The sequence below is a fragment of the Gorilla gorilla genome, chromosome 2 (genome assembly GCF_029281585.2).
Source record: "Gorilla gorilla gorilla isolate KB3781 chromosome 2, NHGRI_mGorGor1-v2.1_pri, whole genome shotgun sequence".
NCBI classification, from domain to species: Eukaryota; Metazoa; Chordata; class Mammalia; order Primates; family Hominidae; genus Gorilla; species Gorilla gorilla.
Window position 1 is genome coordinate 106,290,993 of NC_086017.1, and position 144,179 is coordinate 106,435,171.

Genomic DNA, 144,179 nt, shown 5'->3' on the forward strand with positions numbered 1-144,179 from the left:
TTGAATTTAATCAGACACAGGAAGAGTGTATCCAGCATTATGAGTGTAAACTATATTATAAAGGAATGTTAAAACAAACAAATTAGTACCTTGAGCAGGAAAATACATGGATTTCAGTAACAGCATGGGAATTTTCCAGGTTACATTAAATAATTCAGGCATATTTTAAAAATCCAAGTGTATGGAAACAAGTTAAACTGGAGAAAAACAGTGGTTTTCTAGACCTTCAAGATAAACATTGCAGCATCAGGCCATAAAAGCAGAGTTAGAGCCAGAGAAAAAAAGGTTACAGGAGTTGATGAAAAGATTGAAGGAGAGAGGAATTACCCTAGCCAACCAAAGAGACATACCTTTTTAAAGGGAGAAAAATAAAACAGAAGGCAGTGATTTATGACCTGCAAATCACATGCAGTGAGATACAACAAAATTTGAACTTCTGAAATATAAAGCTCAAAAGTTTCAAAAAGATAAATTTTACCTCAAGAAATACAATTATCAGTCTGAATGAAAAAGACAGTATTTCCAGTATGAAACCAGGGAAATGGTTTAAATCTCAGAAAAAAATAGAAACTGTATGTAATTTAGAAGATGATTGTTATAAAGAAACAGATTTCAGAATCAAAAATCAATACCTTTTGTAACTTTACTAAGAGCAAATTAATATCGTAAGAAAACCTTGTTGTTCTAACATAAGGACCTTCTTTAAAAGTTTTTGTGTTAGTTCATTTTTAATGTCAAAGCTCAAATTTTACAAAGACTTAAATAATTTTTTTATTATAGCCAACTTAATGACACACAAAATTCCTTTAATAAATTCTATTTTCATGAACCTTATCATAACTTACTCAGAATGTTGGCAACACACTTAAAATTTCTGCTTTATCCTATACTTCCTCTTTCCAAACAAATAAAATAGTCATTTTGCTTTAGAACAAAATTTACCATACCAGTTTCTTTCTCATACAAAATTATTCTCTCTTCTAATCAACTTTCTTTGCCAAGAATGCATCTTAATCTTCATAACTTTCTTCACATCTCTTTCTCCTACTTCCTAGTTTATTTTTATCTTGTTTCTATTTTCTTCATAAACCCATAGTCTGAAGCAACATTAAATTTCCTTTAAATTAGATTAAAATGCTTTTCTATCAAAAAAGAAAGCATTTTTATGTCTTTCCTAATTGTTTTATTAAAAACAACTTAGGTGTATGTGCACTTATATATAGAACTGTTTACATATGTTAGGATTTTAAACTCTTAATAACCTTAAATTTTAATGAAAACCTAGGAATCAAGCAATCTTGAATTATCTGCCCATACATGAGTATTTTATAGATGAGGACCATTTTATATTTTTTAGAAACATGTTTCTTCATAACATAATTTTACATATATTAATTGACTCAAATATATTTAGTCTTTCTACAAACATTGAGAAGGCAAAAACAAAGTTATATTTACGGTCAGTAATTTTTTTAATTTTATTTAGATATGACCCAGACATTTTATTAGTATCTATTATTAAACATAACTTAAATATTTCAAATTATATGAAAAGTTCATTTATAGATATTTGCCACTTTTACATTCATCTAATTTATTTATTTTTAACAGTTACGTCTATTACTTATAAAAACCAAGACATTAGACAATGATAGTCCTCACTTCTAGTTATTTCCTTGTTAACCATTTTTATAGCCCATGACTATCTGGTGTTTACCTAAGTAAAAAAATCTTAAGTTAAGTATGTGGTTATTTTGCTGACAAATCTGAACATACAGCTGGCTTCATCAAACCAACAATATTAAATTAATTTCATCGAAAAAATTCACAAATATCATTCTGTTTTATACGGGTTTTATAGTTTTTATAACCTTTGTATAAAACCCTGACATTTGAAAATACCTAGTAGAAACAAATATAAAACTACCAGTAAATCCAGGCAAAACTGTATGCTGGCAAATTTGAAGACGTATCTATTTTTATGTTATGAATAATTTAAAAACCAACTAATTTATTAAATATTTGCGTAATTAACATGACAAAAAGACATTTGGGTTAATTATATATTTTATATGAGCACTCATTTGTCTTTAGTATAGTCAGAATATATAACATGATACACGTACATATGCATAAACAAGTCTAAACACACACACACACAAATAAAGATCTTATAGCTTCATTTTAAAATTTTAGACATGAGCTAGTAATACAACAAATACACCAGTTTATAAGAGAGAGTTGAATCCAAATTGTATTTCAGACAAAATTGGAACAAGTTCACATAACTAAACATTTTTAGCCCCAATATATAATCTAACAAAGGTTGTGGACCAAAACTTTGGGTAAAGCGTTTCCCATGGCAATTTCATTTTACAAACAAACAAAGAAGCAAAAAACCTCTTCTCTTATTTTCTTGCACCATTTTTAGTTTCAAATGTGTTTAAGGTCTTGGTGCAGTGGCTCATGCCTGTATTCCCAATACTTTAGGAGGCTGAGGCCAGTGGATTGCTTGAGCCCAAGAGTTACATACCAGTCTGGGCAACATGGCAAAACCCCATCTACCCAAAAAAATACAAAATAGCTGGGTGTGTTGGCACACGCTGTGGTCCTAGTTACTCAGGAGGCTGAGGTGGGAAGATCCCTTGAGTCCCAGGGGTGGAGTTTGCAGTGAGCTGAGATTGCACCACTGCACTCCAGGCTGGATGAGTTAGCAAGACTCTGCCTCAAAAAAAAAAAAAAAAAAAAGAGTTTAGGGTTAAAATTTTAGTGTTCACATTTTAGCTAGGACTAGCTGAATTTTATAAGATAAACAAAATATCCAAGTAGTCTTGAATTAGAGACAAATGTGTCTGTTATTTGCTTTCTGACTTGCTTGACTAGCAAATTCAAGTATAAAAGAATTTTAGCGGTTTCTTTTTCTTTTCTTTCTTTCTTTTTTTTTTTTGGACTTTTTACTTTCGGCCTCTCTGTGGGAGAAAAAAGAAAAATATTTTTATGCATGACTGAGACAACTTATGTAATTGATTTCAACTGAAGATTTTGATCTGTTTAATTGGAGATCCAACTTTTTAAAACATTTTTCCTAGTTCTTTTTTTTAGATAATTAATTATTCAATTATGTTCTATCATCATATGCAATTGTTAGTCAAGCAAATCTAAAATTACATTTCTAACGGGTGTTCAATTTGTTGGCTATTATGGAGTCATCAGAATTTGTAAAAAACCATTAATTTTAAAGCCCTTTAAGATTCCCTTTGAAGTATATATAAATATGTATTAAATTATATTTATTTATCAATTTATATATTTATAAATATATTTACATATTTATAAATAAATTTTAAAATAAAATATTTTATTTTATATATATATATATATCTCCAACCCTGGGACTCAAGGGCCTACCTCAGCCTCCTGAGTAGCTGGGACCACAGCATATGCCAACACACTCAACTAATTTTTGTATTTTTTTGTGTAGATGGGGTTTTGCCATGTTGCCATATATATATATATATATATGTATATATGTATATATACACACATATACACACACACATGCACACACACATATATATATATATATATATATAGAAAGAGAGAGAGAGAGAGAGAGAGAGGCTGCAATGCCATAAACAGTGAATTTTATTTCAATGCCATTAGAAAAGTCAGCAGATTCAAAGTAGACAGAAAAAATACAGAGAGCTAGATAGAGAACTTAGAAGACTCTGCATGTTAACTCTATAGCTGCTAATTTTTCTAGTAATTACTATTTGAGCTCTGAATTTTCCTTGATGTAATTTGCCCACCAGTTTAAAAGTATTCCCACAAACAAACCATAAAATGTAGTCAGCTGGAGCCTCAGAAAACCTGGCATTTCTTAATGTTTGAGAATCCCATTCCATTTCTTATTAATCTCACAAATACCAAAAATAAAAATTATATAAATTTTGTCAGGGAATGCCAGGAGTTTAGACTGGTATTTTAGATTGTGACAATTGTCCTAGTAGCTTTAAATTAGCTATCCTGCATTTACTATTTTGAATGTTTATTTTTGCTCTCATAAGACTTTCAGAAACAAGCAAGGGAAAAGAGTCAAACAGAACTCATCGAAACCAAAATAAGGATAAGCACAAAAATTTTAACCTAGGTGTGCAGATCAACAAAATATTAAACCAGATGCACAGTCTAGACTGAAATTACTCACCAGAAGACATACCTTAAAGACAGAATGTAAGACCTGTAGAAATAAGACTACTCAATTAGAAAGATCCTTATCTTTATACCAGAAAGGAATAAGCAGAAAAGACAAAACGTCTTTTATCATCCCTGGAGGAATATACCATTCTTTATTAAGGTAGCCTTATCCAAATAAGATTCCCCAACTTATATAAAAAAGCCTCTACCAAAAGGGTGAAGGCTGAACCTAGAAGATTTGCAAGGCCAGACACGGTGAAGCATGGAAGCAGAGGCTCAAGTTACTCCTTCACACTAATTCCAAGAATTGCCAATTTCTTCTTATAGTGATCTTACTCAGGTCCCATTTCAGATACCATATATATGACAAAACAAATAACGAACAAAAAGATGGTCTCTGAAAGGAAACATATTTATTTGGCAATACAGCATTGCAATAAGAATATGCACGCCATAGTAAACTATGTATAGAAAGGTAAAAAAGACAAAGGTTTTTAAAGGACGAAATAAGAAAGATTACATAATTATTTTGGAAATAATTATCTTTGCCTACAGAGATAAATAACAAGGATGACAGCAGTCTGAGGTTGAGCAGGCAATTTCTGGGCAGATGTCATTGTAGAAGTTTCGCTTTTTGTAGTATTTTTTCACTATCAGGCATACAAGTGTGAGGACTCTCTTCATGATCTTCATTGGCTCTATTTCTGAGGTTTTTCTCAATATTAGTGACTCCATTTTTATTTTCACTGCTTTTATGGCATAACTGAGAGGAAACACCAATAGATTAGAGTTGTATTTGATTTAAAATCTATTTGTTATCTCTCTTCTAGGGAGGAAAATAATTGGTTTGGTTTTGAAATTCAAAGGAAGGCTCTTACCTGCCTCACTTAAACTTGAGTTTTGCAAAATTAGTTTGAAAAATACTTGAATTTCAACTCATTGTAACATAGTTTAAAATGCACTTTCAAATTAGCTTTATTAGTAAGTTTTAAATAATATTCTTAGTCCAACTTTCACTATAATTTTGAAGCCTCATTTCTTTTAATGCTTATACACGTATACTGTAATGTAACACTATCCATAACGGTTTGAAAGCAAATTCAAATTACACTAGACAAATAAATTTCTTTAAATAGTTTGTTTTTGTTATGTTTATTCTAATGACATATTTTAGCTTTTTGTCTTAATTGATTTAAAATAAGAATTTTAAAAATAGAAAAGAAAGCACACATACACAGAGATTTTGAATCGCATAGTTAAACATTGTGATCTTGATTAGAACTTGGCATCTTCTACTATATTGGAAAGCAGAAGGATGCTACAGCATTTTATTTTCAAGATAATAATTGGAAATGTATTTGAGCACTCAGCTAGAACTTTAATATTGTTTCAATTTTGGTAAATGAGGAAGTTCATTCTCCTTTGCTGACTTAATGAATGGAAACCAAGGGGCATCAGAAGGATAATACAAAGTGAATCTTGCACTCAAAATATCATGCTGTACATGGCAAATACATGTAATTTTATCTGTCTATTTAAAAATACTTTAAAAACTTTATTCTAAGAAAACATATTTTGATTAAAAGAAAACTGTAAGGAAGCCATAAATTTTCAACTATATATTTGTATATTCTGTGGTTTCCTTAGATATGTATTTATAAATATATATAATACATATAATATCTACTACGTAAACATATATTTATTATATATGTATAATGTATATGTATATAACATAGACTAGGTAAACATAATATGCATAATATGTAAGCATATTATATGAATCACTTTTTTTTTGTATTTTATAATGTTTTGACATCTTGCTAATCCTAAAAACACTGCCACTCCCATAACTAGCTAATTCCTAGAAAGAGCAAATGACTTTAATGGGAGCATAAACTTCATATGCAAATCAACCAATTCAGAGCTCATATTGGCCAACTACCCTCTTTCTTCAGCTCTCAGAGGTTGAGCCACTATCTTCCCTGCCTAATATCACTTCAGGGCCAGGTAACAGACAATTCAAGACAACTCCTACCACCTATAGCCCACTAATGCTGTTTGAAACTGGCTAATTCTAAATCTTGTTACCATGCCTTGCCATCCCCACAGAAAGCACAAGAAAGTCTCCCGTCCACACTTTTCCCTCATTCCTTCTTCCTCCTGACTGACCCTGGCGTGTCTCTGTGTGGCCTTGTGTGGCACAGTGTGCCCCCTGCTGCTGGGAACTGTGAAACTATCTTTTCAGCAACAATCATCTACTCATCTGTTGGCCTCAGCAAACTTGAGTAATAAGTTCTACATGTTAAAACACATATATGTATATGTATTTGTGTGTGTCTGTATTGTGTACATATATCTACTGTTAGGAGAGTTTTTATGTTATAATTTAACCATTGTATCACTATTTTTTCCATTAATCAATAAGATTTTATCTATATTTAAGAAACAACCTAGTCTTACAAAATGGATTAATTTAATTGTTTCATGAGTTTTGGCCTTCTAAAATATCAGTAAATGCCAATGAAAATGATTTCAAGTATTTATAGGCTTCAATAGTATATATATATATATATATATACAATATATAGTGTATATATAGTATATACAGTGTGTATATATATAGCATATATAGCGTGTATATATAGTATATATAGTGTATATATAGTATATATAGTGTATATATAGTATATATAGTGTGTTTATATATAGTATATGTATACTATAAGGCTTCTATATATATATTTGCTATAAAATATATATAGAAGTTACAAATAGAAATAAAATAATTTTAAACTCATTTTTTTGAAAGATTGCACTGTTCCACTAAGGATTAAGATGAGAATTTAGGTCAATAATCAAGTTTCCATTATATAATCCAAGCATTTCCTAAGAGATAAATAACTTTAGAAGCTTTTGTAATTCTTTCGAGCTCTATTTATATGAATTGATTTCTCCACTTGAATCTCAAGGAGGCATATGGATCATAACATGTCTTGCTTTCACGCTCACTCTCCATCAGCTGGCACCACCATTCTTTCATATCCTAGGGCAAAAAAAAAATGGAGCAATATTGCTTTCTTTCCACGACAATACACCTACAGTTATAAAATACATCTTTTTTACCAAAATAAATGTTAGAAAGATTGCCACAATTTCTTAGGATCTATATTATTTTCACATTTGTCCAAACCACTAGCTTTTAAAATATTTTCTCCAAACTAAATTATTGCAATAACTTTTGTCCAGCCCCTACAACATTTTTCTAACAAAGGCAGCAAGAATAAATTGGAACATTTTACTCACCTGCTAAAATTTCTATAAAATTTAAACTCCTTGTCAAGAAATGCAAGGAATTGTACAAACATCCTCAGCTCGCGATTCAGCTACACCCTCCTTTACTTCATCTGCCTTGGCAGGTCTGGAGTAGTCTTGGTAGTCAAGTGAGAAAAACTTTTAATAAAATTAGCAACCATAATATGGATTCAGCAATGATGCTAGAATATGAGATTGAAATTTAAATTTTACTGTCAACTTCTTGCAAAGGTTCAAGCATTTTCTTAGAAATGTTGTATCTAGTTATACCGGAACAGAAATAATATTTTGGCATGTTAAAAAAAATTTTTTATCCTTCTAAATTTATCATCACTAGGTTTCCCTTGGCTTTCATATCAAGATCAGGCTTGATCAACTCAGACTCTAGCATTACTTCAGTAGTGTAGAATTATATATTATGTCATATATATAAGATATAACATGTATTATAAATAATTGACATTTCGTAAAGATTCAATCATTTAGCTATATTTAAATTGTGGATAGAATTTAAAACATTACACATTTAAAATGACTAGTGAGTTATATAATTATTTATAATATATATGATTTATAGATTATATATAATTAATTATATATTACCTATTTTTCCAGTGGCCATAAAAGATGAGAAAAGAGAAAGGCTGGAGATGTGTGGGGAAAGTACAGAATTCCATAGGTAATAATAAAATGTGTATTAATTCTTCTGCTTGCTTAGCCAAACTCCCAAAGGGACAAGGAGAAAAGATAGATAGAACAAGGATAAAATCTCAAGTTGAGAGATTTTATTTCCTACCTCCTTTCTGGGGACATCTGGCACTGTGAATTTCCAAGATGCAGACTTGAGCACCATGTTCCAGAAACATGGTTGGTGATAGGTAAACAAGGAATTTTCAGACTAAAGGTCCCAGAAGACAATACATTCTTCTGATGCAACCAACGTAATAGCTAAATAATTGCGAGAATCTACACCATATGCCAAATTGGTATAGGCTTGTACTTGTCAAGGGGTAGTGAGATCCATCTACTCTAATTTTTAATCAACTAATGATACTTTACAGTTGTTTAATAGTAGAAACAACATAAAGAATGGGGGACATAAAAATATGATATGAAATCATAGTAAGAAAAAAACAATGGTAATATTGAAAACAATTGGATGCTTTGAGATTTAATAGAGGTCAAATTGGAAATGATCTTCTTTGGAAACACAATGTAATGCAATCATATGCAAGAAATAAGTTGGTAAAATTTCTTGTAGAGTTACATAAATCTAATTTTCTTTGATTTTTCCAGTGGAAATTAAAAACTAGACCTTTAGCCTCTTAGCCCATTTTCCTATTTTGTTCTTTTCTAGTTTTGTTCTGTGCTATTTTTAAACTTTTTGCTTCAATCGATTTTATATATTCTAGGAAATGATTTCCAATGTTTGTAAAATTTGAAATGTTAATAGAAATTTTATGAAACTAAAAATGTGAATATATTTATCAGTTAGCCACAAATCTAATATTTGACTATTTTAAATTTGATTTTAATTGGCTTGCATTTTCTTAATATCCCAGAGTTTAGGTCAGTCATCATTTTCATGTTAAAAATAAATGTTAAAATAAAAAGATTAATGAAATATTACTTTAATTCAAACAACATACCATTTCACCAAAATAATTGTCTCAACCATGACTGGTTAATTTAAACTAGTTTTGCTCATTCACTAAGAAACATAGTAGAAATGCATGTGAAATATCAGATATAAAGTATTATCATTTGAGATTACAGTCATCCCTCAATATCTGAGGAGCATTGGTTCCCAAACTCTCCCAATACCACAATCCACAGATGCTCTGGTTCCTTCTATAAAATGGCAAAGTATTTGTATATAATCTGTGCACATCCTCTTATATACTTTAGATCATCTCTAGATTACTTATACGACCTCATACAATGCCTACACATCACCTCATTTATGTGAATTTAATGCAGTAGTGGGTGGGAAATTTTAGTTCTGCTCTTTGAAACTTTGTGGGATATATTTTTCAAATATTTTCAATCCAGGTTTGATTGAATCCATGAGCGTAAAACCCATAGATGTAAAAGACAGACTGTATATCCTTATTTTATTAAAAGTTTAAGAGGTTTTCCATATTTTTCATAACATTTTATAGAAATATAAAAGCCCATAATGGCATAATAAAAGAGGAACTATTCATTCTTTAGATTTAGTAAATAACAAAGCTTAGAAGTGATTTGGTGCTTCGCTATTAAAAGTATAAGAAACATCTGCACCAATCCTGGGACTTGTCTGAAATCCAGAAAATCAGACCCCACCATGAATCTTCTAAAAATAATCTGCATTTTAACAAGATCTTGAGGTAATTTTCATGTGGCTACATGTGGAAAAGTATTATAAGGAAAAAAGTGATGGGAAGATGAAAAGAGGAGGAGTAGGTATAAATTGGATGTTCTGAGAGGGCCTGCATGGAACTCTTAGTTCACTGTTTTCTGAGTAGTGCAGGCTAACCAAGAGAGGAGCAGGTACCCACTCTGTGTGTTAGTATCAGAACTGTATGTCTCTGGCTAACAGTGGAAATTAATTCCCCATGGCTAAGGAGGCGCAAAAAGTTAATACAGAACCAGGGAGCCATGATTTGGTGAGCAAACAGTCACATACTCTGGGATCTCAGAAAGATGTTGTAAATGTATCACAGGGCCTTCCTCTCTAAAATGGAGCTAAACCAGTTCCTGATGGCTGTGCCAACATAAACTCTGGCCAGAAATTCCCTGCCTATCCACCATCTGAAATAAACATCTGATAGAGGTATTTGAGTTTGGGCTTGGAAACCAACCAATCAGAGCTCACCTACCTGGGCCAATCGAAGCTCAGATGTATCAACCAATCAAGTTTCAGTTACATTGACCAGTAACAATTTAGCTGTACCAACCAATCAGAACTTAGATAGTTTCAATCCTTCATTTGCATAAACAGACCTGCTTGGGAACCTGAGAAGGAACTTTTGCTATAAAACCCATACCCTCTCTTTGTTCTCTGGAATATAGCTTTGTTTTGCACTGAAGGCTGTCTACCCAGTTGGCAAACTGTTCACTAGAATTAATTGTCTTTCCTCCAATTTTTTTTTCAGACAGATTTTGGTCTCAGAACCTATAGAATGGCCTTACATTTCCGGGTTATCCTTTAGTTTTACCCAGTTATGAGAATGCCTAGTTTAGAGGTAATTTAACATTTGAAAGGTCTTCTGATTCAAAGGTCCAGAGCAACAACTGATAATATTAAACATGCCATAGGAGAATATAACATTTGTTTACTCTGAAGGACAGTATAAATCTACATACTACAGAATATGGCAAGTCAATACATTAGAGTGTTATCTTTTTATTAATTTTAACAAATTAACAGTCACGTTTATCCAAAATTTGTTCCTGAAATTAATAGTAAATAAAGATACAAATTAAAAGATACAGACCCTAATAAAACAGTTAGTATATGCAGCATTTGCTTCATGAGAAGTGAGATGAGAGACACTTTTTACTTAATGAAAGTGAAGAATTTAAATACAAAAATAATGATCTAATCTATGTGATACAATGATATATGAACATATTTTTCTTATATATTTAGAATTTATTTTTATTATTTTCCAAAATGTGTGAATAGAGAGAAATATGTTGATCTAATTACCAAACAGTGTAAATCTTCCATCAGTTATTTTTTTTTAAAAAAGGCAGCACATCAAACCTAATGGATACTAAGAGAATAATAGTTTTGAGCTTGGGAATCAAGATTTAAAAACAAGCAATGAAGTTTCATGAAATTGCTTTAGCACATGATGATATCCCACTCATCTACTGATTTTATGAGGCCCTCTTTTCTTTAGTAATTTGTTACATTACTGTGGTGGCAAATTTATTTTTTTAAATCTCATTAAAAGTTTAAAACATTATTTTTGATTTTTTAAAAAGTACCACATATGGAATTTACTTCTAGGCTTCTGCAGAAAAATAATAGTCACTGATGATCAAAGCTGGGAATTCTCACCAGTGCACTGAGGTACACGAACACTTGAACCCCAGATTAGAGGTGTGCTCCAAGATGGGTGTAAAACATGTATAGTAAGATGGTATTTAAAATGTATTATTGACTTTTAAACAGTTGAAAGTCTACTAAAAGAGTCCTTAGATGACTCCTCTCTATGATTGTTATGAATTGAATAATTAATTTTGTTATCTGCAGGACCTGTGTCCAGGCCTATAAGAAGAGTTTCTCTGACTCTCTGCTGAGTAGAACCACTTAATCTGATTTCATTATTGTCAAGATTTTCATATCACCAGAGAAAATCCTTATCATTAGAATGCATTTAAGTATTTAGAATTGTTATTAAAACTTTTTAAAAAGATTTTTCTAAGCTAGTATCTATGATTGCTATTTTTATTACCTGGAATTAGATATTTCTATGTAAAGAACAAAATTGATTTTATCGAATAGTTAATTTCAAGCATTTATTAATCATTGGCTATTGATGTCAACATTTATAAAATTTTTAATACATTAATATTTGTTTTCAAAAGTAAATAATATTTCTTAAATGGAAAACATAATTTATTGCAGTGCACTATGCACTAGTGATTTATTAAGGTACTATGGGTACCAAGAGTTTAAAAAATATGTTTTGCATTATGTTTTCATCCTATAAGGTAATACTATTGAAATCTGTATTTTTTGCCAAATTTTAATATTAAAATAAGTGAGAAGTAATATTTAGCTCTTCTCATTTTGCTTATCACATAGTATTTTCAAAATGTGTGATTAAATAAAATTGGTTATTTTATATAAATAAAAATTATAAATACAGATTATTATATATTTGTAAAAATAAGAATTTTCTGGTCATGAAGGTTGGCAGTTATTACATATTTTAAGTGTATTTAAATACAATATTTTGATATTCCCTTCCACATCATAGTCAACAGTTTTAAAATAAAATCAACAATTATCAATTCAGAGAAAGAACATGTCAAAATACGTAATTTAAATCAGTAAATAAGCAGCATGAAGATCATCACAATTATGAATTACTATATTCTGAAAATTCATCTCTTCTTCTGCCTAAATGTCTTATTTCTATAGAAAGAATTAATAAAAATAAATCACATAGCTAGCTACAAATGTGCTATGGAGATGCAACTAAAGTATCAGATTCAGCTCCGGTAAACAGCCAAAGTTGAACAATTAATAGCCCCAACAAAATAGTTTAATTTTTGTTTCCTTATATTGGAAATGGTCACTGTCATGTTTGAGAGCAACAAATCAAAGGAAATAGAAAAGGTGCCATTTTCACATGACACTATTAGTGAACATTACTGGTTATGCATTCATGAGGGTGTCAACATTATCTTGAAGTTTATTAAATTTATAATATTTTCCTTGCAGATTGATAAATCTACAGTTATTTATATATTTTCCTCAATAAATATTAATAGATTTATTGAAGAAAGGGGCTGAGGAGAATATTGTGCATTCTCTATATAATTTCTTAAAGAGGTTACTGTGAATAAATTATGTATAATGATATATCAACAATTTGAATGTGAATGAAATATTAAAAAATTAGATAAACATATATGTATGTGTGTTGTAAAAGTAAGCTTCAATGACAGGATAACATAAAAAGGGAAAGGAGTTCTCTTATATACAAGCTGGCTTCTAGGTTTGATTTCTATATTAAATGCTTCCAAAGTGACATAATCAACCATGTATGTGTCAACATCATCAAAACAAGAGTGCTCCTTAACAAATTGCTTTTATAAAACATGATAATGGGTTGATGACCAAAGTAGAATTTTATCAAAAAGTTATGAGTCAAAAAACTGAAAAAAATTGAATTTTTTCTATTTGCAATTTATTTGAATGATACTAATCACTAAAACATACTGTTTTGACTGAAATTTAATTGTATTGATGGAAATTTAATTGTAATGAAATGTTCAATAACTGCTTAAAATATATGTTAATATCTACTGACAAAAATCAAACCTTATTTCAGAAATAAGGTTAACAATAATTTTTGTTGTTGTTTTATCAGTTATATTTTGATTTTTCTTCCATTTGCTGCTTAAAATTTACATTTGAAAAAGTTTATTATTGAACTGCATAATCAAGATTTTGAAGACAGTATTTCAAGCATAAAATATGAAATAAAACATCTTTGATCTGTGAAGGTATACAAATATACTTCCTTATAAAATAAAATATTATTTTGAAAATTGTATACTGACTTAGTATTTAACATCTTCTCTAAAAATGTGTGCTTCACTTTTCTTTACTTCTTTATATAATTGCAAGAAAAAAATGTTTCTTTCATTAAAGAAACATATTTTTACATATAGATGCTTCAAAATCTGCACTAGTTTACCCCATGTGCATACACATATTGACATTTTCTACTTTTGCTATTCCATGTATAAGTTTGGAAAGCATTGTTCTAGATGAAAAAAAATAAATCAATAGATGAATGGACATCTGGATGGGATTAAAAATACTACTTGGGGACAAAAGGTTAAACATTTCTATGTTTAATTCAATAAATTCAGTTTACTATTGTAACTTTTTTTCTTGAGGTAAAATTAGTAGTTACAATGGTAAATATAGGTAAGTTCCTTCAAACTTTATTGGTTAAACAAATTATTATGCCTAAGTATATCTTTCACATGCGTGACTAAGAAACAGGAGTACTGATTACTGATGATCCTGTTGAATTTTTATTTGGGAAGTAAGTTTAATTTTAAAAATAAATTTATTTGAATGTTTATATACTATATCTCTCAAGTTTTCCTCCAAGATTCAACTAATCTAATAAAATTGCTGTTGGTTTTGGTTTGTTTGCTTTCTTTTATTCAATATTTTAGTTAGATAGTAGGGAGGAATTGAAGGGAGAAATTTTTAATCTAAACTTAGTCCCTTCTAATTAGCTACATCATCGATAGATTGGAAGGAGAGTGTGGTTTAAGGAATAGGGCATTATTTCTGAAGATAGACTCCTTGGCTTCTTTAAATCCTTGGCTCTACCATTTACTTGGCTACCTGAGTTAATTCACTTATCTGAAATGATAGTTATTTCAATTCTCACTTAAAAAATCAATTAAATGATGAATTGACATCTGAAAGTTCTTAGATCATAAGTGGGCACATGTAAAGCACTATGAAACTGCTAGATCTTTTTATTATGGACACGCTGGATAAAATTGTTTTTGCTCAACACACAGGTTCGGCCTAGACTAGACCCTCGATATTTCATTGAATTTCTCCATCATCAGTGTTATATTCTCTTTCTCTTGTTGTGTTCAAGACTTTTACTGTACCTGGACTGAACTCTGTATCAAAAAATGATAAAGAATGTGCATATAATAATTGATGCAGGACTATGACATTAGAAAAGTGTATAAAGAAGAAAAAATGTGTCCTCCCTTGACAATAATTATTTTATGACAGCACAAAATCATACAGCATTACATATAATGTTTGCACCTTGAAAAGTTTATCATCTGCACAACCCCATTTCTAGTAATCTTGGGTATCATTTACATCAGAAATTATGCTCCCATTTGCCAGTTTTAATTTTTCTTCGAGTTGAACTTTTGAACTTGATAGAATAACTGAGCTAGCTAGTCTTCTATCATGAGTTTGCTTTGGAAATGATTAGCAGAAAAAATTGAGAAGGTTAATTTCACTGATGGCCGGCAGTGAACTCCACAACTTGTATGTCATGAAACCTAAGGAAATCTTTCATTCGGACCATGAAAATGCCAATTAGTTGCTTAATTAAATTTAGTAACTTTAAAACTTAAATGTTATTCATAGATCTGTGGAAGGGAGCTTTCACATAATATTAATATGTTGTCCCTGAATAGTTTGTATTTTAAGGGTTTTATCTCCAAATATTCAAAGCATTAACAATCAGCATTAAAAATTTTTGTTTTCATAAGAGATTGATATTAAATTAATAGATAACAAGACACATTTCCTTGGTAAGAGGTTAGCTGGAAAATGAGAAATTCAAAATTTCATTAGGAATAGAAACACAGATTTCAGATGAACTTAATTAAAATTTGAGTGATAGAGAAAAATCATATACAGTCATTGAGAAAATAGAAACTCTGCTCTTTAACAATGAAAAATAATTCATTTTATTAGATAATAATTTAAACCTTAAAATTTGTGGTTGCTTCCATTTTCCTTTAACAAGACTTGGATAAAGAATTCAAATACATTCCAGAGAAGAAGTGTAAGATGACTAAGTTTTAGGAATACTTATGTACAAAGATGAAACATGTCTAAGCTATTCCAAGTGGGAAGATAACTCCTCAGAGTGATTTAATTATGCTTTCCAAGTTTGATCAAAGTTTTTTTCTGTCTTCTTAAGGAAGGCCAAAGTCGAGCTTGGCCTAAAGTGAAGTTCCCGTGATTAACTTTGGAAAGATATTGTGTTTATAAAATCAATTGTCACTGAGCTACTGATATTATGCTCTCCTTTGCTGATACTATTAAAAGTTGTATAATATTTCATGACTATGTTGTGGTTCATTGAATTATACAGTAATGTTTTAGCATACATATTATAAGACACCAGGCACTGAAACTATGAAGATAAAGAAGGTATAGCTTGTGTTTAAGGAGCTAACAGCCTAGAAGAGAGACATTTATGTGAAAAATTGTAACATAATGTGATAAAAAGAATTGAAATAGATATATGCCTAAAATGTTAAGAATGCACAGACAAGCCATCTAATTAGGTTGAGGGAAAAGTCAAAGAATTCACTGTATAGTGTTAGATTGACTTTAAATTTGTATCATAAAGCTTGAGAAAACTCAAGCCAGGCAAAGAGTAAGTGAAAAATACTGCAGTGAAAGGTAAAAAGAGGCATATTGATTTCAAGTATTATAACCTCTATCCTCCACTGTGACTAACATACGGTGGAGGGATGAGACTGATTAGAGTTTAAGCTAAAATAATAAATAATAATAATAAAGGCCTTCTAGTGATGTGTTAATAAATGTGGTTATTGCCCTGGGGGTTATAAGCAGGCGATAAGGGACTCTAAACTGTAAAGAGAGAATTTCAACTTTGTGTTTTAGGAAAGAAAAATCAAATTATTTTGAGAATGGATCAATACTCCAAAATTGGTACATATATCTATTCTCCCTCCAATCTCTAATTCTTTTGGAAAAAAGTATTTCAAAATAAATAAATTTATTGCATTGCTAGAAAATAACAAAATGTCACCAAAAATATAGTTTTGAGCAGTTACTGAAAGACAGAAGGCTGATTGGAATGAACAGCTTTATGTGCAAATAAAACTATAAGAAACTACAGAGAAGGGTGACTGTAGGTAACCATGATGATGTTCCAAGCTTAGAGTCAACTTATGGGAAGACCTGAAGAGAGTCTTGGATCACATTTAATAATTATTAATTGAGAAGACCATCAAGATTAGATGATGCTCTCTCCTTTCTCCCTGGTCATTAAATATAGCCGGCAATATTAGTATTTTAATCCAGTTGTTGTGAGCTGTGAGACAAATACAAATTATGGAGAGGCAGGTTGTTTCTGCCATCCAAAAACTTAATCTCAGGAAACTAATAGCATTTCCCAACATTCAACACACTCTTTTTTTTTTTTTTTTTTTCTGCATGGTGAGGAAAGGCTAAAGTAATTACAACAAAGAAAAACTAAAAGAAAATCTCAAATACAAATGAACACAGGCTAATTAATCCTCTAATATTTAGATGGAAAGCAAAACAGCAAAAGAGAGGCACAAAACAGTCTGCAAGGATAAAAGACAGTTTGAAACACTGCCCAATGTGTCTTTTATTCATACTCTTTGTTGTTGTTAATTATTACTGTTTTGCCCTGTACTTCTCAACCTATTAAGCCATTAAAGATAAGGCATATATTACTTAAACTGAGAAAATAAGACAAAAACCCAGGATGATTTCAAAAATTAAGTCTTGAGTTTCAGTGGGGAAGAAAAAAACCAATGTATTCCAATGCAAGAATTATCATGCAAGTAATTCCTCTTGCATCTTCCTCCTCCTTCCACCTCCACCATCAAGTAGGCCCCGGTGGCTATTGTTTTCTTATTTGTATCCATGTAATAAAAGTTGAAAAAAAAAAAAGCATGAATGCACAAATTAGAGAATTCAGAAAGCATGTTTACTCATGGAGTAGTCACGTTGGATATATCATGGAGGAAATTCCTGTCATTTATGAAGGAAAAAGTGTTGTTATTTTGCTTGGATGGGAAAGAGAGAACCTGGAAAAATATAGAAGTTTTGGAGATGCAATGCACTAATATATATACATAGAGAGATGCCAGAGAGATAGATTAGATAGATAGATAGATAGCGATAGATAGATAGATAGATAGATAGATAGATAGATAGATAGATAGATAGATAGATGATAGAGATAGGTAGGTAGGTAGGTAGATAGACAAATAGATGATAGAGATCGATTGATAGTAGATAGATAGATGATAGATAGATAGATAGATAGATAGATAGATAGATAGATGATAGACAGATGATAGAGATAGGTAGATAGGTAGGTAGATAGACGATAGAGATGGATAGGTAGGTAGGTAGATGATAGATAGATGATATAGATAGATTAGAGAGAGAGAGAGAGAGAGAGAGATGATAGATAGATAGATAGATAGATAGATAGATAGATAGATAGATAGATAATTCAGAAAGGGGATGTAGGCATCTGACCCTCTAGGATCTTGTTCACAGGAAAAGGAAATTTAAGTTATAAGGATAGAGAAACCTGAGCTATTTTGATGAAGAACTTAAAACTTGAAGGAGACTCTGCTTAGTGGCCCACTTTGACTGTGGGAACCAAATGCTTACCAGGTACTCCTACAGAAACAGGAGGCAGACCAAGAAGAGCAGACATAGCGGCATGCTTGGTTCAGAAGAGAGACGCCAAGATAGCCCTTTCTGTCCTCCAAGGCATGCATGAAATCTGGGAAGCTGCATTTCTACATGCCTAAATCACAGTATATAAATATTATATCTGCTCCTCAGACTTAAATTTATTATATCCAATAAGTTCTTTGACAAATAAGTGTGATAGTATATTTTAAGAGTAGTTCTATGGTTTCAAACTGTCAAACTGCCTGAGGAATTTCACCCCAACGCTTAACAATTTATTAAGAAAATAATTGGCTAAACTCTCTTATTGTATTTCCTTAACAATAATTATAGTACTTGCCTAATTAGGTTATTAAATATGAATAGAAATTTATACATATATGTGTGTGTGTGTATGTGCCTGTGTGTGTGTGTGTGTGTGTGTGTATGTGTGTACGGTGCTTTAAATGGTCCTTGGAACACTGTAAATGCACTCAACAAAAATAGCTATCATTGCTTAGAATGTGCCAGAAACTATGTGTAGGGCAAAGATGAAATTGGCGTATAAAACCACAATCTCTGCATTTCATTTCTACTGCAAACTTCTTTTTCCAAGACATCAATTTCTTCCCCCTTTTTTTTTTTTTTACGAAAACAGCTTGCTAAATGGTCTCCTTGATTCTAGCAAGCTACACTTACTGCTTTAAAATCCATTCTTTATGCAAAAAGGTGACATATTTAAAATGTATGTTAGGTCATGTTACCCACATGTGCCAAGCACTCCAATGACCTCGCATTGCATTTATAAGATGTATCCAAACTGCTTGCCTTCTGCATAGGGCAGTACTTGAGCTGGTACTCCCCACTCATCTGACCTCGTTTCCTGCTCTACTCACTCTTACCTACTATACGCTAGCTTTATTTGTTTCCTTGCTATTCCTCACACACTCCAAGCCTACTCATGATTCAGTACCTCTGAACTCACATCATTGATTAGCTGTTTCTTTCCATTACAGAGTTCTCAGCTCACATCCCTACTCACATAATCTAAAAATACTCCCTCCTTTTACTAATCTTTTTGTCTTTGACACACTTTTTAATGAAGGTATTTGTTTTCTGGTTTCATCATGTGTACTATATCTCAAATTTAAGTCCATGAGAGCAAGGAAATTTTCTCTCTTGTCCACTGCTCCACCTTTAGCGTAGAGCACGACACATAGTAGTTGCTAACTACACAATGGCAGAATGAATCAAGTTGAAATTAGCACAGCATGAATTGTTCTTCAGGAGTTAAGGCAAATGGAGACTACTGTCTGAAGAAAACACAGAATGAAGACATTACATATAGAACGAAGGAGGATTCAGATAGCAAAAATATATTTTTAACTAGAAAAACAAAATGATTTGTAAGACTTCTACAAGATCCCTTTATCATCTGTAAGTGAAATATGCACTGTTTTATTTGTTAATAAAATGAATCTGGCAAACATTTCTTGAGTATCTACTAGTTGCCAAGGATGTTCAAGTGTTAATGTTTGTCAAATGGTAATTTGGAATATACTATGAAAAATTATAATATAATAATTATTCATATACAGATTGGAACACAGTAAAGCAAATCTTATATTAGTCTGAGAAAGTACATGTCAGTGATGGAGAATATTATATCTGAGAAAGGATGTGTGGATGATGGAGAAGATAGGATGGTCTAGCCCAGCGCTGACAACAGAATTCAGAAGAGTCACATATGGAATTTTAAATTTTCTAGTAAACATATTAAAAAGAGTAAAAAGTAAATGATGAGAATAATTTTTTTATTTTGTACTAGGTCTTAGAAGTCCAGTGTGTATTTTGCAATCATAGTACATCTCAATTTTGGCTAGACATGTTTTGAGTGCTCATTAGATACATGAGGCTAGCGGTTATCATATTGCATAAGTATGAACAGAAGTGATAGTATGTATTCCTTCTATCACATGACTGGCTTACTTTCCCAAGCATGGAACTCCATTCGGTTTCTGTTGAATAGCAGTTCCTCAAAGCTATGTTTTGTATGTATAGATGAATAAGAAAACAAATGAAGTGAACAAAGTGAATCAACAATGAAATATAAGATCATAGGATGTCAAGAAATAGCAAATCAATTGGTGCACTTCCATTAACTATGTATGGTGAGACAAGAGGCATGAAGGATAGATATATCAGGAAAAAATAGAGACAAATGTATTACAAACAAAATATATAAATATATGTATATACATATATATCCACAGATATGAAAGAGAGAGAGAGATTTAGGGAACTGTATCACACAAGTGAAAACTGGCAAGTCAAAAATCTTCAGGGTAGACTAGCAGGCTGGAGAGTGACATTACTTGTGACATGGATAATATTTGGTGGAATGAGAATTGAGTCCTCCTCAGTAACTCGTTTACCAAAACCAAGCATAAAAATTGAAGGTATTATATCAGTTTACATTGCAGGTTATTGATAGTATATAGTCTGTATAGTTTGGTGTTTTTAAATTACAAGTGGAGCAATTGTGATGCATGGAAAACTCTATAATCAAAATAATTGAGGCAGCATCTGTATACTATCAAGTACACACAAGGATTATTAAATATTAGGATTGTATTAATTTGGATTCTGTAATATGTTCACCCCTTTCAATGTTAAGGATATATTTTAAAATTATATTATACATGATTTTCTTTATTTTATTCTGACAAGGCCTTGTCTTTTTGCCTAATACAAATCAAACCACTTGGAACATCCGTATTTCCACCAATCCATTTGCAGTTTCCAGAGAGAAGTTGTGGCAGAATTCACATTCCATTAGCCAATTTTAAAAATAGGTTTATTGGCCAGGGGCAGTGACTCACGTCTGTAATCCCAACACTTTGGGAGACTAAGGCGGGTGGAACCCTTGAGTCCAGTTGTTCAAGACCAGCCTGGCAACATGGCAAAACCCTGTCTCTACAAAAAAAAAAAAAAAAAAGCTATACATGGTGGAACACGCCTGTGGTCCCAGCTACTCACAAGTCTGAGGTGTAAGGATAGCTGGAGCATGGGAGTAAGAGGCTGCTGTGAGCTGAGATCGCTCTATTGCACTCCAACATGGACTACAGAAAAAATGGTTTTAAAAAAAAAGGTTTATTAATTGAACTGTAGGGATTCCATCTAGCTTGTAAGATAATTTAAGGAGCACGAGGTTGGTAATGTAATGATTTATTTCTTCCTCACAAATTAAATAGTATTAACAAATTTTTAGTTTGAAAAATGTGCCAACAAATAAAGTTCTAATAAGACATTAACAATTAGTGTTTACAAATTAAATTCAAACACAGGTAAAACAAATATTTTTTCCACTTGAATTAATAACAAAAATTAAATCCCTCCAGAATTTATAGAAACATTGAAATAATGGCTCACAGTATATTAACTATACCCTGGGATTAATTTGTGCACTTTTAGAAAATATATTAATTTTTTAAGCCTCTAGCGTACCATTTGGTAAATTACTGCTTTAGTGTATTAAATGGTACCTAAATCATTATAGCAGTAACTTGCTTCTTATGTTAACCCTGAACTTTTCAACTATTAAAGATAAATGTAGCCTAGGATATTTTCTGTTGGAATATCAAAGGAGAGGCTAATGATGGGCAGAGGTTGATGGATCCCTGAGAGTCAGGCAGGCCTTCTTTTTCATGATAACTCAGTCAGGGTATACTGCCAAGCCTCTACAGATGAGATTAGAGACATTTGCTTCACTGTCACATAAAAAAGATTTTCCTCCTACCCTATTATGTGCCCGAAGCATTCTATAAATGTGCAATCTACTACCAGCACATTTTCTACAAAGTAATAATTTCTATAAGTTTTCATCATTTTTATTCAATATATTTTAATTGTTTATTTTCTGTAATTATATTAATTATAGCATTTATATATAAATATGTTCTGTACAATAAATATTTTTTAAATTATAGACCAAATAAGAACAACATTGAACAACTCTGCATACCAGTTCCCACCACCCTTTCTAAACATAATCACGGTTGTCCATTTAGTTCATATTCATCCAAAGCATGCCCTGTACCATCAAATGCGTATGCCTGCGTGCATAGCAAATGCATATCATACGCATATATATCTTAGAAGACATTGTATTATCGATACATGTGATGTGAGTTTATAAAAATCTCTATTTCCCCTTCACACAACAAAATGACCTATTTAGGTATTCTATTCAATCTTTTTTTACCTAAGCGAAAGGTTGCATAATGATAAACTATAATTTGTTTTTTCCTGACCTTATAGATGAACATTTGGATCAATTGAAATCTACGATGAAGCTTAAAAAATAAAAAAGGTATTATCTCACATGGCAAGATATGTGACGGGTATGTGTTTTCCAGCATAAGTAAACCAGGAGCACTGTTATATCATCAAATTCCCAAGTTACCATTTTTTCTGTGTTTAGCCAACTTAGCCAACTTCTTTTTTTTTTTTTTTTTTTTTTTTTTTTAACAGAGTCTCGCTCTGTCACCCGGGCTAGAGTGCAGTGACGTGATCTTGGATCACTGCAACCTCCACCTCCTGGGTTCAACTGATTCTCCTGCCTCAGCCTCCTGAGTAGCTGGAATTACAGGTGCACACTACCACACCCAGCTAATTTTTCTTTTTTCAGTAGAGACAGGGTTTTTTACCATGTTGGTCAGGCTGGTCTCGAACTCCTAACCTCAAGTGATCCACCCACCTTGACCTGCCTCCCAAAGTGCTGGGATTACAGGCGTGAGCCACTGTGCCCAGCCCCACCTTCACTGTTCTTAAGGTTTATTTCATCATTGTAAGTTAATGCAATTATGCCTGTCATTACCTCATCACCTATCCATATTCATAGGTAGAAAATGACCAGTCACTTCTGTATGATCAGCATTCACATGAAGTGCTATTTTCCTAGAATACCTTCAGTAAACTTACCTCAGGTCTCACTAGCTATACTGGCATTACCTTCTCATACTGACAGTAATCGCCATCAAGGTGAATGAAATTAACGTCATTAACAGACTAATCAACATTTATGCCACCCACCCTCCTCTCCTGCTGTGGCTCAGAAGGTGTGGCTCAGAAGGTGCTCATGAACACATGTTCAATACCTGGGGGAAAAAACAGTTTTGTTTTGTTTTTTATATATAGCAAGGGAAATGAGGAAATGGTTATTTGGTAAAAAACTGAAAGTATCTGCCACAGTTTTCATTTTCTCTGACTTTGTTTTTCAAATGTTATAAATGATGCTTACAAAAATGTCATTTTAGAGGTCTTCTAGGCACATATGTAAAAATTTCTATGGAATAAGTGCAAAGAAGTAAAAAGTCGACACATTGATTTTAATAAATACATCCAAATTTCCTATGAGTTTACCTACCTTTTTGCATATGGCAACCATATAATTTATTACTTAAACTAGAATGTTGTTGACAGTAAAAGAAAGGATTATTTGTAATTATGATTGGGTAGAATTTTGTTATATGAATATATCTGTTTAAGAAATCAATATGACCAAATTCATCATTTTTTCTTTTTATGTCTTTTTTTTTGTATATTTGTTCAAGAAGTCCTTAAATATTCCAGTATATTAAACATATTTTTATGTGTTTATTTCTAACATTGTTATAATTTTTTCTTTATTTTTCGGGGCCATTTGAGATTAACAATAAATGATTTAATTACAGAAGGCAAGGAGATACCTACTTTTATCAAATGGATAGCTAATTGCCACAACATCACTTATTGAATCACTATTTCTATTTTAAAGGAAGTTTAAGAATGATTTTTTTTGTTTTATAATTTCAACTTTTATTTTAGATTCACCAGGTACATATGCAGCTTTGTTTCATAGGTATATTTTGTGATGCTGAGGTTTGGGGTATAAATGATCCCATCATACCAGTAGTGAGCATAGCGTTCAATAGATAGTTTCTCAGCCCTTACCTCTCTCCCTTTTTCCCTGCTCTTGTAATTCCCAGTGTCTACTGTTCCCATGTTTGTGTCCATGTATACCCAATTAACACTATTTTTATTTAAAAATATCAACCTTTGAAATTTGAGAAGGGATTCTACATTCATGAATGATTGTTACAGAAATTGACATGCCTTTATAAACAACTAGAAAACTGTAAAAAATAAATCAAACAAAAGTTTCAAGGTGGTGAACAGCATGCAGAGCAGGAATACGGTGTCTAAGAGAAGGGGAAAGAAAGACAGGTGATCAGTTAGGTTACTCCGATTTTCTGCCTTGAGGCAGATTACAAGACTGTAATAGTGCAGTAAAGAGGGACTAAAACAGGTTAAGGAAATAAAATGGGGCAAGAAAATCTCTATAAAACATGCATCTGTTAAAGGACATATGTCCAGAATAATAAAGATACTTTACAATTAAGTGGCAAAGAGACAAACAACTCATTAAAAAAAAAAAAAGATGAAGAACTGAAAAAGACATTAAGAAAAGCGAAACAGGAATGGCAATTAGAACAAAAGAAAAAGCTCAATAATATTATTTAATAAAATAAATTTAAAATTAAACCAAAATGAAAGAGTACTATTGTATACATTGCAATTGCCAAAATGGAAAAGACTGGCAATTTCAAGTATTTATGAAGAGCCTGAATTCTCAAATTTTGCTGGTGGAGTTGAGGAATAGTACAACATCTTTGGTAGTTATGTTAGCAACTTCTTACAAAAAATAAATATACACTTGGCAAATGATTCAGCAATTCCATTTCTGGGTCCTTATTCAAGATAAATGAAGACATATGTGGACACAAATAAATGAACTCAAATATTAAGTAGCATTATTCATAGTAGCTAATTCAAAACAAACAAAAAAGTAGATCAAACTTAAACATCCATCAATAGGCTATGAACAGATATATTCATATAACAAAATTCTATTCAGCTTTGCAAAGGAGTTTTTACTATATAAAAGAAGTCAGGCAAAAGACTGACTTCTTTTGTTCTAGGATTCAAAATACCATATATGAAATTAGAGAAAAAGCAAAACTATAGTGATAGAGAGTAAATTACTAACTGAGTATGCAGATGAAAATAATTAACTTAAGAAGAAACATGTTGAAACGAGAAAACTGTTTTTACCTTAATTATAGTGCTATGTTACATGATTGTATCAAAACCTAGGCCTGGTGTGGTGGCTCACACCTGTAATCCCAGCACTTTGGGAGGCTGAGGCGGGCAGATCACGAGGTCAGGAGATCGAGACCAAGCTGGCTAACATGGTGAAAACCTGTCTACACTAAAAAATACAAAAAAATTAGCTGCGTGTGGTGGCGGGTGCCTGTAGGCCCAGCTACTTTGGAGGCTAAAGCAGAAGAATGGCCTGAACCCAGAAGGCAGAGCTTGCAGTGAGCCGAGATTGTGCCACTGCACTCGAGCCTGGGCAACAGAGCGAGACTCCATCTTAAAAATAAATAAATAAATAAACAAAATTAAAATAATAATAATAATAACAAAACCTATTGTGTCAAAACCTATTTAACTATAAATTTAAACCAGTGAAAAACTACATTTTGATAAAGCCACAATTTTAAACAGTCATAGACGAAGATAATATCTACAATGTTGCTTTTTCTTAAATAAAAATAAAAGGTACCAAAGCTAGATAAAGACATTATACAAAAGGAAAAAGGGAAATTGCCTGCCAATATACAACATAAACATGCATGAAAATAATCTATACAATATTAGCAAATTTAATCTAACAATACATAAAATAGTTATACACCATTACCAATTGAATTTTAATCAAATGCAAGACTGGCTCAACATTTCATAATTAATTTATATAATCCATAACATCAATAGCCTCAAAAAGAAAAATCATATGATCATAATAGGTGCAGAAAAGTATTTGACAAAACCCAACACCCAGCTAGGCATGGTGGCACACTCTTTTAATCCCAACACTCTGGGAGATCAAGGCAGGTGGATCACTTGAGGTCAGGAGTTCGAGACCAGCCTGGCCAACATGTTGAAACCCCGTCTCTACAAAAATAGAAAAATTAGCTGGGTTTGGTGGTGTGCACCTGTAATCCCAGTTACTCTGGACGCTGAGGTGGAATAATCGCTTGAACACATGAAGCAGAGTTTGCAGTGAGCTGAGATCACACCACTACACTCCAGCCTGGGCAATAGAGCCGGACTCCATCTCAAAACAAAACAACAACAGCAACAACAACAACAAAATCCCCAACACCCATTGGTAATAAAAACTCTCAGAAAACTAGGTATAGAAGGAAACTTCTATGAACTTTAACTTCATAAACAATATCTACAAAACACCTATAGTTAACATCATACTTAATAGACAGAAACTAGGTACTTTCCCATTAAGATCAAGAACAAGGCAAAAATGTCCTCCTAAATCACCGCTCTTATTCAACATTGTAATGGAAGTCCTAGCTGAAGCAAAAAGTGCAGCATTTGAAGCAAAAGTGTAATTATTGAGAAGTGAACCAAAAGTGTAATTATGTCATTCGAAGATGAGATGATCATCTGTAGAAAACCCAAAATAATTAACAAAAACAAATTCCGGAAGTCCCTAAGCTGTTATACAAATTTGGAGAATAAAAGAAATTTGACAAAATTCAATCGCTTTTTTTTTTTTTTTTTTTTGAGACAGAGTCTCGCTCTGTTGCCCAGGCTGGAGTGCAGTGGGGTGATCTTGGCTCACTGCAAGCTCCACCTCCCGGGTTCACGCCATTCTCCTGCCTCAGCGTCCGGAGTAACTGGGACTACAGGCGCCCGCCACCACGCTCGGCTGATTTTTTTATTATTATTATTTTTAGTGGAGATGGGGTTTCACCGTGTTAGCCAGGATGGTCTCGATCTCCTGACCTCGTGATCCGCCCGCCTCAACCTCCCAAAGTGCTGGGATTACAAGCGTGAACCACCGCGCCCGGCCTCAATTGCATTTTTATATGCCAGCAATAAAAGAGTGAAATTTGAAGTAAAACAAGCAATACCACTTACATTAGCACAAAAAAAGTAGTCAAGTATGAATCTTAAAAAAAAAAAACAAACCAAAACTTCAAAATCCATATGAGGGAAACTTCAAAACTCTGATGAAAGAAAAGTAGGAACCAAATAATTGGAGATATTTTTCATACACGTGGATAGAATAACTCAATATCATGAAGATGTCAGTTCTTCCAAACTTTATAGATTCAATGGAGTTCCCTCCAAATCTCAGTACGTTTCTTTGGAGATACTGACAAACTGATTCAAAGTGTATAAGGAAAGGTAACAGATGCAGAATAACCAACTCAATATTGGAGGGGAACAAACTTGAATGACTGACTTTGACTTATTATAAAACTACAATAATCAACACAGTGTGGTATTTGCAAAAGCATGGGCAAATAGATCCATGGAACAGAATATATAGCTCAAAATAGACACAAAAAGAATCAAACTTTATACATTTTACATAGACTTAAATGTGAAACACAAAGCTATAAAACTTTCAGAATATAGCATAAGAGAAAATCTTGATCACATTGAGTTCAGTGATGGCATTTTAGATACAACGCCAAAGCCATAATTTACATAATAAAAATTTTATAAAGTGAACTTGACGATAATTTAAAAACTTTTTTCTGCCAAAGACGCTGCTCAGACTGAAAGTACAAGGCAAAGACAAAAAGAAAATAGTTGTAAAACACATATCTGATAATAGACTGTTATCTAAAATATACAAAAAAAATCTTAAGACTCAACAATAAGAAATTAAACACGATGAAATATTGGCAAATGATCTGAACAGATATCTCACCAATGAAGATTGTCAAATGACAAATCAACATATGAAAAGGTAGAAAACACCATGTGCCAGCAGAGAATTGAAAATTAAAACCACTACTACGTTTCCATTAAAATGACTGAAATCCAGAAAACTGAAAACTCCAAATCTTAGTCAGGATGTGGGGCAATGGGAACTTTGATGCATTTCTGATTGAAATAAAAAATGAGCCGGGCATGGTGGCTCACGCCTGTAATCTCAGCACCTTGGGAGGCTGAGGTGGGCGGATCACTTGAGATCAGGAGTTCCAGACAAGCCTGGTCGACATGGCTAAACCCCATCTCTTCTAAAAATACAAAAATTAGCCGGGCTCAGTGGCGGGTGCCTGTAATCCGAGGTACTTGGGAGGCTGAGGAAGGAGAATTGCTGGAACCCAGCAGGCAGAGGTTGCGGTGAGCCGAGATGGCACCACTGCACTCCAGCCTGGGCAATAGAGTGAGACTCCATCTCAAAATAAATAAAATCAAATAAAATAGAAATAAAAAATGGATAGATACACACGTGGATATAAATTCCAATAAGATACATACATCTATATATATATATATAGACATAAAAATTACAGATAGAAGGCCGGGCGTGGTGGCTCATGCCTGTAATCTCAACACTTTGAGAAGCCGAGGCGGGCAGATCACCTGAAGTCAGGAGTTAAAGACCAGCCTGACCAACATGAAGAAACCTGGTCTCTACTAAAAACACAAAATTAGCCGGGCGTGGTGGGCATGCCTGTAATCCCAGCTACTCGGGAGGCTAAGGCAGGAGAATCGCTTGAACACAGGAGGCAGAGGTTGCGGTGAGCCGAGATCGTGCCATTGCACTTCAGCCTGGGTGACAAGAGCAAGACTCCGTGTCAAAAAACAAAACAAAACAAAACAAAACAAAAAATACAGATAGATTACGGTAACATGGAGCATTGCAAGTAAATTAGAATAAGACATGAATAAAATTGCAGTTATCTAGGCAAATATAAAAAACTGGAATTTTTTATTTCTCTGAAAAGAAATTGTACTAATCTCAGTTAATATCCTCATGTGATAAATAAAGAGATCAGATAGACAAAGGGAAAGAATAGTGACAATCTGTACAGATATTTTTAAGAATATTTTTATCCCATGCCATATGAAATTATTTTTCACAAGCTAGCTAAGTACAATTATCGACCATTTCTAATGACTGAATGAATGATTAACTTTTGCCTCAACCTTAATGGTTATCAGTGATTCTGCCTCAGTTTTAAGGATCTAGTTTTTGAGGAAAAATTCAGAATAGGATTATCTTACAAAAGAGACAAAAAGAGATTTTAAATGAGCTTAAACATTTAGGGGAGATTATGAACCTTTTAATAATTGGATAAATGTCTACAGGAAGAAGTGAATAATTATGATAATTATCTATATTGGAGAAAAAATATGTGACTACAGGTGAGCTGCTTTTGGAAAAATAAAATATACATCAACATTCTAAATGGTTTGATTTATTTAGAAAAATAGAGGCAATAAAAATATAATATTACTCTAAGCTTTAATACATGTTGATAAAACTGTTAATTAGTTCACATACTGAACCGACTTGACTCAGATGATTTCTAATCAGAAATAATAAAATCCATTTAAAATTTTCTGAACAATATAAATTAGAATAGCATCTGTTCAAGATTTTATTCAAATTAATAATTTAGCCCACCTATATTCACAAAAATATATTTCTAATGGTATAATCCTATATTGACACAGAGTAATAAAATAATTTAAAAATATATAATAACAAAGGGGCCATCTATAATTTCTTGAGCTATGATTTACTTTTCTGCTTTGTACTTAGGTTCAGTGATTTAGGTTGGGATACAATGTACATGCGTGTCTCCGTTTTTCTTGCTTACTTCTGGACAAGCCAATTGCACATATTTAATCACAGTGGATAGTGGATCCTCTGTAATAAATCTTCATTGGACAAGTAGATCCCCCAAGATAAATCATCTGTGGGTGAATGAAACAACTTTGCTCAAACATCCATGGAAAAGGAGCTCATCCATCATAAATCAAAGATAGATAAGTGGATCAGCCTTGATTTACTGCCTCTAACCATGACTATGGTTTTGCCTTAACTGTGATGTACCATAATTTTACAAACGGTGTATAGCTTAGAAAAATATGGAAGAGTTACCTCCCTAATACTGCTTTAGAAAGCCTATTTTTATGTGAAGCAGTAGCACAATGAATAAAATAAAAAGAAAAGTTGCAAAATACTATTCAGTTAGATTAATTTATCCTATTCAGCCATCTTGGAACCCCCCAGTTAGATTAATTTATTAATGTGATATAAAATAAAGAGAACTAGGAAATTATCAAAAAATTAAGTCCAAATCCCAGGAATTCCAGTTATTGATGTGACCTTGAATAAATATTTTCTCCATCTATAAAATGACAGTGATAATCGACAGCCTCATAGACATTGCAAGGAGTAAAGGTGCTGCTTAATAAACATATATTTTTATTGTTCACATATTTTGGAATACATATATCTTCTGTTCCTTTCCCTGAGATACAAAGTGAGATATACATAACACTGTTCCTGTGTTGTTGAAGGGTGGGATCAAAGTAAATTAATCACAAAATGATATAATAACACCTAGACAGAGATATGAATAGGGAATTATTTTAAAAAATAGGGCAGTTAAACTGTAATCAATGGCAAAAATTTTAAAAAAAGACTTTGAAGAAGAGTCTTAAAGCTTAAAAGAGACATTCAATGAAGAATGCAGGGATGGGAAGGATATGTATAAGGATTAGCAATTGTGATAATATGCTCTTGGGACTGTAAATATAGGGATCTGTATATTTATGGACATGCATGTTTCCATAAATACAGTAATAAGTTATCTCATCAGATTTTGGCAGGGGTCACATATAAAATGTCTTCTATGGCTGGTTAAATAGATAAAATTTATTCTAAGCCAATAGAGCATCTCTTGATGGCATATATATATGTGTGTATATATATATATATATATATAATATATATGTTTGTGTGTGTGTGTGTAGTCTATATGACTTCTACAGTAGCAACTTCTACTCATTATTTCATCTGAAATAAAGCCACTTTTTTCATTTGTATTTCACATAAATTACTGTCCTGCAAACTACACCATCAAATACATCTTGCCAAAGCATTTTCTGCTAGAGTTAACACAGCACATAAATTGAACAGTTCATTATATAAATAAAAAAAAAAACAATGCTAAGATAATCATTTACATCTATGGTAATACTTTTGTTTTGTTTTGCATAGATAAAATATCAAAATATCTTTTTAAAGGTCAAATATGTTTGCATACTATATCCCATTCACAGGAAGATAGATAGATAGATAGATAGATAGATAGATAATGTAATTTTACTATTGAATTTATAATCCATTACTATTATAAAATCAACTTTTCAAAGTTTTTGACAATATTAACTCATTTATCACATTTCACGTTTCCTTTTTTCACACTTTCAAAAATATATTTTATACTCACTTTAGAAGTTCTATATTTGCTGATTATATTATTTATTATTATATTTCTAAAATAATGTTGAATTGATAGACTGATTTTATTTTACTCACTTTTTTCCAGAGAAACACAAAGTATCTGATTTTACCATCAAGGCTCGGGATTATATGCTTTGTGGAATAAAAGAAAAAGTATTTTACTTTCTCCTGATGGGCTTAAATAAAATAGAAAGTACACTTCAAGGTTTTACTTTTGGTTGTGTGTTTTGGGTATGTTCATGTGGTTTTTAAAGGATTATTGTTCTGTAATCAAAAATGAACATGAACTTAATCCCTCTTCAAATATAGTCAAGAAAAGTAATTCTTACTTTTTTGTAAAATGTAACCAAAAATATTTTAGAATACAAGGTTTACTGAAAAGCATTAGTTAATTATATAATAAATGTAAATATCACTCAGTGTGTGTTTTATAGATATTTTTCACAATATCCTCAAAATAGGTATGGTGAAGTACTACAAAAATTATAAAAAATAAATAAAACATTCCTTCTTTAACAATTATATTCCTAGTCTAATGAAGTGAGTTAAATGAAGTGCTAAGTGCCTGAATTTTAAAATCTAAATTTTCATGTAAGTACATAATAAGTATCCTTGCTTATTTTTCTTCCAAACATAAAATATTCTTTATTTAACGATTTACATGATTTATTCAGTTTTTTTTACTTTAGGGAATGAGTTTAAGACACATTTGAAATACCTGGGGGCAGATTGAGATAATCAAAACATAACAGTAATAGTTGAATGGCCTTAAGAACAAATCCCTACCTTTTGTGTCTAACCATCCATATTGTTTTATATTTTGATTTGATTATAAGTAAGCTATATACCAGAATTATTTTCTGTTCCTATGAAGACCAGGATACTGCAATTGTGATCATTGGAAGATTAAGTAAAATCTTCATTATGGTTCTCAACTGGCTTTTTCAAAAGAGTGCAATTGTTTTAAACTGGTGTCCAACAAGTAAATTTTTCAGAATTATTCTTTCTCATAATCCTTAGTAATTATGTATTAAATAGAATGATCTTTTGGTGATACATATAATATATGCTTATAACGCAACAACTTCAATTCTTTTATTATGTAAAATGGATTCTTATCATTGTCAGTTGCATACACTCACCAATTTCAAACATCTTCACGGACAGTAAGGCAGAGTAGACATCAGGTTTGAAAATTTCTCTACATTACTAATCTTTTAAAATGAAGTCAACCATTAATTTCATATATGTCATGTACATTTTGTAAAGCAGTCTGGTTACTGCTCACAGGTACAATGATATGAACTGTGACATACATTATATTATATTATATTATATTATATTATATTATATTATATTATATTATATTATATATATTACTGTGTATCACACACACAACAAATTGCATAATGACCAAAAGCACACAAAAAGATAATCAATGTCTACAACTGTGAAATTCTATTTCTTCTACAAGGACTGCAGCTGAGCAGTTCATATGTCTAGTAGTCCAGTTTTGATAGTGTTATAATCTGAATTGTATTGGAAAATGAAAAATTTTTCAAATATTTATGGATGGGTTAAAGCAGGAAGTAGGTAGAAATGCATTCAAGTTCTAGAATTTAGCTCTGGGAACTCTGTCATTTCCCTACTCACTGTTCTTTAAAATATAGCCTTCTTACTTGTATAGGATTAATTGCTTGCCCCCTAAATGCCAAGGCATTTCCCTGTCAAAGTAATTTATTGCAAACAAGTCATGTCTCTATAACTCATCTGACTGGGTAGCAAGCCCTCAGCATAGTTTTCACCTGTACAAAATGACTATTCTGTGTCACCTGTACAAAATGACTATTCTGTGTAATGTGCATTTTGTTAGTTGCTGAAGCAAAACATCATTATATCATTTATTATATTTTTGACATTCAGGCCACATTTTCTATGGCCTAATTTGCTATGATATTTCTTATAGTGATATAACTTTTACAACATTCCACACCCAACATTAGAGTGAATTATTTTCCAGGTCTCTCTACTTCCTTCCTAAATGAATAAGAATTTGATGATGCATGAGCTGTGTTCCCCCTTAATTCTTGTATATAAGAAGCTTTCTCAGCAATTCTTTTCCTCTTTCTGGATCTTCTGTTGTTAATTTTTTTACTTGCAGTATGTTTATTCCAACATTTCTTGTTCATACTTGTGAACTTTGATAATGGTGTATTTTCTTTTATCCATTTTCCTTGAGAAGTTTTAGGGCACACTCTGACCAACACTTTTCTATTTCTTCTTCTTTTCTTTTCCTATTGTCAACACCCCAATCCATCTGCAAACTACAATCAGGTTAGTTTCCATTGTGCCTTGTTCTTTTTCATAGTTTATACAAAGTCAGCTCACTAGCCCTTCACATAAACTGCTTCTCAAGCCTCCTCTTTTGCATGTTCTAATGTTGACCTTTGCCTAATAATTGAATGTCGTGACTGATTAACATAGTCTCATTTTACAGAGAATATGGTCTTCCTAGGTTTATGCTTACTACTTATTGCATTATAAAAGATTCAGGAGGAAAAACAAACCAAAAATAAGATGAGCCTACTTTTATATCAGAGATTCTCAAGTCTTCGTCTGCATAAAAATCACATACAAATCTCAGCTCGTTAAAAAGTGCATATTCAATTTTTTACTTATAGGAGTCAATCATCAGGAGGGGTTGGAGACCAGAAACATACATTTTAATGAAAACCCCAGTGTATTTTGCTGAAGATGGCCTGATACAATTTAGCAATTGTTCAATGGCTATAGCTTCTAACAACTGTCCTAATGTGAATATTTCATTTTCTCTCCAGAAATTATACTCAGTAAAATATTTTTATTTAAATTATTGCTATGAAATTTAATTTACTAGAAGCCAGGGAAAGATATTTTCTTTCAGTGTTCAGAGAATAAACATATTGATATCTATGTATAGGTAAACTTAATTATCACTCATTCATAACCTAATTCCTTCAAAGACATTTTTACTCTGTTAATTATTATAAAAAGTATAAGTATTTGACTTGCTGTTTGAAAAGTAAACCCTGGGTATTCTCTATAACATTATCATCTTCCCTTTTTGAGCTAGCAATGAACAGGACTACCTGTGCCAGTATGTTTTATGTTGCTTTGAGGGCCAGGCAGAAAAATGTCACTTAGTGACTGATGAAAAACAACAAATAAAATGGCATTAAAATAACTTCAGCATGATAACAGCTAGAAATTGTTCTGTAAGTACTATTAATAAATTCTAGTTTATTTCCTCAAATTAAGAAGTTGTGGAATAATTATCAAATATAATATGTATTCCTAAACCATTGTTATTTAAAGTTGGGCAAATCTCTTTGTTTCCTTTGCAGAACTGTCTATATTTGACATTAGAAAGCTAACTAGGCCAGGAGCAGTGGCTCACACCTGTAATCCCAGCACTTTGGGAGGCCAAGGTGGGCAGATCATGAGGTCAAGAGTTCGAAACCAGCCTGACCAACATGGTGAAACCCTGTCTCTACTAAGAATACAAAAATTGGGCCGGGCGCGGTGGCTCACGCCTGTAATCCCAGCACTTTGGGAGGCCGAGGCGGGCGGATCATGAGGTCAGGAGATCGAGACCATCCTGGCTAACACGGTGAAACCCCGCCTCTACTAAAAATACAAAAAATTAGCCGGGCGTGGTGGCGGGCGCCTGTAGTCCCAGCTACTCAGGAGGCTGAGGCAGGAGAATGGCGTGAACCCGGGAGGCGGAGCTTGCAGTGAGCTGAGATCGGGCCACTGCACTCCAGCCTGGGCGAAAGAGCAAGACTCCGTCTCAAAAAAAAAAAAAAAAAAAAAGAATACAAAAATTAGCTGGGCATGGTGGTGCACACCTATAATCCCAGCTACTCAGGAGGCTGAGGCAGGGCAGGAGAATTGCTGGAACCCGGGAAGTGGAGGTTGCAGTGAGCTGAGATTGCACCAGTGCGCTCCAGGCTGGCTGACAGAGCGAGACTCCATCTCAAAAAATACAAAGAGAAGGCTAACTAATGTCTGTCCAAAACTATGACAATTTGTGAAACTATGACAAATTGTGAAATTTGTGAAATGACATATGGAAACACAATGTCATTATTTTCTGTTACCATTTGTATTATGAAAATCTTTAGTTAATATTATAGTAACAACATTGTCACTTTTATTTTATGGATAGTATTTCAGGAAAAGTTCCAGATTTCTGGGCACAGTGGCTCATGCATAGAATCCTAGAAATTTGGGAGTCCAAGGTGGGTGGATCACTTGATGTCAGGAGTTTGAGACCAGCCTGAACAACATGGTGAAACCCTGTCTCTATTAAAAATACAAAAATTCACTGGGAATTGCTTGAAACTGGGAGGCAGAGGTTGCAGTGAGCCAAGATCACACTACTGCACTTCAGCCTGCGTGACAGAGCCAGACTCCATCTCAAAATAAATAAGTAAATAAATAAATAAAATAAAAGTTCCAGACGAACTCTTAACTTATGATAAAGAAAAATTCTCTAGCTTGATAGCTGATATGGCTTGTCTCTCTGTCCCCATTCAAATCTTGTGTTGAATTGTAATACCCAGTGTTGGAGGAGTGGCCTGGTGGGAGGTGATTGAATTATGGGGCAGACTTTCCCTTGCCATTCTAGTGATAGAGTTCCCATGAGAAATTTGTTTGACAGTGTGTAGCACCTCACCCTTTGCTCTCTTTCTCTGTTGCTCTGACCGTGTGAAGGCTATGATTGCTTCTTCCTTGCCTTCTGTCACGATTGTTAAGTTTCCTGAGTTCTCTTCAGAAGCAGAAGCCTGTACATCCTGCAAAACTGTGAGCCAGCTAAACCTCTTTTCTTTATAAATTACCCAGTCTCAGGTAAGCCTTTATAGCAGTGTGAAAACAGACTAATACAAAAAAGTGGTACCTGAGAAGTGAGGCATTGCTATAAAGATATCTGAAAATGTGAAAGCAGCTTTGAAACTGGGTAATGGGCAGTGGTTGGAACAGTTTGGGAGGGCTCAGAAGAAGACAGGAATATAAGGGAAAGTTTGGAACTTAACTAGAGACTTGTTGAATGGTTTTGACCAAAATTCTGATGGTGATATGGACAGTGAAGTCCAGGCTGAGGGGATCTCAGATAGAGATGAGGAACTTATTGGGAACTGGAATAAAGGTCACTCTTGCTATGCTTTAGCAAAGAGATTGGTGGGATTGTGTCCCTGCTCTAGGGATCTATTAAACTTTGAACCTGAAAGAGATGATTTAAGGTATCTAGCAGAATAAATTTCTAAGCACAAAGCATTCAAGATGTAGCCTTGCTGCTTCTAAATGTCTGTACTCATTTGCATAAACAAATAAATGACCTGAAGCTGGAAGTTACATTTAAAAGGAAAGCATAAACATTTGAGAAATTTGCTGCCTGGCCACGGGTAGAAAATAAAAACCCATTTTCTGGGAAAGAATTCAAGCAGCTGTATAAATTTGCATAAGTAAAGAGGAGCCAAATGTTAATAGCCAAGAAAATGGGGAAAATCTCTCCAGGGCATGTCAGAGACCTTCATGACAGCCCCTCCCATCACAGACCTGGAGGCCTAGGAGGGAAAAATGGTATCTTGGTCCAGGCCCAGGGCCCCACTCCTCTGTACAGCCTCGAGACATGGTGCCCTGCATCATAGCTGGTCCTGGTCCAGCTCCAGCTGTGGCTAATAGGAGCCACAATAAAGCTTGGGCCACTGCTCCAGAGGGTTCAAGCTGGAAGCTGCCAAGGCTTCCACAAGGTGTTAAGCCTGCAGCTGTGCAGAGGGCAAGGGTTGAGGCTTAGGAGCCTCCACCTAAATTTCAGAGGATGTATGGAAATACCTGAATGTCCAGGCAGGAGTCTGCTGCAGGGGCAGAGCCCTCATGGAGAACCTCTACTAGGGTAGTGTGAAGGGAAAATTTGGGGTTGGAGCCCCCACACAGAGTTTCCACTGGGGCACTGACTAGTGGAGCTGTGAGAAGTGAGAAGAGGATCACTGTCCTCCAGACCCCAGGATTGTAGATCCACCAACAGCTTGCACCATGCACCTAGAAAAGCCACAAGCACTCAAGACCAGCTTGTGAAAGCAGCACAGAAGTTTTACCCTGCAGAGCCACAGGGGCGGAGCTTCTCAAGGCCTTGCAAGCCACCTCTTGTGTTAGTGTGGTCTGAATGTGAGATGTGGAGTCAAAGAAGGTTATCTTGAAGCTTTAAGATTTAATAACTTCCCTGTTGAGTTTCAGGCTTGCATAAGGCCGGTAGCCCCCTTTCTGTTGGCTTATTTCTGCCTTTTGGAAAGGGAATATTTACTGAAAGCCTATACCCACATTGTATCTTGGAAGTAAGTAACTTGCTTTTGATTTTATAGGCTCATAGGCAGAGGTACTTGCCTTGTCTCAGATTAGACTTTGGACTTGGACTTTTGAGTTAATGCTGGAATACATTAAGACTTTGGGGACTGTTGGTGATATGATTTGGCTCTGTTGCAACCCAAATCTCATCTTGAATTCCCGTGTGTTGTGGGAGGGACAGGTGGGAGGTAATTGAATCATGGAGGCAGGTCTTTCCCGTGTTGGTCTCGTGATAGTGAATAAGTCTTACGAAATCTGATAGTTATAAAAAAGGGAGTTTCCCTGAGTGAGCATTCTCTCTTTGTGTGCTCCCACCCATGTAACATGTGACTTGCTCCTCATTGCTTTCTGCTATGATTGTGAGGCCTTTCCTGCTGTGTGGAACTGTAAGTTCATTAAACCTCTTTTTTTCTTCCAAGTCTCTGGTATGTCTTTATCAGCAGCATGAAAACATACTAATACAGTTGGGAAGGCATAATTGTGTTTAAAATGTGAAAAGGACTTGAGATTTGTGAGGGGCCAGGTGCAGAATGAGGTGATTGAGCTCTGCATCCCCACCCGAATCTCAGGTCAAATTGTAATTCCCAGTGCTGGAAGAGGGGCCTAGTGGCAGGTGTTTGAACATGGGGAAGACTTCCCCCTTGCTGTTCTTGTGATAGCGTTCTCAAGAGATCTGGTTGTTTGAACATGTATAGCACCTCACCCTTTTCTCTCTCTCTGTCTCTTGCTCTGGGCAAGTGAAGACCATGCCTGCTTCCCCTTCACCTTGTGCAGTGATTGTAAGTTTCCCGAGGACTCCACAGAACAAGAAGCTTATATAGCCTGCAGAATTGTGAGCCAATTAATTTTGTTTTATAAATTACCAGTCTCAGGTACGTCTTTATAGCAATGTGAGAATGGACTAATACAGTAGCTAGTGTTAACATTATATGATATGGGAGTAACCTGAAATTAAAGTAAAGGAAATAAAACGCTCTACCATGCACCGTAATACTGCAAAGAACAATGATATAACTGCCACCTCTCACAGCAGGAAATTCAGTTTTTCTTTTAGGGTACCTCCTCTGTTCTACCAGGCATTTACCGGAACTGATGTGCTGCTCTATCACTGTACTTAGATAATTCTCTCTAGAGGTTTAGAAACAACACAAGCTGGTGATTTATTGGTTATTGAAAATGAACTGTCCTCCTAACACAGCTGTAATATGGGCAATGCAGAGAGGAAATATTTCTGCATTTCTACCATGCACAGATACTACGGCCAAAGAAATGTCTGTGCTTGCAGCAAGTGATTTTGGTGGTGTGCTCAGCAGAGTGCGCTGTATCCATGAACGGCTGGACTTTCAGACAGTATTGGAGCTCCTGTGACATTTACATGAGGTAAGGCCTTTTTATTCCAGTGAGATTATTATGTTTACCACCAGTAGACTCAGAAATACTAATTGATCACCGTTTTCAGCTTAGGACTGACCTTTGGTCTCATTTGTTTTCACCAGATAATGATTTTTTTTAAAGCTTCTATTTCCTGTCCCTCCCTGTGTATCTGCCTGAATCTGGTCACTTGAATCTCAGAAAGGAGCATCCAGCAAGTCTCTGAAGGCTTTATCAACATCCTTTCCATGCTTCATTATCCATCTTTCAACTCAGCATTCATATATTTTGCAGAAATAAAGGGAAATTTTAAACCACAATTCACTAGATAGATTGTTGGAGGTGTATTGTCAGTTTATATTTTTCTCAGCTTACATGGTATTTTCTATACCATGATGGCTTTCAAAGTCATATCTTAAAACCTACCTTCTACCCTGAGCAACATATATTCATGTCCGATTGTCCCCTATACTTCTCTACTTACATTTGTATTGATTCCTCAAACCAATCTCTAAAAGTTTCTCATAACTCACCTTCCAAATATGTTTATCTACTTTCATTTCCCATTTGAGGCCCAACATGATCTCTATCCACAAAGAGACACTTGAGTTTCTTCACCTCACTCTTCCCTCTCAATTCAAAGACATTATGGTTATCCCAATCTTGTTTCTTACGTATATAAAGCATTTTTTAAAAATTTCATCTTCACTTCTTGTCCCAACCCTTATATTAACTATCTGATTATTTTAGTCATGGACATTCAAATACTTACTCAAGCTTGCTTCTTAAATCCTATTATGTGCTTTCTTATTCTACATCTAGAAATAAATTAATTTGCCCTTCGGGGTCAAAGTCAAATATCACATTCCATGAAAAATTTTCCTGCTTTATACACCAGAGCAGAATCAAATATGCTCCCCTATATTTTTGTCCCTATGGAAGAAGATTTCATTATTTATATGAGTGTCTCCTATGTTAGACTATGAACTTCTTGATGGCAGGTAAACTGTCCTCCATCTTTGTAACTATCCCCCTTAACACCATAATTATGAGGATGTAAATAATTCAAAGAGTCCCGGGTTTCTTTTTGTGCTATTATAATGGCATGAAGGCCAGGGGTCTAAGGATAGCTAAATTTAGCCTACCATTTATATCACTTTTCTACCGGGCTTTCAAGGGAAATCTACACATAAGGGAGAATCTCTGAATGAAAATCAAAGTACCATAATAGCTATAAGATGACCTTAACTTTGACAAATCAGACTACAAACTCCATCTCCCAAAGGTAAGAGGAGCTAAGAAGGAGTTGTTGTATGTAAGCCTGGGCAGCAGTGGACAGTCAAAAAGTACTTCTTCTTCTGGTGGTAATAAATCTTTTTATGCTACTGAATTATTCATTTCCTGTATATTTCGTGAAGACTAAATATAGGTACATAATAAATTGACAATATCAATTTTGTAAACTCTATCAAATATTATAAATTAAGTAACAAAATTATTCACATTTAAATTTTTTCAAGTTTATTCCTCCATAATTCTTAAATTATTTCCATTAATGCACTAAGTTTTTGAGCTCTCTATTTCTTTGAAAGACAGTTAAGATAACTTAATTATATGTTATCTAATTGAAATATTAAAGCATGGGGCAGAGCTATCAAAGTGACATTAATAAGTTTCTTAGTGAAGGCTACTTCTAAACTGAAATAAAATTCTTCAAAAATAACATACATCAAACTGAGGATCGAGGAAAAAATGTTGTTGTTTTTATACCATACTATGTATTATATATTATATATTTTATAACTCAATACTCTCTGAGATCATATTAATATTTGAACAGGCTCTCATAATTTAAATAGTACTTATGGATCTTTACAGATCCAAAATTCACAGAGATAATAGGACATAGAAGTAGAGTATTATGAGGAAAAGCTACTACACTATGACTTAAAGCTTTAAATATGACAATTGAATCTATTTTTAATGGCTTGTTAAATTTCATTAATTTATATTTAATGAGATGAATAACACTCAAAAAATAATTAGGATATCTCAAATAAATAAAAATTATGGAAGCAATAATTAACATGGGAACAAAATAGAAAAGATAAGAATTAAAGTTGTATCAGGCATGGTCCAGTCACCAGAATTCCTTGACTCTCACTTTCTACACTTTAATTTTGAATAATAAGAAATACCTGACTATCTCATAGAATAATTATGTTAATACAAGAAAATAAATAGTGAGAAAAATTACTGAAAATCTCAACGTGGACAAATGCAAGTCACTGATATTCATTATCTTGATACAGTGTATAATTTGTCCATAGCAATTGGAAAAGTCCTAATTTTTAATCTTGAATGTAAAATGCAACTTTTGCCTGCTCATCAAAATCTGAAGACTTCCATAGCAGTGCTTCAAAGTCAAAATGTTACTGAGATGAAGGGCTTCTACGTTAACTTGCTGTCTCTCTCAATGCCAAGTACAGACATCCTCATACTTTTCTGAAGTCTCTGCCTAAAACTGTTCCTCTAGAGGCAAATGTTCGGTTCTAATACACTATGGCCTGTAACACTAAAATTCTGATGTAGTGTCATACACAACTGGGCTTTACATAATGTACCCTATCTCTCTGACCTCATCTTTTACATCTCACCTTGCTCATTTCCCAGTTGTCACATTGGGCTTATTTCTGCTCCTCAGGCACACCAAGCATGTTCTTACCTCAGGGCAGTTTTGAGCATACTGCTCACAATACTTTGTAAGGTTTTTCCTTGATATAGTATATGTTTCAGTTCAAATGCCCCTTTTTTAAAAAGAGATTTACTGACACAACTGTCTGAATTATCCTGACCATCAAATCCCCCAAGTCACTCTCCAACATATCTTTGTATTATTTTTTTTCCCTGCTTAGTGTTTTGGAAATCATTGGGCTTATTAATTCATTTACTAATTCAATGTTTGTATCTCCCCCTAAATTACACATACCACAAAAACAGACATTTTATATTCTTGTCTGTTTTCTTCCCATTATCTGAAACAAATCCTGGCATATCGAGACAGACAGACAGGCGCACACACACACACACACACACACACACACAAAATGTGCTGGAGCTGGATTTTAATAGTTTACACAACTCAATTTTGCACATCTTTTTTGAACTCCTAGTTCAGCAACATCACGTTGGTAGTTTGAAATTGGCCAGATGGGAGCATTTTTGCCACAGAAATCAGCAAACACTACAAATCAGGGCCTTTTTTCCTTGGAATGTCAGTTGAACATTTACTAATCTCTGTCTTTATACAGGAAAGAGACAATAAAACAGTAACAAAATTGATTTCCTATAACTCAGATCTGAAGTGAGGAAAGTATATATGAGAAGAAGCTTTGGTCTTTGTTACACAGTGTAAGTGAGATAAAAACAGAAACACACAAAACAATTGCTCTTATAGGATGTTGATCAAAAAGGTCAATGGAGGAAGCCATTAGGAAATAATTCATCTCACACTTGATTTTCACATCTTGGAAATAAAAAGAAACGTGACTATTTTACTATCTTAAAATTTGCATTATAAAATTTAGGATGATATTTAATATAATCTATTAAAATAAAGAGATTTTTAGACAAATGGCCTTTTTGACAAATAGACAAAGCAAGATTTGATGCCAAATAATCCTGAATAGTAACTGGTACTCCTGGCTGTGATTAATTTATCTTTGCATCCTAATAGTATTTCTTTTTTATTTTTAGTTTTATTTTTTTTTTGAGAATGAGTCTCACTTTATCGCCCAGGCTGGAGTGCAGTGGCGTGATTTTAGCTCACTGCAAACTCCGCCCCGGGTTCAAGCGATTCCTGTGACTCAGACTCCTGAGTAGCTGGGATTACAGTTGCCTGCCAACACGCCCAGCTAATTTTTGTATTTTTAGTAGAGGCGGAGTTTCACTTTGTTGGCCAGGCTGGTCTCGAACTACTGACCTCAGGTGATCCACCTGCCTTGGCATCCCAAAGTGCTGGGATTACAAGTGTGAGCCACCACACCCAACCAGTATTTCATTTTTAAAATAACGACCACATAAATTGTTTGTCAATTATGTACTTACAACTTTTTCTAGTCACAAATAATAATCTAATATGCCCATTGCAGTAACTTTCCATTACTATCACTTCATTCTGATGTAAGAATGTGACAGAAACTTTTCTACTTCTCTGGTTTCAGAATGTAGACACAAACATTATGCATCCCTATTATCTGGTAATGATATGGCTTTGTTATCGTAAAATAATACTTTAGATCAAGTATTCCAAAACCTCAGTCCTACATAAGAAAGTACCTGTCATTGCAAATATAGATTCTCAATAGAAATGAGTCTCTTGATTATTTTGTTGAAGAGGCAGTCTACTAGTAGACAATAATATTGAGTACCTACCATTTCTTATATGTATATTATGCTCAACAATGCATTAAGTTCCTTGTATTCAGAAAATCAATGCAATGGCGCTATGAATAAGTTATTTGTATTTCAGCTTTAAATATGAGAAAATTGATAATTTGAGAAAATTTCCTCTGGTTATGCTGATAGTAAATAGATGAGATAGAATTCAAATCTAGGTGGTCTAACTTTAGGTTTCATAGGATTGCATATAGGTTTTCAAACATAATATACTGTCATCCCACAAAAACTCAATTCACTAATGACACCTGAAAGGGCTTGGGCTATTCAAAAGGCAAAAGAATCAATACATTCACACAGAGAAATTTCCTTTTAACCTCAGAAGTATGGCATATGTAAAAAAAAATATACATTTGCATGTATGTATGTCTGTGTCTTTTTCTTCTTTTTTTGTCCTCCTTATGCTGCAAAATTACTTGCAGATCCATGTAGAATGCATCTTGCTTTGGGTTACCTAGAAATGATGGCTCTATTGTACTATTTTCTTATTTTAACATGAAGTTTTTATTTTCCCACTTTGAAATGTGTTAATCAATTTCAACTATGTACCACTGTTATACAGACTCATAAAACTTCAGTAGAGTGGCATAAATATGATCCTCTTAGATGTTCAGGCATAACAGGCAAGGAAACAAATGTCTCCAAACTGACTCTGATGCACCACCTACTGCTATACTTTTTTTTTTTTTAAGGATTCCTCATTCCTCAAGTGGAGAATGGGATCTGGTAGAAAAGACATAGCTTACAGAAAAAAATGGGAAAAGCCCTACTTATAAATTGTCTCGTATGAGCAAAGTCTTGAAAGAATAGTTCTAGATGACAGGATAAACATACACATAATAAAACAATTTACTTCCATTTACCATTTGTGCCAGGTATCATTGAAGGTCAGTTCCAAAAGATAAATTAAAAGAGAATTATGTTTAAGGATTCTGCATGCGGGTTTCTATGTGTGTGTGTGTGAGAGAGTGTGCATTTGTATGCGTGTGTGTGTGTGTGTGTGTGTGTTTAGGCACTCGTCTTTAGTATTAATCATTCTGAAGAATAATTTGCTTGATTGATCTATTCATTCATTTTGCTTGAGCAAAATAGGAGTGAAGCATAAAACTTGAGTCACACATAGAAAAATACTTGGATTAGGTAATACAATTACATATAAATATTTTTAAAGGGTTGGTGTAGATTTTTATATTTATCTAAGGAGTAAATAAGTTATATACCTTAATTACATTTTTCTAAAACAAGATATAATGGAAATTTTGCATAAAAGTTATATATTAGCAGATTTTATGACAAAATATTTCAGCTAGCAGAAAAAAGGATGTGCAACCATGGCATTAATATCTATACATATATAGATATTATAGACATGAAAAATGATTAAATAATTAACTTAGACTTATCACATCCCATGTTGCCAAAAAATTTACCCCATGTTAATTGAAAAGTAAGAAATAATTATCTGTTATTTCACCATTCTTCATTATACCATATTCTTTGGTACTGTTGCTAAAGAAATGGTTCCCAGAAAATTCTCTAATGTTAAGGATTGTTAATCATTATGGGATTAGAACTCAAAGAAGCAGTAAGATATAGAAAAAAGCCACTGAAAATATATTTTAAAAATCTTCAGGTTTTCGTTAAACAACTTGCACATTAATTTTATTGCCCTCAACATGGGGTTCATTTAGGAAGTATCATAGCTTATTCCTTTCGGAGTTACATATTTTTGTTTTTTAAATAAACTTTTCATTTTAGAACAGTTTTAGATTTACAGAAAATCGTAACAGAAAGTTCCCATATATTGTACACCCAGTATCTTCTATTATTAAATCTTTCAATATATGATATATTTACCTTTTATGAATGATTGAAGATATATTATTATTAACTAAAATCCATGTTTTATTCACATTTTCTTGTTTTTACACAGTGTCTGTTTTGTTGTTCCTACATCCCGTGTATCATATAAAATAAAATTAAAACTGGTCTTAATGTCTTCCAAGGCTCTTTTTGATTGTGACAGTTTTTCAAACTTACCTTGTTTCGATGACCTTGAAGGTTTTGATAAATGCTAAGGCATTTTATACAATGTTCCTGAATAGAGAAATTTCATTATTATACTAGGGTATAATAATGGACTTTTGGAATAAGACCACACAGAGATAAAGTGCCATTCTAATTGCATCATATCAGGAAACACACTATCATCATTACTTAATCATTCTTCATGTTTACTCGATCCCATTCCTGCGATACAGTTTGTTAATTTTCTCCATTGTACATAACTTATTTCACCCCATTTCCATTTTGTATTGTAAAAAGGAAGTCAGTATATGTAGCACATACTCAAGAGTGGGGAGTTGTAAATGTCATATAAATGAAATTATATGCACCATTTTCAGACTGGCAACTTTTACATAATATTATGCATTTAAGATTTATTTGTGTTTCGGCCAGCCTTGGTGGCTCACATCTGTAATCCCAGCACTTTGGGAGGCCGAGGCGGGCAGATCACCTGAGGTCGGGAGTTTGAGACCAGCCTGACCAACATGGAGAAACCCTGTCTGTACTAAAAATACAAAATTAGCCAGGCGTGGTGGTGCATGCCTGTAATCCCAGATACTCGGGAGGCTGAGGCAGGAGAATAGCTTGAACCCAGGAGGTGGAGGTTGCGGTGAGCTAAGATTGCACCATTGCACTCCAGCCTGGGCAACAAGAGGAAAACTCTATCTCAAAAAAAAAAAAAATTTATTTGTGTTTCTATGTGTCTTGATGGAACAGTCTTTTATTTATCACTGAACAGCATTTCACTGTATGCTTATTCATTCACCTATTGAATGACATTTTCATTTAAGTATTTTTATTTTTTAGAGATGGAGTCTCATCGTGTTGCCTAGGCTGGCTTGCAATGGTGCAATTATAGCCAACTGCAGCCTTCAATTCCTGAGCTCCAGCAATTCTCCCACCTCAACCTCCCGAATAGCTGGAACTACAAGCTACAGGTGCACAACACCACGCCTGAATTGAATGACATGTTGATGGCTGCTAGTTTGGGGCAATTATGTGTAAATGTGCTATAAACATTTTCTCACAGTTATTTGTGCAGGCATAACTTTTCAAGTAAATTAGTTAAATACGTTAGAGCAGGATTACTTGATTATATGCTAAGACTATGTTTAGCTTTATGAGAAACTGCCAAGCTGTCTTCCAAAGAACTTGTGTTATTTGCATTCCCACCAGCAAGGAATGGGAGGTTTCTGTTCTTTGCACCTTCACCAGCAATCGATATTTATGTTGTTGGGATTTTAGGTATTATAATGTGTGTATAATGGTATCACTTTGATGTTTTAATTTGCAATTTCCTAATGAGAAATGACATTGGGTATTTTTTCATATGCTAACATACCATCTGAATATCTTCTGAGAGATGTCTGTTGAGATTTTGGCCCACTTTTCAATTAGTTTTCTTACTGTTGATTTTCTTTTAAGTTCCAGTTATATTTTGGATTTCTTTCCTAATATTTAGAAGCTGTGACTATTTTGGATAAAGTCCTTTATCAAATGTGCTTTGCAATATTAACTTCCAATTTTAACTTGTCTTTCATATCGTATTTTCCCAGAGCAGAAGATTTCAATTTTTAAAAAGTCCATCTTAGTTTTTCACACATTGTGCTTTTGTTATTTTACTGTACTCAGGAGCAAATCCAAGGTCAACACGGTTTTCTCCTCTGTTGTTTTCTAGAAGCTTATAATTTTGCATCATACAATTTCTTCTCTGATGCATTTTGAGTTAAGTTTTGTCAAAGTAAGGTCTATGTCTGGGCAGTCTGTCTCTGTTTTGCTTATTTTTCCAGGAACGTTTGTTAAAAACTACCCTTTGCTCCACTGAATTGCCTTTGTGCCTTTGTCAGAAATTAACTGTTTGTCTTAGTCTATTTCTGTGCTCTCTGATCTGTTGCATTAATTTATATGCCTAATCGGTCACCAATACTATGCTGCCTACATTACTGTACTTCAGAACAATAAGTCTTGAAATCTGAAAATGTGACATCTTCAATTTTGTTTTTCTTTAATATTCCCTTGGCTATTCTAGCTCCTTTGATTTATATATATATTTATATGCATTTTTAGAAGAGTTTAACAATATCTATATAATAATTTGCTGGAATTTTGATTTCATTGGATTCAAATTGGGAAGAATTACAAAAATATTAAATATTTTAAGCCATGAACACAGAATAACTTATTTATTTAAATCTTTGATTAATTTTATCAGAGTTATGAAGTTTTTCACTATAGACTCTATACACATTTTGATAGATTTTTACTTTTTTTTGGTGCTATTGCAAATAGTATTGCATTTTTAATTTTAAATTTAAATTTTTCATTGCTGGCATGTAGACAAAAAATTGACTTTTGCATATTGACCTTGTATCTCATATAACCTTGCTCTAGTTACCTATTCATTGCAGGAGTTTTCTAAATTTGTTTGTCTATAAATTATTTGGTCTTTTCTACACAATGAATCAAAAGTAGTTTTATTATGTTCCTTCCAATTTGCATATATTTTATTTATTTTTCTTATCTTATTGCACTAGCTAGGGGTTTCAATATGATGTCGGCTTGGAGTGATGAGAGGGGACATCTTTGACTCTCAATAATAAGGTAAAAGTTCTCATCTCTTACCATTAAACATAATATTAGCTGTCAGTTTTTTTGTAAATATTCCCCATAAACTTCAGAAAACATCCTCCTATTCATATTTAATGAGAGTTTATATCTTGAATGGATGTTAGATTTTGTCATATGATTGCTTTACTTCAATTGATACAATATAGTGAATTGCATTGATTGATTTTTAAACAATGAATCTACTTTATTTGGAATAAATTATCAAATAAGTAAAGTTTATTTTTAAATAGACAATAAAACTAGTACTTTTCCACTAGTTCACCTGAATGCTTAAAAACTCTCTTGCTTTTTGTTTTAACAGAGTTTAATTCTCTCTTTTATTGTGATAATCTTAAATAAAGCCTGTCTTTCCTGTTTAATTTTATCCGGTGCAATTTTTCTTTGACAACACCAGGTGCTGCTCTATGATTTTTATTTTTGTCTCCTATATTTATTTTTTTATTATGTACTTCGCAGAGTCTTCAGCTATAATCCACTCTGATTATATATGTCTGTATATCTATTATATTAATTAATATGACATATATCATGTTAATATATTATAGTACGTATTAGAATATGTAATATACAATAGTATAGTGTGTATACTATGGTGTATATTATATAACATACTAATATTGATATGTTGCATATTATAGTATATGCCATGCTATTATATATTACTTGTAATATATAATACTTTTTAATTTTGTAGGCCTGTGAGAGTTACGTTGTTCTTTGAAGGGGAGGGGAAGCATTCTCTAAAATTCCGATTAACTCAGTCCTTTAGTGCACCTGTGTCTGAGAGCGCTGTTCTTTACAAGTGTTTCTCCATAGCTTTTTCTCACTGCCCCCTACTTTTTTCCCTGGCTGCTACATTCCCAAGCTATTTCTCTGAAGCCATGTGAAGCCGTGCCTATGCTCCAAATAATTTGATCTTTGTTTCTACATCTCTCTGGATGAGTCTGTTGTAGGATTTTAGAGTAGCAGGTTTTCCAATGACCTCAGTTCTCTGATGGCCCCAAGAAAAGATGTTGCTTATCGGTTCAACCAGTGTTTTTCTTTTCTTTTTTTTTTTTTTTTTTTTTTTTTTGAGATGGAGTCTCGCTCCTGTCACGCTGGCTGGAGTGCAGTGACGTGATCTTGGCTCACTGCAACCTCCACCTCTCGGGTTCAAGCGATTCTCCTTCCTCAGCCTCCCGAGTAGCTGGGATTATAGGTGTGCACTACCACACCTGGCTAATTTTTGTATTTTTAGTAGAGATGGGGTTTCGCCATTTTGGCCAGGCTGGTCTTGAACTTCTGACCTCAGGTGATTCACCTGCTTTGGCCTCCCAGAGTGCTAGGGTTACAGGCATGAGCCACCGCGCCTGGCCTCAACCAGTGTTTTCTTACTGTTAGGATGAAGTAAAGATTTCTAATCTAATTAGATTAGATATTCTAATTATTTATTAAATAATTAAATATATTTTTCTTTTTATTAAATACAAATCGATATTCTAATTATTTAAGTATTATAACCATTTCTTACTTTTCTCTTCCCACCATCTGACTCTCATATATCTGACCCTCATGTCAGGTCATTCAGGACCAGACCTTCATGTCAAAGAGCTTGGTAGTCTGAAATGAAATTCCTCTTGAAACACCAGAGATTAAAAACATATTTGATGTTTTTGTCATTGTACATTGTACATTTTTTTCACCAACATGGGAGTAATATCTCAGTACAAATCAGCATGAGAAACTAAGTTTTGGTGAAGAAAATATGATTTATATAATTGGACAATATGAGGAGGGGTTCAAATTAGACGAATATAAAAAATGTTCTCTTACCCACTCTCATTACAGGATTCGACAAGTTATTTTGAGAGATAATAAAAAGAACATATAATTTATTGCTACATATATATGTGTGTGTGTGTGTGTGTGTGTGTGTATACATATATATGTGTGTATATGTAGAGAGTGTGTGTGTATACATATATATGTGTGCATATGTATACGTGAGTGTATATGTGTATGTATATGTGTATATATGTATACGTGTGTGTATACGTGTATGTATGTATATGTATGCATATACATACATGTATACATACACACACACACACATATATATTTGTATTTAATTACTTTCAACAGTTTTTTAACTATATCCTTACCTAACACAATTCTTCCTGATTGTGGTACTTAAAACATTTATGGAAGGTACCAATATTTTGGTAACTGCCTTGGGAAAATATGTTTATCAGTACCACTTACAGTGTTATTTTTAAATATTTAATTTTTTGATGTCTGTTAAGCATTTGAAAAACATTGATTGTGATATAAATTGTAATTAATATTTTAAAGTAAACATAAACAAGTTTATGTCCTGAGGTGGGGGTATAATTTCGTGGATTCTGTTTGGACTATCTTAATAATCACAATCACTGTAAAGGTAGTCACTATGAGATCAGGCACAGTGGCTCACACTTTCAGAGGCTAAGCACTTTCAGAGGCTGAGGTGGGAGAATCGCTTGAGCCTAGGAGTTTGAGACCAGTCTAGGCAACATAGAGAGACCCCTGTCTCTACCAAAAAAAAAAAAAAAAAAAAAATTAGCCAGGCATCGTGGCATGAGCCTGTGGTCCCGGTTACTCAAGGCAGGAAAATCACTTGAGCCTGAGAGGTCAAGGCCACAATGAGATGTGATTTTGCCACTGCACTCCAGCCTGGACAATAGAATGAGAAGGTATCTCAAAATAAATATATAAATAAATTAAATTTAATTTAAAAAGGATAATCACTATGTGTATATGGTTAAACCAGGCTATACTTTCAGATAAAAAGGCAAAGCACTCTTTCCTAATTTTTTTCATGGACATTTATTATTTACTTTTTCATTAAATGTGTAGATGTTGAAATAATGGTCGAAGTGAATAAACGCTATTTAAAACCTTTGTTATGGTTTCCAGATAGCTTTACAGAAGAATGTAGCAATTCATACTCACACAATGACTGAAAATGCCTTTATGTCTACATTTTAATTTTATTGAGATATAATGGATGTATATAAACTGCATGTATTTCAAAATGTGTAAACACTTGTGAATCCCTCAAAACATAAGCTATTAAACATATATATGTCCTTCTGAGAAGTTTTCTCATGTTTCTTTGAAATTCTCCCTTACTCTCCTCATTCTCAATCAACCATTAGTCTGTTTAGATTAGGTTGCATTTTCCAGAATTTTATATAAAAACAACAAAAAACATGCAGTAGTTTTAGACTCACTTTTTCACACATGATAATTATTTAGAGATTCACTGATATTTCATGTAACAATATGTGATTCAATGTTTTATTGCTTAGTAGTATTTCTTTTTTGTCAATATACTATAGAACATGAGGATTCTTTCCAGTTTGGGGCTATTAAAATTAAAACTACTGTAAACACTTGTCCCAAAGTCTTTGTGTTGACATGTGTATTCATTTTCCATTGGTAAATTTGTAGAAATGGAATAAATGGCTATATGGTGAACATATCTTTAACTTTTTACGAAAGTGAAAAAAAGTGCTTTCCAAAGCACACAATCTTACTTTTCAACCAGCAATGTAAAAGAGGTCCAGTTTCTCTACATCTTAACCTATAATTTATATTTTTACATGTATTTGTATATATATATATAAAATGTGTGTGTGTATATATATATGTGTTTGTGTGTATATATAAATTTTAGCCATTCTTGGGAGTAAGTAGTAGTCTATTATAATTTTAATTTGTATTCTCCTAGTGATTAAAGATGTTCAACATTCTTTTCACATGCTTATTTGCCATCTGTATATATCCTTTGGTAAAATGTCTGCTAAAATAGTTTATCTATTTTAAAATTTGCATAGTTTGACTTCTGTTGACATCAATTATAAGAATTTTTATGTATTATAAATATCAGTCCACTGTCAAATATATGCTTTGAAAATATTTTTAATTTAAAGAATCTAATTTAGTGCTTTTTTCTACTATAGTTCATACATTTTATGCTGTATTTAAGAAATTTTGCAAAAACCATTATTAATAACATTTTTCACTATTATTTTTAATACTTGCTAGAGATTTAGTCCTTGTATTTAGATTTGTGATACATTTTGAGCTAATTTTTGCATGTGATATTATTTAAGGGCCAAGATGCTTACTCAATGTTTATTCTTTTCAGCATTCTTTAGTGAAAAGATTCTTTCGTAAATGAATTGTTTTGTCATATTTGTGGAAAATTGATCATATAGGTTATGGGTCAATTTAAGGACTCTGTATTTTGTTTACAGAATAAAATACCAAGTATTTAATATGTTTACTATTATGCTAATAGCTTGCTGTCTTCATTACTATAAGCTTTAAAATAAGACTTAACATTAGGTAGTATAAGTCCTCTTATTTTTCTCTATTTCAATGTTATTTTGACTATATTAGACTCTTTGCATTTTTGTATAATTTTAGAATCCCCTTGTTAATCTCTACTAAGAGCCTGCTGGAATATTGGTTGAAGTTTTCTTGAATAAATAGATAACTTATTGAGATGATAGACATCTTAATAATAAACAGTTTTCCCATCTATCAATATGGTTCTTTTAAATTTTTTATCAGCAGTAATTCTATTTTCCAAGATGTATGTCTTCCATATGCTTATCCAAATTTATTCCTATATATGTCACATTTTATATATTGTAGAATATTCCTAAGCATAGAAGAAATACCAGTCTTTCACCATTTATGGTGATGTAAATGCCAAGTCTTTTTTGTGTGATTTTCATAAGGATGAGTGTGTTGTTTATTCATTGTTCACTTGAGGGTTATTGCCATATATGACTGTTGAATATTATCAAGTGTACTTTCAGCCTTTATTGAGATAATTTTTAAAACTTTTTTTACTCTGTTTATTTGATAAATTATATGGATTGATTAACAAATGTTAAACCAGCCTTACTGAAATGAAACGTGATTTATCATGATGTATTATTATACTTTGTATGTATTGCTGAATTCAGTTTGATATCTGGTTGAAGATATTTGCTTTTTTCATCATGAGGGTTGTTGGTATGTAGAGTTTGGTTTGATGTTTTCTTTTCCTTTTAATATCTTTTCTGGCAATGCTGACTTCATAAAATAGATTAGGAAGTGATTTATCCTCTGTAATTTTCTTGGAGAAAGTTTGTTTCATTTTGTATTATTTCTTCCTTAAATATTTCATAGAATTCACAACTGAAACAATATATGTAAGAATTTTCTTTGTGGGAAAGCTTTTAACCAGAAGTTCAATGTGTTTGACAGACACAAGGCTATGCAAGTTGTTACAAAGTCTGCCTTAACACAGCTATTCCGGTTCTCAAGTTTTCTGAGTGAGCTTTGTTAATCTGTTCACATTGTTTGCAAGAAATTTATTTATATTATCTGAGTTGTCAAATTAATTGATACAGTTTATTCATAATAATCCCTTATGATTCTTATGTCTATATTACTTATAAGATACATAATACTGTCTTCCATTATATTATAAATGTCTTCTTTATTTTGTGAAATTAATCCACCTAAACTTTAATCAATTTCATTGCTACTATTCAAAGAAGAAGTTTTTTATTTCATTGATTTTTTTTTCATTTTAATGTGCTACTTTCTAATATTTTTTTTTCACTAGCTCTCTCCTTCTGCTTATTTGGATTTAAGTTGCTTTTCTTTCTCTAGTTTCTTCAGGTGAAAGCTTAGGTCATTGATTTAAGACCTTCCTTTCTTTCTAATAGAGGCATATTTTGCTATGAAATTTCTTATAAGCAATGTTTCAGATGTCTTACAGGGTTTGACAGGTCACCTTTTCATTTTCATTCAGTTCAGTTAATTTCTAATTACTATTTATATAGCTTTACTAACCAATTATTATGTTAATATGTGTAATTTTTTTCAAATACTTGATGATTTTTTAGATTGCTATATTTACTCATTTTTACTTTCTTTGGATTGTGTCAGAGAATATCTTACATGTATTTAAGTCCTTGAAATGTACTGATAGGTGTTTTACAGCCCAGAATATGGTTTATCTTGGTATATGCAATAAGTAAACTTAACAATGTGTATTCTGTTAATTTTGGTTGAAATGTTCTATAATTATCAATTATGTTAAATTAATTGGCAGTATTATACAAGCCCCCTACATTCTGAATGATTTCTGTAATTAATTTTATTAATTATTGAGAGAGGTATGAGATTATATAAACATAATTTGATTTTGTCTGTTTCTGCTTGCATTTCTATAACATTTGTTTCTTGATTTTGAAACTCTGTTATAAGATACATAAATATTTAGTATTTTTATATCATCTTGATGAATAGGCCCTTTTACTATTATGGACCAACTTTCTTTATCCCTGATAAAGTTATTTCCTCTAAAGTCTAATTTGTTCTATATTAATATGCCACTTCCACTATCGCTTTCTATGGATTACTGTTAGCTTTGTGTATTTTCCTATTATTTTTATGTAGATGCATTTCTATTTTCAATTTAATTTATTTAACAGTTTATGCAGCATGTGGTGAAATTTTATTTTTTTAATCTCATCTGTCTGCCTTTAGATTATTTACATTTAATATAATTATTGATATAGGTGTGTTTACATCTCATACCTAGCCATTTGTTTTCTATATGTCCCAACTATTTACTCCCTTTTCCTGCATTTGGCATTATTTTTATTAGCTGAGTATCTTTTTTACCATCTTTTATATCCTTTATCAGTCCATTAGCTACATCTGTTTTTAAAGGCTTTAATTTTAAAAAATAATTTTAGATTTACTAAATAATTTCAAAGCTAATAGAATGTTCCTATATGCTTTATACCAACTTTGCTCTCTTATTAATTTATCTTGTAATAGATCCTTTGACTCATGACCTATTTAGAAGTATGGTGTTTAATTTCCAAATACTTTGTAATTTTCTAGCTATCTTCCTATTATTAATATCTTTTTAAATTTAATTGTGGTATGAGAACATACTCGAAGATTTCTGTTCTTTCAAATTGCTTAGGTGTATTTTATGGCCCAGAATTTGGTCTATCATGGTAAATGTTCCACGTGAGCTTGAGAAGAATGTGTGTTCCACCGCTACTGGATGAGCTAGTCTATAAATGTCAATTAGATACAGTTGATTAATGGTACTGTTGAGTTCAACTATATACTTATTGATTTTCTGCCTGCTGGATCTATCAATTATAGTATGAGAGATGTTGAAGTCTCCAACTGTAATAGTGGATTTGTTTATTTCTCCTGGCAGATCTATCAGTTTTGTCTCACATATTTGGGCATGCTGTTGTTAGGTGCATACATCGTAATCATTGTTATGTCTTGTTGGACAATTGACTCCTTTATCATTATATAATGCCCTTTTTAATCTCTGAAAATTCCCCGTGTTCGGAATCTGCTTTACCCAAAATGAATATAGCTACTCAATATTTTTATTAATTAGTGTTTGTATCACGTATCTTTCTCTATCCCTTTACTTATAATCTGTGTGTGCCTTTATATACACAGTGGGTTTCCTCTAGACAATATATTTTTTCCTTTCACTCTGACCATGTCTATCTTTAATTGGTGTATTTCAAGCATTCATAGATACATTGATTGTTAATATAGTTGGAATAGTATCTACCATGCCTGTAATTATTTTCTGTTTGTTGCACTTTTTCTTTGTTTCCTTTTTATCATCTCTGTCTGATTTATCTGGTCTTAAATGATAATTTTCTATCATTACTTTTTCTCTCTTTTTTTAGCACACCAATTATAGTTCTGTATAAAAGATGTGTTTCAGTAGTTTCCCTAGAGTATGCGATATCCATTTACAGGTAATCGATTTTTAAAAATCGTATTATACTGCTCACAGAGAGTGCAGGTATTCATATTACTTATCTATATGATATAATCACAAAATTTAATGTTACTATTATAGTTTTAAATACTTATCTATAGGTTAGTTAGGAATAGAAAAAATAAAAGAGTTTATATACCTTCATATACTCCTACTCCAGCAATCTCCTTTTCTTCTGTAGATCAGAGTTTGTGACCTGTACCTTTTTCTTCGTGAGTGGGTGAATCACGAGGTCAGGAGTTCAAGACCAGCTTGGCCAAGATGGTGAAACCCTGTCTCTACTAAAAATACAAAAAGTAGCCAGGTGTGGTGGTGGACGCCTGTAATCCTGGCTATTTGGGAGGCTGAGGCAAGAGACTCACTTGAACACGGGAGGTGTAGGTTGCAGTGAGCCGAGATCACACTACTGCACTCCAGCCTGGACGACAGAGCGAGACTCTGTCTCAAGAAAAAATAAACAAAAAACAAAATGAACCTTGTTTTAGCTTTACTGAAAAGACTTCTACTGATGAAGTCTCTATTTTTCTTTTACTTATAAAGGACAATTTTGCTGGATATAGAATTCTAGGTTGATGTTTTCTTACTTTTTATATTTTATTCTACTCTTTTGCCTGGTTTCTGACACGTTTGCCGTAATTTGTATCTTTGTTGCTCTACAGATAAGGTTTATTTTCTGCTTAGGCTTCTTTTAAAATTTTCTCTTTGAATTTGGCTTCACGCAGTTTAAATATGGCATGCCTAGGTGTAGATTTTCTGGTATTTATCCTGCTCGGTAATCTCAGAGCTTCCTATATCTGTGGTGTGTTTTCCTACATTGTTACTGAATTCTTTCAGCCATTATTACTTCAAGTATTTCTTTGTCTCCTTTCTATCTTTATACTCTTCTGGTAATCCATTACATTTATGCTACTCCTTTTTAAATTATGGCATAGTTCTAGGAGATTCTGGTCCTTTTCCTTTTCATTCTTTTCTCTCCTTCTATTTCAGCTTTGGGCATTTCCTTTGGCCTCTCTTCAAGTCAATGATTCTTTTCTTATCTATGTTCAGGATACTGATGAGCCTATCAAAGGCACACATTTACTATGTTTTTATTTTCTAGCATTTTCTTTTGATTATTTCTTAGAGGAAATTTTTTTTTGCTGAAAACACCTGTCTTTCATGCCGTCTAATTTTTCAATTGAACACCTTATTATTTATTTTAAACTTCCTATCTGATCACTTCACAAGCTTCATTGTAACTTAATTTTGATGTTTGCTTTGTCTTTTCAGATTGTGTTTTTTCTTCCTTTTAACATGTCTTGTAATTTTGGTTGGGTGTTGAAAATGCTGAACTCGTAGTAAGAACTGAGCTAAACAGGTCTTTATTGTGAGGTTCTACATTTATCTGGCTAGCAGTTGGATATTGGTTACGAGAACTAATGTATTTATCCTCAGTACGCATATGAATGCCTGAGGTTTTATTTTACTGTACTGTCCTCATTTGATCTCCCTGTTGTTTTTCAGTCTCTCAGAATAACTTTTAAAATAACATTTGCATCTGTATCTTGCCTTTTTTTTTTTTTTTTAAGTTAAGGCTATTGTAAAGTTTTCTCTCCTCTTAGATTAGGCTTCTTATGGAGATAATGCTCTGGGTGTATTTCAAATGGCTAATTTTTTCTTCCCTTACCCCCAAAATTAGAAAACTGTTTTGAGATTTCAATGTGAGAACCTAGTGGGGTTTCTGGATATAATTGTGGCAGCTCCTCCAAGACTTTAGACCCTGGAAGTATTCATTGTAGTCCACACTGACTCCAGCAGTTGGTCAAAATTGTCATTTAAGTCTTCCTTCCTTCTTGTCTCTCCAAACCTTTATTCTATTTTTGTTTTACATTTATTTTACATATGTCATAAATGCTAGAATACCGTTTTCATTTTTGTTTTTGATTATCTTTGAGGAGATTTAAAATAAAAAAATAGTACTTTTCATTTACTCACATATATGCCACTTCTGTTGCTATTGATTACTTTATGTAGTTGTAGATTTCCATCTGGTATATTTTGTGTGCCTAAGAACCTTCTTTTGCTAGTTTTTTTTGGTAAAGATCCTTTGGAAATTAATTCTTTCAGCTTTTTTATATCTAAAAGAGCCTTCATTTCACCTACATTTTAAAAAGATACATACATCTTATATACACTGTAAGGTTATAGGTTGACAGTTTTTCTTCTGTTTTCTTTACTCAGCACTTAGAGATGTTGCTGTACTGTCTTTTGTTTGTATTGTTTCTCACAAGAAATTTGCTAACATTGTTTTCATTATTCCTCTGTGGGTAATGTATCCTTTTTGTCTGGTTGCTTTTGAGATTTCTTTATTACTTGTTTTGAACAGTCCGATTATGACATACCCTCATTTTGTTTTCTTTATGTTTATTGACTTTTATGTTTTTTCGTATTCCTGAATATGTAGGTTGAGAGTTTTGATCAAATTTGAAAAAAATTGGTCTTTATTATTATTTTTAATATTTTTATCACCCTCCATTCTCTCCTCTCTTTCAGTAACTCTGTCTACATCTATAATAGTAGAAGTTTCCCCACATACACTGATGATCTCTGTGCTTATTGGCAGTCTTCAGTTGTAGACTTGAGGAGAAACCCATGCAGATATATGCGGCTCTGACTTTGGCCACCCTCTCTTCTCTTACAGATTCCTCAACTTTGATAGAACAGTCTGCCAATTCAAGCTACTTTTGACTTCCTGAATACTCAACTCTGTCTTCTCAACTCAGAGTGAAGACATGTTCTGTCGAGTTTCTATATACTTGTATTGAGGCCTGTGCTCTCTCAAGTAGTTCGTTTACAGCTGATTCTTTTTTCTTGTATCAGGAATCACTGTTACGTGATAGTTATTTTCTCATGCCTAAGAACTATTATTTAATATAATTTGTCCATTTTTTAGTTGTCTGATGAGGGAGGTAAATCTGTTACTCTGTCCTGGCTAGAAACAGAAGAACTTAAGTCCTTATACCTCTAAGCCCACTATCTTTCTTTCTCTTTGTGTATGTATAAACCCATTATCAGTGTTAGAATATCCTTACTCCAGTATATTGTTGTCTTATAGTTTTTATTTTGCCAAATAAATCAGATTTGATTCTGTAGATTTAACTTTTCTATAGTAAGTTCTAAAAAACTATATCTTAACAGATACGTAATAGATACTTATCTGCATTTTTCTTAATAATTATCTCTCATATTATTTATACTAGTTGATGTTTATGTATGGTTTGAAATCCGTAATATTTGCTGTAAAATTAATACTCTTCTTTCTGTTTTTACTTTGATCATTGTTTTATTTGTTTACAAAGCCTGAGTCTCTTTCTTTCTAACCTGAATGAGCACCGAAAATGTCCACATTCTCTTTTCTGGGTTAATTTGTTTTTGACAAATTTAGTTAAATAGCTTTTTAAATTCAATTGGGAAGAAAAGTCACTGCTTTATAAGAGTTGGTGCTGAAATCAACTCATTTTTAATGCATTCTCTGTAAAGCCATTAAAACTCCCTTGGCAGTACTAGCTAATTAAGCATTTGAGGATTAAACATTTTTATTCATATCATTACACATACTCTTTGATTTAAAAAAAACTCTCTGAAGAATTCTCACATCATATATTAAGTGAATTAAAGTATTTGTGAATACAGAAGGATATCCAGCTCTTAAAGAATAGAATTAAAAATTGCATTTGTTATTTCACTACAAATTCCCTATTCTTTCCTATCCTTTTCTATCTATCTATCATCTATCTATCTATCTATTCTCTCTCTCTCTCTCTAATAGAGATGATTTATTTCTCTATCTACTTGCCACCTTTGATTATCTTTTAAATATTCTTAATTAACTAAACATTTTAGTATTAACTAATATGTGCTCTGATTAATGTTACCATAAAGAATAGTTATCAAAGACATTTCTTTTTATAGCACTTTCTTAAGTATCTTGATAGTGAATGACCAAAGAAGAAACAGATTGTAACATCTGTCTCTGTTATAACAATGATCTTGCTCATGTATTTCTCCACTTCCTAACAGCCTGTCATTGCATGAATTTAAAACACTATTTATGTTACATTTGTGTAATGAGTGCCAACAGTCTTCTGTATTTTGCATTTTAAGATCTCTCAAAATGCTTTATTATCCGTCTATATGCCCCCCAAAAAAGTTTCAAGTGAGAATCATGAATAAATGTGTCTTGGCAGTTTGTGGAGTGGGCCTTTGGGTATGAAAGGAATTATGTAATGCCATATGGTTCTTTTTCTATAGTGCTATTGCCCTCTCATTTTCACCTGCCAACTTGTTCTTCACTTTGCTATCAAATTAATCTCTAGTTGTTCATTGTTTAGTGCCAACTATAAAGTTTGCATTTTCCTTGCAAATATATAGTCACAGGTAGTGTGGCAATAGCAAAAATAAATATGCATTCATTATGGAAGTTAGCAATATTAATACTGCTGCTAATGATAATGTAGGTAAAAACAAACATTCACCTGGAAAGTAAACATAGAGTGTATTCTCATTATATTTGATATCCTTTAGATAAATTTAATTCATTTAATGTAGCTTCCCAAATAGTGTCATTAATTACATAAATTATTTTAAATAAAATATTGTACATTTATGTGAATAACTTGCTATATGCTATGAAGTAGAAAATAAAAACAGCTAACCCAATATATTGGACAAAAAAGGTGCTTTAATATGTGTCCTGATAAAAATTCACACTAGTCTAATTTCTTTTTCTAGTTCAAAGTTTAAAATTTTGTATCATTATTTTTGTAGATGATAATATCTGCTTAAAAAAGATATTATCAGAATAAAGCTTTCCAAAGATGTGTCTCTTTCTGCTGTTTTTGTTGTTGTTGTTGTTGTTTGTTTGTTTGACTGATTAGCAATGGGGCAATCAGCAAGAGTAGTATCAACAGACTAAGACTTCAGAATTTAGAGATTATTGCCAGCAACCAACATATATCAATAAGTCAAAGTTTTTAATGCTGTACTTACCTTATAAGGAGAAAGAGAGGTTATACTAAAAATATTCTCCTCTAAAGAACAAAGTATTCAGACTAACTTTATCAGTTTACTAGAGTTGCTGTAATTAAACACCCAAGGTGGGTAGCTTAAAAATCGGAAATTCATTGTCTCATAATTCTGGAGGCTAGAGGTTCAAGATCGAGGTGTCAGTATGATTGGTTCAGTCTGAGGACTGTGGAAGAGAACCTGTTCCATTCCTCTTGTCTACTTTCTGCATTAATGAAACAACATTCTGATGTTTATTCACCTCACAAAGAGGGTCTTCCTTGAAAATACTGAATTGACAATACAAAATAAACACTGTATTCTCTTTTCCCCCTAATTCTTAAGTTTGTTTTCTTTCTTAATGGGCATTCCTTTAAAAATTCAGTCTTATGTGTGTGTTTTGTATAATAATTAATGAAAGCCCTATTATCTTGCACATTTGTAAAATCCACTTATAAAATTTAAAAGTAACTTCATATCCATGGTGATTCCAAAGAGTTCCCACTTGAAAGTTATAGCAGAAAACTGCTCAATTTATCATCTTTCTGCAGATATATTGTCTTAAATATTAAAAATAATTCAATGCCAATTTTTATACCTATTTTTAAAAGACAAATACCAATAAAATAATTATTAATACATTTTTTGATATTTGATAACTATGAAATAGTTTTGTGAAGTCATAATATATCATCACTTCCCAGAGATTAAACTAATAGTGTGTAGTGAAAATACTATTAACTAATAAACAGAATAGAGAGACACATCACTTAACAGCAAGTGAATTTTCTAATTTACTATGCATTAAAATAAACTTGAAAAGCATTCTACTGAGATAAATAATGAATTTTAATGTTTATTTATACCACTGAATTTTATGGTTTTATAATCACATACAAGTTCCTTAAAATACTGGAAGCAATTTAGCAAATGGTAACTTTAGTATTATAACTTTTACTTTTGTCAAGTAGAAATTTCAGCTTTTTTCTATTCTAAAAAATATAATTTCTTTTTGTAGAAATATGTTACATTTTCATCTTTGTCTTTAAATGTGCCTTACATTTTTGTTCTAATCAGCATTTTTATATTTAACAAAAGAAGTGTACAAGTAAAAACTCATACAAAATATATGTAGTGTAACTAACAAATGCTTGTCAAGAAAACATATTTTGTTTTATGTTCTATTCAGTTAGTTCTCCCCTTGTTGTGCTTAAAAACATCCAGGATAAATCCAGTATAGAGCTAGTTTAGCATAAAATTATTCTCACCCTTTTGTTTTCCTACTTAATGTTTCATTGCAAATTCCATATCAAGTAATTGTATTGGAGGATTCACCATTCCCTGAGCACACAATGCCTTTGTAGGTGTTCAAGCCTTTTCAAAAACTTCCTCTTAACAGGCATACCCTTTTTATATTCCAAAATTATTTTTTACATCTATATCAAAAGTGACCTGTTTGTTACCACATTCACTAGAAATAGAATTGAACCAGGATTGAGTATCTCTAATTTACTCTGGAATATTTCCAGTTAGAAAAATGTGAACGCAGCTTTCACATTTACCAAAAAAAAAAAAAAAAGAAAAGAATTTAATATTTGCACATCTATGATTAAAGTATTTGAGAGCTTCTCTCTGGATAATTTGTTGACTTATCCCCTCAACCTATACGTCAAAACACAGAGAAATGAAAGGCTTGTTCCTCTACACTCTTTTCCAATGATAAGTAATTTATTTGTAATGCTACTAAATGAATGTATATGAAAGTAAGTAAGTAATCTCAGTTTGAAAATACATTTAGCTTTAGTTCCTAAATATGCCTGATTTATTGAACTAAGCAATTAATATAGTATCAAGTCTTTAGCATAGGGTGTGTTATAATAACATTTCCATTATTTATTGTTTGCCTTAAGCTTTGATTTTTTTATCTGTGTTTTCATTGTTGTTGTTCAGTTTATGCATTTGAAAGTTATCTGAGCATCTTGCTATCTCCCAGATACTTTATTCAAAGCTTCTGATACATTTATTTCAAAATTATTCTATAATCATGAATCTACATTTTAGTGGGGTGAACAGATAATCGTTAAATCGTTAAACACAATGAATAAATGGTACAATATGTAAGGGTAAGACAAGTGCTATGAAAAAGATAGCATGGCAAAGTGATTTGAATATGTGGGCATAAAATAGGTCATAATTTAAAATATAAAGCTTTAAGAAAGTTTACATTGAGAAGTGACTAAGCAGAAGTGGCTACGCTGTGGCTATCTCAGGAAATAGTCTTCTAGACAGAGAGTAGAACTAGTAAAATGTTCTGAGGCAAAGTAAATGTCTCTCACATTCTTGAAAGAGAAAGGAGGCAGTAATGCTGGCAGTAAAGAATTGAGTAAGAGAGAGATTAGGCAGAGTAGTGGTAAATGCAGTTAAAGAAAATGAGGAAAGCCAGATAACATTGTGCCTTAAAGAATGGCTTTCAATTTAAAAATGTTTTGTCACATTACATCAAATAAAGTATATTTGTAGCTATAATGAAACAAATTAGTAATTTTTGTTGACACATAATAATTGCATATATTTATGGGACACAATGGGATGGTTTGATACTTACACTCATAATGTTCAAATAATCATAATTAGCATATCCATCAGCATAACCATCTGTCATTTGTTAGAATATTCAAAATCCTCTCTTCTAGCTATTTGAAATATACATGATTGTTAGCATGAGTGTCACCCTACTGTTCAATAGAGTACCAGAACTTCCTCCTAACTGTAACATTGTACCAGCTGACCAACATCTTCCCATCTCCCCTTCCCTTCTATTCTCCCTGGTTTCTGGTAATTGCTGTTCTACTCTCAACTCCTATAAGATAATTTTTTTCAGATATCACATATGAATGAAATCATGCAGCATTTGTTATTTTGTGCCTGGTTTGTTTCTTAACATTATGCCCTCCAAGCTTGTTCATCTTATCGAAAATGACAGAATTTCATTCTTTTTCTATGGCTGAATAGTATCCGTTTGTGTATATATATCACATTTTCTTTATACGTTCATCTATTGATGGGCACTTAAGTTTATTCCATTCCTTGGCTATTGTAAATAGTGCTGCAATAAATATGATAAATGAATAAAACCAGATCCTATTTCTCACCCTATACAAAAGGCAACTCAAAATGGACTGAGACTTAAATGTACAACCCCAAACTATCAAACTACTAGAAGAAAAAAGGGGGAAATGCTACAGACATTGAACTGGTGAAAGATGTTTTAGTTAAGACCTCAAAAGCAAAATAAACAAATGGGATTGCACCAACTAAAAAGTTTGTGCACAAAAAAAGAAGCAATCAACAGAATGAAGAGACAACCTACAGAATGGGAGAAAATATATATAAATTATGTATCTGACAAGGGGTTAATATCCAGAATTTACAAGGAACTTACACAATAGCAAGAAAACCCCAAATAATCTGATTAAAATGTGTGCAAAAATCCTGAATGGACATTTCTCCAAAGAGAAGAAACAAATGGCCAACAGGCATAAGAAAACACAGATTGAGATTTTTAGATTTTCCTTCGACAGAGTTATATGAATTTTCTGAATATCTATATTTTATTCCTTTTAGAAATATTTGAACTTATAAGCAGCAAGTTGTTTTAAGTTTTAAATATACAAATGTATGTGTATGTGCTTTCAAACTTGCACAGTTGAGCATGTTTTACACTGCTCTTAAAAATATAAAATCTAGGACAGCTTAAAGGATATCTTTTAGCATGGACAATTTCTATAATGACACTCTTAACTTTTTTAATGTACACACATTATCTATCCACTTTTTCAATTAGAATTACTCACTAGAATCAAATACTAATCAGCAGCTTTACACATTTGTAAAATAACTGTCATTATTTGTAAGCCCTACCAAAAATTTTAGTGCTTTAATATATTCCCAAAGCTATTAGCACAGTTACTAATTAGACTATTGAGGTGCTGGTTTGTGCACAGAAAGATAAAAGAGGATTTCATGAAGATACATTCCTTTTTGCTATTTTATAGTTCACATACTTTCAATTAAAAAAAGATTAGAGTAAAATGGGTTTCCCAATTATGAAAATTTTATACTGTAATAAAGAAGTGTATTTAGAAAAGAAATTGTATTATCAAAGTCCTGCTTCAATATAAATAGAAAAGTGGATAATGGGACATTTTGGTGTGTTGCATAAAATTATATTGTGTGATTGCAGTCAAAGAGAAGAGTTATACTGGCCTCTTCTAAATATAGTTTATGATATAGACATATGTGTCCCTTTGTAAGATAAAGTCAGAAACATTTGACTCCACTATAGAGTCACCCTGCATTTCTGTAAAAAATGATACTTTCAGAATTATTTATCTTCTTTTCACTAAAAGAATTTTTCCCATGACTCAATTCAGCTTCATAATATACAATGATTCTGACATTCTGTTGGCTTTGAAATGGCATTACTGTATCTTACCAGCTTAAAATTAGCTTACTGTCAGTCTGTTAACGGGATGCTGTGAGGATATCACTGAAACCAGAGACGCATTAGGGAAGTACTAAATGTTTTGATTTTTTTTTCTTATTGCTGCTATGTTATTACCTCCAACACAGATATTAGTCAAAGATTAAGAAATGTCAACCTTTTATCATCAATCCGTATGTTATCAAATTTAAGTTCTAAAAGTAGTATGATGATAAATCATTAAAGTCATAATACATACAGATGAGGTACACCTGCGAGCATTTGGTTATTATAAAAATAGGGGAAGAAATATTTCATTTGTTATAGTTTTATTACAGTTTTATTTAATAACTGTTTAAAGAAAAAGCAAAGGGCTAACTGAGCACTCAAGTTACTATGAATTGTATTAATTCTGGATTTATGACTTTGAGACTCAATTTTGTCTGTTAGCTGTTAACACTACCTAAGCCACAAATACCAATCTCTTCATTCATTTATGCCATTATTTATTTCAAAAATAAGTTTTCTTTTATTTTTAACAATCTACTGAATTTCAACTAAAGGAATCATGCTTCCAAGTGTCTAACAGTTACATACAAAGAAATAATTTTGTATGTTAATAATTTAAAATTATTGTGAATATTATTCAAGATGTTATATGTTATAGATATTTAAAAGCGCAATTTGGAAGAACAGAAAAGAGAGCTTTAACTCTACATTCACTATTTAAGAACGTTAACGCACAAAACAATTTACAGATGATATTAATATTTGTGGCATTGGTTGATTAGCCAATGTCTACATGTTATTAATCATATTTTTTCTAGCACTACCATCATTTAATGTTTTCAACAAATGCACTATATGTTAGGGTGCTCTAGTTATGTATCAAAAGAGCAAAGGTTTTGCAGAATATTGATTGGTGCCAGACACTAATCCTTTACAGATGAATTAGAGTACCTTCTTATTAACTAATAACTACAAAATGGCCACAGTCTCAGTTTCGGGACCCAGAAACTGACTCTAATGCAGGAGTCATATGAAAATGATTTATTGGGCTGGGCGTGGTGGCTCACGCCTGTAATCCCAGCACTTCGGGAGGCCAAGGCGGATGGATTGCCTGAGGTTACGAGTTCAAGACGAGACTGGCCAACCTGGTGAAACCCCGTCTCTACTAAAAATACAAAAAAATTAGCTGGGCGTGGTGATGGGAACCTGTAATAGGGGTCTGAAGCAGGAGAATCACTTGAACCCGGGAGGTGAAGGTTGCAGTGAGCTGAGATCGCGCCATTGCACTCCAGCCTGGGCAACAGAGTGAGACTTTGTCTCAAAAAAAAGAAAAAGAAAAAAAAAAGATTTACTAAGGAGTTTCTGTAGTTGAAAGATGCTAGAAAACTGGAGCCTTAGGAAGTAAAGGAAGCTAAAGTAGCATAGAGGTCAACTTAGACTCAATACAGTAGGGGGGAAATCTAAAACCAGCCCTGTAGACCATGAAATTCAGTTCACACCTCTGAGTTGTTCCCATTAGGGAATGAGGGAGATAGTACATTAATTATCACTCAACCTCCAGTCATTTTTCAAGAGCTGTGGTAACCTGGTGGAAAGGTGTTATTTCCTAAGGCCTCTTTGTGCCCACAAGTAAAAAGTAAAATAGGTCCCAGTGTCCCAGGGAAAGTCCATCAACACAAAGACTCAAGTGTTGGTGATTGAAGAGGACTATGATATGGGAGAGTGTTAGTAGTATATGCTGGAGTCACTTTGTAACTCTCCTAATTTTGAAGTTTTTTTTCAGTTTTCTTTAGAGACAATTTGTGCTGATTTTTTGTACAATTACTAATGTTAATAATTTTTAATTAGGGACCATAATTTCATTGAGCATGTTTTTATAATGGTTATTAAGTAAAACTATAAATCAACATTTGAAAATCTCAAAATTCAGAGAAAAACAACAACTTTCCATACATAGGAAATTTATATATCGATCAAGTAAATGCTATTTTTTTCTTACTCTATTTTGCAGTAAATAATAAATTATTCACATACTTAGAATCCTGAAATTATTCTACGTACTGTATAAGAGTAATTTAACTTAACTTTTGTTAATTTCCATGAAGAAATACTTATTGAACATAATAAGGTGACATCATATTTAATTTTGAAATAAAATATTTTGCTCAAGTTTGGGAACTAGGAAAAGATGTCCAGTCTCATATCTTTTATACTATCACTTAGGCTGGAGTTCCTGGAAAGTGAAATGAGGCAAGAAAAAGACTCATATAGATTAAGGTTTTAAAACATATTTTAAAATATAAAATTATTTATTTGGGGATGGCTTAATTTTATACACCAACAATATAAATAATATGCAAAAATGTTATCAAAATTGTGAAGTTAATTTAGCAAGGTCAGAGGCCACAAGATCAATACAGTATTAAAAATCAGTCGCACTTATATACCTCAGCATAAATCGACTGAATATGAAAAACCATATATTTACAAAAGCACAGAAACAGAAAAATTGATAAAGTGCAAGAACTTTACACCAAAAATTTTAAAATCTCTCAGAGATTTTATTAAAATAATTTTAAGTTAAGAGACGTATCATGTGCTTTTGATGAAAGGTTCAAATTCATCAAAAATATTTAATATATAGAAAGAAACCTCAATCAACCCACCTGGTATACTCATAAAACATTAAAAATTTCTCAGGTGTTCACTTAATCAAAAAATCTGACAATATTGAATAATAAGATGATTCTCTAGTCTATGAGTTTGATAATTCAGTCTGTGTTACTGGATTTCAAGGAATTTTAAAACATTTATTTATTTATTTTTCCCTTCAACTTTTTTTTTTTTAAATATACCTTAAGTTCTAGGGTACATATGCACAAGGTGCAGGTTTGTTGCATATGTATACATGTGCTGTGTTGGTGTGCTGCACCCATTAACTGGTCATTTACATTAGGTATATCTCCTAATGCTATGCCTCCCCGCTCCCCCCGCTGCACGACAGGCCCTGGTATGTGATGTTCCCTACCCTGTGTCCATGTCTTCTCATTGTTCAATTCCCACCTATGAGTGAGAACATGCGGTGTTTGGTTTTCTGTCCTTGTGATAATTTGCTCAGAATGATGGTGTCCAACTTCATCCATATCCCTGCAAAGGACATGAGCTCATCCTTTTTTATGGCTGCATAGTATTCCATGGTGTATATGTGCCACATTTTCTTAATCTAGTCTATCATTGATGGGCATTTGGGTTGGTTCTAAGTCTTTGCTATTGTGAATAATGACACAATAAACATACGTCTGCATGTGTCTTTATAGCAGCATGATTTATAATCCTTTGTGTATATACCCAGTAATGGGATGGCTGGGTCAAATGGTATTTCTAGTTCTATATCCCTGAGAAATCTCTGCACTGTCTTCCACAATGGCTGAACTAGTTTACAGTCTCACCAATAGTGTAAAAGTGTTCCTATTTCTCCACATCCTCTCCAACACCTGTTGTTTCCTAACTTTTTAATGATCGCCATTTTAACTGGTGTGAGATGGTATTTCATTGTGGTTTTGATTTGCATTTCTCTGATGGCCAGTGGTGATGAGCATTTTTTCATGTGTCTGTTGATTTTTTAGACTCCCATGAATACTGGTTAAGAATTTCAATTGTTCCAAATCCTTGCCAAACCCAGACATAAAGATCTCTCTATTTTAGGATTCTATAATAGGCCAGTAGTTGTATCTGATTGTGTATTAATTTGCAATTGCCTAACAATTAATGGTCTGAATATCCGTAGTAAATTGTATGAATTATTTTCAACATTTCTCACCTGTATGTCTTCTTTTTTACGTTTTTGTTTTTATATTGTTTGTGTTCTTGTTTTGAGTTATGAGAGTTCTTTTTATATTCTGGATATGTCTGTTATTTGATATGTTAATTTACAGTTTCTGGCTTATCTTTTATCTTCCTTAAGAATGTTTTTTGAAAGCATAATTTATAATTTTGGTGAGGTCTACTTTATCAAGTTCATTTTTTCTTTTACATTCTTTTGGTAATATATCAAAGAAATTTTGCTTTACTCATGTTCCAAAATACTTTCTTCTGTTTTTTTTTTTTCTGGAAATTTTATAATGTTTTTAAAGTTAGTCTGTGATTAACATTGAGTTAAATTTTTATCAAGGTATGGATGGAGTTTATTTTTTCTGATGTAAAAAATTATTACACCATAATTTGTAGAAAATTTTTTCTTTCTTCACTAAATTGTTTTTGTACTTTTATCTAAAATCAGTTGGCCACATATAGGTAAGTTTCTTTTAGAACTCTATTCTGTTCCATTGATCTATTTGTGTAATTTTATGCTGACTTCTCCCTGTTTTAATTATTGTAGTTTTATAATTGATGTAGAGTCAGTCTTCCAACTGGATACATACATTCAAAGTTGTTTTTGCTTTTTAGGTCTTCTGTTTTCACATATGAATTTTGAAATGATATTGTCAAATGAAAAAATTAAGAATAATTGGGATTTGGGTTAGAATTGTGTTGAATCTACAGATCAATTTTTGGATGATCAATATTTTAAAAATATTGAGTCTTCCAATCCCTTAATAATGTATGAATCTAATTTACATAGTTCCTCCATAATTTTATCCAGCAACATTTTATAATCTTCAGTGTACAAGTTATGCATATCTTTTGTCAAATTTATCCCTAAGCATTTGAAGCATTTCTAAAAGTTCAATTGTAAATAGGTAATTTTATTTTTTTACTATGTACACTGTAGAAATGCAATTAGTGTATACATTAGTGTTTTTTTGTTTTGTTTTGTTTTGTTTTATGGAGACAGAATATCACTCTGTCACCCAGGCTGGAGGGCAATGGCACTATCTCAGCTCACTGCAACCTATGCCTCCTGTGTTCAAGCAATTCTCCTGCCTCAGCCTCCCAAGTAGCTGGGACTACAAGCACCCGCCACCACACCTGGCTAATTTTTGTACTTTTAGCAGAGACAGGGTTTCACCATGTTGGCCAGGCAGGTCTTGTGATCCACCCACCTCGGCCTCCCAAAGTGCTGGTATTACAGGTGTGAGCCACTGCGCCCGCTTGTATATTAGTTTTATATCTTTAAAATTTGCTAAACTTACTTAATCCTAGCAGCTTCTTTATGCATTCTTTAACATTTTCTATGTAAAAATGTGTGTTTTCTATGATTTAGTACAATTTTAATACTTATTTTTCAACCTGGATGCGCATAATTTATTTTCTTGCTTAATCGCACCTAGCTAGACTCTCCACTAAAATGTTGACTGAAAATGGTAACTTGAACTAATCTAGTCCTTGATCCTAGGGGAAAAAGTCTTTAAGCTTTCACCATTAATTGTGTTAGCTATATGTTTTCCTTAGATGTCATTTATCAGCCCACTAGATGTGAGGTTTTTTGTTTGTTTTAAACAGAAACTGATATTGGATTTTAAGCACTTTTTTCTGTGCACTGTGATTACCATATGGATTTATTTTTTTCTCTGGTAATATTGTGAATCCTATTAATTGATGTCATATTCCTGGGATATCCCATTCCTGGGATAAACTTCTCAGAGTCATAATATAGTATTCATTTTACATAATATAAATTATTCATTTCTAACATTTTAATTAAAATTTTGGATCTGTATTTATAGAGGATATTAATTCATAGTTTTTTTTTTCTTGTAGTGTTGTTGGTTGTGATTATCAGTATAATGGTATGCTGATAGCACAGTTGAAAAACATTTCCCCCTACTCTGTTTCTGGGGCAGTTTGTGTATTTTTTATTTCCAGTTTTAGCTTTGACAAGTAGAGAGCTTAGAAGTTATCATATCTATCTTCACAATAAGAAAAAAAATGAACAAACTGAAAATCAACTTCTTTTGTTAGATCTTTCAGAGAATTGAGGTCACAGACAAACTATCACTCAAAAAACTGGAAAGAAAGGTAAATATAGGAAATTACACAGCACAGATCGGATTACCTGGAGGAAAAGCCATTGGAACCAGTAACTAGTAGGAGCATTTAAATAGCAATCAATAAATGCAAGAGGATAATTATGTGGCACCTTAAAGTTAAAAACTGCTTGAGGCTCCTGCCTTAAGGAGAGTCCACATTTTTGTACATTTTACTTTCAGGAGCCCCAGTAAGTTCTCACGTGAAAATCAGAGAAAAACTCTCATGTGCATCAAGCAAGAATATGGTATGTGTAACTATGTTGAAATAAGCACAGAGCATTCTCCATAACAAAGGCTGGTACACAAGAGAAACTATGAGAGCTTTGCCTTACCTGAGAAAAGGACAATCAGAAAACTCATTCATTCTAGCTCTCCTGTCTCACCCAAATGGAGAAAAAAGAGTCAAAGAAAGGCTTTTCTGAAAGTCACAGCCCAGGAACTTGGACTCACTGAAATTTTGAGTTTTATAATAAGTTTATAGAAAACTCTTTCCCCATCACCTTACTACCCCATCAATAGGGCTCTAGTATATAACAGTAGATTACAACTAAGAAGCTGTAAGACACAGACATCATTTAAGAAGTCATTAGGAACATCTAAAGACAATAGGGAGAAAAAAAGAGGAAATTACAAAAAAATTGGAACCACTGGCACCTACAACTATAGCAACCATTAAACTACTGCCAGATACATTCTGTCCAGTTTTCAACAAAAAATTATAAAGCACATTAAAAGCCAAGAAAAATCAAAGCCTGAAGGGATACAACAAGCATCAGAATGAAACTCAAATATGAAACAGATTTTAAAATAATCACATAGGAAATTTTGATTACTATAATTAATATGTTGAGGGCTCTAATGGAAAACAGCAGAAAACATCTGAGAATAAATGAGTAATACGAGCTATGAAATTCATAGAACGATTCAAAAATAAATTCTAAAACTTAAAGACACTGTAACTGCAATAAAGAATACCTTAGTGGGCTCATCAGTAGCCTGGATATGGATAACGTAAGAAATAGTTGAAGAGGGGTCAATAAAATCTTTCAAAACTAAAATGCAAAGAGAAAAGGAATGGGGAAAAAAAACCTCAGAATATCCAAGAACTGTGGAACAATTTTAAAATGTGTAACATAAATATATTTGAAAATGACATACCACAGGAAGAGAAAAGAGTAGATATAATAGAATAAATAAATAAAGCAAAAATAATTGAGCATTGTTCAGAATTAATAACAGATACAAAACCACATATCTAGGAAGCTTAGAGAACATCAAAGATAAATACCAAAAAACTACAACTAGGCATATCATATGCCAACTGCAGAAAACGCAAATAAAATAATTTTTGAAAGAAGCCTGAGCAAAAAAAAAAAAAAAAATTACCTCTACAGGAACAAGGAAAATGTTCCATTACAGTTTTTATATAATTCTATGAAAGCAACAAGAGAGTAAAGTAAAATATTTAAAACACTGAAAGAAAAAACAAAATACTGACCTAGAATTCTGTAGCCAGCAAAGTTACCTTTCAAATATGAAGGAGATATAAAGATTTTTCTCTGACAAAATCTGAGAAAATTTTGTACCAGTAAACCTGCCTTGCAAGAAATGTTAAAAAAACTGTTCAGAGAGGAAAAAAATATGTCAGAAACTTGGATCTATATAAAAATGGGGAAAAAGTTGGAGAAAGAATAAAGTTGAAATTAAAAAAGCATTAATTTTTTAAATTCATAATTGATTTCATAGAAAACTGTTTGAAGTAATAATAGCAACAAGGTATTTTGGATTATGTCCTATGGATGGATTGGTATAATTAATGATAGCAATATTAAGATGGATAGAAGGGAGGAATTTGTAAAACTCTATTGCAAGGTGCCTGCCATTACTCTGAAGAGGTACAGTATTATTTGACCCTTTAAATATGGATATTAAAATAATTTATCATCACTCTACAGTAATTTATGGATTCAACAGGCAGAAAATGAGTAAAGATATAGTTGAACAAACAGCACCATTAATCAACTGGATGTAATTGACATTTATAGAATACGTCTTACATTTGATTTATTTAATGTATATGTATATGCTTATCTTGGGAGTTGACTTTAATAGTTTACATATTTCAAGTAATTTGTTCATTTCATTAAGTTTTCTATGTATTGGCATAACATTTATAATCTTTTATTCTTTTAATATCTTAGAGATGTCTTCTCATTCATAACATTGAGCATTTGTTTCTCCTTTCCTTTTTCTAATTTCTTGAGTATCTGAGACCTTTGCTTGAGATCTTTCATTTTTTAATATAGATACAATTGCTATAGATTTTTCTCTAAGTACCTCCTTTTTCGTAGCTGCATCTTACAAATTTTGATATGGTGTGTTTTAATTTTCATTCGGTTCCAAATTATTTGAAATTATACTTCTATTTCTTAATTGACCTATTGATCATGTAGAAGCAGCTTAAGTCTATTATTTTTGAAACTTTTCCAGTTATTTTTTCATTATTGATGACATTGTGGTCAGATACTTTGATTGCTTGAATCTTTTAAAATCCATTGAAATATTTATGGCACAGAATATAGTCTATTTATGTGCACTTAAAAAGATTTTCTATTCTGCTGTTGTTGGGTGAAGTATGCTGCAAATGTCCATTAGGTAAAGTTGATTAATAGTGTTGTTTAGATCTCCTGTATCTTCACTAATTTTATCTCTGCTAGTTTTATAAAATACTGAGAAAATGGTTTTGAAATCTGAAACTCCAATTTTGAATTGCCTTTTTCTCCTTACAGCTTATCAGTTTTTGTATAAAGTATTTTGAAGCTCTGATACTGGCTGCATATGTGTTTAGAATTATATCTTACTGATGTATAAACCTCTTTTTCATTATGAAATGACATAATTTAAAAATCATAGTAACACTCTTTTATCTGAAACCTGCTTTGTCTGATGTTAATGTGAGTACTCCAGTTTTCTTTTAATTAGTATATGCATGATATATTATATTCTGTCCTTTTACATATAATCTATTTTTATTTTTCTATTTAAAGTGAGTTCTTTTTTGGTAGGTGATATACAGTTGAATCACTATTTAAATATTTAAATATACCATCTTGTTATTGGTTTTCTATTTTCCTATGTGTTCTTTGTTTCATTTTCATCCATTTTTTAAGGATAATTGGGTACTTTTTATGATTCTATTTTGTCACATTTATTGGCTTATAAGACATAATTCTTTATTTTTTCATACTTATTTTCAAGTATACATATTTAACTTATCACATCTTCCTATGAAATATATACATAAAATATTAATATTGAAACAATATTATATTTATTCTGTGAATCAAAATACTTATACTTCTCCCTCCCACCCTTTATACTAGTGTTGTGTTTCAGAGTTTTTTACTATGTAAGTTATTAACACCACAAAATATGGTTGGTATGTGCTTTTTAACATTTGCTGTCTTATAATAAATTTTAACTGCTTAAAAAAGAGTCTTTACATTGATTTCTATAGTTTCTGTACCCTCACATTTTTTTCATTTCAGATATCATAGTTTTCACTGCTGGAAATTTGATTTTTTTTGTATGCTAGTGGTTTTACTTAACATACTCAATTTTTTCTTCATCTTCTTGGATATATTGGATAGCTGGAAACCATCATTCTCAGCAAACTATCGCAAGGACGAAAAAGCAAACACCGCATGTTCTCCCTCATAGGTGGGAATTAAACAATGAGAACACATGGACACAGAAAGGGGAACATCACACACCGGGGCCTGTTGTGGGGTGGGGGTGGGGGGGATAGTATTTGCAGATATACCTAATGTTAAATGAAGAGTTAATGGGTGCAGCACACCACCATGGCACATGTATACATATGTAACTAACCTGCACATTGTGCACATGTACCCTAAAACTTAAAGTATGACAATAAAAAAAAGAAAAAAAAAGAATGATGGTTTCCAGCTTCATCCATGTCCCTACAAAGTACATGAACTCATCCTTTTTATGGCTGCATAGTATTCCATGGTGTATATGTGCCACATTTTCTTAATCCAGTCTATCATCGATGGGCATTTGGGTTGGTTCTAAGTCTTTGCTATTGTGAATAGTGCTGCAATAAACATACGTGTGCATGTGTCTTTATAGCAGCATGATCTCAGTAATGGGATCGCTGGGTCAAATGGTATTTCTAGTTCTAGATCCATGAGGAATCGCCACACTGTCTTCCACAATGGTTGAACTAGTTTACAGTCCCACCAACAGTGTAAAAGTGTTCCTATTTCTCCACATCCTCTCCAACACCTGTTGTTTCCTGACTTTTTAATGATCGCCATTCTAACTGGTGTGAAATGGTATCTCATTGTGGTTTTGATTTGCGTTTCTCTGATGGCCAGTGATGATGAGCATTTTTCATGTGTCTGTTGGCTGCATAAATGTCTTCTTTTGAGAAATGTCTGTTCATATCCTTCACCCACTTTTTGATGGGTTTGTTTGTTTTTTTCTTGGAAGTTTGTTTGAGTTCTTTGTAGGTTCTGGATATTAGCCCTTTGTCAGATGAGTAGATTGCAAAAATTTTCTCCCATTCTGTAGGTTGCCTGTTCACTCTGATGGTAGTTTCTTTTGCTGTGGAGAAGCTCTTTAGTTTAATTAGATCCCATTTGTCAATTTTGACTTTTGTTGCCATTGCTTTTAGTGTTTTAGACATGAAGTCCTTGCCCATGCCTATGTCCTGAATGGTATTGCCTAGGTTTTCTTCGCGGGTTTTTATGGTTTTAGGTCTAACATTTAAGTCTTTAATCCATCTTGAATTAATTTTTGTATAAGGTGTAAGGAAGGGATCCAGTTTCAGCTTTCTACATATGGCTAGCCAGTTTTCCCAGCACCATTTATTAAATAGGGAATACTTTCCTGATTTCTTGTTTTTGTCAGGTTTGTCAAAGATCAGATGGTTGTAGATGTGTGGCATTATTTCTGAGGGCTCTGTTCTGTTCCATTGATCTATATTTCTGTTTTGGTACCAGTACCATGCTGTTTTGGTTACTGTAGCCTTGTAGTATAGTTTGAAGTTAGGTAGTGAGATGCCTCCAGCTTTGTTCTTTTGGCTTAGGATTGACTTGGCAATGCAGGCTCTTTTTTGGTTCCATATGAACTTTCAAGTAATTTTTTCCAATTCTGTGAAGAAAGTCATTGGTAGCTTGATGGGGTTGGCATTGAATCTAAAAATTACCTTGGGCAGTATGGCCATTTTCATGATATTGATTCTTCCTATCCATGAGCATGGAATGTTCTTCCAGTTGTTTGTATCCTCTTTTATTTCACTGAGCAGTGGTTTGTAGTTCTCCTTGAAGAGGTCCTTCACATCCCTTGTAAGTTAGATTCCTAGGTATTTTATTCTCTTTGAAGCAATTGTGAATGGGAGTTCACTCATGATTTGGCTCTCTGTTTGTCTGTTGTTGGTGTATAAGAATGCTTGTGATTTTCGCACATTGATTTTGTGTCCTGAAACTTTGCTGAAGTTGCTTATCAGTTTAAGGAGATTTTGGGCTGAGACAATGGGGTTTTCTAGATATACAATCATGTCATCTGCAGACAGGGACAATTTGACTACCTCTTTTCCTAATTGAATACCATTTATTTCCTTCTCCTGCCTGATTGCCCTGGCCAGAACTTCCAACACTATGTTGAATAGGAGTGGTGAGAGAGGGCATCCCTGTCTTGTGCCAGTTTTCAAAGGGCATGCTTCCAGTTTTTGCTCATTCAATATGATATTGGCTGTGGGGGGTTTGTCATAAATAGTTCATATTATTTTGAGATATGTCCCATCAATACCTAATTTATTGAGAGATTTTAGCATAAAGGGCTGTTGAATTTTGTCAAAGGCCTTTTCTGCATCTGTTGAGATAATCATGTGGTTTTTGTCTTTGGTTCTGTTTATATGCTGGATTACGTTTAGTGATTTGCATATGTTGAACCAGCCTTGCATCCCAGGGATGAAGCCCACTTGATCATGGTGGATAAGGTTTGCTGGATTCGGTTTGCCAGTACTTTATTGAGGATTTGTGCATCAATGTTCATCAGGGATACTGGTCTACAATTCTCTTTTTTTGTTGTGTCTCTGCCAGGCTTTGGTATCAGGATGATGCTGGCCTTATAAAATGAGTTAGGGAGGATTCCTTCTTTTTCTATTGATTGGAATAGTTTCAGGAGGAATGGTACTAGCTCCTCTTTGTACCTCTGGTAGAATTTGGCTATGAATCGGTCTGGTCTTGGACATTTTTTGGTTGGTAAGGTATTAATTATTGCCTCAATTTCAGAGCCTGTTATTGGTCTATTCAGAGATTCAACTTCTTCCTGGTTTAGTCTTGGGAGGGTGTATGTGTCGAGGAATTTATCCATGTCTTCTAGATTTTCTAGTTCATTTGCATAGAGGTGTTTATAGTATTCTCTGATGGTAGTTTGTATTTCTGTGGGATCGGTGGTGATATCCCCTGTATCATTTTTTATTGCGTCTATTTGATTCTTCTCTCTTTTCTTCTTTATTAGTCTTGCTAGTGGTCTATCAATTTTGTTGATCTTTTCAAAAAACCAGCTCTGGATTCTTTGATTTTTTGAAGGGTTTTTTTATGTCTCTATCTCCTTCAGTTCTCCTCTCATCTTAGTTATTTCTTGCCTTCTGCAAGCTTTTGAATGTGTTTGCTCTTGCTTCTCTCATTCTTTTAATTGTGATGTTAGAGTGTCAATTTTAGATTTTTCCTGCTTTCTTTTGTGGGCATTTAGTGCTATAAATTTCCATCTACACACTGGTTTAAATGTGTCCCAGAGATTCTGGTACGTTGTGTCTTTGTTCTCGTTGATTTCAAAGAACATCTTTATTTCTGCCTTTATTTCTTTATGTACCCAGTAGTCATTCAGGAGCAGGTTGTTCAGTTTCCATGTAGTTAAGCAGTTTTGAGTGAGTTTCTTAATCTTGAGTTCTAGTTTGAGTGCACTGTGGTCTGACATTTTATTGGGGTTCTTTAAAGTGTTAGGTTAAAATGATTCTCTATTACGCTCTGTTTATCACAAATGAAAATACTATCTTGTAAATTTTATATGTTTATTTGTCGAGTTTTCTAGTTTAAAAGCAAAAAAAGTCTCCAAAATACGATTTTAATCTCCAGTATGCTACTCCAATATATTTAAACCTTTCTATTTGTGAACTGAATTCTTCTTTGGGTTTCATAGCAAACAGTACAAATTGTTGAATAACCTTAGACTTCTTTTTCTTCTTTTCACATGATCTCTTTCACTCATTTCATATTGGCCAGAAATCAATGTATGTTAGGTGTTGATTTTATGGAAGTTTAAATATTTTCCTAGTATTTCATGTACATGGACTTTCATGGATGTGATCTGCTCCTGGTCAATACGACTTGAAGAGGAGATTATATGAGACCTTATGGGAAAAGTGGTGTTCCCCAGTAAAATTAGATGCATAGTTTGTAAGTAGAAACTCTCCAACTTCTTTCTTTTGGCAATACTTATGTGTGCGCATGATGCTGGCAGAAGCTGTGGATATCTTGAAATACTAATAAGACAAACATGAGCTAAACAGAAAAACATGAAGATAACAGAGTCGAGAATTGCAAAAAACTGGTGTTCTTGCCAAATTTGTTATGTTATTAAATTAATCATCTTCTGATTAGCAATGCTTGTACTTGCTGTCATATCAAAACCCAATTACAAAAACCCATTTATTTAAACTCGATCACCAAGATGTTGACTGTGAATGATTCCAGAGTTGATAAGACATTAGTATTCTCAGTCCTTCATGTGTTAGGCTTGGTACTGGAATGGTAGAGTATTCCAACCACAAGTAGTCTTGTCGTAATTAAGAGTAAAAAGTGCAACAGCTAATCCATACACATAGTTACTCATGGTTTAAACCATATTATCTTGGTATTTTGTTACATGCAACTAGAAACACCAGACTAGACATGTCCTTGTATATTGTAATATCATGATTAGATCACAATATAATTGTCTCTCGATTATAAACTCATGGAAGACAGAAATCTTGTCTTAATTCTCAATACTTTTATATGCTTATCACATTCTATGTACCATGATTTTGATATGCATGATAAATTCAATGGTGAACAACCCATAGGCCCTGTCATTACAGAGTTACGTTTAATTGCTAAAAATCTTATGTGTCTTCCAATGAGCTTAGGGAATATTGATGTTTCATCATGATAATATATTGAGTATTGCAACATTAGTTGTTTAACATGAATTATAACAAAATAAAAGGGTTGCCTATAGCAAGAACATATATTATATTACTCTAAAATAAAAATCAAGCACCTATGTCATCTCTGATATTGTAGGTATCAATATTTAATTCATATTCTCATAAAATCATATTTAATTAAATATGCAATTATTTTTAAAAGTTCTGAAGAGAAAATAACTGAATAATATTTTACCAAATTTTTTTCTTATTGCATGTGACTAAAAAGTTTTATTTAAACAACAGATTTGATGACAAATAGTTTCAAAATCACTGATTAAGCCAGTTGAAAACAAGCATAATATATGAACATAATACTGTTAAATTGTCTGAAATTAGAGTATTTGGTTGGACAAATATAAACAAGGTTATATAAAGTGACACAATGTTAAGAAGAATTAATTTCTAAAAGGCTTCTCTCAGGAAAAAATACCTCTTCTAATCTTAAAGACCAACAACATATTCTCATTAGCTAAATACATCTTATTAAGATAAAAAGCATGTTTTTGCTTTTATTATAATGAGTCTTTTCTATGTGGGATTCATTTTATTATGATACAGGATAGAGAGAATTTTCATATGGAGTATAATTTAGAACTCGTACATGATGCTAATTTTCTTATCTTAATGGAAACCATGATAATTTTTAGAAGTGTATGTTGAGCATCACTAATCCAAAAATTCAAAATCTAAAATGCTTCAAAATCAGAAACTTTTTAAGTGCTGATATGATGCCACAAGTGAAAAATTCTACAAGTGACCCCATATAATGGGTTGTACTCAAAAGGCAACATACATCTTATTCAGTGTTCCCAAGGGAAAAAAGACCTTCCCAACCCCTTTCAGTTCTGATATATCTGTTCTGTGTATGCCTATATTCCTCCACTCAAGCACACTCACAGAGGATAATAAAATGGCATATGTGCAGGCTGAACACACCAAGTTCCCCACAAAGCCTCACATGGGGCCAAGACCAATGTATACTATTCATTGCGTTTTTCTGCTTATTCTATGTGTGGTGATATAAAGACACTATCAAAAGTGTCACAAAGGCCTGCAGATCTCTCTATGGGTAATAATGATAAGAAAAGTAGAAAGAAAAGTATTTATGTTTATTTTTAGCACAGATAATTTTCCCACAATTAAGCTTCTGGGAAAACTGGACTGCAGTGAAAATGTGTGTAAGATATATATGAAACATAAATTAATTTCATGTTTAGACTTGGGTCCCATATCTAAGCACGTTATGTACATGCAAATACTGCAAAATCAAAAAAAAAAAAAAACTTCAAGTATTTCAGATAAGGAATATTAAACCTGTATCAATGTCATAATGCAATAGTCAGGGTCCCAGCAGGAAACAGATGACACATTCAAATGAGATTATATTAAGGTAATTTAATAAAGAGATTCTTTATGGGCCAGTGTGGTGGTTCCAGACTGTAATCACAGCACTTTGGGGTTACAAAGGTCATGAGTTCAAGACCAGCCTGGCCAACATGGTAAAACCCCATCTCTACTAAAAATCCAAAAATAAGCCAGACATGGTGGCACACATCTGTAATCCCAGCTACTCGGGAGGCTGAGGCAGGAGAATCGCTTGAACCCGGGAGGTGGAGGTTGCAGTGAGTCGAGATCACACCACTGCTCTCCAGCCTGGGCAACAAGAACAAAACTCCATCTCAAAAAAAAAAAAAAAAAAAAAAAAAAAAGAGATTCTTTACGAAAGTGAATCCAGAATTTAGGAAAAGCAACAAAGGTTGGTGGAGTATCCGAGAAGGATAGTGAAATCCTAGAGTCATTACTAGCCCTAAAACTAAAAGACAATAACAAAGAATTACCTAAACCTGAAGAAATAATTATATAAACAGATCCCCAAAATTGGTGTCATTTGATTTCTCTTCAGTGTATGATATATTTATTCAAGTATTCATTTGTCCTTTATTATTTCACTAAGAATATTGTAGAGATTAGAGTTGAATGTGTAGGAATCAATTTATCAACTTGAACCAGAAGGTCAGAAAAATAAATTTTGAAGGAAAAAGTTATTTTATTAAGAAATAATAATAAGATAAATGATATCATAATTATTCATTATGATACTATATTTATAATAAATAACATAATTAGACCTTCTTATAAAAATATTTTTTAAGTATGAAGATATTAGAAACTAACGACAGTATCTGCATTCTATACTTAAAAACAAAACAAATGAGAGAGATACTGATAGACTTTTTACTGCAATTGTGGGGGAAAAGATACGTTATTATTGACTATAATGACAAAAATATGTATTTTTTATGGACTGTCATTTAACATTCTTTATGTGGTCTATGGATATAGAAATAACTCCCCTCATCACCAGTGCTATCATACGTGTTCTTACAAATTGAATAAATTGTGTTTCTTCAATGTCATCACATGACAGATTATTACTAGATATATGAAAATATTAGGTTGGTGCAAAAATAATTGTCGTTTTTGCCATTACTTTCAGTGGTATACAACTAATATGTTATACACCATTTTTAAGAGTGCTAACTTGAAAGTGGTGACATTTCAAGAGAAATATGAGTGGTGAGAAGGAAGTAAAGAAAAATAAGAAGCTTATTCTTACCTTGGGTCATTTGTATTATGCTTACTGAACTCTTCTCCCAAGACTTTGCCTCTTTATTTATTTTTCAGAAACAAGATAAAACCTGTAGATAAGATTTTGCAACTTAAAACAGTAGTGGGATATTTGTATGGAGAAGTAACCAGGGAACAGATTTTACCAATCCTTATAAACCATGGTAAGAACATTTATGACATTCTTATTGTGATAGGACTTTAATCAGAAAATAAATTTTTTTAAAAAGGATAACTTTTCCTGATGTATGAAAAGCACACCATAATAGAACAAAATGGAACCAGAGGAAGACATTCAAAACTTTCAGAACATGAATATTTTATATTGGATTTACTAGCTTCAGAACCTAAAATGGGAGTTGTTTGTAAAGATTTCTTGGAAGAGCACTACCAGGAGAAACAGGGAGGAGGGAAGCAGAATTGAAGGTGGGGATGAAGCTCCTTAAAACTGTGGTTTGAGGTGAGGTCTGGCTTTATTCTGATCTCACATGGAGCTCCAGTGTCTTTCCCACCTTCAGATAGGGGAAGGGCAATTTGTAGCCCCTTGCAAGGAGTCAGTCACTGCACCAGGAAATAATTGAACACAAACCATCATGCATAGGGGAGGGGCATAACTGCCAGGCACCTCCAGGAAAGGTGGTCCCAATTTCCCAGTGATTATTGTCTAGTAAAGCTGAGAGGTCATTAGTTGAAGCACCTACAGCAGCAAGAATGTTGGGTTAGTGAAAGAACTGGTCAATAATCCAACAGGATAACAAAGTAGGCTCAATAAAAGGACCACCTTTGATTTTTATCCTATAACTGTTATTAGGCAATAATGAAGTATGCATTTATAAATCAGTAATAATTTTCTATTAGAACAAATATCTTTACATCAGGAAATTAATATAAATGCCACTATTTAATCTTAAGACTTGTTTGCATGGCTCTCTAGAAACATATGATCAAAATTGCCAGTTGGTCATGCTAACCATCAATTCTTTTGTTGTATTAAATAAAATTTGTGATTCTACTAAACTAGATTACAAACAAAAGTACATATTAATATGTAATTATAGAAAAATGTTTTCATAAAGCTGTAATGTACTATGTTCTCAGATGTTAACAGAAGCTATATAATAATTCAATAAATGAAATATTGATGAAGATGTCTTAAACTCTGACTAAACTTACAAATAAAATTAATACAGAATACTAACCTTTGAGTTTAGTGAAAAGGTAACAGTGTTTGTCTATTCTGAAAAATAAATATGCTCATTAAAACTGATAATAGCATCTACATAATCTATTAATTTTCCTTTTGCTATGGCTGTTAGAAAACCTGGAAAAAATGAGGAAAGCAAAGTATGCTTGAGTTTGGTTTCTAACACAATTTATCCCGCCTTCATCTTTTCTCATATAATTCTTAAGTCTTATTATTGTAATAACAAGCAGGCTTTTAAATGCATTTTATTCTGAATTTATGACAACCTTATTAGCTAAAAAACATAAGAGACACTATAAATAATGCTCAGTATGTTACATTAGAAAATTTTATTGTGAAATTCTGGAAATTGCAGGGGCACACAGACAGTAAAAATTAAATTTCTATACATAACCTGGTTTTAAATAGAGTCAAAGTGAGTAATTAAAAAGGTACAATGATTAGTTTCCAGTTCCCAAGTTCAATGTGCTGTATGTGATACAACTATAGTACAATTCAGAATTATAATAGCTCTGCTTTCCATAAGTCATTCTGTTGCAGAGAGATATATTTATAAAAAAATACATTTATTTAAGTATGTCATTTTCAGTAAGTAATACAATTTGGTAAGCATAAATTAGCTCATTTTTGCCTTGTATGTTTAAAACATGATTGGACTAGATATTTATGAGTTCAAGTTATTAAAATATTGAGATCAAGATAAGAAATGAAATGTAAACTAGAGGATCAGAATCATAACATTTGTTCTAGGTTTCAGCTCTTCACTTAATAGACTAATGATTTTGAAATTTTTGCTCAGTTTCTCAGATGCCAATATCCTCATATGTAATAATTTGAGAAACATGTAATGAAACTTGCGCTAGACGTTTATGGTACATTGCACTTATCTTTTATTTTACATACTGTTTATTATTTGTCTTTCTCACATAATAACTGTTTTGTTTTCAAAGGATGAGAATATAATCATTTTTCTGATATCTAATCCAGTACTTATTATAGTACATAGGCTATCATAGAACAAATACAATTTGAGTTCTACTTGCAGTTTTTGTACTGAACAAACCATTTAACAGTTTTATAGTATTTAATTTATTCATTCTTTAATGGATTAGAGTTCTAATTCAATCATGGGCTGCAAGTACAGTCATGTATTGTGTAATGAAGGGGACACATTCTGAGATACGCCTCTTAGATTATTTTATTGTTGCATGAACATGACACAGTGTACTTACATAGACCTAGGTGGTATAGCCTATGACACACCCAGGGTAAATGGTATAGCCTATTGTTTCTAGGTTACAAACTTGTACAGCATGTTACTGTACTAAATACTGTAGGCAATTGTATAACAGTGGTATTTGTGTATCTAAGCATATCTAAACATAAAAGAGGTACAGCAAAAATACAGTATAAAAAATAACAAATAGTTCATCTGTATCAGGTATTGACCTTGAATGAAACTTGCAGGTCTGGAAGTTGTTCTGGGTGAGTCAGTGAGTGGTGAGTGAATATGAAGGACTAGGGTATTATTCTTCACCACTCTTGACTTTATAAACATTGTACACTTAGGCTACACTGTATTTATTAAAAACATACACTAATTGCAGTAGGATGTTACAATGACTTTGACGTCACTAGGCGAAAGGGATGTTTCAGCTCCTTTATAATCTTACAGGACCACCATCATATATGTGATCTGTTGCAAAGCAAAGTGTCATCATATAGAGAATGACTGTACTCAACTTTGTGGTCTATTTACACAAGGATGTTTGGCGAGCAAGAAGGAGATCAAACCAGGAATGTGGATTGATGGACTGGATTTGTTCCCCACCGAGGTGACCCAAGGACCAAATTATGCCAAAGTACTTAATATGATAAAATTAATCTCAATTTCTCTGTTACTGATTTCTAAGAAATTCAATATTATGGACAGTTACATGGTAACAAAAGACCCAAACAAGCAATGGCAATTTGCATTCTGAGGCAACTAACCACGTGGAATTTCCAGTAATCTGTCTGAGTTAAAGCTGTGCCTCAGTCAGCGGCTAAAAGCACAGGGGAAGGGATTTAATCTTTGAGAATCCCTTTGGATCCTGAGCACTGAGGTGGGGGCAGCTCTGCATCCCAGAGAATGGGATGTCAGGTTCCAGCACTAGTGCCCTGAATACCAGAACTAAGGCTTGTCCAAAGGAAGGGTTCCCCATGCAAATAAAAAGCTGTCTTCCAGTGAAAAACTTTATTCTTTTTTTTTTTTTTTTTGAGGCGGAGTTTCCCTCTGTCACCCAGGCTGGAGTGCTGTGGTGCGATCTCGGCTCACTGCAAGCTCCGCCTCCCGGGTTCACGCCATTCTCCTGCCTCAGCTTCTCAAGTAGCTGGGACTACAGGCTCCCGCCACCACTCCCGGCTAATTTTTTGTATTTTTAGTAGAGACAGAGTTTCACTGTGTTAGCCAGGATGATGTCAATCTCCTGTCCTCCTGATCCGCCCACCTCGGCCTCCCCAAAAACTTCATTCTTTAGCATGTCCTTCAGAATCTTCTGATTCTACCAAAGCTCTGAAGTACTTATCCATTTTGAGTTTTTTCAACCTCTGTACTTTGTAGATAACTGAAAACACTGCAAAAGTTATTCTTGCTTATAAATACGAAGAGACAATCCACCCATGTTAAGAGTTTTGTATCCATTCCTAATCTAAAAAAAGGTCTATTTTTTGCTTTTTCTTTTTAGCTAAGTGGTAACAACTTTCCAATTTTCCAAATTAATTATTGAGCTAAGTAAAACTATTCATATGTACTATTTTTAAATGTATGAGTTGTGATTTTATTTTTTAAGGAAATGTACCTTTTACTAGTTTGGAGGTCGCACCAAGGTGCGTGGTAGATTTACCTGACAAGCCTAGATACACTTTATCTCCAGAGCGCTGTATCTCACCAGCTGCTTAAGTCAACTGACATCATTTATAGTTTCTCATCCAAAGTGAAAACAGAATATTGATGGTTCTTTGTTTTCCTAATTTTAATTCTTTTCTCTATTATGTTTGTGTTTTGATTCATTTACAACTGATATATTACTTTCCACTGGTGGCAGCAAAGATTGAAGATTTGGTTTTATGGTCTAAACATCTGGTAAGCTCTGTTATGGACATCTATTTTATTTTGGGTGAAAGACTGCAGAAAACCTGGCTTATTAGTCCTTGTTTGTTTCTATATTTTTCTACTTTGAGTTCAAATCACTCAAGGTTTTCACTTCTACCAGAAATGAGAATAGCTACTTAATTGAACATGAAATTAAAAAAAAGTTTCCATATTTACTATTGACCCATGACACATGGTAGCATTGAACCTATGAACTCTCTCTGTGCCTATACACAGAGAGAGAGAGTTTCTCTACGCATCTGGAAATCAGAAAGATTTTTACATTTAGTTGTGTGAGTTTGCCATGTTTCTACTTCTGCAGAGTATTAATAACATATTTTAAAATCAATTAAATTATGAATTCTATTCTTATTCATTCATGAAGACATATAAGTATATACACTTATATAAGCATATGTAGATATACACAAATAAGCGCATATGCATTATGTGACATATACCAAATATTGTTTCTTACATGGTGTGTTATATTGTCACTAATTCCCTTTTTTGTTATTCTGACCTTTAAAGAACAAATTAAGATAAATGGCTGATTTTATCATCTGGAAAATCTTCAAGTTTTAGTTGAAAATAAGAAAAAGTAGAAATACTTTATAATACTCTAATTTTCTCATCTGTTAAAATGCCATCAGCAATTGTGGATGCCATCTATTCATTTTGAGATATTGACAGGTAGTATGGAACAATAGATAGTCTTGACAAATTATAGACCCTTTGGGGAGAACACTAATAAGCAACTTGTGGGAGTTCATCCATTATCATATAGTATATTTCTTTTGTCATGGATTATCCATTCCCTGAATTCACACAGATTTCTTGTTCTCTAGATAGGGCATATTTTCTATTTTTTGTGTAAACTAATTAAATATTCATGAACTTAACTTGTTTTCACTCCACGTTATATGCCCTGAGGCTACTACAAAAGATTAGTTAATGCAAGTTGTTTTATATTGAGATAACCTATAAGCGGGGGTAGTAGAGAGATAACTGATAGTTTTCAACTTCATTTAGTGCATATTTTCAAAGCTCTTTAAATGACTGCTAAAAGAACGTGCTGTATCTAATGAAGAATAAATCTATTTGTGTAATTTGACAGGGCTTTATTATCGTGTAACAAACCAATAATCTTAATAAGAACCCTATTATTCACAGGAAACTGATAAACTAGTATTAAGTTTTAGTATAATCACTGAATGTTTGCAATCAATTTGGAAAAAATTTACATTGGAAAAAAATTACATACTGACCTCTCTGTCTGTCTTTTTATTTGGTACAATCAATGATTTCTTAAAGCACTTCATATTTCACTTTTCATACAATAGGAAGCTGAAGAAAAAACAATATTTGCATTAATATATGCAGTATATTAGGTAGATTGACATTATTTCCCACTTAAATTTTCGATTAATTACATTAGGCTCTACATTATTTGCATAAATATGTTTAATACTGTTAAGAGTGGAAACATTTGTTCATCACTCTGGCAGATTATCAGTGATATGTGAACCTTTTTCAAAGCTGATACCAACTTTCTCTGAGGATACTGATAACGATGCATTATTTTATTCTTATTGTTTCGTTAGGTTAAATGTAAAATTTACCATAAGAGGAAAGTCATTTTTATAAGAAAAACCTACACAGATCTACATAATCTAATTATATATGCTCCTTGATTACATCCCCCACAGCAGTTCACAAATGAACATGGTTGCATTTGACAATTACTAGGTGATTTGGTACAACTGAAATGAGCTTATTATTTCAATATACTGAAGAAAATAGTCTTACAAGATATAATTAAACAATACACTTGGGATTGCAGATATAATTTGCTTTAAGAAAATTGAGATTTTATATCACAATAATAATGACATGTATTTGCAATTCTTTTCTTAAACTCAACAGGGAGAGTGTCAAATGACCTTTACATAAACACATATATATATATATATATATATATATAGTATGTGTGTGTGTGTGTATGCATGTATAATATTGAGTTCTGTAGGAGAACACATGACAAGAGAAAAAGCATACTAAGAGTAAATGTTTTTAAGTAAACAAAATTACTTGCTTTCATTAAGCATAGTGGATTTCAAAATTTGAAGACAGGGAATGCTTTCTTCAAATGAAAGTTAACTCTGATGTTCAGTAAGTAAAACTTATTAAGCAGGTTGGATGAAAGGCTTAGGACAGTATTTTTGGACTTCAGTGGCTTCTCAGATGCCACTTAGGGTCTTCTGTGGCACACAGTTTGAAAATGTCTAATGTTAAGTATGCTAACTCCATCCCATACATATTTGCTTTCTTTACAAATGAGCACAAGTCATGTTTGGCTTTTAGGTTTTTGGGGTTTTTCCCCAATCACTACAGAGAAACCGATAGAGAATATAAATAACAAATATGAGAATGTTATAAACTCAAATAATGTTTTCTAATATCTTAGTATTGCTTCATTCCCTCAAATTCCTGACTTAATTATGAGATTTTTACGAAGTATTCCTGGACTTTCTCTTTCTGATATTTCCCCCTCATATAAAACTCAATAAATCATCCTCTTTCTTCAGATTCATCTTTTCCTGCAAACTCTGAAGACATCTACCACTATAGTAGCCTCGCTTACTACGATGTGCTTCAGTTTAGTCCTGCTGGTAATTTTTTGCCAGACACAGCTGGTTTCTTGAGAAACAAAGATTATTCATTGATGGACTCAGAAGGTCCTCAAAGAGGCTACAGTCAAATAGAGAAGCAGGCATATGAAATACAAGAGTATGGTAACTCGTACATACTCATGATAAAAGTCCCTTGAAGAGAGCAGTGCATTTTAAAGTAAGTCATTTGTATAACTGAAGCTCTCCAGGAGGGACTTTTTAATACACTCTGCGTTATGTTCTATGTGGATGGTTTAAATGCTAAATCAAAAATATCTATCTGTATTGATTGGTGCTGTTGTACCATCAACTCAGATTTCCAGAATTTGAATCAAAACCAGCCGGAAGAAATCCTTAGGTTGGAAATTTATTTTAAAATATTTTATTTTTATAATTTAATTGGTTTCCTGTAATCCAGATAAATTTGTTACACTGTATTTTAGTCAATACCCACTACTGAACATCTTGTATGCACAGTTCACACTGAATATTGTTCTTCATGTAAAATTGTAATGTGATGTAAAATCTTAATGTAAAATTATATAAGTAGAAACGATTCATTATTTTCGTCAGAAGAATTTCATTTTATGTTTTAATTATATTAACAATAAGAGAAGTAAATTAAATCCACCTAAATTCAAACACATTATGTTCTTATGAATAACTTAGATTCACTCATGTTTGAAAGATATTTGCATTCCCTTTAATTGCAAACATATCTTTCCCTAGGCTGCATAATATTTATAGATAAAAACACCTATAAATTATTTACTTCCTTTTTTGATAGATGATCTAAACAATTTTAAATTAACATTTCTATAATTCTTTTTAAAGATTTCAAATAAGCTAAATTGCAAGTTAAAGTTGTTACATAAAATGAATTATGTATACATATGAACACAAAACAAAAACATTTCATTTAAATGTCACTAATTCTGTTGTGTGAGCTCACAATTTTTTTTACAAAAGACAAGACCATAGAAGGAGACCCACAGTTAGAAAAGTAAGAACCAGAGTTCGAAGGCCCAACTTTTAAGAGTAATTTAAAATCATCTGCATTTGTTGCAAAACATTTACTTGTGATTAGAACATGCTTTTGAATATAGGCAAGAAAAAAAATCATTGAAAATAATAATGACTTGGATGCTATGCACTTATTATCATACTCTAGTTCTAAGTATCAAATTGCTGCATGAACATAAATGTTTTTATAGCTAGTAATAGTTATATTTGAAACATCAAAATAGGTCTTATTTAGCTAAATATTCAAATAAAATATCGTGGTTGGATCAGTCTGGTCTTCAACTTTCTTTTTTCCTTCATTACAGTCTAGCTGGGAAATAATATTTGTTCCTCATAAAAAACCTTCACAGTAAAAGTTAAATCATAAAGTATAATGGAACACTTTCAGCCTATTTATGCAAGTAGATTTAATTTTTAAGTGAAAAAAATTATATTCAGGTATTGTCAGCCTTAAAGATTGTGTTTGAAAAGAGTAAACCTGCAAAAAGTTGTTGGAGTGTCTGTGTTCTGAGGTAATGTTCAGTAATTTCCTCTCAAAGTCCCCGCCCATGCAGATGGTCAGTTAGGTTTTACTATCATTCCACAGAGTGCCCCAAGCTCTCGTTACCTTGTATTAAGCTAACAAGTATCTGGAGAAATAATGAATAAAAGGCATATTCGGGGGGATTTTTTTTTTGATAGTGTCTCATTCTGTCATTCAGGCTGGAGTTCAGTGGCATGATCACAGCTCATTGCAGCCTTGACCTCATGGACTCAAGAGATCCTCCTGCCTAAGCCTCCTGTGTAGCTGAAACCACAGGCATGTGCCACCACATGCAGCTAAGTTTTTGATTGTTATTATATTTTTGTAGAAATGAGGTCTCACTTTGTTGTCCAGACTGGTCTTGAGCTCCTGAGCTCAAGCAATCCTCCTGCCTCAGCTTCCGAAAGTGCTGAGATTACAAGTGTGAGCCACTGGGATGTTGTTTTCAATGGCTCCAAATAATACCCATCTATACTACCAGTAATAATAATGCTATCATTTTGATTCTATAATTCAAGTTAAAATATGTCATAGCAAATGAATTTGTAAGTCACCATATTTATCTTTTGCTTCTCTCTGACCCCTCTTCTTAAGTTTCTCCCCATATGTTTGGTGAATGAATAAATGAAATAACAAACAAAGTGCCCTGGGAGCTACTATGGAGTTTGTTGCTCAAGAAGAAATGGAGCAATGATTGATGTCCAAATCCTGAAATAATAGGAGTTTTATTTAATTCACATTAATATTTTAATCATTGTCAAAACATGGGTATCCTTAGAATATGAAATACCTGAAAATTATATCAGATACACTATCTACATAAAGAGGCTTTGAAGACAGTAACAGTACATTAAAATATAAACACCAAATACAATGTGAAATATAAAATATAAACACCAAATACAATGTGAAAAGTGAGTAGGCACCGCGGCTTATGCTTGTAATCCCAGCACTCTGGGAGGCTGAGGTGGATGAGTCACCTGAGGTCAGGAGTTCGAGACCAGCCTGGTCAACATGATGAAACCCCGCCTCTACTAAAAATACAAAAATTAGCTGGCGTGGTGGTGCATGCCTATAATCCCAGCTACTCAGGAGGCTGAGGCAGGAGAGCTGCTTGAACCTGGGAGGTGCAGGTTGCAGTGAGGGAGAACGTGCCACTGCACACCAGCCTGGGTGACAGAGCAAGACTGGCTCCACCCCATCCACGCCCCAAAAAAGTGAAAAGTAACCGATTTGTGAAATAATAGTTACATTTAATGAAGTTATTCATAGATGGGTATATTGATAGTTACATATGTACATTTACAGATAAAAATATCTCAGAAATAAGGGTTATTTTCTAAAATAAATAATTAAGTTATAAAAATTAATTAAAATCCAAACAGGAAAAAAGGACAACCCATAACAACAAGCAACTTATAGCGAGAGTTGCAATAGACAATACATGTTTGAAGCTACATAAAAGCTAAGTAGTCTAATAGATACACATTAAAGTGATAAAAGGATATCATTTTATATTACTCACTTCAAACCAAAAAGAAAAGTTTACTAATGTAAATAAAATTTCAGATTTGATGCAGAGGAATATTGCTGACAGAGTGAAAATAAATACAGGGAAAAACCATTTGGGGGAACAATTCAGTAATAAGTATTAATATGAATCTTGAATCTATCCTATAACCCAGAAAGTATACTATTAGATATATACCCTAGAGAAATTCTACCCTAAAAATGTTTGTATTGAAGTATATTCGTATATGTAATCTAGAAGATAATTAAACTAACATTATTGGTAAAATGAAAAAGATCTTAAAACACAATGACATTGAAAATGTCAGAGGTAAAAAGGCATATACATCAGATTTCCATTTACGTGGAGTTTGTAAGCATGTGAAATAATACCATATATATTTTTATAATACCATATATTCTTTATATTTATACATATATTTTAAATTAACACATAGTAGGAATTATAGACACTAAATTTGGAATAGTAGTTATCTCTGGAATCATTGTGGGGGACTGAGATCAATTAAGTAAACAAGAAGCTTCAGTTATATCTACAATGTTTTGGTTATTAAACTCTATGGTTGATACAAGTGTTTGTTATATTGGTATTTATCTTTGTTTTTGCATACAATATTTACTTTTTAAAATGATAAGGGAATATTGAGTCAGTAGCTCATATTTGCAAAGTGAGCTGCATAAGAAGATCTGAAAAGAGAATTAAAACCCTGAAAAACCTACTTTAAGGAAATGCTGGAATAGTTAGAGGTGAATACAACAAAATCCTTATCAGTTAGTATAATGTTAATAATTTATAATGTATGTTTCTTTCTGATTTTTGCTTTCTTAGTTGGTGGTAATCATAAAATCAAGAACAGTGAACTGCAGGCAGGGTAATTCTAACTTTCATTTAGCTTGTCCCTCCTGCTCTTCTTCCTCCAGCATATGTCTCTCCAGAGAAGATAGTTGGAATGTCCTTGATCCTTGATATAAATAGGCAGAAGACAACTGAGGATCTTTTCACTAAAAAGGTAAAATTTGATTAAAAAAGAAATCACATAAGGCAGTTGCAATATTAATAAACTGTGCTTTGGCATTTTTAATATAAAATTACTCTGGATGACTATTTTAATTTTTCATTATATTAAAAATAGTCGCAACTATAAAACATGTCTACTGCTTAAAATTGTTAATTTCCAATATGGCAAACCAGAGCCTTTTTAGTATCCCTCACCCACTTGGAAGAATCAAAGTGGTGTGTAGAGATTCACAATGTGAACTTTTATCCAATAAAGAGCAGAGGAATTCAACGGAAGCAAAGGACATTTCAGATCATGGGGAAAAGAAGCTGGACAGGCAGGCTGCATGGAAGGGCCTGGCTGAGAACTGTCAGTAAAGCCCCAGTACAGGAGTGAGTGAGTGAGTGTCCCTCTGTGATCGAGTGGATCACACACACAGTGGAAAGTTCGAGCTTTCCACTGAGCATCATGAATTCCAGGCCATAGGGAAGCTCATTGATACTCCTAAGCCCTGGATGTAACTTGAGGAGTAGCAGAGAAACTGTGAGAAGGAAGAGTATTGGGATGCGTCCTACGTTTACTTCCAGACATAGGCACTGAGAGAAGGAAACCATTTCTCATCCTAGTACGTATCAGGCTGCCCGGGAGCCTGTCAGCTCTCCAGGGTGGCAGCCACTGGTTTGAGAGTCTCAGGAAAGGGACTGGCAATCTGGACTCGATCAAGCAGGTGAGGGGCCTCCATGGCCAGAACTGGGAAGCAAGTGTAGAATGGGCACAGACCAGCTGTGCTGGAGTTGGGCACCTTCCTTCATGGGATTAGAGTGGGAGGAGATTTACCTGGGAGGCGTGGTTTCAACCTGGGGCAGTTTCACGGATTGAAGGCAAACTGCATGTGACTTGGCTGACTGTCACCTGCTGCCTGAGTTGGGCCACTGGGGGCAATCCCCTGGGTCTGAAGCATGAGAGCAAAGTGGCTCTCACTTCCTCTTGCTTGGCGGTGAAGCTAGGACTGCCCTTCTTTACCCAGGCTGGAACTTTGGCACAACAGTGATTGTTGCTTTCCTCCTCACTGGGGCATTTCTCCAGGGGCCTGAGATCTACTCCCTGACCCCTGTCAGGGCCAACACTTGCACCTACCATTGGGGTCCAAGGGAAGTCGTGCTCAACCCAGCCATTACCATCTTTGCCCCACCCCCTACCTTAGATGCAGAGCATATGTTCCAGGCAACTGAGAGTTTCACAGCCCAATTAATCACCTGAGGCATGTGTACTTCTATTCGTTAACAAAGATTAAGTATAAACCATACTGCTACCACAGCATCTGGCTGTCATATCCAAGCTCTACCTACTGGCTTGGAGGTCCACTGACAAAATTCATTACTACATCTGTTGACACTAGTGCACAGTGCTCAGGAAATGGACAAGCTTCCTGATACCTCTGCTACCATTATTACCAATAGTAACCTGGCTACCAAGGAGGGAGAGAACTCACTCAGCAAATGGCATGCCAAGTCACCACACAAAGGCTATTTATAAGTAACAAAACTATACAGAGTCTTCTCCATTAAACGTATTAAGAAGCAAAGCCAAACAGCCTTATTCAACACACATCATAGTCACAGCCTCAAGGCTGTGACTCGAGGAGAAAATAAAAAGCAGAAGACCTGCCCCAACAAAAACAAATGCAAAAATAAAAAGAAGAGACTTTCTCCAGATGCAAATAATTCAGCAGAATAATACTGGACATATAAAAAAGCAATGGGTTATGACACTCCAAAAGGAACACAATAGTACACTAGCAGTAGATCCTAACCAAAAAAGAAATCTTAGAAATGCCAGATGAAGAGTTCAAAATATTGATTTTAAAGAAATTCAATGAGATGCAAGAGAAATCTGAAAGCCAATACAAAGAAATGAGAACACCAATTCAGAATATGAATGGGAAGTTTACTAAGAAAATAGATGTTGAAAAGAAAGCATACAGAACTTTTGGAGATAAAAAATGTATTGAAGGACTTATAAATTACAGTTGAAAGCTTCCGTAATAGACTAGATCAAGTAGAAGAGAGAATCTCAGAACTTGAAGACAAATCTTTTGAATTAATTCAATCAGACAAAAATAAAAAATTTAAAAAACCAATGCCCTCAGAAACTATGGAACAATATAAAGTGACTGTAATTACAAATTATTGACATTCTTGAGGAAGAAGAAAAATCAAAAGGCTTACAAAATCTATTTAAGAACATAGTTGATGATAACTTCCCGAGTCTAGCAAGATATTTGGCACCCAGATACAAGTGCCCCCAAAAAACACACCCCAGATAAATACATTGCAAGAAAGGCTTCACCATAATATATAGTCACCAGACTGTATAAAACAAGATGAAGAAAAAAAATCTAAATATCAGCAAGAGAAAAGCATCTAGTCAAGCAAGAGAAAAGCATCTAGTCACCTATTAGAAAAAAACAAGCCCCCATCAGATTAACAATGGACTTCTAAGCAGAAACCTTACAAGCCAGAAGAGTTCAGAATATTATCTTCAAAGTACTTAAAGTAAAAATCCCTGCCAACCATGAATTTATTCTTATTGTAATACCTTGTAACTATAACTTATCTCATCATAAGTTCATGGTTGGCATGGTTATTCTTCTCTTATAACAATAAGCTTGTTCTTATCATAATAAGCTTCAGAAATGAAGGAGAAAGAAAGTCCCAAAGAGAACACTTAGGAAATTTATCACCACTAGACTGGTCTTACAAGATGATCAAAGGAGTTCTAACATGGAAACAAAATGACAATATTTGCCATTATAAAAACACACAAAGTACAAAACAAATAGGTCTTATAAAACAATTACACAAATGAGGATAAAAAACAAATAAAATGATATCATGACAGAACTCTTCCAAACTCGAAGACAAACATACAAAAAAATGAAACAGAGTCTACAAAAAACCAGATAAAAATTAACATTATGACATAAACAAAACCTCACATATCAAGATTAACCTTGAGCATAAACAGCTTAAATGATCAACTAAAAATATATTAAGAGATGGAATGGATTAAAAACCTGAACTAACTATACGCTGCTTTAAAAAGGCAGACCTTCCTAGTAAAGAAACTTACAGACTGAAGGTAAGAGATGAAAAAAGATATTCCATACAAACGCAAATCAAAAGCAAGCAGGAGTGGCTATAGTTGTATTCAATAAAACAGACTTCAAATTAACAGCAATTAAAAAAAAGTCATTCTACAGTGATAAAGGGATCAATTCAATAAGAGATTATAACAATCTTAAGTATATATACACCTAATATCAGATCACCCAGTTTCATAAAACAAATATTACACCTAAAGAGATAGCAATACAATAATAGTAAATAAATACACATGAAGCATTTAGAACAATCCCAGGTGTGAAGTAAGCAATCAACAATAGTTATTCATAATAATTATTATTACGTGTTTTTGAAATGCTTATTATTTATTTTGTGAATATGCTGCCATGAATAGAAACAATGTACAAAACATACATTACACCTTTACTTCATGTTCCCACATAGTGAATTACTAATCATTTAACATTAAATATATTGGATTTATTTTATGAGTGCAATTTTAGAATGCAAACAATAGGTATAAAAGACTACAAATAAATATTCGTTATTTCTCTCTTAGATTCCTTTGCTAATATCCTTTGTTAAAGGTCTTCTGTGTGTTCTACTAATTAATTGCTAAGATTGAGTTCAGGTGTGAAAATTATATGCAGTTAATCTTAGATTCCCTTGAGTCTTCTATCTGAAGTTCATTGCTGTCCTATCTGGTCAGGAATCTATTTTGCTCCAGGGAGAAAAGTCTCATGTTAGTTACCTGTTGCTAAAAATACTTGGCGTCTTGAGTTATCATCCTTCCTGTGGAAAGTATTGTCCTTTGTTTTGTAAAAGGCAATTTACTGTAAAAACTTCTTTTAATTTTCACTGACTCTTTTGTCAGATTATAAATTACAAGTGGAGACTGAGAATTGTTAATCAAGCTGCCTTTCTCCAACGATGCTAGCAACATGCAATGAGTAATGTCAAATTCCTTTCTAATGCAAAATTTTAGGAAAAAAACACTTTAAGTGGAAAAAGCTGTACTTCTTTTCACATTATCAATTTTTATGTCAATATTTCTTAATTGACTGTAAATCATAAGAAAACAAAGAAGGACTTAGCAAATTAAAAACTAGGTTGAATATAAAATTGACGGTACCTAAAACCAATAGTCTTACTTCTTACTCTTATGAGATAAAAAATGATACATTCATTAACACACACATTTATCTATATTTGCCTTATATGTAATCAATACTGTTGTAAAGTAACATCAGCAGCCTATGCACTAAAAGAATCTTGATCTTAGAATAAAAATAGCAATTTAGGAGAAAGTTGCTAGTCACTTACAGCTTAGTTGTGGTTAAGTGAAAACAGGTCATGCATTAGGGTTCGAAATTCCACAGCAAATTATCAAATAAACAAATAAATCAAGATAAACAGCTGGAATCAAGTTATCAAACTGGAAGTAAAACAGCAGAGCTACAGAGAAGGCTGAAATTAGTTTTGTGAAGCCATTTTCATAAACACCAGAAGTCAAAATTAGGGATTGAGAAGAGATTTTAAATTTACAGCCCCTAAAAGTTTTATTCTCCACTCTTAACAGAGTATTTAACAGAACCTAACTGCCTAAGTGGTTGATTTTTAAGTAAACTAGAGAGAGAGAGTTTCAGCTAAAAGGATAGGGCATTGGGCTGTTATATGCCATATTAATTTCTCTGATGGAAAGAATTCAGTATCCAATTTCTTAGTTGCAAGTTCATTTTTGCAGAGATAGCCTGTTTGTTTTCCTAGAGTACCAACCATGGAGAATATCACAATGTCTGTTAGACAGCAGGGTATGGCTGGTACACCTATTTTCTGTTTTCTAGTCAAAACACCTTTCCCACCAACCAAAGACAGATTGACAAAATTGAATTGGATCAGGAATTAGCACATATTATCGGGCAGTTTGAAGTCCTAAAGAGCAAGGATACCAAAACTCATCTTGGAATGCACTTATCTTTTTTTCTGATAAAAAATACTTGATTGCTCTACATAAAGGATTATAACCAGATTTACTTGCTTTGGGGAAAAAAAATCTATGCAGTCCCTATTTAAATGGAGTAAATAATACAAATTTAAAACTTCAGTACTGTTTTCTTAGTTTTGTCAATATCTTTCTATTGTTGTAGCCAATTCTTTCATTTTGAAAGCTGAATTGGGGGAACAGTGTGCTCTAAACGTTATGAGCAATTGTTTCCAGTACAAGAGCTAAAACAAAGGGAGCTACAGAGAATTCAAAGGGCACATTCTTTATTTCATGATTGAAAACATTAAAAAAAAAAAGAACTAAATACAATTATTGGTATTAATTCAGGACCCCCAAAGTACAGATGTTGAACTGTTCCTGAAGTAATTAGTTCCCTGGGGACCAAAGAATGAAACGAAATCCTAATTTCCTCCAATGTATGATGGTATGTGTGGTGGGGAGGGGACGATTTCCTGAAGCAGTCAATGTTTTTAAAGTCATTCTTTCTGAGAAAAGGGCATGTTAAGACAGAAATCTAGGAAGAAATAATCTTCACAGTAAAGTGGGATTTTTCGACTGTACTATTCACATTTTCAGAAGCTATTCTATGAATAGCAGGATGTTTAGCAGTATCCATGGTCTCCACTCACCAGATGCTAGCAGCACTTTGTCCCAAATTATTACAGTCAAAAATTTTCTCGGGCCTTGTTAAATGTCCTCTGGGGAACAAAACTGCAACCTGTTGAGAAGCAATGGGCAAGAAACATCAAGCAGTAGTTTTCTCTTTGGGGGCTTTCCAGCCTTAGGACTTCGGCTCACAGGATTTTTTTTTTTTTTTTTTTTTTTTTGAGACGGAGTCTCGCTCTGTGTCCCAGGCTGGAGTGCAGTGGCCCGATCTCAGCTCACTGCAAGCTCCTCCTCCCGGGGTTCACGCCATTCTCCTGCCTCACCCTCCCGAGTAGCTGGGACTACAGGCTCCCGCCACCACGTCCGGCTAATTTTGCATTTTTAGTAGAGAAGGGGTTTCATCGTGTTAGCCAGGATGGTCTGGATCTCCTGACCTCGTGATCTGCCCGCCTTGGCCTCCCAAAGTGCTGGGATTACAGGCGTGAGCCACTGCACCCGGCACAGGATTTCTTTTGTGAGAAAATTGAAATGTGGGAATAACAAACTGAACAACAAGAATGGGTTCGGGCATGCGGACTTGGAAAATATACACACAGGATGGCAGTTATTATTGTTACTCTAGACTGTACTACTTTGGGTTTTCTCTGATCCATTGTTGGTGGGAGTGTAACACGGTATAATCTTTTATGACTACACTATGACCAACTGTAACAGAGCAGCTTAGCTTCCAGCCGTGTTTTAATACTTGATCTTTCCTCCTTTCTCCCTAGTCTCAAGATGTAGCTTTGAGACAAACTACACGTGTATTTTCTTTTGTCTGGAAATATAGCCTTTCCAGGTGTTTTAAAACTTCGCTGCATTCCTTTTCCCACCTTATGCTTCCATGCTTTATGCACATTTATTTACCTGGATGCTTGTTAGGCTCAAACTATGCTCACTTATCTGGTCATGTATTTCCTTAGAAGCTTCAGGGGCCAAATCCTGACATGGACCAGACACCCGGAGAATTCTCTCCCTAGTAGAAGATTACTTCAAAGCCAAAGTTCACCTCTGGCTAGGGATCGACTGCAAAATTGACTGCAGTTGATTTGTAACCTGGCTGGGTCCAAGATGATGCTGTCCCTTCACCAGATAAAACAATAATTCAAGATAAGCCATAGGAACAAGTCACATAGCCAGCACCTCGTAGCCCCCTTGCCTCTCCTGTATTCCAAGCCCCTCTCCTTAAACTCCTGCCCACTCTCCAGAAATTGGAAAGTGGAAATTTTTGGAAAGGATTCCAGTCATATTACCCTTTGCTGGCAACAGATTTAAAAATTCACTCTTTTTATCATACCTTGCTCTTGCTACTTTGGTTTTCTTGTACAGGTCGTGAGCAGTCAGACTATCTATCTTCAAAAAGTTTGCAAAATTGTTCCTAGCAGCTCTAATTATAATAAAAACTGGAAACATTCCAGGTGTTCATCTACAGAAGAACAAATAAACAAATGGTGATGTGTATATACACATATATAGATACACACACACACACACACACACACACATATATATATATACACACCCTAAAAATAATAAATATTCAACAAGAAGGAAGATCTATGGAAACACACACAACATACATGAATCTTGAAAAGCCTTACACTGATTGAAAAAGCTCTATGGAACGGACTAAATAGTGTATGCTTTCATGCAAGTGAAATTCTAGATCAGGCAAAGCTAATACATGGTAGAGAAAAATCAGATGGTGATTGCCTCTAGGAGTAGGGACTGACTGCAAATGAAAATGAGGTAGCTTTCTGGGGTGATGGCGATGTTTCATATTTGATTGGAGGTTAGGATTTTGTTCATCAAACTATCTAGTTATTTCATCATATGTTCAAAAGAAAAAGGCATGTGCAAATAGTGATTTCTAATAGAATTATGCACAACGAAGTATTTTGCATATCATGTACTGATATACATGCAAAAAAACCCACAAAATAAATGAACGGATAAATAGATGTATAAATACATGGTAAATCAAGTATATTAGAATATAATAACAAAATCTAGGTGTGGCAGTTCTAGTTCAGAGACCCTTAGTATGATGTCCTCAGATTACTTAATCACCTTGATTCTCAGTTCTCTAAACTAATAGTTTAAAAAATATTTTTAAAATGAGTCACTATGAGTATTTGAAGCATATGTACTTGGCACATCATTAAGTGGTCAATATGCTTTATTGAACCTAAATTGCATTTTTAGGAAGGTATATGTTCTTGCTTCCTGGATTTGAGCTGGAATGATTAAGTATTCTAATTATATAATTATTTTGTATATAGAATTGAGGAAAAAACTGTACTTTTTTATTCTAAATTTTTTTCTGTGCACATTAAAAAAATAAAGACAAAATTTCACTGGATAGTTATCCTTTTCCTTCTTTTTGTGTGTTTTTCCTTCTAACCTTGTTTGTCTCTCTGCTCTAGGAAATTTCTTTTTAACTCATTGTTACTAGAGTTATGCTTACTAGGGAAGAAGTCTATTTATTAGGGCTCCATTAACAAGCATAACTTTAAAAAACGACTTAATCGTTACTTCTTAAAAACCATAAATATGGAAAGAATTATATTTGCTTTTCTTAGCATGGAAATGATAGTGTTGTGTGGTACACTAAAGAGAGCAGAAGCATTGGTTATCAGAGGACTATCTTCTAAAATCTCAACTGTTTCCTAGAAGAGTGTCTTGTACACAAAATTTGATGCACTATTCTTTAATAAAAATGGGTAATAAAGTAGCAAAAATAATCAGAAATAAACTTTGTAAGAAATGTGGATGGTGTATATAAGGATTTGTTTGAAATGCTGCTGGGGCACATAGAAGAACATCTGAATACAAAGTGTTAACATCATAATGATTTCTCTTCTGCTATCTTGTTCTATGAATGATCATTGTCTTATTTAAAAAATTGAGGCTGGGCGTGGTGGCTCACGGGCTCATGCTTGTAATCCTAGCACTTATGGCTGGCGGATCACCTGAGGTTGGGAGTTCGAGACCAGCCTGACCAACATGGAGAAACCCTGTCTCTACTAAAAATACAAAATTAGCCGGGCGTGGTGGCCCATGCCTGTAATCCCAGCTACTCGGGAGGCTGAGGCAGGAGAATCGCTTGAATCCAGGAGGCGTATGTTGCAGTGAGCTGAGATTGTGCCATTGCACTCCAGCCTGGGCAACAAGAGTGAAACTCCACCTCAATAAAAATACCAAACAACAACAACAACAGCAAAACAACTGAATTGGGGGAAGTAGGGAAGGAAGTTAGTTACAAAATTCATTTAAAAAAATTTTAAAAAAGGAGAAAAAAGACCTTTCTGAAAAGAAAGTGGTAGTAAGAATGGTTGTCACCATATACTAAACTGCAAATTCATGATAATATTTTTATATGACACAAGAATACTGAAAAATGTCAATAAAAAAAGCCTGAAAATAGTTTCAAATGTACTAAAAGTAATGTATAATTAAAAGCATCTCATTAATGTCAGGAAAGGATACATAATTCAATAAATTTCAGGGACAAATAGAGATACAAAAAAATAGTAAAACTGGATACTTACAACAGATCTTACTAAAAAAGTCAGAATGAAGAAAATAAACCCAAAAATGTCATAAAAATGTTTGAAACAAGTTGAGATATTTTCCTTATATTCACAACTTAGAGAATACCTCTCTGCATTTGACTCAAATCCAAAACCCATCAAAAGCTATAAAATAAGACTTCAAAAGATTAAAACATTTCAGAAAACAACCCCAAATGTCAAAATTAAAATAATATAAAGAAAAATAAAATGCTTGAAACTCCTAGATAAAAAGCTGTTATCCTTATCTAAGGAATTAGATAAATTTGTTTGCAAAGTAATTCAGTGAGTAAAAGGTAAAACATCTCAAGAGAAAAATGTCCAAAGAAATCAACAGATGTTTTACAGAAAAGGACATAGTCTTAAACATTTGATTTTTCTATCTGAGAGAAAAAATACAAATTGAAATTTTGTTTCTTATTTAGATTGGATGGAGTAATTTTTTTTTCAATTTTTAGTTCCATGAACAATTGTAATTTGTATACTCGATTTATAACTATATATCATGTCACCATGATTTTAAATTAATGTGAATTAAATATTAGACTTCCACATAAACATATTCTCCCATTTCATATTATGGTTGTAAAACTTGTATTTTAATGTCAGCCTCAAAATAAGCGGGTAGTTTTGGTCATTCTTTTCTTCACTCTTCCCATTGGGAGTGGGATGGTCTCTCCCATCCATTTAACTTTCTTTAACTCATAGAATGTTAGAAATGAGGATGCAAGCAGGAACTTGAAAATGTCATGGTCTGTTGTGACTCTTGCTTCTTCAAAAATGAAAAAATGCCCAGGATAGCTAGGTAAAAGATGAGAGACAAGGCCATTCTAGACCAGCCAAACAGAGTAAGTTCTCTTACATAAAATGCCATATTTACAATAACCATTTTATAGAATATTCTTTTTTTATACAACACCTTCTGAAGATATATTTGATGTACAATTAATTGCATATATTTAAAATGTATAATTTACATTTTTTGGTAACATTTTATAAATTGTGAAGTTATAATTTAAAATGTAATTCTTTATATACATATACCTCTATCTTTATTTTCTTGCCTTGAGGGATTGCTGAATTTCCTGGATGTGTTGGTTTATAATTTTTACTTATAACTTTATTGAAATACACTTTCTTGCCTATCAGAATGAGGATCAAAAATTAAAATGTTCTACTGTTGGTCAGTAGGACTATTACTGGGTAAGCTCTATTAAAACAATTTGATAATAACTTTCAATATCAAAAATACATATACTCTTTGAGACAGAAATTCAAATTACTAGAATTTGTCCTGTGGATATACCAGCATATGTGAAATAAATATGTGTAAGAAATTTATAGCAGCATTGCTTTAAATATAAAAAACTAACTCTTTCTTAAAAGTTGGTTAAAGCAGAATAGTGGTTATCAGAAGCTGGAGGGAATGAAGATTGGGAAATGGTCAAAAGATACACAATTTCAGTCAGACAGGAGGAATAAGTTCAAGAGATCTGTTGTATATTATAGTGACTAAAGTTTGAAACAATATATTTAAAATTGTTAAGAGAGTAGATTTTATGTGTTTTGACCACAAAAAAAGAAAAGTATGTGAGGTAATGCATATGTTAATTAACCTCATTTAGACATTCCACAATGTGTACATATCTCAAAACATTATACATACCATAAGTATAGACAATTTTTGTCAATTTAAATCAATTAATAAATAAAGCAAATGTTGGTTAAATAAGTTATAGTATATCTATAAACTGGAGCACCGCAAAGCTACTAAAAATGAGGTAACTTTATTACTATGAAATACTGTAAGGGGAGGGAAAAAAGAATGCAGAACAGGGTGAAGTTTATATTACAATGTGTGTAAATACATGTCTGTTGATAACAGGGTGAAGTTTATATTACAATGTGTGTAAATACATGTCTGTTGATAAAAGAGCTCCTCGATTGCACCACTTTAGAAGCATCGTTTACATCCTAATACATATAAATGATGTCCCTGGATTGTACAGTGCTGAGTTTGTACTGCCATGCATCCCTGTTCTAACACATGAGATAGAATCTCTCTGAAAGGATACACAAAAGGTGGTATTAAAAGTGGCCTCTGGGTAGGGAATTACATGGCTTGGGGAAGAAATGGTAAGGAAATTTATTTTCTATAATACCTTTTTGTAGACTTTTAATTTTGTGCTATGAATATTAATACCTATTTTTAAAATGAGCAAACATAAATTTTAAAAATTAATACTAAAGTTTCAGTATGCAGAGAAACCTATTAGCTAAGAAAACCTGGCTCTCTGCTTTAAGGAAACAGTTTTAACTCACCGCTACATTCTTTTAGTTGGTTCTATTTGACACTAAAGTACCTTATTTTTTCCCCTTGAACACAAGCATGCTGTTTGTGTCCTATTTCTGAGAATAAAGTGCCACTTTGATCTAGAAAGTCACTTCAGGGGTCACCATGTTAGGTAAGCAATATTTCCTTCAAGTTTCATGACCGATTATTTATAGTATTTGTAGTTTAATTTTAGGAGAAACATATAGGAGAATTGCTAGTGACCTCCGTTTGGGTCTTGCTTCAGAGGTAATTTTCTTTGCTTTACTGCTGACCTGAGAATCCAGATTCTTTTTTAAAGACATGATATATTTTCTTCAAAAAATGCTATGAAGTTTATCTGCAGTCTTGTTTTTGAAGGTTGGTAGAAAAACGAACTTAATAATTTTAAAACAAACTGACTTTCTTTAGCACCACAAAAGATATAGCCCAAGGTTAACAGCCTGCTCTATTACCTGTAGAAGTCTTAGCTCTTTTGTTTATATAAACACAATCCCTTAAAAATTGGCATTTTCATGATGAAGATAAAGCTATTTTTCTTTCCCTTTTACTGTATGATACTTGCTTGTTTAGCTTTGTTAACAGCAAACTACATTGCTGGGAGGGGAGGGAAGGACCAATAACTTACAATCAACTCTGTCACTTACAGACTTATTCCAAGTGCCATTATATACCACAGAATGTTCTGTGTCATCTGTTCAAGAGCATCAAGTAGTAATGAATTCAAAGAACGAAGGTCAAGAGGCCGGAGTAAAACACAAAGGGATATTCTGTTTTAAAAGAGTCATTTACAGGATTAGGATATACAATGCAATATCAAGTAATAAAATTAAAATATGATGAATACAGTGAATCAAATTTATCTGAAAAGTAATTTGGAGGAAAGAGGCTTTATTCCAGTGAACAGTTAGCAAACAGATGCAGCCTTCAGAGTAAAGTGAAGGTGTATTTTAGAGAACAAAGAGAGGGTTTAGGTTTTAAAGCAATAGTTCTTACCCAGGTTCCCAATCAAGTGTGTTTATGCAAATGAAAGAATCCAACTTACTTAGTTCTAACTGGTCACCACAGCTGCGTCCTGTTTGGTCAGTACAGTGAGCTCTGATTGGTTGGTTCAGATGAGCTCTGATTGGTTGGTTCAGGTAAGCTCTGATTGGTTGATTTACAAGCCCTAAACCAGAAGTCTCTGTCGATGTTTCTTTAAAATGATGAGAGAGGCTTTGCTGTAATTTTTCTTAGTACCTACAGCAGAAACTGGTTGGCTTGATTATATAGAAAGGGCAGTCCTCTTACACTTTTACAACACCTTTCTGAGAACACAGAGTATGTAACCACTTGCTCACTCAACTCTGGCACACTAGTTCTATTTTAACTCATCACAGTTAGACATGGGGAGTCCATTTTGTACATCAAACATGCACATTTTAACAGTACCAAGGCAAAGATAACAAATAAAAAATTATAGCATATAAACCAAATAGTTTTAAATTGCAAAATCGTATACAACAAAAGATATGCACAACATTATGCATATGTAGAAAGAGTCATCATGCACAGCATCATGTATCATGAAGAAGGAGGTGAATAAATGAACAGAAGTTTTCATTTTATGAAAACAAAAATTTTAAAGCTATTTTGCTCTCTTTAATAAAACATTAAAATTTGTATATTTTGAGACGGAGTTTCGCTCTTGTTGCCCAAAGGGGAGTGCAATGGCGCAATCTCGGCTCACTGCAACTTCCGCCTCTCAGATTCTAGCAATTCTCCTGCCTCAGCCTCCTGAGTAGCTGGGATTACAGGCGTGCACCACCACGCCAGCTAATTTTGTATTTTCAGTAGAGACGGGGTTTCTCCATGTTGGTCAGGCTAGTCTTGAACTCCCGACCTCAGGTGGTCCACCTGTCTCAGCCTCCTTAAGTGTAAAATTTATGTTCTTAAGTGGATATCATGTGGAACTGAATGATATTCTAGCCCAAGATTTTATTTGTTAATTTTTTTATGACATAGATCCAATTTTAATATATATTTATGTTGAGTTAAATAAGAGACTAGATTCACATATACCTGTGTATGTGTAAGAGACTACATAATGCCATATTTCATGTGTACATTAATTTTTCCATGTATTCACTCAGTTATTAGTGGTGTGTGTGTGTGTGTTTGTGTGTGTGGTGTGTAGTGTGTGTTATATTTGACACATTTCTAATGGAATGCCAATGCATTTGGTAAAAAATACAGGCCAAAACTAAAGCAAAACAGCTGCCTACTCATGAATTCTGTACTCATTTATGTTTTTTCTATGGGGTGCTTAAATTTCTTATGTGTTATACCTTTGCTTTCTTCATAGATTGTGGATGTTACAAATATCTTTTTCCAGTCCATTATCCAGCCAATAACACATTATTATCATAGTGTTCTTTATTGAACACAAATCTTTAATTTTTGATGTTGTAAATCCATCATTTTCAGTTATAATTTGTCCAGTATAGGACTTACAGAAAAAAATTTGAGATATAAAATTTTAGATGTGATGGTATTAAAAAAACACAAATTAGTTTTTATCTCTAGATAAGTGAAGTATAAAGTGGTATTTGCTTACAATGGAATACCATGTAATACAATGAAGTAATTAATTGGATTTATTTAATATAATACAGATAGACCTCACAGCATTGCTCTGAGTATTACAAATAGAAAATGTAAAGATATTTAATATAATAGAATTTATGTAAATTAAACAAACATATACAATGATGTTATCTTTATTAAAGGATATATATGTGTTATATGTTTCATACATATAAATATATACATGAATATAAATATATAAATACATCTTGTATATATTTCTATTTATAAATATAAAAATATATATTTACATTTTTATAAATATGTAAATATATTTATGTATTTATAAATATTTAAATATATAAATAAAAACATTTAAAATATATAATAAATATATATTTATAAATACATAAATATTTTAAATTTAAAGGGAGTGCATTTTCTTCACCCTCTTAGGAGCTCTTTTTAGTATATTAAATGAATGCCCTCCCAGCTGTATTGGGAGGGCATTCATTTGATACACTAAAAAGAGCTCCTAACAGGGTGAAGAAAATGAGTGTGAATTAAGTGTAATTGAAAAATACTGAAATAAAGCAGCAGAATGTTCTTGCCTTATACCAGCTGCTAATGATTTTGGGACATGACTCAAGGGGTAAAACAATTGATCACTAAAAAATTGGCAACTAAAAATGAAACAGATATGGAATATGGCTCCAGGTTGGAGTTATACTTTAATATCATTGGTAGGAGATACATGCGAATAACTATACATTTCAGGTAGCTCTTGTGACTAGTTACAGTGAATAAGCACATAATGAAGTACTGTTGTCCATAGAGAACACCACGTTACATAATGAATAAAAACAGTGCAAAAGAAGAGTGATTGGGTGGTTTTTTAAATTGGGCAGAGGGAAAGTTCTAAGGAGGTGACTTTCACAAGAGAGAGCCAGCCATGGATATCAAAAGAAGATCATTCAGGGCAAAATGAGTAGAAAGGATCTTGGCACATTTGAGAAGCTGAAAAAGTTCTAAAGCCTAGTGAACCAGGACAATGAAAGACTAATAAGGTTTCAGAGAGACAGAGAAGGGGAAAGCACATGGGTTTTATTTGCCAAGATAGAGAATTTGGATCTTAACCTAAGTGTGACTGAAAACTACTGAAAGTGTTTAAGCAGAGAAGTGAGATGATCATTTGGTTTACATTTGTAACAGTTAATATAGCTGCTGTGTTGAGAATGGATTGTACAAAGACACACATGATATTAGGAAGATAAATAGAAAGTGCAAGTAGAAGAGAGGACAGAAGAAGAGAGGACCCAGCTTTCCTTACCCTCTTTAGCCAGACTTCCCCGAAGTCCTAACAGGTACTATTAGTATTTTGTTTGCCTACAACTAAGTTGCAGGGCCAAATGTATTTTTAAGAGATACTAGAATGTTATTTTTTTCCTTGAACAATTAACATTCTGAAAAGAAAAAAAAATCAGGTATACTGTAACCAAGGAAGATTTAAAAATACATATTAGGAAACAATTCAGTGTCTGTCACAGAAGATATTTCAGTTTGGGAAATATGGTTTGGGGGATATAGTGATAAGTTCTAGAGCATGATACCTGGGAAACAGAATACAACTGTATTGCCCAAATAGAAAAGAGACAATTGTGTCGACATTTAAATACACTGATGGTTCTATATTTTAACTTATTACTAATGCTGGTATGTGCAGCAAATTGGGGTTTTCTAGAAAATGTATTACCAACTCTGCCACATACTATATATTTCATTTCTACTTTGTTTCTTTCTTGCAATGTCCCCACACTGTCAAAATCTGGAAACCTGAAATAGGGGCCAGTGTGTGCTAAGAAGTGACATACTGTCTACAGGAATAAAGCATTGGTTGCTGACGTTATGCAATAAAGAAGTAAGGATAATATATTTGGACACTAGGCAATTGAATTCCAATCAAGGTTCTCACTAATAGCTGTGTGACTATTAACATGTACTTTATCTCTCTGAGCTTCAGCTAAATCAAATCTACCACAGAGTGCTTGTTCTTGGAACTGGTGCATTTCAGACTACACTAGGATGGGGATAAGAAGGTGGATAAAAAGGAGAACAATAAGAAAGGTGAATTCTAATCCTCCTGTTCAGTGGCAACTAGGCAATTACATTTTCACTGCTCTTATGTGATGGAAACAATGATGTTTTCATTCAAGTAAAAAATTTAACAGCATCAATTTACAAGTCCCTTTGAGCACAACATTCTATGATCCTATGGCTTTTCAACAGGTACTTACATTGTCAAGTGTGTGTCTAATTGTGAGACGAGAATATGGCCCAGCAAGTTCCATCATTGGGGGGCAGATATGTAGTAACTATACAGAAATAGCAAAAACTAAAAGATGATGTAAATAAAACACCCACACTTATAAGATTTTTATAAATGAAGAACATTATGGTAATGAAATATTTTTTTTTTACCAACCAAAAGCATTTTTTGATTCAAATCTCATTTTATGTTTAATTATTTCAAAAACAATTTGCATTTAAAATATATTATTTTATTAGATATCAAAGCATATGTGAACTTCACAAGTACTAGATATTTTTATTTCAAAAATTAACTGATTAACTTTATTGTTAAGAATGCATCCTATTTAATATAAATTGTATTTCCTTAAACACTGAAACATATATGATTCTCATGCAAACGCCGAGAAAATTGTAGGGACTATTAAGTCTCTTTACTTTACATTTTAAGATCTTTCTGTTTTGCATAAACTGAATTTATAAGTGGTGATAATCTGGTAAACAACAGAATACAGACTCAGTAAAAAGTCTAAGCAGGTTTTGGGTCCAGCTGGTTTTCTTAAATTTTTTGTGATACAACATAACATAGAGCCATCTAAATTCACACTTCAGGTAAAACAATATAAGTTTGAGGATGTTCGAGAGAATTAATTTTCCTACCAAATCACAAAATGCAATACCCTCACCAAATAATACTGGCGCTAGAGAACAAGGGTGATTACAAATGTCAAAGTATTACATATGCCAGCTAACTCCTAGTATTGCTTTTTGTTTGGTAGTAAAGAAAACAAAAAATACTGAAGGCATTTTTAAATTCCCTTCTACACTTCACCACACTTGCATAATTCTTATTCAGGGTCTTAAATGAAGAGCAAACAATAATTAAGGAAGAAGTACTTTATATAGTAAAGAGATAAAATGTTGAATTATAGTCTGATAGTACTGGCAGAAGCACTAAAAACTGCTTTTCTGTTGGGACTGATATTTAGTGTGATTTCAACATTTTATTGAGTATCTAATATGTGTAAGGTATTAGCTGATGTGATTTATATATGTTGTTATTAAAGGAAATAACAATTATTTGGTTATTAAAGGAAATAACCAAAACAACCAGATGATTCAGGAATTTCATATAACTAAATATACCATGTGTCTTATATTCCAAACATCAAACCAGATATTTCCAGTAAGAAAATTTTCATACACTATCTTCTTATTTTCAGTGACCAAGAATATACAAATGTCTTAAATAGATCTACGGAAAGATGAATAAATTTTAACATTTATAAAACTTCTAATGGTAAACACAGTTCCAGATTTTATCTTATGAAGTATTTTCATATCCTTGATTTCACACAATAATTACAAGATTGTGGTAAAAAAATGCAGTACCATTATATGCATTTTCATATGAATAGTCTGAGACTGGATAATTCATGAGATGCCCAAATTTACACTCAAGATGACAGGTATTTCTGGAGCAGGTCCTCTAACTCCAGTTGCAGTACTTATTCCACCACATGACATCTACAAATTGTAGTAGAAATGTCTGCATTTCAGGTGATGCTCAATGAGATACTCTTGGAAAATAATTCACATTGTTATATAACTACTTCCTCTTAAAAATGTATTTTTTCCCTTGCTTTGTCTCTCTCTCTCTCTCTCTCTCTCCCTTCCTCTCTCTCTTCTTTTGCATTATGCTGTTGGCTGAGATGAGACGTCTCCATATCCACGGAAACATGGAAGCCATCCTGAAAAAAACAACCACCATATACTACTCTGTTAAAGGCTACCACATCTTTTAGAAAAACAAAATAAAATAGACATTGTAACTAAAACTTACCAGACAAAACAAGGATGTGAGTACATAGACTAGTAAATGAATCCAACTATTTCATTCACTTAATAATCACAATTAGTAATTTCTCCTAAGTCAAATCCTTCAGTTATCATTATAAACTATGTTATTATAATTATACTACATGTTATAATATATATTAAAAATATTTAAATATATATTAAACATGCTAATCTCAAAAATTAATTTTGCTGAAAATTTAGAAATTTTTGAATTACTATTTATATTTCATTTTTCAAAAGGATTAATAAATATTAAATGCATAGGCATTTGGGGTATATTTTATTGATAACTTTGAATAAAAGCACTTTTACTTATCTAAATGTTAAAAACAACTTTAGAAGGTTATTAATAATATAATACATGTAGAGTTAAATAAATATAAATGAATATTATGAATATTATATATTTTATTAATCAAGTTTTTACTGAGTATATGTTTTTAAAGAGTTGCATTGCATTTATTAATTTTAATAATTCCAGTCACTGATTCATAAATAGTCAATGATCCATTGAAATATATTCTAGAGAGATTTTATTGGCATATTAGGACAATGTATGCATTTCACAAAGTGTTTCTATATATACTAACATATATATCTTAAGTAGCACAATAAATAATCTAAAACGTTATCACTTGTAAAAATATATATGTGGGAGCTAGACTATCAGAGTCTTATACCTTACTCTACCACAAATACCAATGTGGATTTAAGTATGCTCTTAGTGTGTCAGCATTTAGTTATTTTTTTCCAAAATGGAAAATTATAGCAGATTATTTAAAATGTTCTACACTATTCTGTGATTCTAAGAAGCAATTCTTTATGGAGGTCCACATGGAAGCTGAATTTACATTAAAAACTCACTACAGAATGATAGGCCTTCATGACGCATGGCAAAACTTTGAGTATTTTACCATCTACATACTAATCTAATTGCTCAATTGCCCTGTTCTTTATGGTACATTACTAGAATCCATCATCCTTACTAAAAATTAATTTAGGAATTATATTGATATGCCATTTAAAAAATTATCAAAACCTCTACTTGAGAGCAAGATAGATACATAAACATTTAATATTCATTTTTTTCTGGCACTCATAGTAAAAATGTTTCTGTATTAGGAAAAAATAGTTTTTATAAGACTATATGGCAATAAATAATAAAAAAATTGTTATAACACTTCAATAAGTATAAAATATCACTATATGCATCTGCAAAATCTAACCCAGATAAATGGTATTTATTTACAATTTTATGAAATCCTCCTCTGTGCTTTACAGTGAAAACTTACCTTTGAATCATATACTACCAAAGTGTGCAATTATTTTAAAGTACATCTGTGTTTCAAATATTTTCATATTTTTCAATTTATCTAAATATATACAGAAAAATGAGGGATTTAAAAATAATTTTTATAATTTCAAATAAAATGTTAGATGTTTCATCAACTGAAATAAATACTAATGAAAATACTTTCTATTTTATCTCACTTCTGACATTTAGACAATAAAAAGGTATTAAGAAAACTGGATAATGGTATAGAAATTCATTTCTATACCTATTTTAAATTTAGCTTGTTAGAAATAACAACATATGGCCAGCAGCTCAAAAACGTTATTTTCCAATTTTCCTTTAAATGCATATGTGAACGTTTGAAAGGCAAATACTCATAGTTCTAAAAACCGAAGCCTTGTTTCTATCACTTAAACACTCTGTAGGATTTTGATACAATTGTATGAAATGTAAAATTGTTTAAATTCACATACTAGGTTGGTTTCATAGAGCAGGACTGACAACCTCAAAGATGGTAGGAAGACCCTTTATCCTTCCCATGTCATGTTTGGTTTGGTTATTATGATAGTTAATATTAGGTATCAACTTGTCTGGATTGAGGGATGTCTAAATGCCTGGTAAAGTATTGTTTCTGGGTGTGTCTGTGAGGGTGTTGCTAGAGGAGACTGACTGAGTCAGCAAACTGGGAGAGGAAGACCTACACTCAATGTGTGTGGACACATTCCAACTGACTACCAGCACAGCTGGAAAATATCAGGTGAAAGAAGAGGGATAAGCTTACTTGCTGGGTTTTCTGGCTCTCTCTTTCTTCCCTTGTTGGATGCTTGCTTCCTCTTCTCCTGCCCTTGAACATCGGACTCCAGGTCATTTGGCCTTTGAACCTTGTGACTTGCACCAGTGCCTTCCTGGAGCTCTCGGGCCTCTGGCCACAGACTGAAGGCTGCACTGTCAGCTTCCCTGGTTTTGAGGCTTTCTGATTTGGTCTGAGCCAGTACCAGCTTCTCTCTTTCCCCAGCATATTTTGGGTCTTTGTCATGTAATTATGTGAGCCAATCCTCCCTAATAAACTGGTTTTGTCTCTGTGAAGAACCCTAACACAGTTTGCTAGTAGTGATAAATGTGGGTAACAGTTGTTCAGAAGTGCAAGATCTTTATCAATCAGAAAACAACTACATTTCCCTTTTCTTCCCAATATTTTCCAAAAAAACATTTTGGTATTCTGCTACATGCAGGTTTCAACATGAGTCATGAATATAGGAGAAGGCAAAAAGTTGTCTAAGAATAGTGTGTCCAGAATTGGTGGTTTCTAGGTTTCACTGACTTCAAGAATGAAGCTGCAGACACTTGCAGTGAGTGTTACAGTTCTTAAAGACGGTGTGTCTGGAGTTTGTTCCTTCTGATGTTCGGATGTGTTCAGAGTTTCTTCCTTCTGGTGGGTTCGTGATCTTGCTGGCTTCAGGAGTGAAGCTGCAGACCTTTGTAGTGAGTGTTACAGCTCTCAAGGCGGCAGGCCTGCAGGTGTTCATTCCTCCTGTCTGGAGTTGTTTATTCCTCCTGGTGGGTTCGTGGTCTCACTGGCCTCAGGAGTGAAGCTGTGGACCTTTGTGGTGAGTGTTACAGCTCATGAAGGCAGTGCGGACCCAAAGAGTGAGCAGCAGGAAGATTTATTGCAAAGAGCGAAAGAACAAAGCTTCCATAGGGTGGAAGGGGACCCGGGTTGCCGCTGCTGGCTCAGGCAGCCTGCTTTTACTCCCTTATCTGACCTCACCCACATCCTGCTCATTGGCCCATTTTACAGAGAGCTGATTGGTCCATTTTGACAGGGTGCTGATTGGTGCATTTACAATCCCTGAGCTAGACACAGAGTGCTGATTGGTGCATTTACAATCCTCTAGCTAGACATAAAAGTGCTCCAAGTCCCCACTAGATTAGCTAGACACAGAGCACTGATTGGTGCATTTACAAACCTTTAGTTAGATACAGAGTGCTGATTGGTGCATTTACAATCCCTGAGCTAGACACAGAGTGCTGATTGGTGCATTTACAATCATTTAGCTAGACACAAAAGTTCTCCAAGTCCCCACTAGATTAGCTAGACACAGAGCACTGACTGGTGCATTTACAAACCTTGAGCTAGACACAGGGTGCTGATGGGTGCATTTACAATCCTTTAGCTAGACATAAAAGTTCTCCAGGTCCCCATCTGACTCAGGAGCCCAGCTGGCTTTGCCTAGTGGATCCTGCTCCAGGGCCGTGGGCAGAATTGCCTGCCATTCCCAGACAGCACGCCCGCACTCCTCAGCCCTTGGGCAGTCGATGGGACTGGGCGCCAGGGAGCAGGGGACAGTGCCCGTCGGGGAGGCTTGGGCCATGTGGAAGCCCACAGGGGAAGCTGGGGGGCTAGGACATGGCAGGCCATAGGTGCCGAGCCCTGTCCAAAGGGGAGGTGGCTGAGGCCTGGTGAGAATTTGAGCACGGTGTGGGCAGGCTGGCAGTACTGGGGGACTGGGCACACCCTCCACAGCTGCCGGCCCCGGTGCTAAGCCCCTCACTGCCCGGGGCTGGCAGAGATGGCTGGCCGATCTGGCAGTGGGGCCTGCCAAGCCTGCACCCACCTGGAACTTGTGCTGGCCTGCAAGCACCACATGCAGCCTGTTCCCACCCATGCCTCTCCCTTCACACCTCCCAGCAAGCAGAGGGAGCCAGCTCCGGCCTCGGCTAGCCCAGAGAGGGGCTCTCACAGTACAGCGGTGGGCTGAAGGGCTCCTCAAGCATGGCCAGAGTGGACACTGAGGCTGAGGAGGCACTGAGAGCGAGCAAGGGCTGCTAGCATGTTGTCACCTCTAAATCCACCCTCTAAACAGGACACCCCAACTGCTGTTGGGAGTTTGGCTGAAGACTGCTCTAGCTACTTCCTGCTGGATAGGGGTGATGAAGGGGCCCTGAAGTTGTAGTGTCCTCCAGAGGGGAGCTCTCTAGGCCAGTGAAAGTTCCAGTGGATGGTCCAGGGGTCCTCAGTAGAAGTTGTTAGTTGAACTCATTTGGGGTTCCATTTGTAAGACCATCTGTAGCTTGATGGCCTCAATTCTAGAGGAAACAAATTTGACAAGAAGGTTAAAAATACAGGGCCCAAAGGTGAGTAACAGCAAGATGGCTGCCACGGGACGTAGAAAGGGGAGAAGCCATGTTGCCCAACTCCAGAGGTTGGTATAAGAGTTTGAAAGGCATTGTCTGATTTCAGAAGCCTTTTCCTGTAAATGCCAGTTGGCATCTCGTACTATCCCTGACTGGTTAGTGTAAAAATAACACTCTTCCCCTAAGAAGGTGCAGAGTCCTCCTTTCTCAGCAGTGAGGGGGTCTAGGCCTTGGTGGTTTTGGAGAGTCACTGCTGCCAAAGACTCTATTTGGGATTGTAGAATAGATTTTATTTCTTGCAAAGTGTCTGAAAAATCCTTTGAGAATGTGTGGTAGTAGGATAATGAAGCAGATAAGCTGGCTATTCCAGTTCCTATAGCAGTAGCCATTCCTAACCCTATAAGTGGGGGTATTAGTTGTATGGATCTGTGCTGATGGACTTGAGCTTTGAGGGGCACTGATAGGGTCTGATTTCCAGGGGCAATGTTAAAGACTAAGGTGCAAGTGCCAGTCCAGTTAGTGGGGAGGCAGTTACAGGTCGACATTCCACATAAGAAGAATATACCTTGGCTTGGTAGACAGAACTTTACCCTGGCTTTTAAAGGAATAGGGTACAGTTTTTTCTTTACTACTTGCATCTCTCTTTCTCTTTGACTTTCTGTTTCTTTCCTTTCAGCTGCCTCTGCGAGCTGCTCATACTGCTGTTCTCCCCTCTCCTCCCATTTTGATGGCTTTGGCAGTGTAAGACTTCCACCTCCTTGGGTTTTTGCATTGTGTGCGATAACTCTATAATTTCCTTGTGGTATTTAATGGGGGTTCCCCCAGAGGTTAGGAGCTCCCTTTCTTTCCATATTGCAGCATGGGCAAGTAGGATTAGATAAGCATACTTGTTATCTGTACACACATTTATTCTTTTTCCCTTTCCGAGTCCTAAGCCTCGGGTAAGTGCCACTAGTTCTGCTAACTGGGCACTGGTCCCTGGGGGAAGAGGCTTACTTTCAAGTATGATTACATCACTAACTATGGCATAACCTGCCCTTCATATCCCATCCTCCACAAATGAACTTCCATCAGTATATAGGTTAAGGTCAGGATTAGCTAAGAGGACTTCTAAGAGATCATCTTGGGCAGCATAAGTCTGGACTATAATTTGTTGGCAGTCATGCTTGATTGGTTCCCCATCCTCTGGGGTAAAAGTGGCAAGGTTGAGGGCCACACACATACATATTTGAAGCACCGGTCCCTCAAGGAGTAGCACCTGGTATCTAAGTAGGTGGTTGTCTGATAGCCATAAACTTCCTTTGGCACCTAGTATGCCATTTACATCATGAGTAGTCCAGACAGTGAGATCCTTTCCTTGTATTATCTTGATAGCCTCTGACACTAAGACAGCCACTGCCGCAACTACCCTTAAACAGTGAGGCCAGCCTTTTGCTACTACATCAATTTCCTTACTCAGGTATGCCATTGGTTGTGAGGGTGTCCTACAAATCTGAGTAAGGACTCCAAGAGCTATCCCTGCTCTCTCTATGACGTATAAAGAGAAGTTTTGTCCTGTCAGAAGGCTTAAAGCTGGAGCTTGTACTAGGGCCTGCTTTAAGGTTTTGAAGGCTGTTAATGCCTCTGGTTCCCATTCTACTAAATGAGTATTTGCCCTCTGGGTTTCCTTGATTAGAGTATAGAGGGGCCTGGCTATCTCGCTGTATCTGGGGATCCATAGTCGGCAAAAGCTGGTAATTCCAAGGAACCCCTGCGACTGTTTTAATGTCTTAGGGAGAGGATAAACCAGTATAGGCTGTATTCCTTCCTTGCTGAGGGCTCTAGCTGGCTAAGATTAGGCCTAGATATTTGACCTGCCTTAGGCAAATCTGGGCCTTCAACCTAAACACCTTGTATCCTTGATTAGCTGGACAGTTCAAGAGATCTAGAGCAGCCTGCTGGCATGAGGCTTCCAAACTCGTAGCCAAAAGTAAATCATCCACATACTGAAGGACCAGAGTGCCTGGACTTGAGAAGTGGCCTAGATCTTGGGCCAGTGCCTGATCAAACAGATGAGGGCTATCCCTAAATCCTTGGGGCAAGACCGTCCACTTAAGTTGGGACATGTGGTCTGTGGGATCCTCAAAGGCAAAGAGAAACTGGGAGTCAGAGTGCAGGGGAATACAGAAGAAGGCACCCTTGAGGTCTAGAACTGTGAACCATTTTGCTTCCTCTGGTATTTGAGAGAGCAGGGTATAGGCGTTGGGTACAACTGGATATAGAGGAATTACTGCCTCATTGATGAGTCTAAGATCTTGCACTAGTCTCCACTGACTGTTCAGTTTTTGTACTCCTAGAATTGGGGTGTAGCAGGGACTGCTGCATTTCCTCACTAACCCTTGAGCTTTTAAATGTTTAATGATATCCTGTAATCTTTTATGAGCTTCAGGCTTTAAGGGATATTGCGTTTGATAAGGAAAAGTGGTAGAATATTTTAACCTGATTTGGACTAGGTGGGCATTTTTTGCCCTTCCAAATTGTCCTTCCAATGCCCAGACTTCAGGGTTGATTCCCTCCTCAAGTAGGGGACAACAAATGGGTAACTTGTTTCCCATATTCATGTAGATAATAGCTCCAGTCCTGGCTAATATATCCCTCCCTAATAAGGGTGTGGGTCATTCAGGCATAACAAGAAAGGCATGTGAAAAGAGCAAAGTCTCCCAATTACAACTGAGGAGGTGGGAGAAATACCTGGTTATAGGCTGTCCCAGGATTTCTTGGATGGTAACAGACCTTGAGGACAGTCATCCAGGACAGGAGATTAACAGAGAAGGCCGCAACAGTGTCCAGGAGGAAGTCAATTTCCTGGCCCTTAATGGTTAAACATACCCAGGGCTCAGTGAGGGTGATGACATGTACTGGTGCTTGCCCCTGGCACCCTCAGTCCTGTTGTTGGATCATCTGGTTGGGGGCTTCTGACCAGAGAACCTTCATCCTCTGGGGCAGTGTACCTTCCAGTGATTGTCTTGGCATAGTGGACATGGATGAGGGGGCAGCTTGTTTCTCATTGGACAATCTTTTTTAAAGTGTCCTAGTAAATCACACTGATAACAAGCCCTGCATGGTGATTGGCCTACTCCATTTTCTGTCCTCTCTGAACCACCAAGGTTTGTTTGTCTGAGGGCCATGACTAAGGCTGCTGACTTTCTCTGATCTCACTTTTCCTTTTGGGCCTGTTCCTCTTGGTCCATATTATAGAATACCAAGGTTGCCAGGTTTAATATTGCCTCCAGATTTTGTTCAGGGCTGAGAGCTTGCTTTTGGAGCTTTCTCCTGATTATCTGTGGCTGATTGGGTAATAAGCTTATCTTTTAGAATCAATTGACCTTCGAGTGATTTGGGTGACAGGGTAGTATATTTTCTTAAGGCCTCCCATAGCTGCTCAAGGAAGGCAGAAGGATTTTCTTCCTTTCCCTGAGTTATGGTGGACATCATTGAATAATTCATGGGCTTTTTTCTAATCCTCTTTAGTCCTTCTAGAACTCAGGTCAACAGATGTTTATGACTCTAGTCCCCATGTTCTGAGTCAAGGTCCCAGTGGGGATCCATACTGGGGATGGCTTGCTGACCAGTAGGGAATTTGTCCCTTTCTTCAGCTGTCATTCTATCATTTACTTGACTAAGACACCAGTATCTCCAAACTCTCGGGCTGCAGCTAAAGCCACATTCTTTTCATTAAAGGCCAGGGTTTGATCTAACCGTAGCATGACATCTCTCCAAGCGAGATTGAAGGTTTGCCCTAGATGCTGTAGGACATCTATGTACCTATCATGGTCATCTGAAAAGTTTCCCAGGTCTTCCTTGATCTGCTTTAAATCAGAGAAGGAGAAGAGGACATGTACCCAGGTTGGGCCAAATTTCCCTCCCCCTACAGCTTGAAGGGGACATAACCGATAGCCCGGGGGAGGGGATTGTGGTCCTTTGGAGATTTCTTTGCTTATTTCCTTCTGGGCAGGGGAGATTAGAGGAGGATTATCATTAATAGGAAGGGGAACCATAGGGAGGCTAGGATATGGGGGTAAGCTGAGAGGTCCTCCTGTGGGATGTAAATTGCAAGCTTTGCATAGTTGTGTGGTCTCCCTCAATGAAAAGAAAGCTTGGACATAAGGTATTTCACTCCATTTGCCTTCCCTCTTACAGAAAAGATCAAGCTGCAGGATAGTATTGTAACTTGTACTTCCCTCAGGTGGCCATTTTTCCCCATCAGAGAGAGAATATTGGGGCCAAGCCATAGTGCAGAAAAAAAATGAGCTGCCTCTTTTTCAGAGTTTGTTGGTCAAATTGGTCCCAATGGCTTAAGATGCATTTCAAGGGTGAGCCTGTTGATGCCTGAGTGTTTCCCATCTGAAAGGCAAAACTGCCTGCAGTTTTGGTTTGTTTTGTTTCTCACCCTGCCCAAGAACCCAAAACGGTCCCTGAACCCTGCTGATCGGAATAGTTGCGCTCACTGACACAGCAGCAGAAACAACCCCTGCCTAAGAACCTGTAACTGTCCCTGGACCCAGCTGATAGGAATAGTTGCACTCACCAATGCAGCAGTAGAAACACTAGTTTTCCTCCCAGACCACAAGGAGAACCAAAGAAGGTTAGATTTAGTGGCCCTTGCCGATGCATTCTCGAAAACCTGCACCCTTGCCTGTCCTCCTAGACCACAAGGAGGACCAAGAAAAATGGGATTTATGCCCTTACTGACTCACTCTTGAAAACCTGTTAGAGTCCTAAGCATTCTCCTGTCAGTACTGGGATTTTACCCCTGTCCTATAAAGATGTTATGCCCCAAAAATGAAGTGGAGGGCCATACCCTGAGGGGGGGAAGGGATCTCCAGTGTTGGAATAGTGACACCTTTTTTCCTCACTTATATGAATAGGAAGGATACAATTTCTGAGGCTCCCCATATCCTAGCATCAGGAATAGCTTTTGTTAGGCCTGTTAGTTTGAGTAGGGATCCTAAAATTCCAGGTAGTCCCCCTTACGATGGGGCTTTGGGCAAAAATTATGTCTTTGTAATTGGTGAGCCAGGATGCTTAAAGAAAGTAACAGAGTCTTGGAGTTTATACTAGAAGTCATTCTTATAGGAGAAACTAGAAAAGCACCAGAGACAGGGATTGAGTTTTAGAAGTGGGACTAGACTCAGAGAAGAGAGGTGAGATGAAGTTTGTCTGGTAGGCATTAGGACCCAGGGGTCAAGGGTCAGGATAGATAGGATAGATGGGCGAGTCTCGCTTGGGTGACATGCCTTTGAGAGTTCCACTCATGGCTGCAGGGTCAACTAACTTGTCGGGACCCCGGAGTTGAATGGCTTTCCTCTCTGTCAACCCTCGGCTCAGCCCAGAAGTACAGGAAAAGCGGAAGCTGGTTCCAGGCAAACCAATGCTCCCAACTCCGAAGAGTCGAGGGTGGTTAGAGAGCTCTTTCCCAGAAAGCCTGACACGCATGTCTTTAGTCCAGCAGCCGCGCTAGTTGCTTTTAACTGGCTGACAGGTGCCTGGTATTTAGCCCCTGAATTCTAAGGAAAAATAGGACAGAATACCAAGTGAAAGGGGTCCAATGGTACTCACTGCTTGGTGATAGGTGACAGTCTTACCGCTCGGTGATAGGCGATAGTCCCTTCGTGGTAACCAAAATGAGTCCGGAATTGGAGGGTTCTTGGTCTCACTGACTTCAAGAATGAAGCCACGGGCCCTCGTGGTGAGAATTACAGTTCTTAAAGATCGTGTGTCCAGAGTTTGTTCCTTCTGATGTTCGGACGTGTTTGGAGTTTCTTCCTTCTGGTGGGTTCGTGGTCTCACTGGCTTCAGGAGTGAAGCTGCAGACCTTCGCAGTGAGTGTTACAGCTCTTAAGGTGGCACATCTGGAGTTGTTCATTCCTCCCATCTGGAGTTGTTTATTCCTCTCAGTGGGTTTGTGGTCTCGCTGGCCTCAGGGGTGAAGCTGCAGACCTTCGCGGTGAGTGTTACAGCTCATAAAGGCAGTGTGGACCCAAAGAGTGAGCAGCAGCAAGATTTATTGTGAAGAGCACTGGGGCCATGGGCAGAGCTGCCTGCCAGTCCCGTGCAGCATGCCCGCACTCCGCAGCCCTTGGGCGGTCGATGGGACGGGGTGCCATGGAGCAGGGCCCATGGTGGGGAGGTGGGGCTTGGGCATGGCAGGCTGCAGGTCCTGAGCCCTGCCCCACGTAGAGGCGGCTGAGGCCCGGCGAGAACTCAAGCATGGCGCAGGTGGGCCGGCAGTGCTGGGGAACCCGGGACACCCTCCGCAGCTGCTGGCCCTGGTGGTAAGCCCCTCACTCCCTGGGGCTGGCTGCACTGGCTGGCCACTCTGGCGGCAGGGCCCACCGAGCCCACACCCACCTGGAACTAGTGTTGGCCCATATGCGCTGTGCGCTGCCCCAGTTCCCACCCATGCCTCTCCCTCCGCACCTCCCCGCAAGCAGAGGGAGCTGGCTTGGGCCTTGGCAAGCCCAGAGAGGGACTCCTACAGTGCAGCAATGGGCTGAAGGGCTCCTCATGTGCAGCCAGAGTGGTTGCCGAGGCTGAGGAGGTGCCGAGAGCGAGCGAGGGCTGCTAGCATGTTGTCACCTCTCAATAGGAGCCACTTGGTAGTAGTGACTATGAGGGATACTTCACAATTGTTGGAGGTGGAGGATATATGTTTGTTTAGCCCATCTGAGATCCAGGCTGGAGGGGAGCTGATGATTCCTTCACATTCTAGAACCTCCATGTTTTAGCAATCTTCCTAAACAATGGGGCATATGCCAAGAGCTAAGAAAATTAACCACGTATATTTTAAAAACTTCTTTTTAGAGTCAGAATTTAAAAAGATAAAAATGCACGTAACTTTATCTCTGACAACAACAACAAAAGAGCTGGACCATCAACTAGCACATCAAAAAGTTGAAATTCCACCATTAAGTGCCTTTATTCCTGTGATACAAGGCTGGTTCAACATACACAAATCAATTCAACATTATGTGATTCACCACATAAACAGAATTAAAGACAAAAACCATATGATCATCTCAATAGATGCAGAAAAAAGCTTTCAATAAAATTCAACATTTCTTCATTATAATAACATTCAACAAACTGGATATCAAAGGAACATACCTCAAAAAAATAAAAGCCATTTGTGACAAACCCACCACCAACATCATACTGAATGGGTAAAAGCTGGAATCATGCCCCTTGAGAACTGGAACAAGACAAGGATACTCACTGTCACCACTTCTATTTAACATAGTACTGTAAGTCATATCCAGAGCAATCAGGTCTGACAAATAACTAAAAGAAGTCAAACTATCTATCTTCATTGATGATATGATTCTATACTAGAAAACCCTAAAGACTCTGCCAAAAGACTATTAGAACTGATAAACAATTTTAGTAAGGTCTCAGGATGCAAAATCAATGTACAAAAATTAGTAGCATTTTAAGACATCAATGTCTGGGCTGAGAATTAAATTGAGAGCACACTCCCTTTTACGATAGTCACAAAGAAAAGGAAATTCCTAGGAATACAGCTAACCAAGGATGTGAAAGGTCTCTATAAGGAGAGTTGCAAAACAACGCTGAAAGAAATCAGAGATGACACAAATAAGTGAAAAACATCCCATGCTCATGGAATGAAAGAATCAATATTGTTAAAATAGCCACACTGCCCAAAGCAATAGACAGATTCACTGCTATTTAAGCTACAATGTTATTCTTCAAAGAATTAGAAAAAAACTATTCTAAAGTTCATATGAAACAAAGAAAATAGTCCAAATAGCCAAAGCAATCCTGAGCAAAAAAAAATAAAGCTACAGGCATCATCCTACCTGACATCAAACTATATTATAAGGCTAAAGTAACCAAAATAGCATGGTACCAGTACATAAACAAACACATAGACCAATGGAACAGAATAGAAAACTAAGAAATAAAGCTGCACAATTACAACCATCTGATCTTCGACAAGGCTGACAAAAACAAGCAATAGGAAAGTACTCCCTATTTAATAAGTGGGATAACTGGCTAGTCATATGCAGAAGAACAAAGCTAGAGCATTACCTTTCACTATATGCAGAAGTTAACTGAAAGTGGATCCAAATTTAAATGTAAGACCTCAAACTATGAAAATCCTAGAAGAAAACCACCAAAATTCCCTTCTCAGAATTGGCCTTCCCCAAGAATTTCTGGCTAAGTTCCCCAAATCAACTGCAACAAAAACAAAATTGACAAGTGGAACCTAGTTAAACTAAAGAGCTTCTGCACAGCAAAAGAAACTATCAACAGAGTAAACAGACAACCTACAGAGAGAAGACGTTCACAAACTATGCATCCAACAAAGGTCCAATATTCAGAAACTATAAGCAATATGAGCAAATCAAAAAACAAAAAGTAAATGCATTAAAATGGGCAAAGGACATACACAGACACTTCTTAAAGAAAGACATACAAGCAGCCAACAAACATGAAAAAAATGCTCAGCATCACTAATCAGAAAAATGCAAGTCAGACAATAGTGAGATACCATCTGACAGCAGTCAGAATGGCTATTACATAAAGTCAAAAAACAATAGATGTTGGCGAGGCTGTTCAGAAAAGTGAATGCCTATACACTGTTGGTGGGAGCATAAATTGGTTCAGCTACTGTGAAAAGCAGCTTGGAGATTTATCAAAAACTTTAAATAGAGCAGTAACATAGAATTACTCTTTGACCCAGCAACCCCATTACTGAACATATACTCAAAGGACAATAGAACATTATACCAAAAAGATATATGCACTTGTATGTCCATTGCCACGGTATTCACAATAGCAAAGACATGTAAACAATTTAGGTGCCCATTAATAGTGGATTAGATAAAGAAAATGTGACACATGTACATGATGAAATACATGTTCCCCCTGTATCTAAAATAAAAGTTGAAAAAAATATAAAAATAAAATTAAATTAAAATTAAAAACTAGACAAACTGAAAATTCACAGCTTTTCTTTTACCCATCAAAAATCAAGGTCTCAAGGAAAATCACTGTCTTAAATCCAAGGGGAGACCATAACTTGCTAGAAGAAAGAACTAATTGGTGAAGACTAAATGTAGGGTAAGAAGAGAATATAGAAGTCCTAGAGAGCAGAAATATAAGGGAAATGTGTCCCCATTTGCAGACTCTTACTCATAAATTTCATGAAGCACTCATAAAAATAGTCAGGAGTCCTAAGAAAGCACTCCTCGTGGTACTGGCCTCCAGGAGGAGAAGAGTAACAATTGTTGAAAAGTATTAAATTCGCCGAGATCCTTGTCTTTTATGAAGTGAAAGCCTGAAACTGATAACAAAATCAGACAGAAACATTAATAGAAAAAATGTTACAGATAAATATTCTTCATTAAGATACACAGAAATAGCATCAACAGAATATTAGCACATAGAATTCAGAAATATATAAAAACAATATCACCACAGTGGGTAAATCAAGGCACTTTCAACGTTCACAAATAGATTACTTACTATGATAAGAAACTAAATAAACAATGATAAGTTCCTTCTTGATGAAGAATAAAATTTATCATCTACTTACAATAAGATGAAAGGAAACAAAAAAAAATATGGTTACATGTTGAAGTCTTTTCCTCTCTCATCTGGTAAAAGCTAAAAGTGTTTTTCTCTTAAAACTCCTGTGAAAAATTATACTGAAATCCTAGCCAAAGCAGTAAGTCAAACAAAACAAATACAAAGAGAGAAAGAGGGAGGAAAGAAAAGAAGAAAGGAAGGAAAAAGAAAGGAAGGAAGGAAGGAAAATGCATAGGTACAAACTTATCAAATTGTTATACATTAAATATGCAGTTTTTAATATCAATTATTCCTCAATAAAGCTTTCTAAAAATAAAGAAAATGACTGGAAAATAAATCAGTAAGTTAAATACAAGAAAGTGAGATTAATTATGTAAAATTATCTCATGCCTCTATGTTGGGGCTCAGAAAACAATACCCCAAAATGAAGGCCTCAGAAGCAGACTCAGAAGCAAAAGTTTTTATTTGACCTTCTCCTGCCTTTCCATCTTTTAGTCCCATTGTTTATTGAAGCTAGCCATAGAAACTAGAATCTCTCTTCCCTAAGGCAAGTCATAGAAACCAGAACCCCCTTTTCCTCAAAGACAGCCATAAGACCTGAAAATATTACAATAACTTTCCCTCCACCCTCTCTGTGTAAAAATTAATCATAAAGAAATTATTTGACCTACTTTGTTTGACTGTAGGTCATAAGACTCCCATTCCAGAAAGAGTCTTGCTCTATACCCAAAAGGAAGAAGTGCATGCTTACATAGGCCAAGAAGAACCAGGCCTTGCTTGGTTTCCCCACTCAGTCTATTAGCATTAGATCATACCTTGTTTGTCCAATCATATTCCTACATGGCTGTCCATATTTTATGGAATCTAAGCATAAGAATAGACAATTACCCTCTATCTTTGGGTCTTCATTCTGAAGGCTCCTGCATATGTGTTTGTATATATACATTTTTTGGAGACAGAGTCTTGCTCAGCCGCCCAGGCTGGAAGGCAGTGGCGTGATCTCGGCTCACTGCAAGCTCCTCCTCCTAGGTTCACACCATTCTCCTGCCTCAGCCTCCCGTGTAGCTGGGATTTCAGGCTCCCGCCACCGCACCTGGCTAATTTTTTGTATATTTAGTAGTGACAGGGTTTCTCCGTGTTAGCCAGAATGGTCTCCATCTCCTGACCTCATGATCCGCTCGTCTTGGCCTCCCTAAGTGCTGGGATTACAGGTGTGAGCCACTGCGCCTGGCCTGTATGTACATATTAAATAAATTTAAATGCCTTTCCCCCAATTATCTACCTTCTGCAAGTTGACTTTTCAGCGAATCTTCAAAGGGGACAAAAGGAAAGCTCTTCCTGGGCCTCCACAGTGTAATAATTTTTTAATGTAAAAAGTATATAAACATTGGAAAAGAAATGTCTCATTGTTTCTGCTTGCAGATGACATAATCATCTACATAGAAAATATCAAAATAGAAAATACCAACAAAAGTATTAAAAATATCTTAAATCTAACAAGCAACTTTAAGGGGGTTGCAGAAAACAATAATAATATGCAGAAGTCAATTTTATTTTCATATACTAGAAATAAGCGTGAAATTTGAAATTAAGAATACCAATTATAATAACACAATAAAGTGATAAAACTTTTAGGTATTAGGAAAATAATTGCAAGATCCTTATGTTGGAAATCATATAACATCAGGCATAATCATACATACATGTATATGTATATTACATACATAAAGGAGGGTACAAGGGCTGAAGATTGGAGACTATGATAGTGAGTACCATATCCGTCTCAAAAGGTGACACTGAGTTAGGCTCTATAGCCAAAAAACAGACACAGCAAATCATATCTCTCTATAAGATACTAGCTTTGAAACAAAGATGGTTGTAGACCCTTTACTTCTTTAGATACTCTAATTATGTGATCCTCTGAAAGCTAGATGCAGCAGCGGGACAGTAGAACAGAGAAAGGAAAAGTCTCAATTGACCGTGTATTACAGAAATACTCACGGAAGCACCAAAGTGACTGAATTTGCCTGGAGTTGATTAATTTTTTTCCTCAGGTGAGATAGGCAGTCAATACATTAAGTTAAATTATCAAAAGTAGTATTACATTTTCTATACCTGGATGTAGAAAAATTAGGCTTAGGAATAATCATTCATATTCTCCTAGTCGTATCTGTGTCCAAAAACTCAATAAATTTGAAACTTAAAATGTTTTAACATTTTAAAACTGATAAAATATTTATCAGTGTAGAGAGTAATGTTAGAAAAAAATAGACTATAGCAATTTTTATAGAAATATATCTATTGGAATTTAAGAGAGTTATCTAGAAAATGAAGGTGGCATCAGTCATTCAATTTTATTTTAGCATGAATAAAGAAATTAAATAAAGGCTTTAAATCCTGAGGAAGTTGTATTAGTCTGTTCTCACACTGCCATAAATAAATACCTGAAACTGAGAAAAGAGGTTTAATTGGCTAATGATTCCACACGCTGTACAGAAAGTGTAGCCACTTCTGCTTCTGGAGAGGTCTCAGGAAACATTTCTTAGAATCATGATGAAAGGTGAAGGGAAGCAAGCACAATTTACATGACTGGAACAGGAGGAAGGAAGAGAGAGGGGAGATGCCACACAATTTTAAACAACCAGATCTCGTGAGAACTCAGTATCGTGAAAACACCACCAAGGGGGATGGTGTTAAGTCATGAGAAACTGGCTCCATGATTCAACCACCTCCCACCAGGCCCCTCCTCCAACACTGGGAATTACATTTCAACATGAGATTTGGGTGGGAACACAGTTCAACCCATATCATAACTCAACAATTCAGATAACTCAATGTGAAAGAGCTTTCTAAAAATCAATAAGATGCATTTGCATTTTACCTCAGTGGAATAAGAAATCTGGTCTTTTCTTAGTGGTAGAAACAAACGCTAATGAAGGGCTAGCAATGTGTGTACAAGAAGGTTTACCGTGCTGATAAATGTGTGTCATATAGACATCTCACAAGGAAAAAGGTCCCACGGCCATAAGAAGATGACTCTTGGTCAGCTGCTTTGCCTGAATAACTGTTCTATACCCACCTAGAGGATGGGAGAGAGGTCTTCTGGAAGAGTTCCTGCATTCAGCCATCCTTTCTCATGCCTTGCACCTGCTGCATGACACCATCTGTGCCATTGGCTCTGCATGGAGACATGCTCAAGGGATGCTTTGTTGGGGAATGAGAGGAAATCAGAGATGTTCCTTCTTCAGAGAGATTCCAGAGAGTGAAGAACATCTGTACTTTAGGAGAAAAATCCTTCCACTCTACTTTTCTATCTCATTATAACAAGAGTAACCACAACACGTTTATGCTCCAGAGGGACATTGTGAGATTTTATTATTGTTATTGTGATTGTTGTTGTTATATTCTCTACACAGAGTAGGAATGAACTATGTGATACGATCTTTGACGTCCATAAGAAAACCAATTTGTCCAGTTCTGCCAGTGATAAGCATAGTAAGTTTTCCTAATTCAGAGACCGAGTATGCACATGCCCATTTGGACAAAATTAAGGCCACATTTCCCAATCAGCATTAAAGCAATAAAAGCATCTGTTCATCTCCTATATCATCATTCTTAATTTGTTCCAACTCTGATGAAGAAAGACGTGTTTCATTTATTGTCTTTTAAAAATCCAACACACAACTTGACTATTGTACATTTTTACAATGAACTACATTTTTTGTAGTGTATAGTTTCAAGCCATGTCTAGCTGTTTGATGGTTAAAATGGACTTTTATAACTTAATCTGATGCAGGTATCTTACATGAACTTTGGAATTTGACAAATACAGCTAATTTCAGCTCAGGGCTCACCAATAGAAGAAAATCAAATTTTATCAGTTACAGGGCACTCAAAACAAATAATTGATAGCAACTTGGCTTGAACTCAGAAAATATTAGGGGCTCCGTAGGGAAGCAAACAGATTGCATTGAGAAAAAGTTAACCTGCAACTGAAGACCAGGTGGGAAAAAGACAGCAGTAGACACAGCTGCGCATTTGAGATCCTCTCTGCTAAGTTACTTTGGCTTTACTCTCTTTTACTTCATTAGCCTAAACAGCATCTCTTTTCCAACCACTGCATCTGCACATGAGGAATTCTCTACTCTGATTGCCTGTGTTGCCATGCCTACTTTATTTAGGTTTGTTATCTCTGATTACAGAAATGTAGATTTTCCTATTTCTGACTCCATGCCAGAAACCTGATGACAGCATGAGTTAAGTTCTCCTTCTTCTTTTAGGTAACAATCTAGTCGTCTTCCTTTGACAACAAATGTGTTCAAAAATTAGACAGAAGAAAGTTCAAACTGGCCAGATAAAAAAGTCATTGCCAGGACAATGCTGATGGCTTTTCTTCTTATGATGTCTCTTCCACTCACTATCTGTTTTACTGTTTCTGTTCATGATATGCAACAGTCTTTTTCCTTTTGCAGGAATTCTTGCGTTTGTCTCACTACATTCATAAGCAATCTTATTGCATTTGGCATGATACCCATCACTTGCTGTCACTCCTGTCCTGTCTGTTGTTTCACTACTGTCTCCTGTTTCTTAGTGGACACCTCAAACCTCTCCTGTGCGCCAAAATTTCTTATTGCACAGATCACTCTAAACAATAGATGCTTCCTACAGAAAAGAATGTAACAGCAACAAAACAAATAGAATACAATTTTAAAATATTCCTTTAGGAACTGAGGATGCTATTAATATTATCAGATGTTATTAGCTCTGCCTACTTAAATGATTGCAATCCTTTCCCCCCTTAAAGCTCATTAAAACCTATTTCCCTGGATTTCTAGTCTATGACATAAGTCTTTAAGTTCACCCTTTTTCTTTCCCCACTTCCTGCAATTGTTACCCTCAATTCAGAAAGCATATATTAATTGCCAATGGTGCTGCATTTGAATAAGCTACAAAGAAATTCAGTATTACACTCCTAAACAATGCCCACCAGAAAATAACTATTTTATCTTTATTTTGAGTCTTCATAAGACTCAGATAATTTTTTATGATTTGAGAAATAGATACTGTGCTATACTCAGAATGGTAGCATGCCTTTTATATTAAGGCATTGACTTTGGATAATGCTGGTATATGCATTAATTTTCCATTCAATAAAAATATGCCATTACATAGAATATTATTCATCTCTCATGCAAAAAGAGTCCTGTTGAGCCAACTGTCCTTGGTTATTTTTAAGTGTGTCTGAATCCATGTTAATGCCAATTTGGTTTCATCTGTAAGAACTACAACAGGTTTCTCTTTCTTTTCTTTTATAGGATATGTATGTATCTTTTCTCGATTAGTGTCATTTTCTTTACTACCTTCTTTGCTTCCTTCAATTTGCTTCTTAAATTCTTTTTCCCAGAATTTTCTTCCTTCTTTTTTTCTTCTACCTTCTTATTACCTGTAGAACAACAATCATTGTGAAAAAAATGTGATTCTTATACTCACAAAAGTTATCAAAAATAAATTTTGTCATGATTTAGTTTGCTATCCCTGGCCGAAGAGTGAGAAAGAGAAAGACTGAATGAGTGAGTGATAGAAAGAGCAAGTATAAGAATGTATATTACTAAAATAGCCACCTTTAGACAAGCAGACTGCTTGATCTTACACTGAATTTCAAGTATAGTTAGAGGAGCAAAATGAAGAACTTGTCTTCCAACAGTCCATGGGGCAAAGGACAGAGAGGGAGAGGGAAGCAAGAATACTCTGTCTAAAGCATTATTTCCCCTGCTAGTGAAAGTTGACCCAAACCATTAATTCCCACACATTGTACCTCCAAGGTCTTTTACACATATGTGGGAAGTGAGTCTCAGATTGTTTTGCACACTAATGGCAATAAAGAAGTCTTAGAGTAAAAACATAGAGGCTCCCACAGCAGGTGAGAGATGAAACACTTGTCTCCACAAGCAACAGAAAAATCATCATTTTAGGTGAAGTTCCCTAGAACAGGGTCTGAGATAAGTATTCTGATATAGGAGATCATCTGAAGGAGTGTTCTTCAGTATTGATCTCTAAATTATTGAATAGAACAAGATATGAAAGGAGAAATACATGGGAAGTGATAGAGTTAGACTTAGTCTGATAACGAGGAGAGGGCTTCAACCTATAAGCACTACACAGTTGCCCTCTCCCCTTGAGGCAATCAAATTAGATTATATGTTCACAGGTGCAATGGTCTATGTCAACGGAGAAAAACAATCAGGGGAAGACTTAGGAGCCAATACCTCATAGTGGCGGGGGACAGATATATCGATCTAGTCAAATGCACCTAAGAGCAGGTGTTCCAAGGGGTCCTTCTGCTGCCTTTCCCCTCATAGCACATACTGTGTCTAGAGATCCTTTGTTTCTTTAATGAGAGTTGCTGTAGCTCAATAAGAAGGGTAAGTGTATGAACATTAGGTGAGGCTTAAACTGAATCAAGTTCAGCTCATTATTCTGCAATATTAAATAGCTGTTTATATCATTAAAAGGCATCTGTAACCTTGAGCTGAGAGAAATGTTAACCAAGATGTTAACCAATGTTAAAAATATATTTAACAATGGCTATCACATTATGCAAGAAAACCAATTTGTAATTATGAAAAAAAAGAAATCCAGCAAGTAATTTGCACAGTGGTATTAGTATTTCCCAAATAGACTACTTAAAAGTAGAAACAGGGTGAATATGTTGACTGGCCTAATGACTACATTGAAAATTATTTTTATTTTTGTTTTTGATAGAAAAAGTACAACACCATCATATAGAACACACTTTTCTCAATAATTCTATACTATTTCCTTTTACCTTCTCCTTTTTAATATCTTTAATTAATTCTCTCAACTATTCCAAATGCTACTGGCATGCCCAAAATAACTTCTATGTTACTCCTTTTCAGTCTTTTGTCTATAAATTATGCACCTCATATTCTAATCATTTCAGCTTCTCTTTCTTTCCTTCAAAATAATCTCCTTGTAAGTCTTTTTACCAGACCTAAATTTCACTATAGCCTACTTATGAATGGCTGAAACTAGTTTAAATTTTACTCAGCCAGTGTCTCAATAGATCCCTTCAAATACTTATAATATATAATAATAAATATATAAGTGTGATAGCATATGTGTGTGTCTGTGTGTGTATATACATATATACACACACAAACACTTACATATTTGTATTAGTTCATTTTCACACTGCTGATAAAGAAATACCTGAGACTGGAAAATGTACAAAAGAGGTTTAATTGGACTTACAGTTTCACATGACTTAGGAAGCCTCACAATCATGGTTGGAAGCAAGGCAGAGCAAGTCACATCTTACATGGATGGCAGCAGGCAGAGAGAGAGCTTGTGCAGGGGAACTGCTCTTTTTAAAACCATCAGATCTTTTGAGACTTATTCACTATCATGAGGACAGCATGGGAAAGACTTGCCCCCTTGATTCAATTACCTCCCACAGTGTCTCTCTGGCAACATATGGGAATTCAAGATGACATTTGGTGGGGACACAGCCAAACCATATCATTCGGCCCCTGGCCCCTGTCAAATCTTATGTCATAACAATTCAAAATCAATTATGTCTTCTCAACAGTCTCCCAAAGTCTTAACTCATTTCAGCATTAACTCAAAAGTCCGCAGTCCAAAGTATCATCCAAAACAATGCAAGCCTCTTCCACCTCAGAGCCTGTAAAATCAAAACCAAGTTAGTTAATTCCTAGATAAAATGGAGATGCAGGCATTGGGTAAATACCGCCATTCCAAATGGGAGAAATTGGTCAGAACAAAGTGGATACAGGTCCCATGCAAGTCTAAAACCCAGCAGGGCAGTCAAATCTTAATGTTTCAAAATGATCTCCTTTGACTCCATGTCTCACATCCAGGTCATGCTGATGCAAGAGGTAGGTTCCCATGGTCTTGGACAGCTCTGCCCCTGTGGCTTTGCAGGGTACACTCTCCCTCCTGGCTGCCATCATGGACTGGTGTTGAGTGTCTGCAGCTTTTCCAGGCACACAGTGCAAGCTGTTGGTGGATCTACCACTCTGGGGTTTGAAGGATGGTGGTCCCCTTCTCACAGCTCCAATAGGTGGTTCCCCGGTAGGGAGTCTGTGTGGGGGCTCCAACCCCACATTTCCCTTCCATACTGTCCTAGTTGAGGTTCTCCATAAGAGCCCTGCTTCTGAAGCAAATTTCAACCTGGACATTCAGGCATTATCATATCTCTTCTAAACTCTAGGTGGAGGTCCTCAAACCCCAGTTCTTGACTTCTGTGTACTGGTAGGCTCAACACCAAGTGGAAGCTGCCAAGGCTTGAGGCTTCCACCTTTGAAGCCATTGACCAAGGTCTATATTTGCCCCTTTCAGCCACGGCTGGAGTGGCTGGGACACAGGGCACCAAGTCCCTGGGGTGCACACAGCATGGGGACCCTGTGCCTAGCCCACAAAACCACTTTTTCCTCTTAGGCCTCTGGGTCTGTGCTGGGAGGGGCTGCTGTAAAGACCTCTGACATGCCCTGGAGACATTTTCTCCGTTGTCTTGGGGATTAACATTTGGCTTCTCCTTACTCATGCAAATGTCTGCAGCCAACTTGAAATTCTCCTCAGAAAATGGGATTTTCTTTTCTATCACACTGTCAGGCTGCAAAGTTTCCAAACTTTCATTCTCTGCCTCCCTTATAAAACTGAATGCCTTTAACAGCACCCAAGTCACTTCTTGAATGCTTAGCTGCTTAGAAATTTCTTCTGCCAGATACCCTAAATCATCTCTCTCAAGTTCAAAGTTCCACAAATCTCTAGGATGGAAGCAAAATGCCTCCATTCTCTTTAATAAAACATAAGAAGAGACACCTTTGCTCCAGTTCCCACCAAGTCCTCATCTCCATCTGAGACCCCCACAGCCTGGACCTTATTGTTTATGTCACTATTAGCATTTTTGTCAAAGACATTCTGCAAGTCTCCAGGAAGTTCCAAACTTTGCAACATTTTTCTGTCTTCTTCTGAGCCCTCCAAATTGTTTCAACCTCTGCCTGTTACCCAATTCTAAAGTCACTTCCACATTTTTGGATACCTTTTCAGCAGCACCCCACTCCTGGTACCAACTTACTATATGTGTCACTTTTCACACTGCTGATAATGACATACCTGAGATTGGGCAATTTACAGAAGAATGAGGTTTAATTGAACTTACAGTTCCATGTGTTTAGGGAAGCCTCACAATCATGGCAGCAGGCAAGGAAGAGTAAGTCACGTCTTACATGGATGGCAGCTGGCAAAGAGAGAGAGCTTGTGCAGGGAAACTCCTCTTTTTAAAACCAACAGATGTCGTGAGACTTATTCACTATCATGAGAACAGCATGGGAAATACTTGCCCCCATGATTCAATTACCTATGTACCTATGTATATATACACATAGAGAGGGAGACTTAAAGTTCTGTGAAAGAGAGTTTGTATCAGAGAGCAATACAAGAGCTCTAACACTATACTGCTTATATGTTTTGCCTGCACTTGAATATATATATTTTTAATACCAAGGCTCTTATTAGAAAGATTTGACTTTCTATGAAAAATACATTCATGCCCTGATTCCTTGTCTCTGACATTAAGAAACACACAGTGCACTTTAAGAATTATTACTATTAATGTACATTTAGCACAGGTTTCTAAACACCAATAAATGAATTTCTGTATGCAAATCAGGTAGCATCTTTTAAAGTAAATGCTCTCTACAAGATAGGAGGTAGTTTCATAACTTGGAGCAAAGTTAGGTTCCTACCCTCCCACAGAAATTGGGAGAAACTTTCACTGTCTTCCTTGATAATTATTTTTCAAAGGGATAATGCCCAGATCCTTGACAAAGACACTCAGTTCCACATTGCAAAACTGGCTGGCAAGAAGCTTTTAAAAGGATTTGTATCTCAAAGCAGTAGAGAAAGAATTTACAATTTTCTAAAGCAAATGATCTGTGAAAAGGAAGGTCAGGGGCTTAGGGGCAGGAAGAAGGCTTTCTAATGTTTAGTCAGGCTGAAGGAAATTTTAAAGCCATTTTCATCAGAATTTTCCCTTTTTTCATATTTCTACTCAAATGTCACATCACTTATGAAGTTTTTCTTATCACTTTGTGTTAAATGCAACTTTCCCCTGCCCTTGCCATTCTCTTTCCCCATTGCCTTGCTTTATTTTTCTCTCTGGCAATGATCACCATCTGAAACTTGGCAAAATTACTTCCTGTCAGTTATCTATTGTCACACAATGCAGCATAAACAAAATAAAATCTCAGTAGCATAAAATAATTGGCAGATATTGGTCCTGAATCTGGGTCAGCCTGGGATTGGTTAGACAGTTCTACAGATGGTCACTGGACTGGTGATGGTGGCAAGTGACTCTCAGCTGACCAAGGCTGTGGTCCACTTGGCTCTCTTTTTCCATCAGGCTGGTCTTATGGTGATGAGCATGGCAGAAGCATAAGGACAGACAAGGGGAAACATGCCAGGTCTCTGAAGGCTTAGACTTGAAACTGCCTTTTTAAAAATTATATCAGCAAGAAAATTATAGCAGTGAAAGAGATCTGATCTGGCCAACTCCCATCTTGCCTTTAGCCTTCAGGCTGTGCTTAAGTATTCCTACGCTTTAGCTAAGCTAACTTCGGGAGACATTTAATTCATAGTTCAAATGATAATAGCCCTTCTCCAAAACTTAGCCCCTTTAATAAAGCTAATGAGACACCACCAGGCTAGGAGGATACAGGAGCCTGAATTCTGCTAAAGTGTAGATGTAAATGATTACCAACTATTATTCCAGAGGTCACAAGATATGGAACTTCTCCCATTAATCCTGCAGATTAATCGCAATTGTAGAACCTGAGATTTGTCTTTTGAAATATTTTTTTTCAGGCTTTTTGCATGTCTGACAACTGATGGCTCTGCCTGGACCCACCAACCCCTCCTGTGGCCCCACACAGAAACCACTTAGCACAAGCATCTACTCAGCTTTGACTCCCTGTGATTTTTATATCCAGCCCAACCAATCAGCACTCACCATACCCTAGTCTCTTACCCACTGAACCATCTTGAAAAACTCGAACCTCTGAAAGCCTGATGAGATTGATTTGAGTAATAAGTGTCTCCTGCATGGCATGGCCAGCCTTGTGTCAAAGCCACGGTTGAGGCAAATTGCTTTTGTTTGTGCAGCAGGGAGGAAGAACCCATCGGGCTGTTACAGACTGAGAAATAGCACACTCTTAACTTCCCAAGCAGAGTATGTTTCATAGGAATATATATACTGCCTTTATTAGAGGAAAACTCCAGAATCATCAGGGCACTTGGAAAAGGATTGTTCTCGGTCATTAACACACATCTCTCAATATTCATCTGTGTCTCTTGCCTTGTCTTCCCACTCCTAGAGTGCAAGCTCCATGAGGACAGAATTGACTTTATCTATTTTATTTCTCTCTCTCCGGTGTCAAAAATATTGTTTGACTCGCAGTGGTAAATTTAATAAACATTTAGCAAATGAATGAATCGATATAATTGTTTAGCAATTTTTCTGGTGCTGTTATAATAATTTAGTAACTGTTAAAATTTCTTTCCCTAATAATTCATTATGTCAGTTACTCAGGAAATATGGACTGGCTATCAGCTCTGGAAACTAATCTGTAATCAATGTTGTAACTAGCATGGTGAACAATATAAACATAGTCCTTGTAACATAGAGCTTAAAATTTAGTACCGGTTACTGCTTTTTGTGATGATTGAACATAGCAGGGTTTTTCTATTGTATATTGTGAAGATTGTGGTTGTATATTCTCATTTGCTGGTAAAGGATTAGCTGAGTTAAATTTTTGCAAAGCTAATCGGTGGTCCTGAAATCCTCTTATAATGCTGACTTATAACTTTAACTCACGCACACATATAAGCACACACACAAACACAGACACACACAAGCATATTTAATTTTGCTTAAGAATGTTTAATTCATTCAATGAATATTTGGTGAAGAGCATTATGTGTAAGCATCCTCATTAATTGCTGTTGATAAAGTAATAAATAATGTAGATATTGTCTGTGCCTTCAAAGAACTTGCCTGTTTACCAGTGTAGAATGTTTCATACAATCCCTGTATATGTAAAAAATATTCTTTAGTTGTTTTCATATATAACAGAAAACTTGAATGATAGTACAATTGGTACTTAACAATATTTCCTCTTCCTTTGTCTTTTGAAATGACTGTTTAGATCTTGATACTTGCAGATAATTAGACTGGATATTTATAAGCCTGTTTTCTCCCCTCCCAAGTCTCTCCTTTAACTCAGGCAAATTTTCCTACAGTCTTTGATTTTTCTTTTGTTCCAGTTGATGTGTTTTTGTTTTGTTGTCTTTGTAAATATTTATTTAAAAAATACTCCATCTTCCTTGTTTTCCTACACATTTATCATATCTTCTCTCTGTTTTCATTTTTAGTCTCCTTTCTTCTAGTTACTGTCATGGATTTAATTTTCCATAGTAGTTATTCTCCTTATTATTGTGTCCAAATTATTTTTGACCTGTTATTCCATGACTGAAGTTATTTTTTCCTTTGCACTACATTTTAAAATTGTAGAATGTTTTCTCTCTATTATAAACAGTTCTTCTTTCTCTAAAAGCATAAGATAATAACTTTTTAATTACCCTTGCACTTGCTGTGTTTTTTCTACTCTTATTTTTTCTTTTACTGTTTTAATATATTAAACTCTATTTAAAAAGTAAGCAGACATTTGTAGCTGCCATGAGGTAGTATCACTATATTTTTTCATTAATTCATTTAGTTTTGAAAGAGGAAACTTATGATTCAATTTTACTGTATTATTTTCAGTAAAAAAAGTTAAGCCATAGTTTTTTCTTTGATCATTAAAAACTTATATGATTACTTTTTAAATTTTGTCACTGTCAAACTATCAGTGAGTTCCCTTATTCCCCTCTATATAAATCTACAGTTCGTTCACATCCCGATTTACAAACTAGCTGCCTTCTAGGACTTTGCATGTAACTATAATTGCATTGCTCTAACTATAAGCCATTAAATGTTTCCTAAGATCATCACACAAGTTTATTTTCCTGCCAGCTTACACATATATTAACTGAATCTGGAATGTACCCTCTCTCTACCTCTAATCTAGGACTTTCAAAATTCTCAAATATTCATCTCAAATAAACATTCTTCAAGATGCTTTTTCTGTTTCTTCCGTCAAAGTATCTCTGTTTCTGTTCTGGGATTTCTTGTCATCTGTCTTATATTATTAACACTTATGAAATATATTAGCTTTCCTAACACAGTAAGACTTTCTTATGGGAAATAACATATTTTGTCTACATTTGTGACCCTGCCTATATTCAGAAAAAAAAATATAAGATCTACAATGTGATGCCTTTTCAATAAATATTTTGGAATATACGAGAACATTACATTTTCTTTGAATATTTCAGTGACTTCTCAACACCTAACAAATAAAGATAAATTCTTAACTTAGAAGGATTTCTCCCCTCCTCTTGCCTATAGTCAAGTTTCAACCATTATTTACCATTTTTTTCGCATTAGTAATACCTTAGCCAAATCATGAAATTTGATCTTTCTAGAAAACATCCTAAAGTTAAGAATCTCTATGTATTCACTCATGTGTTCTTGTCTTAGTACATCTTTGTGATCAAAAAACTATCTGGAGACAAAATTAAATTCTTTTTTCTTCATTTATAGCCTTATTATTTGCCTTATTCTTGCATAATTCTTTCTTTCACATATTTATGGTTTTCATTATGATATAATCATACTATTTAAAATATACATTATATCCTGACATGTTGCTATGAAGACAGCAGCTACTGCTTAATTTCAACTCTATCGTAGGGAATGCAAGTGAATGGACTAAGTTTATTCATTTATATAGCCATCCCAGAACAAAATTTATTGTTTTGCATATGTGAAAGACACCTAGAAAGTATTTTTTAAAAATGATTTTGTTGTGGAAAAACAGATGAATAAATGGCAAAGCAATATTATTTTAATAAAAAAATTCTGAACATTAAAATGAATTGAAATATATTACTTCAATTCCTAGAATTATAAATAGGGTGATGCCTGTCATGTAAATTGCACAAATAATTTTATTTTTGTAGGCACACAAACTGTATGTTTGCCTTTTTGGACAGAGAAGCTCTTAAATAATTGGTTGCATGCATCCCTTAGTAAACATAGCTTTAACACTGCAAATCTCTACAGCAGTGTTATATAGAAAGCATTAGTTCTTACACTAGCTATACTTGAAATAAAGTCTGTTTTCAGTGCAAGTTTCTAATGCTGTTGATTTCCCATGGCATTGATGTGGGATAATACCTAGGGATATATCTTTTATTAGTCATTCCACAAGATGAATCTTGTTAGTTTAAAACAACAGTTGTTTAAAAAAACAATTGTTTATATTACATTATATTACATTAATGTAAACAACTAGTTTACATTACAACTTACATTGAAGTTAATGTCATTTTTAAGCTTTTTAACTTAGGATTCAAGCAATTGAAAAACAAAAACCTTCCCTTTGTCATAAATAATGACTGTCTTAATTATAATCAGATAAGTGTTGTATTCAAAAAGTCAATGCCTACTTATGCCAGTCATCATAAATGATCACAAAACTCTGCAGGGGTGGTGGGTTAGATATAATATAGATTTAGATATAGATATACAGAGCATATGATGATACATATGGCCACGGATGAGAAATAATAGAAAAATGATCTCTAATTATTTAATTTTTATATTTTGATATTGCTAATTATACACAATGCTATTTAAAATACACTGGAGTTGTGCATTTTATATTTTGGTCATTTCTATGGCCCCCTAAAGTAAACCCTTCCTATGTAATTGTCCTATTCATCTTTGCATGTTCAGTGTGTGAGTAATACGGAGTTTATAGAGTTCAAGACAGTTTTATGGAGAGTTTTATAATATATGTGAAAGTCTTCACATAAGCTGTAGGTCATCCAGTGGAATTCTATCAACAAACCTACATCATAAAGACACCAACAAATGATAAGTCAAAGGAAGAAAGAATTGGGAGCAGACCTACTTTATTTCTGCAGCAAATCTTCCTACTTTTGAGTACATTTATTTTCATATATAGAGAAACCTCAAGAATATCAAACAAGGGATGTACAACTTCAAAAAACTGTATTCTACCTCAGTAAATTATTCCCCAAGTGTGTATATTTAGAGATGCCTTTTTGGAGTTTATAAAGAATGTTTTATAAAAACAAAAAAAACTCAGGATTAGTAAATTTGACAAGTCAACAAGCCTCCCTTACAATATATTTAATACCACACGGAAAGTAAAAAGCCTAGAAAGTTAAGTGCTATGAGAACTTTTGTTATGAATAGAATAAAGTGTGAATAATTAGCCAGAAGAAAAAATAAGTTGGAAAAAAGGTCATAGTCACTGCAAAAAGTGCTATTTACCCATGAGTCACACAGGGCACTGGGACACTGAGCTATTTTATGCTCTTCTAAGAAAACAAACAAAACCCTACTTAGAACTTAAATTTGCTCTGTAACAGAAAACTAAAAGTTTAAAAATTAGAATATTTAAGGTTATAAAAGATCTACAGAAAGTGACCTGATGTAAACATTATTAATTTTTTGATTCTTCAAGAATATCAGTATATTTGAAAACCAATCTTAGTACAATGGCTCCTATTTTGAAAACATTTCTAAATATGCAAAATGGTGACCAAAATGGTAACCCACTGTGAATATAATCTTTCTGCCAAATAATTTCAGAAGCAAAATTATAAAAATTATTTTTAAATTTTCCAGCAGAACTCTTTTGTGATATGGGTATATTTAATATGCTTTGCTTAGTGTGTGAAAATGCTTTCAAATGGTGATGAGTTTATTGTAATGTGTCCTTTTTACATTGGAAGGGGGAGTGGTTCAGACTGAAATTAACACATATTCTAGGTATGAATTTGACTTTTCTTCTCACAATTTTGACAGTACCACAATCTGAGAGCTTAGAGAGTATTTGTTTTGCTGTTAAGGGATCCTTCATGACATCACTATAGACCAACAAACTGTTTTTTTAAAGGGAGGTATGGTATTGCATGAATAATTATGAGACCTTCTTCTACCACATATCATATTCTTGAGAAGCTGCCATTCTGATAGAACACAGAAGAGAGTTTTGAAGGCATTACTGTTATACCAGCTTGGAGTTAAATTTTTGAGAGCTGCATGAAATTTTGAGATGATGGTTGCATGATGCTGTGTCTCCAAGTAGAACACAAAGATCTGGTAATAAGGGATTGAAGTAGGAGAGGTAATGCTTACAATTTCTCTTTGTGATACACTGGGGGATTTCTCCTTCTTGTCTTTACATTCTAGGTTCAGAAGATTTAGAAGTCTTTGTTCCCAGAGGAAGAGCTCTTCCATGAGTGGATAAAGCCAAAATTAAACTTTAAGCTATGGCATCCAAACAAATATCTGGGATTTGTGCCAAGGGACCAGCAGGCAAGGATGTAAGACATCATCCTGGCAGGTTATTGACTCGGCATCAAGAGGAAGTACAGCTGCTGTTAACACAGTGGGACAGAGGAGAATATGGTTGGCATCAAGGCAGTGGTGTGTTGGTATCGGCTCTTAAACCTGCTCACCAGAGCCAGTTATGTACATCTCTTCTCAACTCCTCATTCAATTAGGGTAATATCAGTAGCTCTAATCAGCTATGGTTGAAATATTTCACTACAGAAATCAGCAAACCTTCAAAAAAGACATTTTCTTTTTTTTTTCTTTACAGAAATCTGCTTGTTAAACATTTACCATTATATGACTCATCCAGGAGAGTTTATGGAGCATCTCTTAGTACTCCTTTGGCCATTTTAAATTTTAAATAATTTAATGTAGCAGTCACAACATGAGGAAGGATTGGAGATCAGTGGCTCAGCCACCACAGAGATGAGAGTCTGGGTCACTCCATCAAGTAAGCCACTTAGATCAGCAGAGGTGATAGGCTAGAGTTGGATGATTTTAGAATTAATGTTAGAGAAGATAGATAATGAGTATCAGTTGTGGCATTGAGACCAGCTACAGTAGTGAGGGCTATATTTTTTTTTCTAACTTTATTTTTTATGAGCTATAGTGAATATCATCATTATGCTCCACCTAGATTTCCTTTCAGAAATGAGGTATTCATGCCTCACCTACTAGATTTGTTAGCTACTGAGGGCACACAACTGAGTTCCTCTAGAGCAATTACCCTTGGTTTAAGGTATACCTTTTCTTCAGTTTAAGTTACACCTTGTTTCTACTCATTCAGAGATTGCTATGGAAAGCAATACAAAGGCCCAGAGGCTAGCCTTAATTCAAAGCAGTTTTCAATTGTCTTCATGAAATCAGCTGAGTTGGTGGTCATGCCTATCATCGTTGAACTCCTGCCCCAACTGGGTTACTTTTCTTCCTAACAGATGTTATTCCTGAAACTATTCCCAATAAACTTCTGGCACATCAATCTCAGTCACAGATTCTGAAATGCCAACTCTACAGGTAGATTTTACAAAAGCTTGAATAAACTTATTTCTACAAATTAACAGAAAGT

General features: G+C 34.3%; 1 long non-coding RNA gene across 1 annotated transcript; it reads right to left on the minus strand.

The window, feature by feature from the left end:
* Window positions 1-7,572: 7,572 nt before the first annotated feature.
* LOC109026266 (uncharacterized) lies at window positions 7,573-101,314 on the minus strand. Its single transcript, XR_002005230.3, has 5 exons — window positions 101,185-101,314; window positions 99,872-99,960; window positions 88,635-88,713; window positions 83,019-83,100; window positions 7,573-7,628 (listed from the first exon to the last, which is right to left on the minus strand). It is a non-coding gene; the product is annotated as an uncharacterized lncRNA (long non-coding RNA).
* Window positions 101,315-144,179: the final 42,865 nt, after the last annotated feature.